The sequence below is a fragment of the Trematomus bernacchii genome, unplaced genomic scaffold, assembly GCF_902827165.1.
Source record: "Trematomus bernacchii unplaced genomic scaffold, fTreBer1.1, whole genome shotgun sequence".
Lineage (NCBI taxonomy): Eukaryota > Metazoa > Chordata > Actinopteri > Perciformes > Nototheniidae > Trematomus > Trematomus bernacchii.
Window position 1 is genome coordinate 14,456,187 of NW_022987714.1, and position 144,179 is coordinate 14,600,365.

The 144,179-nt window shown below is 40.6% G+C and overlaps 4 protein-coding genes across 8 annotated transcripts in view; 2 read left to right on the forward strand and 2 right to left on the reverse strand.

The window, feature by feature from the left end:
• Nucleotides 1-490: 490 nt before the first annotated feature.
• il34 (interleukin 34) lies at nucleotides 491-36,459 on the forward strand. Its single transcript, XM_034141923.1, has 8 exons — nucleotides 491-702; nucleotides 5,710-5,999; nucleotides 23,363-23,466; nucleotides 24,376-24,453; nucleotides 25,248-25,325; nucleotides 25,514-25,621; nucleotides 28,936-29,119; nucleotides 33,336-36,459. Exons 2-8 carry the CDS (start codon nucleotides 5,942-5,944, stop codon nucleotides 33,392-33,394), a joined length of 669 nt encoding a protein of 222 aa, XP_033997814.1. The 5' UTR covers nucleotides 491-702; nucleotides 5,710-5,941; the 3' UTR covers nucleotides 33,395-36,459.
• A 1,688-nt stretch (nucleotides 36,460-38,147) lies between these two features.
• lonp2 (lon peptidase 2, peroxisomal) lies at nucleotides 38,148-63,906 on the forward strand. The gene is given in 19 exon segments (XM_034141593.1): nucleotides 38,148-38,235; nucleotides 38,485-38,723; nucleotides 41,111-41,246; nucleotides 41,868-41,981; nucleotides 44,524-44,655; nucleotides 45,703-45,825; nucleotides 45,913-46,076; nucleotides 46,392-46,486; nucleotides 48,760-48,878; nucleotides 49,008-49,147; nucleotides 50,741-50,882; nucleotides 54,582-54,732; nucleotides 55,320-55,446; nucleotides 59,167-59,306; nucleotides 61,039-61,124; nucleotides 61,586-61,642; nucleotides 61,644-61,794; nucleotides 61,885-62,075; nucleotides 62,154-63,906. Coding segments are annotated over 18 exon segments (2,532 nt in total). The 5' UTR covers nucleotides 38,148-38,235; nucleotides 38,485-38,490; the 3' UTR covers nucleotides 62,385-63,906.
• A 9,255-nt stretch (nucleotides 63,907-73,161) lies between these two features.
• siah1 (siah E3 ubiquitin protein ligase 1) lies at nucleotides 73,162-99,712 on the reverse strand. Of its 5 annotated transcripts, none has more exons than XM_034141485.1 (6): nucleotides 99,564-99,712; nucleotides 83,758-83,814; nucleotides 78,499-78,555; nucleotides 78,203-78,384; nucleotides 76,195-76,491; nucleotides 73,162-75,246 (listed from the first exon to the last, which is right to left on the reverse strand). In XM_034141485.1, the coding sequence occupies exons 2-6, from the start codon at nucleotides 83,765-83,767 to the stop codon at nucleotides 74,875-74,877; spliced, it is 918 nt and encodes a 305-aa protein (XP_033997376.1). In that variant the 5' UTR covers nucleotides 83,768-83,814; nucleotides 99,564-99,712; the 3' UTR covers nucleotides 73,162-74,874. The 5 variants fall into 5 exon arrangements, with proteins under 5 accessions (XP_033997376.1, XP_033997374.1, XP_033997377.1 ...); XM_034141483.1 differs by lacking the exon at nucleotides 99,564-99,712 and adding an exon at nucleotides 87,104-88,326; XM_034141486.1 differs by lacking the exon at nucleotides 78,499-78,555.
• A 28,601-nt stretch (nucleotides 99,713-128,313) lies between these two features.
• Nucleotides 128,314-144,179, reverse strand: part of n4bp1 (nedd4 binding protein 1) — a 20,892-nt gene continuing 5,026 nt past the window's right edge. Inside the window, exons 4-12 of the mRNA XM_034141492.1 lie at nucleotides 144,052-144,179; nucleotides 142,045-142,402; nucleotides 140,784-141,119; nucleotides 139,662-139,900; nucleotides 132,632-132,762; nucleotides 132,043-132,139; nucleotides 131,457-131,564; nucleotides 131,161-131,262; nucleotides 128,314-130,380 (exon numbers count right to left, since the gene is read on the reverse strand). The exon at nucleotides 144,052-144,179 is cut by the window's right edge and continues 426 nt beyond it. Coding sequence (XP_033997383.1) covers nucleotides 130,008-130,380; nucleotides 131,161-131,262; nucleotides 131,457-131,564; nucleotides 132,043-132,139; nucleotides 132,632-132,762; nucleotides 139,662-139,900; nucleotides 140,784-141,119; nucleotides 142,045-142,402; nucleotides 144,052-144,179 — 1,872 coding nt within the window. The 3' untranslated portion in view covers nucleotides 128,314-130,007. The remainder of the gene's footprint in view (nucleotides 130,381-131,160; nucleotides 131,263-131,456; nucleotides 131,565-132,042; nucleotides 132,140-132,631; nucleotides 132,763-139,661; nucleotides 139,901-140,783; nucleotides 141,120-142,044; nucleotides 142,403-144,051) is intronic.

Below are 144,179 nucleotides of genomic sequence, written 5' to 3' on the forward strand. Positions count from 1 at the left end.
GCTAGGGTCATTGTTGGAAAATGCAACACATGGTAGGACAATGACATTGGAGTCTCAAACACTTGAATCAGATTTCTTCAATTAAGCTTGCAACAGTGACCCAGCCAGAACCTTTGATGAACTGCATCTTGTGTTTTATAGATTTAATTTGAAAATAAAGTTCATCATTTTAAATTGGCAATTTACATTAATTTGATTAAATAAAATGGGCAACTGAAAAAACATGTTTTTGAAAAGGTGTTTTTGTTTAAGTTTAGGATATTTTACGTATGTAAATGCGATTAACTGTTGGTGTAATTCAGCTCTGATAAAGAGAAGATGATTATTTTAGGGGCGGACATAGCAACAGAGAGTGATGGCGATGAGGGGGGACCGCAAACAGCTGGAGAGAGGCTCCGAGCTGCTTTTATTTTGAAGGTAGGCTGTATTTATGCGTGTGTGTGCAGTTTGAATTGATTGGAAGGAGCTACAGGTCAGCCCGTTGCGCACATTACGGCACACACAGACAGAGCGCACCCCAACTGCGTGGATGGACGGAGCAACTTAAGGACTTCCCTTCCTCACTCTTAAGGCACATTTATGATTGGATGCCTACCGGCTCGGCTTTTCTTCTCATTTATCAAGGGCTTTTTACAACGTGCCAAAACTGAGCGGATATTGCTTTTGCGCATCACGGGAGCTGGAACAAAAGGGACTCTTCAGGTGCGTGTGTAGCCATATGTGTGTGAGTGTGTGCGCTCCTGGGTCTACATTTTTATTTTCCTCTTGCTCTCACACGTGTGATTTTGTGTCTGGCGCAGGGAGCTGGTAGCCTTTACTTGTGCAGCAGAAGGTACTTTCACTTTCGTGTTAATGTTTTATTACAAGCGGCTTTCCATTTATGGGGTGATGATATGGTTCCACTGGTGAAATAAACCGTGCTGCAGAGCCTGCAGAGAGTTGTGCGACCAGCAGCCACTTAATAGAGTTTCCTGAAGCTATATAGACCATGAAGTATAAGATGAGAGCTTAGGCTATGATCCCACTGCCTTACAATAAGAGGACCGCTAGAATAAACACCCGCGTCAAACAATTCCAATACACCGAGAGTGAACGTTGGAGGGAAAGAGTGCAGGTTTCACAATTTGGAGTTGTGCAGCTCGTTGAAATGACTGAGACACCAACCTTTTAAGAGCTGCTTGAAACAGGTGTTGATTAGATCAGTATAAAATGCGGCTAATAAAGCGTAAATGTAAAGACTCAGTGGGCAACATGGTTTCCAGCCTATACTGTAACTGTTAAATTACAATAGAAGGACCTATTCCCTAAAGTAAGACTATACTTCATGCAATCAAAGGTAGGCCTACTTCACGCTTTCCAACAAGCTCATTTGTCCAGAGCCAGTGAGCATTTTCCCGTTAAAAATTCGTATAAAAACTGACCATTGCCCCTCAAAAAAGGAGCTCAACATCTTCACATTTAGACGGTTTCCCTATAAAAACATCCATCCTCTCTACATTGTGCTTTAAAAAAGCGTTTTGTCTTTTTGCAGCCTCACTTAGAAACCCCAACCACATTTCCCATCTGACTGCCCTAATTGATAAGGAATCAAAAGTTCACATTGGAAAGCGATTTAAACGGCATCAACATATTTAAAGCTCTGTTAAACTAAAAAAAAGCAAACTGTGAAAACGCTCTTGGATGGCCACAACTACAACTTTTATGCATAGAAACAACCGTTTTTAAAGACACATAAAACAGGATACTGCAAGTGTATAGGCTACAACAAGAACAATTTTCCCTAAACACAATGACAGAGTAATAAAAACACATAATTATTGCAAGGAAAACAAATAATGAAATATAGTAGGCTAGTCTAAAAAAATCTCCCTTTCCAGTGTTTTTTGTGAAACACATCACCAGGTGATCCTCCCACCCCCTTGCTTTCTGTAGTCTAATTATTTTCCGATATGCAATACGCAACCCGCACCGGAATGGCCATAAAGAGATAACGCAATATATCCCGGCCACAATTATCTAATTTGTGGCTCGATATAAACGGCACAGCTTGAGCCTGTAACGCATGCGCATTACACCACCAAAACCAATTTGACTTTTAGAACTGCTCTGCATTTGATTTGCTTATCTTCTTTTTCGAAGGACACAGCCTACTGTACACGTCCACATTTATGACATTTGATATGCCAGTGCAACTATAAACTACTATAAACTATAAAGACATACCTTCACACTGATCAATATGGGCTATTAGTGTTTCCCTGTGTTTTCCTTTGACTTTGTGCACTTTCAGAGCAAATTCTAGATCTCTGTAGAACTCTGTGCTCTTGTAAAAAAAATTGTGCTTTTTACAACTGAACAAATTATCAAAATGATTCATCAAATAAGTGTTTTTTTACACATTGATGTTGTAATCGCGTTTTGGCTTTAGAAGTAGAAGAGGGAAAATCACTGATTTGCCAACTATAATTTAATGTTGATTTTCTATTGGAGTTAAATGAGCATTTTTCCAGGGTATGCAACACATGCAGATATTTCAGCTGGGGTCAGGTTCAGGTTTAGAACTAGGAAGAAGATTATACATGCAATGTTGGATGGATAAGGTCAAGGTCGGCAGGATTTTAGACTGTTGGCGGCTTAGGAATACTGAATAAAGCCACAGGTGTTAAAATGATCTGGTGCTCCCAGTAAAAAATGATGACACCTCTTCCGGGTTTTAGGACGCGTCACTGTGGCACTCTATTGGAGAGTAGTCAGATTTATGCACACATAAACACACGTTTGATTCCCTGAGTTTAGCATCCCCCCCTCCCCCCCCCCTTGACAAAAAAACTAAAAACCTTGACATATTCAGATCCATGCTAACTAGCCTATAACTACTCTGCCTCCATCCTCTCTGCTGTACCCAACATGCCTTGTGATTTATTCAGAACATTTGCACCCTCTTTAGCCTTCGGTTGCAGATTGGTGCTTTCTAGTTTTCTTATTTTTCTAAATTGAGCACTTCAGCTCAGCCTGACACACTGCCTCTATACATGCATAAAGCCTTTTTCAAAATGTTGTAATTTATTGTTATTTTCCAACAACTATAGCTTTCTCCAATTCTTCGTGAGATGTCCACACATGATGTAATTAGAACCTACGCACGGTTTGATTTCTTCCGGCTGTGAACCCAACAGTTGGATTTAGACATTTCTTGATCCCTACACATTGGCTGCCTGCCACAAAGACTTAATTGAAACTGTGGAGAGCTGGAAAGAGTTTGACAAAAGATAGATGAAGTTGGGGGGTATTAAAAAAAGAAGAGGAGGGAGGTCTTTTAATTTAGCTTAAATCTTTTAAGTGAGTTTTCCAAATCATTCACATTAACCAGTGAATATATAGCCTTGCTCCTATGTGTTTTCTGCTAAAACATGAGAAGCATTCTTGAGCGTTGCTGGATTTGACTTGAGATTCAAACTTGTTTTTAAACTGAAGGAACGCGATGGGTGTGTTGCTCTGTAAGTCTCTGAATCATGTGGGGAATGCCTGTGCTCTCCCTGAAAGCTTCTAATATTCTGCTCAACGGGGATAGACACATATTGGAAACACCTTTAATATGTCACGTACTCCAGTAAGACACCACAAACGACAGCCTCCAAAAAATCCCAGAAAGGACAAACTCTCTGAAGGTGGGAACTTGATACATGTGCCTTTTATCTTGATGGTCTTTATGATATGTCTGCTGCCTGCTGTGAAGTTGCACTGAGCTCAAGAGTTACATCTGAAATGACCTTATAGTTGGTCAGTCGGTGCAAGTCTATATTTTGGAGGGGATAGGGCAGACATATTGTATAAATTAGGGGGGTGTTGTTTAACCATATATGTGAAGATGATGCCTGAAAGTAGGTCCGAGTTTAAAATGTGCCAGTGAGGCACTAGATCTTATGCTACAAAATCATAACTGAGAAGAAGTGACTGTAAAGATGGAAGCTGTCTGTGCTCAGTTGAGTTACATGTAATTATCTGCACTAGGGCTGCTCGATTATGGCAAAAATCATAATCTCGATTATTTGGGTCAATAATTGATATCACGATTATTAAAAACGATTATCCATTTACTTTGAAAACATCAATTTATTGGAGAAAAAAAATGTGAACAGTATGTTTTTAACAGTTGATTACCCTGAACTTTAAAGGTAGGGTAGGTAAGTTTGAGAAACCGGCTCGAGATACACTTTTTGTTATATTCCATGGAATGCTCTTAACATCCCGATAGCAATGAATATCTTAAGTGCTTTGACAAAAAATCCATAAAAAAATTTCATCTGTGGAAGCCGTAGTACTGTAAAAAACACGACCAATCATTTTAGCCGGCCCGGCTAAAATAACTGGATGGCCTACCTGCCTGTCAGCCTTCCATCTGTGCACAAACTTATCTCGTGCCCTCATTGGTCATGTGCGCGTTCGTGTGTGTTGGAGGAGGGGCTCTATAAGGAAGTGGCAGATTTTCTCCGGTTGTGTATTTTCAAATTCTAGCGATCTCGAGCCGGTTTCTCAAACTTACTTACCTAAAAAAAAAAAAAAATTTGAAAAAAGAAAGTAATAATAATAATAAAAAAATTATTGTTTTATTTCGATTACGTTGTTTTCGTAATCGTTGCAAGCCATAATCGTAATTGCGATTAAAATACGATTAATTGAGCAGCCCTAATCTGCACTGGCGCTTTGCAGATTGCCTAGTTTAATTAGTCATGTGCCACGAATGGACACCAAGGCCTTGAGTGATTTCCAGTTTGTGGAGTAGTTGTTGCCTCAATGGTCCACTGAAACACTGAAATTCAAAGTATACTGAGAACATACATGAGATTTAGGTTAGGTAAATTCTTAGTTGAAATATTTATTTCCAAATGTAGAATTTCGGGTTACTAATTACAAGGTTGGGCCTTTCTTGGATCAGGGATTACGATTTACCAGGAATGCTGAGATTGTACTGTGCAGATGTACAGTAGATATCAGCTGAAAACAAATAGAAAGATAATATGACAGTCTCACTATAGTGTAAGAGCGCCTCAGGATATCTGTAGAAAGGATCTCACACACAGTGATTCATCTGCGTCTTTCCAAATTTCCTCACACCCTTGTCATGACTGGAGGTGTTTTGAAGATGAGTTTGAATGGATGCAAGTGTGGTCACAGCTAAGGACTGAGTAGTTTTCCCCCCTACACCTAACATTGTAGTTCTGTTGCCAACATCTGAATACATTTTTTTAGCTTTCACTTTAAAGCTTTATAGGATATTTTTGGTCCGTGTGACGCAGTAGTATGGTGAAGATAACCATTCATAACGCAGATTTAATCGGTTGATAACATTTAAGATAGGTGATTTTTTATTTTCATTTACAGACTTCACCTTTCAATATGTTGTAGAAGATATACAGTATCATATATTTAATATGCTGATATAGCCTTTAAAATAAATACTTTTAGTATAAAGCACCACTGTGCAGTACAGTACTGCCTTACAGAGCCATTATGATTGCTGAAGACTGAGAACCCCCCCAAGTGCATAAAACCAAACTTTTAGGAGTTTGCCGTTGTTCCTTTTTAATTTAAGAAATGTTCAGGCTTGAACTCATCAGTGGGGTGGACTGCCAACTTTTGAATCCATCAGTTCTATCATTTGCTTATTGTGTTATCCTTGCGCCTGACTGGTTTTGTCTCTTGTTTCAGTGAACATCAGGGAGCAACAGAAGTACAAGAGCCACACAAACCAAGATCTGTCTGCTGGAATGTTCACGATGCTCAACAATGAAATGAAGACCTAAAGCCAGATAACCCATGTTTGACCCACCGAACACAGACTGAAGAGTTGCAGACACCAGTGTTGTGTGCGTTGCTGGCCCTGTGTGTGTGTGTGTTTACACACTGTGCTGAGATTAAAGCACTGTGGAGTCGGGAACTTATGTTCAAGAGCATGGTCCAACTGTCCACCTCAGCCTACCTGCTGGGAGGCCTTTTGGGTAAGACACATATCTCATTGTTTGTGTGTGTGTGTGTGTGTGTGTGTGTGTGTGTGTGTGTGTGTGTGTGTGTGTGTGTGTGTGTGTGTGTGTGTGTGTGTGTGTGTGTGTGTGTGTGTGTGTGTGTGTGTGTGTGTGTGTGTGTGTGTGTGTGTGTGTGTGTGTGTGTGTGTGTGTGTGTGTGTGTGTGTTTGTATGTGCAGTGGCCCATGCCACCATAATTGGCACTAAGCTGTTTTTTTGTTTGGTTCCCTGTGTAAAAAATGTATGTGTATGTATCGGTGCGATACATCGTTTGCAGAAGCTGATTTCTTTCAAGACTTTAGGGTAGTTTTTTCAGTTTTCCAGTTCAAGGGTCTAAAGGGTCTTAAATATAATGTATTTATAGCTAGTACTGTTGCAGTCTGGTCAGTGACCCAAACAGACTATTCCTAAATGTGTTTTGGCAGCAGTTGATACCATTGTTGCATAAAGTCAAACACTGGTAGTTTGAGAACTTTGTGGCATAGCCATTTGACAATGTCCCTATATGCCGTGAAAGCAACATTTTTCTACTGTACAATATGCTTATTTTTAGGTTGACCAACGTATGAGAATAGCAGGTTGCTTTTAAGAGAGGCTGCTTGTTTCGCCATCATGTAGATATTATATAACAAATCCATGTATTGGTACAAAAATACAATTGTGGACATTATCGATTAATCTGCTGATTATTTTTACATGAATCAATTCATCCTTACGTTAAGTATTAAACATGAGAGACTTGTTGGCATTTCTGAATAAGACAAATTACACTTCATTGCAAATTGAATCAAACTACGTCTATTTTAATATAAGTAGCTATTGTAAAACAGAGAGTCGGCTCAGATATTGGAACCCCACAAGGCTGGGCTCCCCTTATAACAAATCCTCACTCTAAATGATTTCCCATGGGAAGTTCAAAAGGTTTCACTCACAGGGGTCTATCACTGAAGTGTACGATGACTCAACACAAACCTTATGCAACCCTAAAGAAAATCAAGGCACTTATTCAAGGTACAAAATATAATAATAATGAAATGATTAGGTATTACATTTTATTTTACACATGTTTCATCACTATTTATCTATCATTACAGGTATGTCTTATGCTGCAGCCACACGAGAACTGTAACGGTCGTATCCGCTACAGTTCTCTATCATATAGACGGTTCGGCCACACAAGGCCGACATGGAAACGCAGAAAACGATAACGATAACGAGAGATTACGTATGGTAACCCTTGTTATATAAGCACAGGCGGAGCCCTCTACTGGACTCTATGGGTACTACCCCTTGATCATATCATGCAAGCATTCATCCACTGAGACTTCTATAAATGTAGCCGGCCCCGGGGCAGGCCTACCTGAATGCGCGCGCATCTCACCGTATAAAAGGAGGCCTCGCCTCCTGACTGTCATCCTACACCTCTCTTCAGCGAGCAGCATAGGACAGACAGTGCCCCGAGTAGAGGGATCCGCCTGTGCTTATATAACAAGGGTTACCATACGTAACCCCTTGTTGTATCTCTCACAGGCTCTGCCCTCTACTGGACTCTATGGGTACAGTGGGCGGAGCCCCGATGTATACACGCGCTGTCGTCCAACAACACCGTTCCATCCCACTGCCCCTGACCGGCTTTCTGGTTAGCAGCCGCTGCACCGCACCCTCCTTTACCTCGGTTGTGACCGTGGAGAAGTCTGGGCCGCGGCTGACAGAGCACACTCCGACGCGCTTACCTCGCGAAAAGTGTGCTCAGAAAACAGTGCTGAGGGTTCCCCCCCTCCGCCCATAGGCAGACGGAGAGAGTCCCCAGCCCTGTATGGGCTCACTGTGCACCACCTCTCCCGAGTCTCTAAGTAGCACGGGGAGAGCGCAAGTGCCCCATGTCCCCCACACTCAGACACTGACCCCGTGCAGAGTGTGTGTGGACTATAGTGTGGAGGGCTCTCCCATTCTGCCCCTAGGCAGGCGAGGAGAGCCCTCCAGCCCCGTATGGGCCCATTGCGCACTACGCCCCCCCGGGACCCTCCAGAGGGCCCGGAAAAAAATTAGGCGCATTACGCCCGGGGAGGGGGTCAGATGCCCACTGACCCACAGCCCCCCCCCCCCCCCCCCCCCCCCCCCCCCTCCTCACCAGTCCTGTGTTGCCCCAGCAAGCACAGACGATGAGAAAGAGCCAGACATGTCCAAGAGATAAAACCTTATGAGGGGGCCTTGACCAAGACGCCGCCGTGCATATGTCCTCTACACTCACGCCGTTGAATAAGGCTGTTGACACAGCCACAGCCCGTGTAGAGTGTGCACGGATCCCAGGCGCTTATTGGACAGAGCTTTCCCGGTCACCCCGCCCCCAAAGCACACAAACAGCTGTTCAGTGCGTCTAAGGGCAGCCGTGAGCTCCACATAACATGCTAGCGCACGCACCGTGCAGAGGAGGTGCAATTTAGCTTCCCTGGCCCCACCATGGGGTGGAAGACTAAAGCCCCCTAACTGAATAGCCCTCAACCTGAACGCACTCCTTAGGCTCTTGGGCACAAAGGAGGGGTTCGGCCTGAGTGTCACCCCGCTCTGGTCACCCCGGACCAACAAGCAACTCGGGTGCACCGATAGAGCGGTTAACTCGGACACTCTTTTGGCTGACGTTAAGGCAAGTAGCAATGCTGTCTTCCACGGCAGTGCTTTCAGGCAAGAGAGCTCCAGAGGCTCAAATGGTTCTGTGACCAAAGCCTCGAGCACCAACGGTAGGTCCCACTGCAGGGCGGAGGCGTGCACTACAGGGCGCAGCCTCCTGACCCCCTGTAAAAACCGCAACATCAGTGGCTGACTAAAGGCTGACCTGCCGTCAAATCCCTCATGGCAGGACGAGATGGCTGCTGCATACACTTTCACTGTGGAATGAGCAAGCCCTCTGTCCACCAGTAACTGTAAGTAGGACAAAATAGAACCCAACTCACAAGATAGGGGCTCTATTCTCCGCTCCTCAGACCATCGCTGGAATCCCAGCCACTTCGGCCTGTAACAGGCTGTGGTGGATCCCGCTCTAGCTGCCTGGATAGACTGAATAACTCTGTCAGACAATCCACCCTGTCTCAGCCTGTCCCTCTCAGGAGCCAAGCCTGAAGAGGTTGGCCCAGAGTGGGTAACGCCCCGATTGCACCTGCCTCTTGAGACATCGCCCCCCAGAACTGGGGAATCGCTCAGGGCTTCATCCGTCTCATCTCTGAGTACCACGGCGCCCCGACGCGGTCCGGAGCCACTAGGATGACTGACAGACGTTCTCGCCTCACTCTCCCCAGGAGAGGGAGAATGAGACGCAGCGGTGGAAAGGCGTAGAGCAGCTTTCTTGGCCATGGCTCGTGTGCGAAGGCGTCCACCCCCAAGGGCGGATCGTCGCTCAGAGCCATGGAGAACCACAGGGCACAGTGGCTGTTGCGCCGGCTGGCGAACAGGTCCACCTCTGCTCTTCCGAACTGGGCCCAGACCTGCTTCACCACCTGCGGGTGAAGCGCCCACTCGCCTGGCAGGGGGCCGCCCCTCGACATGAGGTCGGCCCCCCTGTTCTCCTGTCCCGGGATGGAGGGAGATAGCACCACCTCTGAAGCCCATAACCACAATTTCTCCGCTGTGGTCAACAAGGTGGCGGAGCGGACTCCGCCCTGCCTGTTGATATAAGCCACTGTGGTGCTGTTGTCGCTCCTGACCAGTACATGTCTCCCCTGAATTAGGAGTTTGAAATGCTGGAGGACCAACACTACTGCCCGCAGCTCTAGGAGGTTGCTGTGCCGTGTTTCTGTTAGAGACCAGCGCCCACCTATAGCTCTCTTCAGGCAGGTCCGTCCCCATCCTGTTCTGGATGCGTCTGTGAACACTGTGATGTAGGAGGTCACCCGTCCCAGTTGAGACCCCCTCCGAAGGTGATCCGTGGACCCCCAGAACCGGAGGTTGCCCTCCACTGAGGGGGGGATGGTCACCAGACGTCGTTTGTGCCTCTTGGGATCTAAACGCAGGCTGGAGAACCACCTCTGCAGGCGGCGCATATGCAGTAACCCGAGCGGGACCACAACGTGAGCAGCCGCCATGAGACCCAGTCAGCAGCTAGTCAAAGCTATCACTGTTGCCCCCTGTCGCAGCCTGCGAACCGCCCGAAGCAGGGACGCACGTCTGCTCTCTGACAGGGTGGTGTGCAGCGCGCCTGCATCGAGCACCACTCCCAAATACAATGCCTGTTGGTGAGGTACGGGGGTGCTCTTTTTCCAATTGATCGTAAAGCCCAACTTGGTTTGGTGTAGGATCAATCGTGCTGTGCAAAACATTGCCCGTTCCCTGGACCTGGCCATGACTATGAGGTCGTCCAGATAAAAGAAAAACTCTCATGCCATGGGCACGCAGCGGCTGGAGCGCTGTGGCCACACATTTGCTGAACCTGCGTGGGGATAGGGAGTAGCCGAACGGTAATCTGTTGTACTCGTAGGCTGTCCCCTTACAAAACGCAGATACTTTCTGTGCTCTGGAGCAATTTCTACATGAAAGTACGCGTCTTTCAGGTCGATGGTGGTGAACCAATCGCCCGGCTGCACTAGCCCCAGTAATTGTTTTATAGTTAACATGCAGAATTTTCTGCAGGCAATGTGCCGATTCAGGCTGCGGAGATCTAGAATAGGTCTGAATTCCCCTGTCTTCCTGAAAACCAGGAAGTACATGGAATAAAGACCCTTTTCTCTGTGCTGAGGGTGCACAACAGACACCGCCTGTTTTTGCACCAGGGCCTGAATCTCTGCAGAGAGGAAACCGATCTCCTCCTGGGATGTTAGATTTACCTCTCGTATGCCTTTGAATGGAGGCGGGATGCTGCAAAACTGGAGTGAATAACCCTGCTTCAGCGTCCTGTCCATCCACTTTGTTAACACACAGCTGAGTTTCCATTCCCCATAACACTGTGTTAGGGGCGGGGCCCCAGCTATAAAGCTGTGGTACTCTCTGGTGACCCGTTCCGCCGCAAAACTCCCCGTGAAGGGAAGCTCTGCCCATGGAGGGTCGACACAGAAAGGGCCGATTTTTTACTGAGGTCCCTGAACGCACCGCCGCGTGCTCTTGTGTGAGCGTGCGGTCCGCCATAATGTCCCCTTTACCCTTACGGTAAACTGCATTAATCGGAGTCTTTACTCTAGGCGTAGTGTGTTCCCTGACAGTAATACGCCGGCCATAATGCCCCTGTACCCGCATAGCGCCTTGATAGCATTTCCTGCGGTTTATCACTCTCATCATGCGCATGCCCACTAGCTACCTCCTTTACTGGAGTTATAACTGGGGCAGCGAGTGGGGAATTTGTACGGTCAACATTATGTGTAAGTGTAGAATTGTGGAAACAAATGACACTCAGACTTGGATACATATCAACTTCATTTTTGTTGTGATCTGTGCATCATACAGGGAGGAGGCGGGATTCAACCTCGCGTCCCGGGTGGAGAGATTCTCTCCCCCCGCCGAGACGCTTCCTCCCACCCGGCCGCTCTCTGCTTCTGCGGAGCCTGCCGGGGTCGGGCAGCCCTTCCCCGTGAGTGCCGGTACACCGGTTCCACGGGGTGGGCCGAAGAGGTGGAGGGTGCCACGGGCACGGGAGCTCCGTGCCGGCGCCTCTCCCTTCGTCTCACCGTCGCGAAAGTTAACCTCTCTTTGAAGAAAGTAATCACAGCATTTAATTTATATAATTGTTGTCCTTTGGTCATGTGTAAACACCAGTGGCGAGCCGTGACTTTTATACCTAGGCCCTCTGACCCCCCCCTTCTCAAAAAAAAAAGAAGAGTTATTACGTCACAGCGTATACTTCAGCGGAATATCAAAACAACGGCCCGGGTGCAAAACGCATCAATGACAGCGACCCTCTACCACACAAAACAACACCATTTATATAAACACCTATCATGACAGGGCACCCACAGCTAAGTAACAATTAAAAATGAATTAAGTCGGCACGGCGGCCCACATTGAAAATGACTTAGGCCTACCTTTGATGATCAAATCACTTAAACACAAAGTCCATCCTCCTGTCCTTTTGGATGAAGCACTTGATGGCGGGGTCATGCAGCTGATCCTTTGTCACTCCAATTTATCATTGTAACTCAATCTTGAAAATGACTCGGTTAATAATTTCGCAATGATGTCATCACTATCACTGACATGAGCCATCATGAACGAACGTATGCTAATCATAAATCTATCGATCATAAATCTATCGATTAGATTTATGATTCGAAAATTATAAAAGTAGGGTAGACATGTGGATATTATCCGGCTGAACAAAACGTGCATTTATCTAACAGGTTCGTTTTCCACAGACCTTATTTCGAGCTATTTTCCAAAAATCCTAGGGAGAAATCCCATTGCTTTTTTGTAAGATGCAAGCCCCCAGGAAGTGCGCAGTACTCTGAGGAAAATATTTGTTGTGGCCAAACGGCGGTACTGCTGGAAATACTTTTTCTCATTGACTAACATTGGGAAAGAGACGTCTGTAAATCGTTGGATACTTTTTTTTTAACTAAATAAACTACCCAGTATGAACATTTGTATAGCCCTTATTAAAAACATTCGGTCCTCAAGTTGTAAAATGTGCTAATAACGTTATTCTGAGAGTTATTTTCCTCTGCATTATGAACGCGGAACTAACCCACGGGACCGCGCCGCCCGGCACGTTCATGTGACGTGTTCAGTACTACATGAGTTTTACCTTTACCCATGGATGCACAATAACGAATGAGCGCAGCTTACTTCCGGGTTTTAGGACGCGTCACTGCACCTCTCTATAACACACATGCATAAACTTCACAGCGGGCGGAACTTGTCATAAAGTCCGCGAAAATAAAGCCACCCATTTAGAGGGAAGATATGATTGGTCAATTGTACTGTCATTTGACATTACTCTCTCGTTGAGTTACTATAGCTGGCCCTCTGTGAATTTACAGCAGGACCACCAATCAGCTCCTGTCTTCACAGTAACTCGCAGAGACGAGCTTCTTTAATTTAACCCTTCACATTCAAACAGAAACTGAACAGGCCGATTCGAAGGATTTATTTATTTGGAAATGTTATTTTAAATACAATTAAATCAAGTTATTTTTGTAAAACTAATGAAAAATATAACTAACAAAATATTTAAAAAAAAAACATTTAAAAAAGAAAGTTTTTCCTTTTAATGTTTTCAAATATTATTTTTTAGAATATCTTAAAAAAAAGGGCCCTGACAGCTTGCCACTGGTAAACACTGTTTTTATTAAATAGCAAAATAACACCGATTTGTCCGTGATTCCAATAGTGTTTTCAGATCAAAAATTGGGATCTTTCGTTTTGCAACATTTCTGAGAGGACTTTGTTTGCACATCAGGTTCTACACAGATTCAGGTGTTTTCTTATATCAAAGTCTCTTTAGTGACATTGAGAAGCCTTAAGCTATGACCTTAGTTTTGCTGCAGGCTAGCAAGTCAGAAAGAGCCTTAAGCAGTCTAACATTTTATTTCCTAATTGTTTGAGAATAAATACTGTTAAGACAACTGACGAGATTAACACAGATGACAGACAAATTCATCTGAAACTCAGTAGGCTGTTGTGCTAGACCATTTAAATGACAACCTTTGCCCCAGGACATGAGTGAGGGGACAAGGTGTAGACAGCTTTACTGAGGAATTGAATTCCTATGGATTCGCTTACTTGTGTCTCATCTGTGCTTTGGTCTGAAAGATCAAGGGACACAAATCAACCTGTTAAAACAAAGCCACAGACCACCACTCATCCTCTCAGAACCACTTCGGGTAACAACCGAAAAATCTGCATAAAGATTTCTGCCATAACACAAACATGAAGATAATGGAATGTGCCCAGTATTTGAAAGTGTAACAGGTACTCAATTTCTTTAGGGTTAGGCTCAGGGTAAGCAGTGTCCTGGTTCCCCTTGATAGTCCAGTCTTTGCTGAAGAAACATAAAATAGCTGTCCACACTGCCAGTTAGGGCTGTGCGATTATGGCAAAAATCATAATCACGATTATTTGGGTCAATAATTGATATCACGATTATTAAATACGATTATCCATGACTTTGAAAACATCCATTTATTGAACTTTAAAACAAATACAAATAATCATTTGAACAGTATCTTTTTAACTGTTGATTACCCTGAACGTATAATTCAACTGAAAAACCAATACAAAAATAAATTAAATAAATGATACATTTATATTTACATTTAAATAAATAATATCAAAATAATAAATACCAATAAACAAGATCAACAAATATTTTGGAGCGCACTTCCACAAGCTACTAAACATATATAAATATGATAAATACAAATAAATTAGACCAAAATTAATTAGATCAAATATGTTGCAGTGCACTGTCACAACCTAGCAAAGTAAAATAATTGTTTTTTCCGATTATGTTGTTTTCGTAATTGTGGCAGGCCAAAATCGTAATTGCGATTAAAATACGATTAATTGCACAGCCCTACTGCCAGTGCTTTTCAACTTGATGGAGTGCCAATGGAGTAGAATTACATTCGTTTGTCACATACACAAGTATACAAGGCACAATGTGTCAAGACATTTTTTTGTTCCTAGCTCCAGAAAGCTATAGAGAAATTAAATTATTAACAATAAAAATTAGGTAATGTTAATGGAGTTAGTCACTGTGAAGTCTGTTCTAACCTCAGGCCAGAAGACAAAGCAGTTGAGGGCTTGTCAAGTTTGGATTAAATCCAAAGTGGCTGACTAAGAGAAAACAACGCCACCCTGGCCTTGTCCTTCCAACCGTTGGAAGAATACTTTGCCGGGAAAGAGCTCCTGTTATCAAGAAGCTCAAAATCAGCGAAAGCAAACCCCAATTCCAGGGCTTTGATCTTGCCGATCAACAAACTTTCTGTTGCTGCCATCACACAGCTCCACTGGCTTGCTGTGACTCCTGGGGTGTCCGATGCAATACCAATTGCTATAATGTATCGCAAGGTCTTTCTTTAACACTGGTATTGGACAGGTAGTTGGTATTGAACAATCCCTAAAGACCAGGTAGCAGGACTGAAAAAGTTGCATTGGTGCAACCCTAGTCAAGCATCTGAGGTGGTAAGGATCCTGACATGCTTTTGTTACCATGATAACCTATGATAAATCCTTAGTGGAAAGCTTCAAATGCCCTCTTCATCGGACCTTGTTAATTCAGGATTCAGGGGTTTGTAGTTCATGCCCTGCTTTCTCCTTATTCACTATTAGCGTAGTATTCCTGACATTCACAGGGAGGTTGTGCTCCTGGCACGAGTTCTCCAGGTGAGTCACATGTTATCCCAGAATACAATAAGGTTCACCAAGACTGCATCATTAATCAGTAAACTATATGAAGGGGTAGTAATCCGATAAGGCCAGAACATCTTGTGTTTACAGGAAATACAGCAGTGGGATCAGGTCACATCCCTGTGGGGCACATGTGTTGATGGTGTGGAGGAATGAGGTATTGTTCCCGACCAGCACCACAAGTCAGGAAGTTGAAGATTAATCACAAATAGTGGATGTGCAGTTGGGCCAGGGAGTTTGAATTAGGTGGTTTATTGCATCTTCCAATGATCTGTTAGAGCAGCAGGTCCAGGGTCGGGGTTAGCCTCTCAAGGCACTGAGTTAACACGGAGGTTAGAGCAACTAGCCATTTGTCTATTACACAGCTTGGATGAGGTTCCTTCGGCAACAGGAACAATGTTTGACGATTTGAAGTAATGGACTGCATTAGGAAGAGGTTAAAGGACACCATGAACACCATTACTATTTAGCCTTGATGTGCCTTCTCTTTTCTGTGGTGTTTGATGAACTAACATACTTTTCCCTTCCGAAATGAAACATTGCTTGATGGCGCTTGCAGTGTTGAACAATAGATCTAAACAGCTACTGTATGTAAAACCAGCATCTGGGACATGAATAATAAGACTTTAACAAATTATTTCCCAAGAATCTGGGCTAAAAATATATGGTAATGGATATAAATGCATGAAGTAAGATTACGAAGAAGTAGACCATTCCATTTTAGTTCATTTGTACCTCATTGCTACCTTGGATTGCAATGTCCAACATCTGCAGCATAGGGCAATATCTATCTTCATCTGTAAGAATCATTAATAATGGTTTGGCTTTAAAGCATTCTTTCAAACTTATTTGAAGAGAAGCATTGACTAAGGTAACAGGCTTAACTTACAATTGCCAAAATATTTAGGTTATGATTGATGTTCAGTCCTTCTAAAGCAGGGGTGTCAAACTCAAGGCCCGCGGGCCAAATCCGGCCCGTAAGAGCTTGCAAAGAATAGGAAAAGTTGGTTACATGCTGCTTTACAGAAGCATGTTGTCCATAAACTACATGTCCTACAATGCATCTCATTCATTGATTATTTGCCCTAGACTTCTGCTTTCAGACGTAGATAATTATGAAGTTATTACCCTATCCGATAATAATCCAATGCAGAGGCAATAATGTAATATATTTCATGATTTATATATATTATATATTTATATATGTATATATATATAGTCTTAACCGGTCCTTTGAGTGCAACCTTAATGCTAATGTGGCCCTCGATGAAATTGAGTTTGACACCCCTGTTCTAAAGGATACTCCCCGTCAGCCAAGTGTTTTTAGCTGCTATATCTCACATTTTTCCTAAAACTGTAATATACAGTATGAACCATTGATTACAAGGTGTGTGCCCAATTAAATTGAGAAGAACGTATATTTAGATGTGTTTCATGCTAAATACATGTCACATTTTAATTACGCAGGCATTTATTTTAAACTTTAGGCAGGTGAATACCACAAAACATTTTGTGTTACATTTTTCTAAATCTGGCTATACTCAATATTTATCAGTAATATATATCTTTGAATTCCCCAGAATCTTATTACCATAGCATTACAGCCAGTAGAAAAAAGAAGCAGACAGTGTACTTTACAGATGATTGATTTCAAATGTCCAGACAGCAGCCAGTTTACTACAAACACTGTTGGACATCTGTTATATATTTGTTTAAGATGTTCTGTGGTAATGCCAGAACACAGTGTACAAAGAAAATATTTTTCAGTAAAACTGTTGCTGCATATACGTAGACCTTCAAGATGACATGCAACTGACAGCTCTCTGATCATGTACTGCTACACTTACTGTACTTAGACTAACATCTGAACAATAACAGAATAAGCTGTTCAGATACTATGCTCTTGGTAAAGCATTTACTGTTTTTTAATGGAGACAATGAAGACGGGTGGGTTGCAGCAAATAACTGACAGCTCTTCATGATACGTTTGTAGATAATGTTCAGTAGATATTCAGTATACATCATTACATATGGCAGTAATTGTAAATGTAATGGTATACACTGGAAATTACAGTATTATATCTCTTAGCCAAAAATAAACCAAAACAGTTTAAGCTGAAGCTGAAGCTGCTGTGAGAGGTGGGGTCCATAAACTGGAGAGCAATAGTCTATTAGGATTTAATAAGCAAACAGAGTCAATAATTAAGGTTTTGTACTTAATTTTTCTGCTGCTCTTTTTCTATGTGAACAGAAATATGGTATTTAGTGTGATATAATAACTGGACTTGCGTGTTTTCCTGGCCTTTTGTAAATGCTTATATAATTAGCTGTGCCGTAACCCTGAACTGGAAAAATGTCATGTATGTCAGAAAAGGTTGTTGTGGACCTTAGAGAGTATGGTCTCATCCATAGATTCAAGTTCCTTTTTTTTGACATTTCACAAGTATTTCTGTATATTTGAAAGTGATAGTCCTCAACTGAACAGTGGACTCAGCCTTGATATATGGTGCGAGCGCTAAGGCTGCCATAATAAGAATGAAAGAAGGCTAAACTTCTATGTTTAGTGTTGGATGGTCGTGTGTCTGAGATGCAGGTTCCCACCCGGCTCTGCATCACTTCATACCGAACTTAGAGTTTTAGAAGAGTGAATTCATGGATATACTCAGTGATAGATCTTTAAGCCTCTCAAACGAGGCAGCCTTCTCCCACCTACAACAGCCTCATACGTGTGAGATACTGCAGAGGTTCCTAGAGGTCTCTTTGTCAAAATGCTTACACTCTTTGTGTAGTTAAGTGCTAAAAGACACAAGACTGCAATAGTGTGGCACTGTACGCATGTTCTGCATCACACATTTGCATTGCATTTTTAAAAAGAATGTTTTGAGTGAATGTTTTTCCCATTTGGACTGGTTTCTTTGGGTTTTTCTACATTTTAAAATCAAAGAATAATTGGGCCAGGGCACAAAAAAGCAATACTCTTGTAATAATAGCACACCAGCCTATGAAATATGTTTTGGTTTATTTGTGAAAATGGCTGTTATGTGGATTTTGGTAAATGTGAAAAAATGTTGGTTCATCCACAGAATGTTTTCCCAAATAAGGCATAACATACAAAACATGCTGAGGCAGCGGCCATTATAAAATCAGTTGGCATGGCAGCCTATTCGATTTCAAACACTTAAACCCTTTGATTATCACATTATTGAAAACCTGGATAGACTGACTGACAGTCAATGTTTGGCACCCATACCAGGCTAAATAGTTTCAGCGTTTTTCTGTTGTGATTTATGTCCCCAAGTCCCCTTTTGGGGGCAGAACTTACATAAAGAATACGCTACGGAGACCACCCGCCTCTGAAAATATACAGATGGATCGTCATTTACAGAAATGAGAGCTCAACAATTATCTTTAGCAACGGAGGAGGCATAACTGCAATTGGTCCCCAATAGATTATTGGTCCCTAATATATTATTTATTCCTTTTCTGAGGACCAAGATGGTCCTGACAGTTGCCCTCTGCATTGTCTCAGAAAGATCATGGCATAAGAGCTGCAAAAAATTCCAACCAGGCTTGTGGGCTAGCATAGCTATTTTGAAGATTATGTAAGCAATTGCTAAGGCTTGTTAGGCCTATGTTTGTGAGATCTTTGTATGTTTTGCAGCGTATTGTGTCGTTTTTTTTTTTTTAAACCACCGACAGTGACTCCTGTCATCCATTCTCCTAACCTGGGCCTTACGCTTTGTGTCTTGAGAGGAAAGCAATCAACTTGTACTCCCTTGGGTGCTTACAGTGGCTACACCCCATCAAACAAGCCATTTACTCCTGTACTTATAAACAGGATAATTTGTTGTACATCTGCTCTCTATAATTGAGGTCGAGGTCAAACTAAAATATCTCAGCAACCACTGGATGTATTGCCATAAACATTTGTTAAGATATCCATCATGGCTGGTGGATGAGTATTATTGAATTTGGTGAGCCCCAGACTTTACTCGTAGCATCGCAATGAGGTTAAAAGCTTTGTTTTTTTAAGTAAAATGTGTGTAAAAAATAAAAATGTTGGATTGGATGAATTTCCATGTATGTACCATTGTTAATTTCGGCATGTATTTTAGATGTAGTCTTTAGCAAAGAGAGAGCGAGAGAGAGTGACAGAGAAAGATGGTTAGGTTAGAAAAGGTTCGAAAAATAAAGAGAGATTCTTCTAAAGTTTTCACTTTTGAATCTTTTCCTGTTTCGTCATCAATATTGCATTTTAATATTGTTCTCGTTGTGTAAGAAAATTACTTTTTTGGTTAAAAAAAAGGTTTCATGTTAGCATTAAAGCATTTTTTATTGTAAGCATGTTGAGTACAGCCCTAATGAGTCGCTAGTCGGACTAGATTTGTACAGTATGCCTCAAACATGCCTGTTTGTCCCCTGATTGTGTGTTTTTGGTGAAATCTGCTCCAACTCGTTCCACAAACATACTATGAAAAGCTATTTTGAAAAGTATAAATAATATAAGGTCGTACAGTGGCAATGAATCCATTCCGACCCTCACGCGTACAACCAAACACAGACACAGTTTGCACAGACAAACATGCTGACATAACGGCTGAGTTTTTACTTCCAATTTACCATTAATATGACTCATGTTTTAAATAGCCTGGATCTCATAAGGGGTCGACATTTTTTCTCAAAGGTCAACTGTAATGTCTGTACTTCTATATGCTGCTTTTGCATGCTACATCTTATAGTGATGAGTTTTCTGATCCATGAGTTGTTCCTTGATCTTCACACACAAAGACTTCCAGATGGTGCAGCAGCAGTTTCACACTCCCACCTGTGAGACTTTCTCTTTTCCTCAGTCAACACTCACACAGATGTGTAATACGCTACATTCAAAAGGACATGTGTTTCCTTTTAAAGAAACATGAACAACACTGTCAGGAGTCTTGCATCATATTTTTCAGGTCACACACTGAAGACGACTGCCATTCATTTTGTATTTTTGCATAATTAACCACCAATTTTCTATGTGAAAATCTGCCACATTCATAGCTGTTGCAGTAGCATTACTAGGTGTTTGACCCACACCTGAAGGGTTGGAGGCTAGATGGTGATCTAGCTTGGGGAGGGGACCTGGGGCTAGATCCTTATTTAAAGGGGACCTATCATGCAAAATGCACTTTTGTACGTCTTTTATACATGAATATGTGTCCCCGGTGTTCCAGGGAACTCACCAAGTGTCAGAAAACACAACCCTCTCTATTTTCCTCCATACCCAAATCTCTAAAAACGGGGCTGCAACGGATCTGATAAAAACTGATCCAGATTTGAACACGTTACTGACGTCAGGACGGTGGCGCTACGGCTATTGGGCCAACTCTCCACCTATCAGGGGAATGTGGGGTTGGGCCACGGCCGGCCATTGCCGCTCGAAAGCGCTGGAGACGCTGTAGTACATATGCCAGGCCTGTAAGTGGCACTGTAGTCTGCCACAAAAGCAGCGAAGAAGACTTCCCGCGCATGGTTGCCCTTCTGTTTATTCTCCGCTGTGGCTCTTTTTCTCCCTCCCCGAGGCAAGCGTTTGCTCCTGCTGCTGTAATTCAATGCAATTCCTCCCCGTCGAGGCAAGCACTGTAATTCTCTCTGGTTAGTCCACCAGCAGATGACAAACACCCACCTCTCCGCCTCTTCCAAGGAACGAGGGGACCGTGCGGCAGAGTTTCAGTTAGGTTTTTTTCCGCCGGTCAAGATGTCCGTTAAAGTTTCAATCTTCCGGACAAAATTAGAAAAGGGCCGGTCAAAGGTCTTCTTTGTTATTTATTGAGCTTTAAAACAAATGAATAACGACTCTATATAATAATATAATAAAACACGGAGGACGGAGATCTCCCCCCTCTTCTGACAGCCCAGCAGCTGTTCAGAGCACGCTCCCCTCTCCTGCAGGGGGGCGTGGTCAGCTGCAGCTCACAGAATCAGCCCCCTGCAAAAACAGTGCTGGAAAGAGAGCAAATGGAGCGAAATGAGGCATGGCTAAAATGCAGGATCTGTTTGGTATTCTGAAAAAAAAACTATATTTATATACTTTATATAGGTATGGTCCTACAATATATTGTTCAAATATAGCATGATAGGTGTCCTTTAAGGTGGAGCGATGAAGCATCAATAGGAAATACTGAAATGACAGCTAAAAGCATACCAGAAGAGAACAGACTGATTACTGAATTTAACAAGATGATTGGTTCACTGATGTCAGGGTGGAAGCGGATAAGTTGAAGTAAAGAAGTAAAAAAACAAGCTAAACCCCATGACAGCCGGTTGGTTTGACGTTGCAGGATGTTTATAAAAAGAAAGAAAGCTCTACCGGAGTAGAGTATTGCCATATGCAACAACATAATTATAGTATTAAAGGTCCCTTGTCATGGCCATTTCTACTGATCATATTTCCATTGTTGAGGTCTACTAGAATAGATTTAAATTGTGCAATTTTCCAAAATCACATTGGTTTCTCATACAGCATCTCTGTATAGCATGTGTATTCAGCAGGTATTCACTCTCTGTCCTAAACGGCTTGTTGGAGCTCCTGCCCCCCCCCCCCTCCCTGTGAGCCCAGTGTGCTCTGATTGGTCGGGACGTTGAGAGGCTCGTTGAGAGGCTCGTTGAGAGGCTCGTTGCTGCTCGCCGCTGCTGCGAACTGCTGCAAGGAGGGGACAGGTTTCCGGGTCGGCGATACAGCGAGAACAAGCTAAACTCATCTTGAGCACACACAAACACTCACAGCCGAAGTAAAAACAATAAGTGTGGCTTGATATGGAGTAAGAAAAAGGTTTATAACGCTGTGAGAATGGGTCTGCGGAGAGCATTTCTCCGCAATCCCAACTCGTCTATTACCAGCGTTCAGGGAGCTCAATGCAAGTCAATGGGGACTCCCTGTTAGTTAGCCAAGGGATCCTGGTGTGTGAGATGCTACGCGGATTGGTCCATTTGGGCCAATCCGGTCATTTGTTGATGATTTGGGTATCCACACGTCACAGAACCCAGGAAGCAAACAATGGAAAATGAGAAATCTCCAACGAGGCATTCTGGGGCAGCATAGACAGGTCTTTTCCGTGTTAGAGTTTTACTCGCTACAGGGTGTACTTTGAGGGTTTGTGACTCTGACCGTTTACATGCATAACAACCTTCATAACACACAAGGGGACGGGTAATAACCGGAAAAGCATGACATGGGCCCTTTAATAAAGAATGTCAGGCAATTTTCAAAATATTCTAGTTTGACTGAATTGGCGGTTGAGTTAATCGCACTGGAAGTTTGACACGTGTCTGTGGTTTACCAGGACGTTTTAACATAAGGTAAATTATAAAGTGCAAAAAAACAAGTCTTCAGTGGAAATAGAAGATAATTTGTTATTAGTTCAAATGCGAAAACCGCAAGCAACCTCTTGCTAATAATGAAAACGAAAAGGCAACGTCTGAATGGTCATATGACCTCTGTTGAGGATCAGTAGTAAAGGCAGTAAAATAATATGACATCGTTAAAACCTTTAAGAAGAGGATGGGGTATTTGCTGTCAATGTTTTATTACCCTGTTACTACTAGACTTCAGAGGTACCGGGAGACATGTTTACCCAAGAATGGTAATGTCAGTTGGTTGGTCCTCCACTTTGGTCCAGACTGAAATATCTCAATAGATCATTGGATGGATTTGCTTTCCAAATGTCATTCTCCTGGTTGAGATTAAAAATTATATATCTCAGGGAATAAGTTTTGTAAATGAATAGAATAAAACCCATATTATTACCTATAATTCCTGGCAATAAAATGTTCAGGAAAATTGATATGACACGAGACCATAGACGTTTATATTGTGGTTTTGTTCTTAGTTTTAGAACTGTTACACCTGTAGTACTTTAACTGTATTATTTTTACACACATGGTTGGGACATCCCTGAAAGGGCAATGTGAAAAGAGTATAAAATGACTGGTAATGCAGTTCATCTCATTATTTGTTCTGGTTTCCGTAGGCCTGTTTCTGCTATCGCCTGTTATGATGGCCCCAACACCAGCCAGCATGTGCACAGCCTTGAAGACACTCAACGGTAGCCTCAGCAACAGGCGGCGGTACATGGTGAGAGAGTGATGACACATTTGCAAGCATGTCTCAGTCAATATGGAGGCAAGCTAGCTAATTTCACCCTCAAATAAACACATGATTTGGTTTATTCTAGAGGTAATCTTTTAGAACCTTTCTCTACTTCTAATTTGAGGTTCTTTTGTAATGTATGTCCCCAGACAAAAAGATAACAATAATTAATGATAACGATTAGACATTTTCCACAAAAAGGGAAACCTTGGTTTTCTGTATCAATAAACCTTAAAAGGGGCACTTCAGAAACATTGGGCTCATGCAAGAGACACATTTCTAAAGTACGGGTTGCAGAGATAGCTTTAGTTTTAGTCCTTCCATACAGGTTCCAAAAACACTTGTACCTTTAATTCCCATAATGCAACTCGAAAGCATATTTTGTATACCTACTCTGACTTGTAAATGGCCATGTCTTAAAAATCATTCTTTGCACAGGTCTCTTTTTAGAAATGAAGTCAAAGCCCAAGTTAATCATAACCAAAGGACATCAGTATGATTTACCTTGACAAAGGTTGAGTAGAGCAGCAAAGCACATTATAGAACTGTTATCACAAGCTGAGAAGTACACCAAGTTACAAATAAACTGGTGTGTAACTTTGGTTGAGCTTAATCATTCTAAGTTTATGACTGCCCTTACGACAATTAGACCACTAAATGAATCAGTACTGTCCCTTTATCCATCATGCACAATATCTTGGATGCTGTCTGACATACTTTTAGCAACATTCTCATTAATGATTTTCCACCACAAACCACAAGTTTATATGTGTAAATCTGCTAACTCCAAACATAAATGTAACAACCAAATTCCTGAAAGACAAACAAAGTTTACAGCTCTCTGATTGATGAAAGACACATGCTAATGAATCTCTCCTTTTCCATGTATTACAGAAGCACAACTTCCCCATCAAATACACCATCAGGGTCCATTATGAGGAAGTCTTCAAACTGTCAAACATTAACAGAATGGTAAAAGTCACAATTCTTGTTCTTGATTCAGTGACTTATTTTATTTTCCTGGCAGAGGACTTGGCTCAGGAGATTCCTCAGATGATGCTTGCCATGTGTCTTACAAGCCAACATGTCAACCTACTCTGTTTTTCAAGGATTCTTCCAATACTTTACCTATTCTCTCCCGCTGTCCCAATTAAATATTTTCCCCTAAATCTTTTCTAAGAAAATTAAATTAAACTTGGCTGCCACTAAGATGTGTTTGTTTACTCCCGTAAAGTAGTTTGTTGAACATTAACTGTTCCATCTAGAGACATTAAGTCTTTCAAATAAAGATCAGCAGCCAATAAAAGGGGAATAAGATGAAACATATACAAAAAAGAGTACTACATTTAAGTGCTGAATCTATAAGACCTTTTGTGTTTTATATATTGCGCTTGCAGGAATTTACACAGTATTTCACTTTCAACCTGGCATATGATTTTGACTTCCCTATTGTAGATATGTGTCCAAAAATCTCCTTAACTGAAAAATGTGTATGTTCCTGTAAGTGTCTGACCTTGACTGTGCTGACTTGATAGTTGTTTTCACATTACTCTTCTGAAAGGGGAGACATATACCCCTGAAGGGCAAGATATATCAAAACTTTGTGCCGTTAAGCTTTTTGCATTTCTCCTGTAAGAAACTACTTATTACTAACTAATTACAATTCAGTGTATCATCAAAATGATTTTGGATTATCTTCAGTTAAAATTGTTACATAATTATGTTTAACATGATTCTTACACTTCTCTCCTCTGCTGGTCCATCAGAGGTTACATGTGGAGGGATTGGATGAGCTAGTTCTCCAGAGGTTGTGGTTCCAGGTCAACCGAGGCGTTTTAAAAAAGGTAGGAATATTGTCTCCTTAAAGATGCAATTTGTTAAATTTGTGCCGGGAAACACAGCAGATCTCACATCTCTTTACTGCCAACTTTTCCATTTCAATCAAAGTTTAGAATTGAGAAGACAGTTGAATCCGATGTATGCTGCCTTTCAGTTTATTGTCTTAAAATAAACACGTTTATATTTTTTTCAGATCATCCGGGTTATGCCAGAGAGACATCCTTCACGTCAATACACCACTGAGTTGGAAAGGCGCTTCAGGGATGCAGAAGGCGTGTTTGTACAGTCACATCCGGCTGAGGTAAGCCAGAGTTCATGAATGTGTACCACAGCTGTACCTCTTCAAACGAAGCAATTAAGTCAGTAAGTGAATTTCCCTCAGACTATAAGATATTTGACAGGAGATGGTTGTCACATTGATCCTATTTATCAATACTGGGAATGAATGTGATCATTCAATCATTGGGGAATTAAATGTGGCTTCTATTTATGGTACAACAAGATTTCAGTTAAGCTGAATTAAGTAAATTCTTTGATCTGACAGGAAAGTGCATATGAAAGACATCTTGAAATATTCTTTTGGAATAGGTCCTGGGACTGTTCACTATATTTGGTGAATGGTCCATGTACTCATTCCAAGAGAAATCCTGTAATAAATGTAGTTTCCCTTGAATGCTGACAGTTCTGTCCTGGTGTTTTATCAACATCGGTTATTCCATGTCCTCTTTGACCTCACACTTTGGACTTGGATGTTTCGATAATTAAAATGAATGCATACCGTTGTCCTTTAACAGTCATTTTCCACATACTCAGTATCTTCTGTTGAAGTACATAGTTGGGTCTAACGGACTTTCATTCAAACAAATTCAGGGAAAATACAAAGTACCTCGCTCACAATTCCTCCGATTTTTGCAGTTAAGAAACTTCATTAAGTCTAACAAGCTAACATTGGAGAACATTGGCTCTTTGTAATAGAGAAAACACTGAGACAATCTGAGAACAATCTTTCTACCAAGAGAAAACAGGAAATGTAACATGAGGAAGACATTAATGTGGAGACGAGGTCGCAGACTTGTGCAAGGATACATTCTGACTCATACAAATTGAAACACTAGCTCTTACAGTTCACACTTAAACTGAATTGAGCAAACTGAATACTATGCATTCAGAAATGTCCTTGTGTTGATGCAAGAGATCTAAGGGATCCTTTCTGCCTATGCTATAGTGTTGTTTAAAACGTACCCTTTACTGGGAGGAAATATGTTCCCTTATTACATTAAGCTTAGAAAGCAATTATGTACCTACTCCACATCGCTGTCACTTTAAATATTGCCGATTGCTATCGTAAGAGATACAGTTATCTGGTATTTATGGCCGCAATGTTTATTTATTGTTGAAGTCATCTGCCATTACTAATATGCTGTATAAAGTGAATTTTCTTTGTTTGGGGTAAACTAGCCCAGGAAGTGACCCATACCATGTAATGCTGATTCAATGTCCCCATTGCTAGCAAACATATTAATACTTATTGACTTAAGTATTTGTTCATTCTTACCCTAACCCTAATCCTGTCCTAGAGTTTCCCACGTACTTATAATAAGCATACAAATAGTACTGATTGTAAACCCTGCTGGAGAAAACAAATCCAGGGGGGTGGTAATATACTGTAAAAAATGTAATGTGAACGAAATAAGTGAAATACAAAAAGACTGTAAGGGTCAGAGGATATTTGACTGGAGTTGGTTGTCACATTGATTTTATTTATCAATATTGAGAATGAATGCAATCATTCAATCATTGGTAATTGAATTCAGCTTCTATTTACCGTCCACCAAAAGTTCAGTGAAAATGAATGCAACACACTCTTTGATCTTGTTGACCAATCTGTGCAGGTATTTTATCTAAAGTCTATTTTTCCATTACGATTCTTGTGTCCTCTTGAAACTCTGTGTTAAACACTGTTGGCCCAGTGGTAGCAGTTGTAAAAAAACTCTTCCTGGACAACTTTCTTTATGGCAGACATGGAAGGTTTCTCATTTCTTTAATTCCCCTCCTCGACTCCCCTCCTCGACTCCCCTCCTCGACTCCCCTCCTCGACTCCTATCCTCGTGTCTTAGTCCCGCCTACAGGAGATGCGAGCAGAGGAGTCGAGGAGGGGAACCGAGGAGAGAGGAGGGGAAGCAGCAGGCGTTTAGAGAAATGAGAAATCCTCTCCTCTGAGCGGTCATTTTAAAGAGACGTCCATTAATGATGACAGGAGGCACAGCACTCTGTCTGATGGACAGATGTGTTCATGACGACTTATATATTTACTTTTAATTCATTCACAATAACAGGCTACAGATGCAGACATATATACACAAACACACACACACACACACATATATATGTATATAAATATATACAATTTCAGATTCAAACAAGTATGAGAGCACTCTCATAATAACGTAACACAATCAGAGACTGGATATATCCCCCCCCCCTCCGGCCGTGCGTCACGACTCTTTGAAACATCACTGTTCCCGGAAATACATCCGCGGAGGAGCCACGGAGGAACCATCAGTGTATCCTCGATTATAGCTCCTCCAGAGAGCCTCCTCGATGCTCGATCCTCAATGTGCATTTAGAGAAATGAGATGTCCTTCAACATGGCGCGCTGAAATCCATTTCCGGGTCACTACCGGAGGACCGAGGATTCGAGGAGTCGAGGAGGGGGAATAAGAGAATTGAGAAACCTTCATGGACTCGTGGACAAGTTACTTGAATGCATACCGTTGTCCTATATCAGTCATCTTCCACATGCCCTATGGCCTCTGTTGAAGTAGACAGTGAGTCTAAAGTCAGCAGACAGTCAGGCTGGACTCACAGACAGATCACGGACAGTTACTTAATTCTGAATGTTTACCAATTAGGGAACTCAGATGATTTAGGATAAAGGGAAACAATGCAAGTAACTTATACGAATGATGTCACAATAATGAACGCCTTCATTTACTGAGCTCACTGAAATCCTCAAATGTGTATGTTTATAACAGCTGGACATAGATACACATTGTCTTGATAATGACAATTAGTGTGACTGTGCGACCAAAAAAAAGGACTATCAAATTGAACACAAGTACAAACAACCAAAAACAACCCAACACTAACCCTAATTGAGGTCCTACCTGTGGGTGGATGTAAGGTGTAGGGACTCATTGAGTATTTATACAGTCTATGGTTTGGACTAGGGAGCCTCCATGTGGTTTTATAATCCCCATAAGCAATTTATAACACTCTGAACCAAGGTTACTTTTAGAAAACATACGCATAACGTGATTATGCAACATGGCCATTTTTCCCCATATAATTTTCCCTTTCTGTGTGAAAGTATTAATGACAAAAGCAATACGTCAAAGAAATGTGTTGCTATGTGAGTTCAAATGAAGAAAACACCCAAGTGTGTTGTAGCCTCAGAGCTGATGGGTCACAAGTTCTGCATCTATGCTTTGAAATGGCCATAAAAGCATCTAGAGACTTTCTCACACTGCTGTTGATTACTTTCTTAAGAGGTATTGGATGGATACATACTTCAAATGAAGCTACTGACTCACGCTTCTGTCTCTGTGTGCCCAGGTGTTCCAGCAGGAGCTTCCAGAGTCTATCCAGGACACTTGGGATCATTTAACAGAAGAGCCTAGCAGAGTGCCTGAGTCCAGTTGGAGATCTGCTTCCCCGAAGTCTCTCCTGGACAACCTCTGCCACACCATGCACTGCCTCTTCAGTGAGTGCTTTGACAGCACAGAAACAAAGCGGGACTGTGAGTATTTTAAAGAAAACCCTCCAGTGGCACAGGATGTAACCAAGAAAAAAAATTAAAAACATGCTATGTTCCTAATTAGAGAGAAACACAAGCAGCACAAGAACAATTAAAAGAAAAGACAAACCAAACTTCCCTACAGGACATGGTATTATGTTAGATACCTGATGTCAATGATGTAGGGCCTATGTCAATGGCCGCCTCTCACCACGTTATTCAACTACATCCCCAGCTCCTGCCCCCATTTTGTTTTAATAGTTCCACCATCTTTTTTTGTTGATGAGCTTTGTTTATTGCTTTTTCACAGACAGTAATTTCGTAGCGTTTCTCTGCATAGGCAAAGAAAGTCCCCCAATTATTTTGAAACTTCTTGGGAGAGGCTTCCAACGTTTATCGTAGTTTTTCAAGCCATAAATAAACAACGTTTTTTCAACATCATCTCATTAGTACTAGAGGTCTAGCCAATAATGTCAGTAGAGTTATCAGCTCCACTGGGAGCCTCGGCAAAAGGCAACTGAAGAATGTCGAAAGAGCAGTAATGGCATTAGTTTGGATAAGTGTCCCAGTTACCTCCGTTAGAGTATTGCAAATCATAGGCCACTAGTTACGCAGACATGGACACGACCAAACCATACTGTATGCACTCATTTGTTGTTGTTAGATGGCATTTTTCACAATTTGGGTGAATATTGTCATAATTCGCACAAGGCCTGCCATTATGAGTGTGATGAACAACTTTGCATTGGATCTTAATTTTATTTTTTTTGGTTTACTGCTGTTTCTGAATGCCAAGGCTGTTGGTATGACTCTGGTTGTGAGTTTGGAAAGCTCCAAACGTCCTTCACTCTGTCAGAGGGGCCCCCCAGATCTTGCATTACTCAAATTGAAACGGCATGACAAAACTTAAACTTGAAGGACACATGATATTTGTTAGAAGGAAACCAGAATGTCTAGGTAGTAATGTGCTACAATAATGCTATGCATGGATCTTCACAAGATGATATTCAGTCAAAGGTGACTGAAGTGTTCCTGGAAGAGAGGTCCCAACATGAGACTCCATTAATCATAACACAGAGCTTCAGTGTTGTGGGTCTCATGTGGGCTTTATTCCAGTCTATTACAGTACACACCTGGAAGAAGATTTTAATAAGACAGTAAACATTTAAAGCATTAAAACCTTTCAATTCTATCTTTTCCATTGTGGTCCATTTCCAAATATTGAATGGCAGTGTGCATGAATCACATAGTCTGTTAGCAGCATGCTGCAGTAGCACACACACCACTATAGCAGCCAACACTTCAGCACATTTTCAGTTGTAAATGACATAGTTATGAGCAGCACGACGGTAAGAAAATATCTGATTCATTATTTGTTGTAAGCAATGCAGATAAAAACCTGTTGCTTCTCCGGTATTAACCCAGTGAAAATGTACAGTCTTTTCAGCATTTCTGTTCAGTTACAATGTGATCTCTGTCTAGTATATTGAAAAGGTAAAACATGTCAATATCACAAAAGGCTTAAAATCTACATAATAACCTGCATTTATCATAATTCCCAATCAGAATCAAGTTTTTACAAAACGTTTTTACCGGATATCCTCATGGCGTGGTCTACTTTCAGTAACATGTGTTCACTGTGCTTTTGACCCTCCATATGAGGCTCATAGTCACGGGTTAAACTGCGTTCGTGACTTTCACAGAGACTTAAGTCACTGCATCTCTACACACATCACCGCCAAACGTGAGAATTACATGACACTTAAACTAATTACCAAATAAAGTTACGTTTCGTGTGTGACTTTACAGGGAAGACCTTAATATCTTAGGTGACGTGACAGGACTAACATGACAGGGCTTACAAGTGTTCTGTATTACATATGGGGTGTATGTACTTTTTGAGTGTTAGTCTAGAGCAGCGGTTTTCAAAGTGTGAGGCGCGCCTCCCTGGGGGGGCGCCAGAGAGCTTCAGGGGAGGCGCAGCATGAGAAAAAAAAGTAACGAGAACAAGATGAGTAAAGTGTCACTTGCACACTTTTGGCTGTCTGTGGAGACCGAGTTCCCCCACCTCGCCAAAAAGGTTGTAAAAGTGCTCATACCCTTCACCTCCACCTACCGGTGTGAGTGCGGGTTTTCCGCATTGACTTTGATCAAAAGCAAGTACCGGTCAAGGCTGCAGCCAGAGGCTGATCTGCGTTTATTCCTGTCTACATTGCATCCCCGCCAGAGTCCTGCACGGGTCTGATTTTCAAGACCCGCTCACGCCCCGCACCTGCAACGTGCAATACCGAACCCGCCCCGCCACCCGCACATATTGCCAATTAGTTCCGCAAACCGACCCGACCCGTCGGCACAAGATCCGCAAACCGACCCGAACCCGCATATCCTAGGAGCACTGAAAACATGCAATTATTAACACACGCAGTTGCGTATTTGGCTCAAAAAGCGTGGGATGTTGGTTATTTTCTCCATGACACCAAAAGCCTCCCAGACGTTGGATTTCGCTCTTGAGGAAGAGTTATTTACAATGCTGTATTCTCCGCTAGAGCTTCACCTCAGCCATTTCGAATGTGGCGCGCTCAGCAGCAGATTGATGCGGTGCAGAGGTTATGATTATGCGCGGTCCCGCGGGGAGAGGTCTGAGGAAACTTACCACCCGCGAATCACTTTTTTTGCGGGTCACCCGTCGGGTACCGACCCAATGCAGGACTCTGATCCCCGCAGGACTCTGATCCCCGCAGGACTCTGATCCCCGCATCACCCGCATGTGCGCATCAAAGACGCAGACTCATTGTTCCCAGCACTAAAGTAGGGGTGAGTGTAATAAGGAGGCAAAGTTGATGTTCAGTGTGTTGCCGGGAGCATATAAGGATTCATCCACGATGTTGAAAATGTAAAAAATGTTTAAAACACATATTTAAAACATAAAGATAAAAAGGTTTTAAAAAGTTATTTTTAATGTTTTTAGGAGGTGATGCTACTCAGCCAATCAAATCGGTGCAGTCAGTGAGTCAGCACGATAGATTCAAACACACAGAGACGAGACAAGAAGAGAGAAACAGTTGGAGTAACTTCAAATGGCGTGCTCAAAAAAGAGAAAGGTAGACAGCGAAAACAGAGCATTTAATGACATTTGCTCTTATTGGACCTCTTTGAAATGCAATTGAATACCCCTGCATTATAGCAACAACAACAATAATAATAATAATAATAATGATAGCAATAATAATTGGGAGGGGGGGGCGCGGCTGTTCTCATGTTCTCTGAGGGGAGGCTCACCTTCCCAGACTTTGAAAACCCCTGGTCTAGAGGAACCATGGGGGGAGTGTTCTCAAGTACATTTCGTCACATACAGATGTAGTAACAAAATTACTTATGGTCATGTTTAGGCAACAAAACTACTTGGTTAGATTAAAGGTGGGGTAGGTACGTTTGAGAAACCGGCTCGAGATACACTTTTTGTTATATTCCATGGAATGCTCTTAACATCCCGATAGCAATGAATATCTTAAGTGCTTTGACAAGAAATCCATAAAGAAATGTCATCTGTGGAAGCCGTAGTACTGTAAAAAGCACGACCAATCATTTTAGCCGGCCCGGCTAAAATAACTGGATGGCCTACCTGCCTGTCAGCCTTCCATCTGTGCACAAACTTATCTCGTGCCCTCATTGGTCATGTGCGCGTTCGTGTGTGTTGGAGGAGCTCTGTAAGGAAGTGGCAGATTTTTTCCGGCTGTGTATTTTCAAATTCTAGCGCACTCGAGCTGGTTTCTCCAAAATTACCTACCCCACCTTTAAGGAAGTAATCATGGTCTGGGTTAAGATGCGGATATTTTATACAAATGTAATTTTGACAATGTGAATCCGTCAATGTTGATTGATGATTTCACATGTGACAAGAACAGGGTGGAAATTCAGTGTTGGGTTGACCCACACAACCTCCTACTGTACATCACTCCCGGATTTGCTCTGAGCGTCTAATATGAACAAAAGCAAGATATGCGTTGCGATTATGAAGTAAAGCTGTAACTACTTTGTATCTGACTCCTCAAAAAGGTGAAACCTGAGAGTAAAGTGGGGCTGAAGGTAATTATCTCTTAGTAGTCCCAAGGCTCATATCCACATGGAACAGTTTCATTAGGAGCCAGTAGCACATGTGGTAGTAGAAATGGAAGAATATCCATGAAAATAAATAAAGTTTATCTTGTCTACTTTTCAGATTGCAGTGTTTCCCATTGGAAAAAAGGCAAGAAGAAAAATGTACGCCCTCGAAGCTGAGAAGGGGCCAGCGGGATGCAATGTTGATACCGATAAAGGGTTGGTGTCATTATCTCCGTTTCAGCGATAGAGAGAAGAGTGAAAGGACAATCCACACGGAAACAAGAGAGCTCAGTCCTGATTTGTGAACATCAATAATTATTTCCTAAATATACCGAACAGAGCTAAGATTGTATTTATGATAATAAGGTATGATCAATGGCTCTATCACGCAAAGAAGACTCATATTGTAGGTACAGCAGCAGCATTTATGGTGATTTCATGAGCATAATGGACTTTCTGCTAAAATGAAATTACACTTATTTAGGAGAAATTCTCCAACTTTTAGATTTTCCAATTCTGTCACACATGAAGTTTAAATATTTGTCTCTTGATGGCAGCTCAGATTGATTATTTGTTCTTGAGAGATTTGTTCATATATGGACTGAACTGATCATCGATTGGATGTCACTGTGGCTTTAGGAAAACTCTCCCCAAAAAGCCTGTGATGTGCTCCGGTGGACCTGAATGGTTCGGATCAGAGATCAACATTGGAATGTTATCATATCGAGAAACATCTGCAGACTTTGTACCATATCTGACTCTTCCACACATCAATGAGCTGGAGCCCGAGCAATTGACATGAACTGACTTAAGACCTACTGGCAAACTGTGCAAAGCTTGAAGAGTGACCATTAGCATTTTTAAATGTGAATTAATATCATCGTTTCACTATTTCACTTTGTTCTGACTTTAACATTTGGGCCAACATCGATCTTTTTTTATATAAATACCTTTGAGGTATCTGACCATTCAGATTTGGCTCCCCTTCAAAGTTCACATGCAGGCTCATCAGAAAATATATATTATGATACAATCTTTCCCAGGCTCATTTTTCTCACAAGCCACCCAGAGCCGAATAAGCTTTTTCAGGAGGGGATCTTAAAGACAGGCGCTAAAGCGTTCCAGACAGAGGTTATTGCAGGTATATTCAGAAAGGCAGTATGATTACAATTAATGTACTTTTAAAAAACTAAAGCATGTAAACATTTTCTAGTAGAAACCCAACATATTTATACAAACCTGGAAATTAGCTTTATATGTATCCTTTAATAGATACATAATCTAAAAATAACTACATTGGAGAATTTGGTGAACATGTGCCATTTAATTATTTGAATTTCATCAGGCTTTTAGGGTCTTTACAGTTGCTCCTCTCAGATGTTTAGCTCTGAACATGCTAGAAGTGAAGTCTGATATTGAATGACCTGATTCTTGACTTCTAGATTCATAGACTCCAAGATTTTACTTCAAAGCAAATCAGTATCTCTTATCATTGATGTTCTGTCTTAGATAACCTCAGGTTGTGTCAGCTTTCCAGTTGTTAGGCTATATTGTGGATTTTCTTAATTAAATTCACAGTTTTTAAGTTTTGAGCAATGAACACATTAGAAGAATTAGGGCTGTACCCAATAGTTTAAAGCTTCGTAGCTTCATTCATAATGTTGCCATTCAATTCCTAAATCGCTGAATACTGTGCAGTTTTTATTTTGTGCATGTCTAATAATTCTATTTAATGTATTTATGTACAATTGCTTTTAAATATAAGGCTACACTATTATTATTATTATTATTATTATTATTATTATTATTATTATTATTATTATTATTATTATTATTATTATTATTATCATACTATTCCTATTTATGAATGATATGCTGGTGGTGGCTGCAATGAACTGTTTCCAATGCATGTGGTCCAATAATTCTAGAGCGTTCAATAGCGTCCAATAGTCTAAATATATTGAAAAGAGCTTGAATAACTGTATTTCAATATTGTACTTCAAATCCTTACATGTTGGTGTTCAACGTTTTAGGTAATAATATTAATTGCGTTTAGAAAAATGTTCTCCAGCTTGCAAAGGAAGGAAAACACCTGGATAAACAGGGTGGTCTAGCAGCACAATAAATTACATGAACTACTCCGCAATAAGTTAAACATTCTTTGTGACGGATATTCAAAGCCTCACTTAAAAACTCCAATAAATAAAAAATAAATGTCATTCGGTACAGCCCTAATAGAGATAATTATTTAGTTGAATACACACCAACCTATAAAGAATAATACTTATTTATGGAAGAAACCTATAAATGAAGACATACAGTAATGCTTTGGGCAAAATAAGGACACTGTAGGCCCTCTGGGAGTCTTTTAATCGACTGAGGCAAAGATTAAGATTATTTGTGTTCCACTTCAGGTAGTGGTGACTTTTATCTTGATGCTCCTTTTTCACAGATCCTGACTTGCTGGTTTAGTCAGTTTACAGTGTAACACTTCCTTCTGCCTTCAATACGTTATGTTTATTATGACAGCATAAAAAAAATCAAATAGAACAATTGCTCTTAATAAGTAGTAGTTGAGTTGAGTAATCAATTTTCCGTTTAAAATTAAATGGTAATAGATATAGAGTAATTCATAAATAACTCAAATAAATGGCATTTACCCTACACCATTTAAAAAAGTAATATGGTGTTTCACTTATAAACTTCAGGTATCTGTCCCATAGAACTTAGTGACCCCTTATGACTGCACCAAGTATCTATTTATGAAAGCTTACTATAAGAAGGTAATAGCTTCAGTTTAAGAGTTTACTTACTTTAAGAGTTAAGGATGATGTTATATAGAAAGCAAAGTGTTGAGATTGGGTCTGAAAGGAGCTCTATTCAGGAGAGCTTTAATGATGTAATGAATGAATGATAATCATTGGTGTATTGTTCTAAATGCAGCGTATATTTGTATTACACTTAATCCTATATAACTGTACGGTTGTCTTTTTGTTACCATAAGAGCATTTTATGTGTGTATTCAAAGATCCCTTATTGTGAATATAAAGTTATATTTTCCCCAAACTGACTGGCAACAGCAGAGAGATGATAACTGCAAACATGTGGATGGGTGTTCTTTAAAAACTGACTTTTTTATATGCAAGATATTGAATTTATTTATTTTTTTGAAATGTATAATGCTATGTGTCAATACTTCAATGAAAGAAATACAAATTAAATAGCTATTTTTTATCAACTAACCCTGTGTCTAGTGTCCAGTTATTATTGATGTGTCTTTCATTACGCTGCCATTATTATTCTGACTTGTCCAATTGTTTTGCATAATAAAGTGCAGCTACTTGCAATCTTGTGTTGCTAATATTATTTTCTTAAACATAGAGGAATCACTAAAGACCGCCTACATATCTTTAGCAGTTTTGATGTCTCTCTGTTTTGTGATCATGTTGTATTACTTTGTAGTTTGTTCTAGAATTGTTGTGCTTATTTTTATGTTTTTGGTCGTTGAGAGTTTATTTTTGGTCTCTTTGGAGCTGTTTTGCATCTCTTTGTTGTCTTTGTTTGCTCGAAAAGTCTGTTCTTGTTTCTTTGAGGTCAGTCTTACAATCCTCTTCCGGTCAGGATGTGTCACTTTGAGTGACATTTTGTTGGTGAAGGTTGAGAAGGTGCCCTGACACTTTTGGGTCCCTGGGCCTGCTCCAGGTAAGCCTGTTAAGTAAGCCTTTTCCCGCGGTGTGCCCTCTGCCCCTCAGTGGTCCCTGTACCTGCGCCTGGAGGGCAGGAGGTGCGGCGTGGAGTCTGTTCTGTTGAGGTGTCAATTCATCTGATGACTCTTGTTTAGCTCTGCAATGTTGGGTGTGGGGAGACCAATCATCCTGGAAGCAATGTTAAAGACCTGCCAATCAAATCTGCAGTAGCCAAATAGGAGGTTCCAATTACTAGGTGGAAGAGGTAGATTCAGATAAAACTTCAGTAAAGTAATATTACTTTTAAAGTAACTTAAGTGTCTTCTGCTAAATGTACTCTATTATCAGAGTACTCATTATTAAGCATATTGTCTCCTGTCAGATGATTTATGTTTGTATTCCTATTGCTAATGTTAAAATGTATACAAATAATTGCTGTACCTGGCCTCAGTGGAGCTAATTTAACTCATTTGTATACTGTTTGTCAAATGCATCATATTTTCTGATGTTGTGTTTGGTTTAAAAAATCTGATACTGCACAATAGAAAGTAGCTGTCAATTAATAAATCAGTTGTAAATGATATTTAATTTGCGCTTTAAAAAAAGTTACAGATTGCTTTACATGTCTGAACCAAAATCAAAGACAATACTGATCAAAGCATGCAAACAAACAAGAAAGAACCGTTGTAAATAAAACAGTGTGTTAAAAAGAATAAAGGCTTTTGGAAAATACACGTTTTAAGAGCTTATTTAAAGGATGCCCCTTTTTTGTTAGCCTCAGACCCTCAGGCAGGGAATTACAGGGTAAAGGGCCCTTGATCGTAAAAGCTCAGTCTAATGTGGTGAGGTATTCTGTAAAATATGGGGGAGAATAAGTATCCCTAGCAGTAATGGAATTATTATTTACTTGTATCATTATGTGGATTTATATTACAATAATTTAAAAAAAAGATATGTGATAATATTATTTTATTTTTAATTCATATACAACGAAAACAATTGTGTTTATAACAATCATCTTTTTATATAAATTGTGCATATTTTTCTATTGCACAAAAAAAGAACAATTTGCACTTGAACATTTTTGGTGGAGATAGTAATTTCTATTTAATTCACAAATTACGTGAATCTTATTCGTTGCATACATTGAATCTTATTCGTTGCATGCATTAATATTGAGACTGATCTGAGTACATGTCGCAACTTCTCTTTGCAGCGTCAATGTTATGCAATAACGTCTAGTTTGTCCCTCTGTACTCACCGTAGCCTTAACAGAGAATACAGGAAGTCACCCATGGTGAGGCGAGAGAGAAAATAGTATTCAATTTTAGGGTAAGCATATTGCAAAAATACGTGTAAAAACAAAACCCACTGCATTTATGTTCAGTAACATGATCTCAAAACACGTGCTTAATTAATTTTCACACTTCCAACGTTACTTTATTATGTTATTGCGTTTATTTTGAAAGTACGACTCGGAAGCCATATAAAAACCAAAGGTCTTGCCAGTTTGACAGTGTGCCTGTTTGTTTCCAAGAGTTGTGTTATATAGACAGTGACCCACTTTGCTTGTGAGAACAGCAGACAATGGCCTCCGGTGACGGAATTCAGATACCGAGCCGCCTGCCGCTGCTGCTGACCCATGAAGGGGTGCTGCTCCCGGGCTCCACCGTCAGATTCAGCGTGGACTCTCCGCGGAACATGCAGCTGGTCAGCCAGCGGCTTCTGAAGGGAACTTCTCTGAAAAGCACTATCATAGGAGTGATTCCCAACACCAGAGACCCAGAGCAAGACACCGACGATCTTCCCAGCTTGCATAAGTAATCAACGCTATATACATAGATAAAGAGTAAACAGTTATATCCCGAGTTTGATAAGTGGTGTTGCTGTTGTTGTTGTTATGGATGCATACCAGCTGACTGTACAGGATGTACAACCTGGGACTGGGGACCCCTTCAAACCTTAGGGGTCATGAGAAGTTAAAACAAATAGTTATGTTAAGCACTTTTAAGGGGACGATAAGATAGCTTACTATAAATTCCATCTAGATTTTCGACGAGTGGATAAACATTTGGTAACACCATGTCCCAATTCATTGAACATGTAGGCCATGGCATTTCACTGGCACTACTGAGCTTATCATGCTAATCTATGAATTAGTTTTCTTTTCTTTATTTTGTCTGTTAAGATTTCAATCTTTTAAAGGTTTTATTAATACACTACTACAGTGTAGTGCAGTGAAAAACTTGGGTTATAGGTTCCTCAACAATGCAATATGAACAAGACATAAAACAAATCAAATCAAAAAACAATACAAAATAGTGCAAGCGCAGGAGTTTAGATTCAGGGTGTGTCATTTGTTTACATTTGAATGGTTAACAAAGTTAAAAAAATCTGCACACCGTTAGTCATAAAGCCCAAGTAAATCACGTTATTTTGCAGATATGTCCACATTAATGTCTTTAATAGGCATATTCCCCACTGCAAATTGGTTTATTCTGTGTATTCTTTGGGAATACTATGTCATGTTTGAGGAATTGAGGAATTGCTTATAATTTTTTTTTGTTACAGCTTTGGACGTACTGATTTATATTTGGTCCAACTTATCTGTGAAACTACAACAGAGAGAAAAAAACTCGGGCAACTTCAGTCCGGCCTTGTGCATGAACCTAATATTTGTTATATGCACGACATTGTGTGATTTGTTCTCTGGAAGTCTACAGTTAAGCAGTGGCCCTGCAGCTGAGTACAGAGAAGCAGACTTTAACCTTTCACCTGCAGTCTACCGGGTCAGTCTGGTTACTAAATAGCGATTGTTTGTCTATCTCACAGCCACAGTTACTGGGGGGAATAACCGCTATCTTGGCTTAGGCACTGAACTTGGCATTATAGCAATACATTGTGGCCATCCACTGCTAGCAAATAGTTTATTTAAAAACACTAAAGGCTCCATGATGCTAAAAGTCTTAAAAAAGAGACAATCTGATGTCCTTGTGTTGTTGTGGTAGACCACAGTGATATTGGATTTCTGAAGGGAAACAGGGATCAAACATCTTCCCCTTTTAGACAGTACATATGTCTCTGATTTAGAGCCTGAGCACCTTCAGAGGCTTCTCACTTCAGCCACCATCCTTGCCAAACTGGTGTGATCTACTCTCTGGTGGCTGTCCGTTCCGCTTAACTTCACATTAAATCGCGGAATTTATGTCCCGCCACTGCAAGCCCATAATCAGTAACATATTTTGTGTTTGTTAGGGGGTCGTTATGTCAGGGAACATTGCCAAGAACTCTTGAATTTCTGTATTGTATCGATCCATAGCTAAACATGTCCTGCTGTCATCCACACTGACTTTGGCAACTCTAGCCGCTCATTTCTTAATAATCTATTGGGTTTTAAATAATAAATAATTCTGATTTTGTGTCAATCATTTGTGGGGTTCCCGCCGAAAACACGTGTTTCCCCCAAGAAAAACATGTGTAATTCAAGTCATTGAGGCCCAAACTGCGTGTTTTAAAAACGTGTCAGCATTTGAATGGGTCCCAAATGACCCAAAGGACTTTTATTCCAGCTTGTTTTCCTGGAAGTCTTTTATAACAACTGTTTTACTTAACACTGAGCAGAAAAAAAGCCTCAGAAGATAGACAGAAGACTCATTCTTGGTTACAGGCAATAATGCTTTAAACTAGTTTAAGACCAACAGACACAGGGACCGTTTTATCCCACATACCATAAGACTGCTGAACTTCCGAACTTGCTCTATTTGTATTGTTTTTATTTGTTTTATGTCTTCTATCTATATGTTGTATTGTTGGAGGAACCTGTGACCCAATACATTCACTGCACAACTACACTGTAGCTGAGTATATGACAAAAGAAAACGTTGAACCTTTTAATTAAAGTTCATTTGGTCCAGTGCACAGCTTTAAAGTATGTAGCTAAGCTTAGCTCTTGCTGGCTTTTGATGTGAGACTCAAATTAAAGACTTTCCCACAATACACTTAAAACCTTAAAGATTATAAAAGAGTTGTTTGATCCCGACCAAAACCAAGTTGTAAATCTGTACCATTCACGAAAAAAACCTCAGGGCACACTATCGTTAAATATAAGATAATGCCACCATGAAGCTTAGGACAAACCATCCTTTCTCCAGTGGGTTGTCCATCATCCCTCCTGTGTCTCACTTTCTCTCTCTCCCTCTCTCTGTAGAATTGGTACAGCGGGTATAGCAGTGCAGGTTGTGGGCAGCAACTGGCCAAAGCCCCACTACACCCTCCTCATCACCGGACTGTGTCGCTTCAGTGTGACAAGTCTGCTGAAGGAGCGACCCTTTGTCCTGGCAGAGGTAAAACAATTCAATATCAAGACAAAGGTATATTTAAGATCAAAAAGGTCTTTCTGAGAATTTATCAAAATGTACAATTTACTTTTTACAAATAATGTGTGGACCCTTTTGTAAAATCACAGCTCCATTTGCTCCATCCTTTTTTGTGTGTCATCTATACAAAAGCAATTGGAATATTGTTTATTATTGCCGCGGTTTGCGACACACGGCTTCTTGCAGTCAGCATTCATTGTATTTATCACAAATTAGTACTTTTTACCGACTAGTGCATGCATAGTTGAAAAAAGAAGAAAACAAATCCTGCAACATTTGCATAACAGTGACAAAGAGGGTACAGCACGGGAGCAGCATGGAGTTGAGGAAGGAGGCCAATTTACATTTTAAAGGGTGAAGCTGTAGGACAGGATATATGTGGAATATTGATTGTCATTGTAAAAGTTTCGTAGGAATATATTTCAATATTGTCAGAAACTAAATATTTTGTTATCAAAGGTGCATCCCTGATTTGGGACTTCATTACTAATAGTTCCTCCTTTATAGGCGATATAGGATTAAAGAGACCTTTTTCAGAATTTCAAAAGGGACTTCAATAGGTGCCTCTCCATTTGGAAAACCTTTCAGGTGGAGCAGCTGGATAAACTGGAGCAGTACATGACCCCCGCCTCAGAGGGGGTCACAGCAGAAGATGGAGAGCTGGGGAAGCTGTCCCACAAGTTCTACCAGGCGGCTGTACAGGTGTGTGTGTGTGTGTGTGTGTGTGTGTGTGTGTGTGTGTGTGTGTGTGTGTGTGTGTGTGTGTGTGTGTGTGTGTGTGTGTGTGTGTGTGTGTGTGTGTGTGTGGTGTGTGTGTGTGTGTGTGTGGTGTGTGTGTGTGTGTGTGTGTGTGTGTGTGTGTGTGTGTGTGTGTGTGTGTGTGTGTGTGTGTGTGTGTGTGTGTGTGTGTTGTGTGTGTGTGTGTGTGTGTGTGTGTGTGTGTTGTGTGTGTGTGTGTGTGTGTGTGTGTGTGTGTGTGTGTGTGTGTGTGTGTGTGTGTGTGTGTGTGTGTGTGTGTGTGGAATAGAGGGGTAGTAAACAAGTAAGGCAAAACAAGACCCAGAGCACTTAACAAAGAAAGAGGATTTGGTGAAAATTCTCTGTCCTAGTCAAAAACAATGGTTTTATTTTTGGTGCATATTAGAGCTAGGAAAGAAAAGTAATATTTTGTATAATATACTATAATAATTGTATTCCACTGATAAAGTGAATTAAATAAGAGGAAGAGAATAAGCTCATTTATACACTGAACTCAGCTCCGTATGGGTTCCACAGTTTGCCAATGAAATAAAGCAGTGATTTCTACAGAGTTTTCATTTCCAGGTTAGGTCCATCAACCCAGAAATTCTCTATCTTTTCACAGATCGCATGTAGTTCATGTCATGGTTCTAGATCTATCGGCAATAAAAAAGTATAACGCATTAATTAATTAGTATAAAATTAGGTTTGTTTCTATGTGCTGCAACATAAGAGGCTCCGGAAAGTATTCATACCCCTTCACTTTTTCCACATTTTGTTATGTTACAGCCTTATTTCAAAATGGATTAAATTCATTTATTTTCTCAACATTCTACACACAATACCCCATAATGACAAAGTGAAAAAAGTTTTAAAAGAATATTTGCAAATTAATTAAAAACAAAACACTCAAATATCACATAAACATAAGTATTCACACCCTTTACTCAATACGTTGTTGAAGCACCTTTGGCAGCAATTACAGCCTCAAGTCTTCTTGAGTATGATGCTACAAGCTTGACACACTTTGGGCAGTTTCTCCCATTCTGAGTCTGAGGTCCAGTGCGCTCTGGAGCAGGTTTTCATCAAGGATCTCTCTGTACATTGCTGCATCCATCTTTCCCTTGATCCTGACTAGTCTCCCAGTTCCTGCTGCTGAAAAACATCCCCACACCAGGATGCTGCCACCACCATGCTTCACTGTAGGGATGGTATTGGCCAGGTGATGAGCGGTGCCTAGTTTCCTCCAGACATGATGCTTGGCATTCAGGCCAAAGAGATCCATTTTGGTTTCATCAGACCAGACAATTTGGTTTCTCATGGTCTGAGAGTCCTCTAGGTGCTCCATGTGGGCTTTCATGTGCCTTTTACTGAGGAGTGGCTTCCTTCTGGCCACTCTACGACAAAGGCCTGATTGGTGGAGTGCTGCACAGATGGTTGTCCTTCTGGAAGGTTCTCCCATCTCCACAGAGGAACACTGGAGCTCTGTCAGAGTGACCATCGGGTTCTTGGTCACCTCTCTGACTAATATATATATATATATATATATATATAATATAAGGCCCTTCTCCCCCATTGCTCAGTTTGGTTTGGGCGGCCAGCTTTAGGAAGAGCCCTGGTGGTTTCAAACATCTTCCATTTGCAAATGATGGAGACCACTGTGCTTTTTAGGACGTTCAATGCTGCAGACATTTTTCTGTACCCTTCCCCAGATCTGTGCCTTGATACAATCCTGTCTCTGAGGTCTACAGACAATTCCTTGGACCTCATGGCTTGGTTTGTGCTCTGATATGCACTGTCAACTGTGAGACCTCATATAGGTGTGTTCCTTTCCAAGTCATGTCCAATCGAGTTAGTTTACCACAAGTGGACTCCAATCAAGTTATAGAAACATCTCAAGGATGATCAGTGGAAACGGCATGCACCTGAGCTCCATTTTCAGTGTCATAACAAGGATCAAATAAGCAAAAACGGGCCTTGAAAAAGAAAACACAAGATACTTTCTCGTTCGAAAGTATAAATCTACAACGTAGAAACAATTTAAATAAATAAAAAACTTCGAATGAGAAGGTGTGTCCAAACTTTTGACTGGTAGTGTACATTTATCACACATTGGAGACACAGAGGGGTAACATGTATCAGAATCCGGTTTATTGCCGAGTAGTTTTACACATACAGGGAATTTGGTTTGGTGTAAAATGGTGCATGCATTAACACAGTCATAACATTAAATTGTAAAAAAGGATCAAAAATAGAACTAAAAATAGTTTTTAGAAACCTCAAAAGAATATTCAATAAGGATAAATGTTTACATGAAGTATAAATATACAAAAAACGATGAACTATTGGAAATATGAAGAATTAGTGTGACAAATAAAATGTGTAACATAACCTTGGAATAATAGAAAAGTTTGATCGCTTTGAACTGATTTTATCCCTGATCATTAGAAAAATGGTGTCACTAAATCTTACACCAATGTGTTTCCATGTCTTCCCGTGTGTGTAGTTGTTAGGCATGTTGGACATGTCTGTTCCAGTGGTGGCTAAGTTCAGGCGTCTGCTGGACAGTCTGCCCAGGGAAACTCTCCCTGATGTGGTAGCCTCCATGATCCGCACCTCAAACAAGGAGAAACTCCAGGTGAAGTGACCCGTTAGCTCTGTGTTTCCCATACATCAAGCTCATTACTTTGATATAACCGTACGTGACTCATGGTTTAAAGCCTGTTTTCAATGTGGTATCAGCATTTTGACATTTTTTCAGTTGATATATAATTGTTTTTGTATTTTGTATACACATAGTCAATCACTGGAAACATGTGTGCAGTGTTTCTTCATAATTAATTGTACTTGCATTGGATCTATAATGGGATAACTGTCATAATGTTTTTTAAGGCTACCATTAGATAGTTGCCATTGAGAAATTATTGTAATACTGGTACATACATTTTCACATTGTAGTATTACTTACTTTACATTTATATAATTTTATTATTTCTGCATTTACTTTCATATTGTGTCACTTTCACCATTCTCTTGCACTATTTTATTTTTATTTTTATTATATTATATTTAAAATTATTTTTATTTTTATTTGTATTTGTATTCTTTTATATTAAAGGTGGGGTAGGTAAGTTTGAGAAACCGGCTCGAGATACACTTTTTGTTATATTCCATGGAATGCTCTTAACATCCCGATAGAAATGAATATCTTAAGTGCTTTGACAAAAGATCCATAAAAATATGTCATCTGTGGAAGCCGTAGTACTGTAAAAAGCACGACCAATCATTTTAGCCGGCCCAGCTAAAATAACTGGATGGCCTACCTGCCTGTCAGCCTTCCATCTGTGCACAAACTTATCTCGTGCCCTCATTGGTCATGTGGACGTTCGTGTGTTTTGGAGGAGGGGCTCTATAAGGAAGTGGCAGATTTTCTCCGGTTGTGTATTTTCAAATTCCAGCGCACTCGAGCTGGTTTCTCCAAAATTACCTACCCCACCTTTAATTAATTTTTTTATATTTTTTTAATATGATTTTTAAAATTAGTTTTTATGATGTACCTATATTGAATGTTGCATGCTTGGAGGAGCCTTTGGACTTTGAAACATACAGTAGAGTAGGCCTGCGTTAAAGATTTTCTCTAAAGTGAATCTATTCATGTTTTTGTCAATCCATGTTTGCTTTGAAGGTCCTTGATGCATTAAGTTTGGAGGAGCGATTCAAGAAGGCTCTGCCCATGTTGACCAGACAGATAGAGGGACTGAAGCTGCTGCAGAAAACCAGAAAAAAAAGTCCTGACAATGAGAAGACGGTAACAAAACGTTTGTATTTCTCCTTTTCCTTTCAGCAATATCTTTATTTATATCTCTGCTCACGAATCTGTGTCTCATCTGAACAGGTGTTATCAGTTCGTAAAGGTGGAGTGTTCCCGGGCCGGCAATTTAACCTGGATGAGGAAGATGAAGATGACGATGACGATGACACCGCAGCCTTGGAAAGGAAGCTCCACAGAGCCAAAATGCCTGAAGCTGCACTTAAAGTTTGCCTGAAGGAGCTCAAGAGGTAAACTCACATTTATAAGTCCTGACATTTTTGATTCCACAGTTCTAAAAAAGCAAATATTTTTGGTGAAATAATGCCACATGCTGATACTTTCTTTTAGATCATGTTTTGATTCATTTAATTTAAAAAAGGCTCTTTTGAGGCCAAAGCTTGTTTTTTGTTTTTAAACCCTTTGAATACCCTTGATCCATTCAAATCATTTCTTAGATGTGGTATTGTCTCGAATACTTAGTCTTACTTTGTTTAATGTATGATTTTACTGATGAGTCCACAGTCTGACCTGTATTACATTTAATCTCATACATGTGTATTCAGATTAAAAAAGATGCCTCAGTCCATGCCTGAGTTCGCTCTGACCAGAAACTACTTGGATCTGATGGTAGAGTTGCCATGGAGCAAAAGCACTAAAGGTAAACGAAGCTGAAGGCCACGTTTTTTCCAGGTCAAAATGAAAAATATGTCAGATTCCTCAGATTCTGAGAGATCTCTGATACTACATTAGTTATGTCTTTGCACCGTGGCAAAACAGTTAAGATTGATGATGGGTGTGTGATAGCTTTGGCATTGTCAGAAGCCGTCATTTTGACTTTAAATTGACGTTAGCAATGCTTAACATGTGTTCACTGAAACTGGTGATAGCTGGGTTGAATATATCAATGTTATCACTTTTTTTGGTTGCACAGTTTTTGCTTTGAAGCATGTCAGCTGGAGGACTGACCAAATTATCCTTTGACAGATTTTAATATAAATGGTGATTATAATTTGTATTGAATAAGCAGTCAGCTGAAATCAAGAAATAAGCAGTTGTTCTTTCAAACACAGGCATCTTGATTAAGTTTACCTCTCAAATTCATAAGAAGGGAACTTGCTAATGTATATTACTAGTGTTTTCATTTATTTTATGTAAGACTTAAAGTTTAACCTGTATTTATCATTACTTTTTTATTTAGAGATATAGATATAATAGATTAAATTACGACATGTAATATGAAAGGTGTTGCTTGATTTACCAACTAGACTCTGTAGTTCAGCTCAGCTGTGAGGAGTGTTTTTAGTGTCTTTCAGCTCATTGTTTTGGCTCACAGCTCTCATCCAATCTCACCCAGTTTCCAACACAGCTGTTTACAGCAATAATTCTCAGTACAACACCATGTAAAAGTTAGCAACTATCTGTTAACATATCTGAGCATTTAGCTGCTACAGATCCAGATATTTTTACACAATAGTTGGCAAACTCAAGCTGAATACTAGACCTACATTCATCATGTTGTCAAAGACACAAATCCATCTGAAAACGAATGCCTTTTGCACAACGAGGGATTTAGCCAGAGTACAGACATAATCACATATTTCACATATTTTCTAATATGTTATTGATAATAACAAACACATCACGATGTCAAACTTGGCTTTATGATACATTTTTTCGTCATGGCAATTCCAAGAACTTTGGATCCCAGAGAATTCACACGCTCAAACATTACTTCAAAGAATAATTACAAATGTTAGGGGTGTTGCATTAACTATGCAGAAGTCTTTTGCTTGTTCAGGTACGAAAAAGGGGGGTGTTGCAGGCGACACAGACAAGTTATCCACAACTTTTGTCATAATAAACATTAGCCTAACTCATTAGCACATAAAACTAACTGGGCTAATGTTAGGCCCCGTCCACACAGAGACGATATCAATTGTATCCGCTAACGTTCTTTATCGTATAGACGGTTTGTCCACACGAAGCCGAAACGGAGCCGCGGATTCGGAGCCCGAAAACGATACACAACGGTTTCCAAAGTGGGTAAGTCTGGAGACGAAACGCTTGCGGCTCCGTGTGTACGCCCTATACGATCATTTCCTGAAACGATGACGCCATAGCCCCGCCTCTCCCCACCTCTCCTGTTCACCCCCGCGTCATTGCTGATGCGTTTCGCCAACAACAACAACAATGGCGGATCACAGGGTTGCGTTCGTGCTCCAGACGCTACTGACCATGATACAGATTTTAGTGCAACATCTACAGGTCCTCTACCACAACCATGAGCAACAATAATAATATAATAATAATAATAATAATCGTCATCGGTCTTATTCGCTGCTTTTGGAGTATTTTGTGGCGGACTTATAATATAAATATATAATGTTGGTCCGTATTAGTGAACTAGGCAACTTATTAGCCATAGCAGCTTTAGAAGGTGAACATATGTCTGTGTTGTGCTAACAATTTCTTCTGCTGCTTCTTACTTGTCAAGAAATGCAGTTAAAGCAGCTTTAACTTACATCACATCCTCTACAACTCATGTGCTCTTAACCCAGGGTAATTTCCATGAAGAATTCCAATGCAATAATCCTATCAAACAGTGTACTATGCAATGATTCATGATCATTTATTTGTGGTAGAATATCAGTAAGAATATCAGAGCCGCTGCCGATAAATGTTACAAATTGACATGATAATATAATTGTGGTAGACTCTGCTTGGCCTTGTCTCTGCTGCTGACCACAGAATGCCTGAATAACAAAAAACCTCTGAACACGGTTCAATTCATTTATGGGTCAGAGGTCACAGCCAGAGTATGTCCTAAGGGAGGGTTGTCTCTCCTTTTCTTAACAAAACATTCCATTTGCTTTCTCTTTCTTTCTTGGAACTCATCGACATGTACCCAACATGCACATGCACAATCATCAGACTGCCTGGACATCCGAGCCGCTCGCACTCTATTGGACAACGACCACTATGCCATGGATAAGCTGAAGAGACGTGTGCTGGAGTACCTGGCTGTGAGACAGCTGAAAACTTTACTGAAGGTGTGTCTTAAAGAATTGTCAGTCTGTTAAGCATACGATTATATTAAGTATGATGGATTCAAACTGCCGTCCGCCACAACCCTGTCACATTTTTTTGCCTGTGAATTCATGCCACTTTATTGTCTTTAGGGACCCATCCTCTGCTTCGTGGGGCCCCCAGGAGTAGGTAAGACCAGTGTGGGACGGTCCATAGCGAGGACTCTGGGCAGAGAGTTTCACCGCATCGCTTTGGGAGGCGTCTGTGACCAATCGGACATCCGAGGACACAGGTATCACTCTACTAGAGGCTTTTGAGCACAGTGTTTTGTTTTGTGGAGCTAGTGGGGAAGGAGTTTCCTTAAAACGCTTGAAAGTGAGGCAAATAATTCCATTTAAAAGATGAACACGTCCTAGGAAATCTCAATCTTTAGAATTCATGGACTTCATGGAAAACTGGATTTACTTCAGATGGGTCTTTGTTCTGGAGCGGCGTGTAATCCTGGAAACTTGTTTCAGGACACAGATAACTGGAACGTTGGCAGCATGCCACTGCATAATAAGTGTAAGCGGAGCCCACGTTGTCTCTGTGGATTTTGTTTTGAAGCTCTTAAAGTATTTGGATTACATTTTGAACATGACACTGACAAAAAAAAAAGCTATTTTGTTTACCTTATTTCTTTCAAGTTTTTCCTAAAAGAGTCTTGTTGGAGTATTTATCTAGCAGTTTAACACACTGGCTCAAGATGGATCTAAATCCAGCGTGCCTGGGAGTCAACCTGTGTGTAATTTAAAAGACTGATGATTAAAACACATGTGCTATAAAGGTTGTGCAGATAAGAGGCTGCAGAGCTATTACATCTGTAAACAGCACATCACTTACGGAGCCTCCAACTCCAGACATGCCCTTTTCAGCGTTATCATTATGTATTGCAATTGTTGTCTTTTGAAAAGTAAACCACGTTTTCAAATGACAACATCAGAGGCATTGATCTAGAACAGTTAAATCAATTGTGCCGTAACCTCAGATAGGGTTCAACCGGGGATACAGCGTTATTTTCTGGTAAAATTACAACTGTGTGGAATTGAATAAACTTTGATCTGACAACCAAAATTAAGGATTTAACAAAACCATTTGTGGAATTAAAAGATTACCGTGTGTGTGTGTGTGTGTGTGTGTGTGTGTGTGTGTGTGTGTGTGTGTGTGTGTGTGTGTGTGTGTGTGTGTGTGTGTGTGTGTGTGTGTGTGTGTGTGTGTGTGTGTGTGTGTGTGTGTGTGTGTGTGTGTGTGTGTGTGTGTGTGTGTGTGTGTGTGTGTGTGTGTGTGTGTGTGTGTGTGTGTGTGTGTGTGTGTGTGTGTGTGTGTGTGTGTGTGTGTGTGTGTGTGTGTGTGTGTGTGTGTGTGTGTGTGTGCAGGGAGGTGAGCAGGGAGGTGAGCAGGGCAACTCAAGTTCGTCTCAGGTTGCAGCAGTGCTGATCCCTGCATACAAAAGAAAAACGGGACTGAGTTTAGACACCTTCTCCCAGCCAGATGAGAAACATGTGTCAGGCATACTAACAGCAGGAGCGCAAGGGATATAGATCAATTTTTCAAATTGTTCTACTAAAGAATAAATAATATGTACTCCCGTTGTTTCTTTTATATTGTTTCTTTGAACCCCAAATCCTGCCGATTTCATGCCTCGAGCTCGCAAATACTTGAAACGTGTTTGCATTTGTCACAGACATTTTTGTGCCAGAATTCCATTATTATTGATGCCTGGTAATGCAATGCATACTCCTAGGATCAGTTGACCATGCAAAAACAAATGATATTCACCTTGACACTTTTCTCTCGTCATAATTTACACCAAGGTCAGGAGTTCAAATTGTGTTCCCTCCTCCAGACGCACGTACGTAGGGAGCATGCCGGGCCGCATCATCAACGGTCTGAAGACGGTGGCCGTCAATAACCCCGTGTTCCTCCTGGACGAAGTGGACAAACTGGGGAAGAGCCTGCAAGGAGACCCTGCAGCGGCCCTTTTAGAGGTTAGCTCTGTCCCTTGAGCATTCTCCTCTTTATTTGTATCTCAAGCACAGGGGATCTCGGTCAGGTTACTCTGTTTGTGTTTATTTTTCAGCAGAATTACAGAAAAAATACTGAATCGATTCTCATGAACAAGGGTAAAGCACTTGCCAAGTAAGAACCCATCAAAATCTAGAGCGGATCGGAATAATGGTGCGGATATATAAATGATGTTTCATTTTTGTGATCCAGTTTGCGGGATAGGGAATATTCTGCTGCATTTATGTGATGTTGGATTCGTCCCCTCAATTAGACACATAAGTTCGGAAACAGTATCTATTTTAAACACACACTTAAAGGGGCCCTATTTTACTATTTTAGAGTTGTCCCATTCCTGTAGTATATTATAGTTTTTGTGCATGTAAATGGTCTTCAAAGGCTAAAATCCCAAAGCGCCCACATTGTACATGATAGGATTGAGGGCAGGACATTTCTAGGTGGTTGACCAATCACAACTGAGCGAGCCAGCTAACCAATCAGTGCAGACTGGGCTCTGGTTTCAGATGTTGCCCCTTTCACACCAGGGCCAGTTCGGAGCTGGAGCTTGAAAAGCACCGGTTTTTCCTGTTCACACCGCAGTGGAGCCGCCTCTAAGCTCCGGAATCCGGTTCGTTTCAAGCACCAAAAAGTTGTCAGTCTCGAAAGCAAGCACCGCATACGTCACGCTTACGTCGGATCTGGGCTGTGTCCAAATAACACGCAACATCCGCCTTTCCGCCAGCTTCAACATGATCTGTGGAAATAACATTGAGAATTAGTTTTAATGTTATACCATAGTAATTAATGCTGCAAAGCTGGGTATTTTGAGCTCGGTGCATGCAGAGGCTAACAACAGCTAGCTCGAATGCCATCGAATAGGATGTATTTACCTTCTTTCTCCTACGGAATCGTCGTTGAAGTTGATGATGATTGTAAAGAACTTTTGAATGTAGCATGTAACAACTGTAAAGTTGGTAGTAAAGTCGTCCCATTTCTTCCATTTCGTTTCGACAGAGCAAAACGAGTAGCGCTTCAATACAATCGGCCATTGTTGTTGTTGTCGATGTGAGGGGGTTCCGCGCGGTTTGGCTTTATGAAGCAGGCACGCAAACGGTTACGTCATGACGCAAACGATGACGCAATGACGCAGCACCAGTCGGGCTCTGAGCGGTGTGAACAGAGCGGGAGCTAAACCGAAGAACCGGTTCTGAACCAGAAAAGCACGGAGCTAGAACGGGAAAAGCCTTGGTGTGAAAGGGGTAACAGAGGGTGAAAAGAGGTTCAACCTCAAGACCATATGTTCTCAATCAAACTCATTTAGTACGGCCCTAACGTAAACAAAGTATGTTAACACTGTCACGCAGAAAAAGGCAGACCTGACTCATCTGACTCGTCTTGTAATAGGTTGAATAACTTTAGGGCAACTGTATTTCAGACGACCTTTATCAAATAAAAATATCCCAAAAAAGTCAGAACTTCATTGCTAAGTTTAATACATTTTTGTTAACTTAAAGGGGACCTATCATGCAAAATGCACTTTTGTACGTCTTTTATACATGAATATGTGTCCCCGGTGTTCCAGGGAACTCACCAATGCCCCTTTCACACCGGCGCTTTTCCAGCTCCTGCTCGGAGCTGGAGCTGGAAAAGCGCCGGTTTTTCCTGTTCACACCGCAGCGGCGGCGCGTCATAGCTCCGGAATGCGGTTCACTTCCAGCTCCAAAAAATTGGCGGTCCAGAGGCAAGAGCTTCGAAGCTATGACGCGGCGTCGCTTACGTCTCTCTTACGTCGAGGCGTGCAGGAAACCTTACTTTGACCATCCGTTCGCTGTTATTGATCATTGTGGAGAGCAGGCAGACGTTTTGTTTGTTATTATAGCAGCTATCGGATGGAATTAATATATGGGCTGTACAGGTTGTCATGTCCGACTATCACAAGTAGAATCATAATGAAAAATACGCCGGTAAAATGTGCCTGTAGAAAACGGCTTAGCAATTGTCAGTTTAGCTTCGGTTGCTATGCTAGCATCACCCATGTTATACCAGAGAAACTTTCATAACAGCGTTGTGATGCCAAACAGCGTCAATTCAGACTGACACACATTCACTTAAGGGGAACTGGGGATATGTATCAGCTGCTTGTGTGACAGTCAGACAGTGAATACTTTAGAGCCGTGTGAGCTAACCCGGAGCTAACGGGAGAATAAACTCCCGTGGAAGAGCAGCCAGCACTGCAGCGGTCGGTAAATGCCGCTGAAACACATTAATAACCAATGAACCACGGCACTCTGGAGAAAAGTATAAGGTTGGAGAAGTCGTTATTTAATTTAATCTGGCATCGTATGATTAAAAGCAACACGATCATCGACCCGACGCAGTCCCCGGCCCGTTGTTGTTGTGGGAGAAAATCAGCGACGTAAACTGTGACGTCATGACGCAGCAGCGGCAGCTCTGGGCGGTGTGAACAGAGCGGGAGCTGAAAAGGGAAACCGGAGCTGAACCAGAAAAGCTCTCGCTAGGAGCTAGAAAGGGAAAAGCGCTGGTGTGAAAGCCGCACAAGTGTCAGAAAACACAACCCTCTCTATTTTCCTCCATACCCAAATCTCTAAAAAAGGGGCTGCAACGGATCTGATAAAAACTGATCCAGATTTGAACACTGTCCTGACGTCAGGACAGTGGCGCTACGGCTATTGGGCCAACTCCACCAATCAGGAGGAGACAGCCACGGCCATTGCCGTTCGAAAGCGCTGGAGACGCTGTAGTACATATGCCAGGCCTGTAGATGGGGCTGTTCTCACTGAATCTGCCCTTGCTAAAACAGAGCTAGAAATGGTCAAATTGAGCAAAATGAGGCATGGCTAAAATGCATGATCTGTTTGGTATTTTGAAAAAAAAAAAGTATAAATATGCCTTATATAGGTATGGTCCTACACTATATTATTCAAATATAGCATGATAGGTCCACTTTAATTAAAGTGAACATATTGGAGTCAGAGGAACGACTTCCCAACACTGGAAATTGCTGACATATTGAAGGATCCACAAAGTACAAGTATCTTGTTTTCTGGATCTATAAGAAAGTAACTTTGTACTACTATGTGACTAAACTGGTGAGCATGTCCTTGTTGCATTTTAATTTAAAATTAATACAAAAAACTCCAATCACTTTCCACAGTCGTTTTTCTAGTATTAGGTCTGCCTATTATAGTGTAGAAAAACATATTTTTTTTGTATTTAAAATATATACTCTGAAGATATATCTTTAACTGTTGATATGTATAAAGCTACTGTTTATGTTTATTTTCTATTTAATTTAATTTTGAATTCATGTGCCATGCCCTGGTACATGCGGCTGGGATGAAACCATTTCCCAAATGTTGATGAATAAAGCATATCTAATCTAATCAAGGAAGAAAAACTGGTTCTTTCTATAGTCAAACATATTGTAAAAAGACACTTACTAAAATATATCAAATATCTTATCAGTCATAGTGACTTCTTGGTGACATTTAATAAAATAATGCTTCAGCTGCAGCTTTTTGATGCTGTTATCACTCCTCACGTTTGAGTTAATACCAGAGATGATTATGCTAGGCTAAGGTTAGCTGGCCCTCTTTCTATGTAAATTAATTAAATGAAGTTTGATACTAACACAATGAAACTGTCTCTATCTGTGCCCTTAGGTCCTGGACCCGGAGCAGAACCACAGCTTCACTGACCATTACCTCAACGTGGCCTTCGACCTGTCCCAAGTGCTCTTTATTGCCACAGCAAACACCACAGCCACCATCCCCCCCGCCCTGCTGGACAGGATGGAGGTGCTGCAGGTACCAGGTGGGTTCAGGAGCTCTAAGAAACCCTTTTAGCACTTTCCATTTGATCTTGGATCCAGACTCTAGCTCTGGTGATGAGCTAACCCCAGAGAGCACCCATGTAATTGAGTTTTCTGCACATGTAGGAAACAGCTGAAGAAATCTTGTGTCAAGCTGCGTAGCAAATTACAGTTGGATACATCCAAACAAGCAGCACATCATTTATGACTAATAAGGTTGATTATAACTAACCAATGTATTACTGTTATGTATTATACAGCTTAGTTGAATACTCGATTCTGATTGGTCAACCTGGACATTCTGTGATCTGTTATTTTTCGATAGCAGCCCGTTGCTAAACATTTTTTTTATCAGAAAACACTTTTTAAATATACATTTTTAAATATGTGGAGCAGATTAACTATTGGCTTCATGATGGCTAAACTGTCCCACGCAAAGAAAAAGAGAAGAAGAAAAAGCGCAATAGAAGGAAATAAGTTCAAAGACCTGGTGTTTGGCTCGCTGTGCTTTATCCCTTACATATAACAATAATGATTATGTTTAATTACTGTCTTCAAACACTCTGATTGGCATGTGTGTGTGTTTCAGGCTACACTCAGGAGGAGAAGGTGGAGATAGCACACCGTCACCTGATCCAAAACCAGCTGGAGCAGCATGGGTTAACCCCTCAACAGCTGCATATACCACAGGACACCACACAGAATATCATCAGCAGGTAAACGCACACACGCATAACATTTAAATATAATAACAGACACATTTGATTAAATCCTCACATCATCTGTAAATGGGATGGTTGACGTGTAGGGGATTTGCAATTTGCCCAGTGATTTAGTTAGTATTAGTGGTCACAAAATACCTCATTAGTGTAGAGACCCTGTCCAGTGGTCAGTTACCTGCGGTCCACTGTGGCCAATGCATTTAAAATAATATTTGAATGTACAGGTGCATCAGATTTTTCTCCTACGACAGAAAACAAAGCATGCTTCAGAGCTGATGTTACACAGGAATATCAAAAAACAAATAACACTCAATTCCCAAGATTACATGCACTTGATTGTTGCATGTTCACAAGAGCATGTGTATGTTGTGTATGTGGCGGAGCTCTCTAGTATCTGAGGCTTACTTGGAATCCCACTGGTCATCAGAGTGTGTCATTAAGTTGTCGAGTGGTTTGGTGACTATTTGTCTTGAAACCAGTGCTTCTCTGTCAGCGCAACCTTTTGATGAGAGAGAGAACATCTTTAAACCAGATGTATGTTTATCTGTAAGCCTCAGCGTTATTGTCCTCCACAGAGCACATCATGCCTTTCACCATGGATTCTGTTCCGGTGTTGATTTTTATTAAAAGTCTTGCTTTGGATCTCATTCAGTTCTTTGCGGTGTAATACAGCATACTGTTAGTTAAAGTGGCTTCGAGTTTTTTTTTCTTTTTTCTGTAGCGTGTTGTATAGGGTTTTGTGCATGAAAATGGTCTGCAAAGGCTAAGATCCACTCTCTCTCGATTATAGTCATACTTCAGCGACATAGTGACATCAATACTGTGCGTCTATTGGCTAGCGCTCCAACACAGTGTACATGATAGTCTAAGGGGCGGGACATCTCTAAGCGGTTGACCAATCTCAACTGAGCCGGCCAATCAGAGCAGACTGGGCTCTGGTTTCAGACAGAGGGTGAAAAGAGGTGCTGCAGCACAGGCAGTATGAGAAAAATAAAGAGCTTTTTGAACATTAAAGCGTGGAGACATGTCACAGTAGAGAGCATAATATGTCCTCTTGAAAGCTGCATTTTTTCACAATTTCTGTCTGTTTTTTGATGGATCTTTTGGTCAGCAAATAGCAATAAATGTTGATCAGAATTTTAAAGAGCACACTTTCACTGATTTAATTGAGTTGTTTTGTCCTAATAGTAGTCCAAAACCAAATGTATTTAAGTCACTGTGAAGAAAAGCAGAAAAATCCTGATATTTGAGAAGCTGGATACAGTCCGAATATCTGTCAATCAGCTAGTGAGATTTTAATGGTAACGTCTGTACCAGCCGGATCAAAGTGCATGTTTAAAAGGAAATGAGCCCACATTGAGCTGCCGCTGATAAAAAGGCTTCCGCTCTTTTCACATGGTAAGCACTACGATCCCCGCAGAGCCTCGGTGCAACACACTCCAGTCTGGTTACCATAGGAACAGCCAACAGCACACAGCTTGGTGCTCATCCTTCAAAGGAGACTTCCTTTTTGCTGGCTAGACCTTTTTAGAAGAACAAATAGCAAAAAAGGAGAAACAGAAGAGGTTTGGTGTTGAGTGGAGTTACTGAAGTAGTTTAGGATGTAATTCAGGGCTTCAAGTATGTCTGCATATCAATCCAGTTCATTTTGAATGGGTCATTTATGTTTTTACCCCAAGTTTTCATAGATATGCTCTTGGATAAATTCCCGTCTATGGCCGCACGTCGTCAATAGACTGGTACTTCAACTAACTACAGTCTAAAAAGGTTTTTGAACTCTGCAATTCAGCATTAATATCATATTTATATTTATATACATGTTGTATATTGTTGAGTTTTTTAATTTGAACATTATATGTTTCTATAAAATATTACTGTTTTATTTTATCTTGTATTGGACATTTTATTTTAAATTCTTACGTTTATATTCATATTTATATTCCATTTTAATGTAACTTTTTATATTTATCTTGTTATTCTATTTAATTGTATCTTTTATTAGACATTTTAACATTTTACTTCAACACATTTTTATTCAACTTTTGAGACATTTTAATTTATTTTCTTATGTTTGTATTAATATCTTTATTTATGTACTTCTTTTTTAAAACCAAGCAGCTGTCAAAAAAAACTATTTCCCCTGGGAAAAAATAAATTCTGATGATTATGTTTTCCTAATGTAGCAGTAAAAACAATTAATCAGCGTTTTCAGGCCCGAGCGGGGCACTACATTTGTTACCAATAACAGTTTGTTGAACTTTGACCTGTTTGCAGGGTTCCCGCGGGGTCTTAAAAAGTCTTAAATTTGATAATCAGAATTTAAGGCCTTAAAAAGTCTTAAATATGATTTAGAAGGTCTTAAAGGTCACATGTCATGTCCATTTCTACTGATCATAATTCCATTGTTGAGGTATACTAAAATAGATTTACATTGTTCAATGTTCCAAACTCACATTGGTTTCTCATACAGCATCTCTGTATAGTATGTGTATTCACTCTCTGTCCTAAACGGCTTGTTGGAGCTCCTGCCCCCCCCCCCCCTATGAGCCCAGTGGCCGCCTGCGAGACAGCGAGACACAGCTAAACCCAGCCCGAAACCAGCCCGAACACACACACACACCCGCAGCCTGGCTGGAATCCGCGGACTTCCTCACACACACACACTCAACGTAACAGCTCCGTGGTCATAACGTAACGGCTACACTCAACGTAACGGCTCCGCGGTCATAATGTAACGGCTCCACGGATTGGTCCATTTGGGTATGGTCACGTCACTGTACCCAGGAAGAAAAAGAGAAATCTCCAACGAGGCGTTCTGGGGCAGCATAGACAGGTATTTTCTGTGTTAGAGTTGTACTAGCTACAGGGTGTACTTTGAGGGTTTGTGACTCTGCAGACCGTTTACATGCAGAAAAACCTTCATAACACACAAGGGGACGGGTAATAACCAGAAAAGCATGACATGGGACCTTTATCGGATTGATCGGATTTGAAAGGTACTTCTGTGTTGCGATCACTTCTAAATGTGTTTTGGGGGAAATGTCCGGGCTGCAAAGTAAAGTAACCAATAGCCTTTCAGTTCCCCCCAACAATTTGTATTGAAATAAATCAACATGGAACCAGTAATCACTAACTCTTTTCCCCGGCCCCTTATCGGAGAACACCCAGCTAGTAACCTAGCAACCAAGCTAGCGGAAGTCAGAAACTCAGGTATCTTCAAATCTACTCACAAATAAATATGGGAAAGTGTAAGTTCAACTGTATTTGGTTGGAAAACATAAAATGTAGTGCTTGGTTGAAACCAGCCCGCCGTTGTTTAAAGCCCGCTGCACCTTTTGCACCTTCTGCACCGTTTTTTGTGTGCAAATGTAGCGTTAGCTAGTGCAGCAGCTCCCGCAACAACATCGGGGGACCTCCGGGCGTTTGGGACTACGTCAACCCTAAAAGCGGAGGTGTATTTCTTCTTTCATAGCAATTTCCCTTCATACATTCTTGCCGTGAAATAGGTCTTAAATTCTATTCAAAGTGGTCTTAAAAAGGTCTTAAAAAGTCTTACATTTGAGTTGGTGAAACCTGCAGGAACCCTGTGTTTGTGTCGCAGATCACACCTCTGTCACACGCTGATCATTGATGCTCAGCGACAGCTCCATTGAAACTTCACCCCACATCATTTCATTCATCCACTGTTTGTTTGTGTGTTTTTGTCCTTTTAAGTTACACCCGGGAGGCGGGCGTGCGCTCCCTTGAGAGGAAGCTGGGGGCGATCTGCCGGGCCGTGGCTGTGAAGGTCGCTGAAGGTCACACAGTCACAAAGACGGAGGCTCTGAGCCCGGAGAACCCAGCGCAGCGGGGGGGTAAGAGCACGAGCTCTGCCTGTTCTGTTGTGTCTGTCGGGAGATTAGATTGGCAGCAGAGAGATCAATGCTAAGCAGAGCACCCTCCGTCATTACATATACTAACACATTCTCCTAATAAAGTCAATCAATATACATCAAATTATTCTCTTATTAAGGATGAACTTTTCAACCTAGACCCTTTTAAGACGTTTCACATAATTCAACTACTAAAAGATTTCAAACGAATCAACAAAGGGAAACAAACAGCATAAAAGTTTAACTAAATTGTCGTTTCCTTATTCACTTACTGTAGACAATAAAACGTGGGAAAAGAGGATCCTTGTTGAAAAGAAGCCTTTAAAATGTCAGCTTTTATTAGATATTGCTGGAAACTGAAGAGAAGACAAGCACATTAATAGAGTGGTGCAGTGACGAGTCCTAAAACCCGGAAGTGAGTTAGCATTTTACCACGGTAAAACGGTTCCCTCGTCTCAGAGCCAATGGGATTTCTCCATAGGATTTTGGAAAATAGCTCGAAATAAGGTCTTGCTCTACGACATTAAATCCATCAGCAGTGACCCGACTGGTGATTTCTGAAGAGTTTACGTGTCTGAAAAACGATGGTTGTTAACAAGTGGCTGAGTAGGACTACAGAAGTTGTCGAGGACGTTGTACGTCATTACGCCCAACACGTAAACACTCCTGCTAAGTTTGTTTTCCCTGTTCTGCTTGAAAGCAAGTACCTGCCTCCTGCAAACTGTTAAAACAAAAGCTTCAACTTGTACAATTTTGAATCTGTATTTTTGAATATCGATCTTAAGTTGGCGTGACGTTGAAGTCGTGCGACCCTGCTGTACTCGGCTGTAGTTCGTTTATAGCATAACGTTAGCATTTTTCTTCTGGCGATTAGATTTATGAATCGAAAATTATAAAAGTATGGTAGACATGTGGATATTATCCGGCTGAAAAAAACAGGTTCGTTTTCCACAGACCTTATTTCGAGCTATTTTCCCAAATCCTATGGAGAAATCCCATTGCTTTTTTGTCGAGGGAACCCATGCGCAGCTTACTTCCGGGTAAATACGTCATTCCTGCACCACTCTATACAGGATTTCTCTTTCACTGCTTACAATGCTTACACTTTTCTATTGGCACACACAGAGTGTACCAAGTTCAACAAAATGACATTAAAGGGGCCTTATTCTACCTTTTTGGGTTTCCCCTTTTCTGTAGTGTGTTATAAGGGTTTATTTGTAAATGGTCTGCAAAGGCTAAAATCCCAGAGTTCACACCAGAGGGAGTTTCTTTCCGACACACCAACCGAAACACTTCGATCTCTTATTTTTTATGCAGTGTCAGTTTTAACTTCCATTTTTCACCCTAAAGACCACGAATGTCCCATTCCTATAACTGGAAGAAAGAAACTATATATTAATATTATTTTCCCCTTTCCCTGATGCAAGTCTTTAAACCAGAACCATAAATCATTTTCTGAATACTGAATGCCGTACGGTTCTTTGATAACAAAAATGCGTGCGTGCGTGCGTGTGTGTGCATTTTACAGTATGATAAATATCTACAGTAAATGTTTAGTTTGCTGTTAATCTTTGCATAATGTCAGTTTGCATGTGTGTGTGTGTGACTGTATTCTAAGTAGCAGCTGAGAAAAATGTTCTTCTATTCATTTATCCATCTTCTCATACAAAACATGACATTAACATAAAGCACTAACTTACCTTCCTGTGCTCAGACAAGGCCGCGCCGCCAGAGATGCCCATCATGATCGACCACGTGGCCCTAAAAGACATCCTGGGGCCCCCTCTGTTTGAGATGGAGGTGAGCAGGAGCCATCCACATTTACAGAAACCTGCAGAGCTGACCTCCAGATATATTTAATGTCCTGAGGCTGTGTGGTATTTCTACACAGCTCATGAATATAAAGAAAATATATCTCACAGCTCCGCAACAGCTGCTGTACATTACGTGAGAATAACGCAGCAGCCACTTGATATCATCAAACAGTATAAAGTGAAACACCGTGTGTGTGTGTGTGTGTGTGTGTGTGTGAGTGTGTGTGTGTGTGTGTGTGTGTGTGTGTGTGTGTGTGTGTGTGTGTGTGTGTGTGTGTGGTGTGTGTGTGTGTGTGTGTGTGTGTGTGTGTGTGTGTGTGTGTGTGTGTGTGTGTGTGTGTGTGTGTGTGTGTGTGTGTGTGTGTGTGTGTGTGTGTGTGTGTGTGTGTGTGTGTGTGTGTGTGTGTGTGTGTGTGTGTGTGTGTGTGTGTGTGTGTGTGGGGTAAGGTGTCTGAGCGTCTCACCCTGCCCGGCGTGGCTGTCGGTCTGGCCTGGACGCCGCTGGGGGGGGGAGATCTTGTTTGTGGAGGCCAGTCGGATGGAGGGGGAGGGCCAGCTCACTCTGACAGGTCAGCTGGGAGATGTTATGAAGGAATCCGCACATCTGGCTATCAGCTGGCTCCGAGCCAACGCTAAGACCTACCAGCTCACCAACAGTGAGTGCACACAGACACAGACTGTACACCAGTTAAAGAAATACTTATAATCCGCAGCTAATTGACGTGCACTTGTGTGTGTTTGATCAGTGGTGGGAGGGCCAGACCCTATGGAAGGGACGGACATCCACCTCCACTTCCCTGCTGGAGCCGTCACCAAGGATGGCCCTTCTGCAGGTGTTACCATAGTAACCTGCCTAGCCTCGCTGTTTAGCGGTCGATTGGTCCGATCAGATGTCGCCATGACGGGCGAGATCACGCTGCGAGGGCTGGTGCTGCCTGTGAGTTCTCAATATGTAATTTAAAGACAGGATGAATTTGTTTTTCAACTTTAAACACACCTGATTGGTCTGTTTCAGGTGGGCGGGATCAAAGACAAGATTTTGGCGGCACACAGAGCGGGAGTGAAGCGCGTCATCCTCCCGAAACGCAACGAGAAGGACTTAGTGGAGCTCCCAGCTAACGTCAGAGCCGACCTTGACTTTGTCATCGCCGCCAACCTGGATGATGTTCTGAACGGCGCCTTCGACGGAGGCTTCCCGGGAACAGCCGGCACACACACACAGCCTCAGCTGAGCAGCAAACTGTAACACACTGAGGAGCACACACACACAGTGAGAGTCTGAAGTGAGAGAAGCATGTTGTATTCCAACAGAGGAGAGAGTGCGTCATCATCCTCGACTTCTAGGAGTGTAATGGGTTTTTCCCTGATTTGCCTTTTCAGGAAATTGTAAGTCAGTGTGCACAGCTGATATACTGAGAAGTCCGGTTGTTGGAGGAGTATGAGGGAAAAAACAAGAGGATTTATTTTACATTTTGAGAAAACTGCCAAACTTTCGAGAATAATGTCAACATATCAGTGTATGCGCTAACACTGGTACTTTGATTTATTCCCAGAAAAGTTCAAACTTATTCTCCAAATGGCTAATATAACTGTATTTCCTACATGGTTTTGGAATTTATTCTCGAAATGCAAAATAGATCATCAATTTTCCTTGTTTTTCCCTTTTATGCTTGGACCTAATACTCCTTTGAACAAAGCATGATTTTCCTATTGAATAGATAATTTGAGGTAATTGCTCCAAATTCCCATTCAAGCCCTGTAGGAGAATTAAATGTACTCTGAACTCTGTTATGGGAATTCTTAATGGTGTCATTGGCAGGGAGGATTCTGGTAGCGTCACCGCTGTGTTGGGATTCAGCCTCACTGCTGTTAAAAGCAGCATTAGTGGAAGGAATGGGAACGTATTGCCTTAGAACATTGGCTAGCACCTAAACCATTTGCTGATTTAGTTTGATTGACACAGTGTGGGCTGAAAAGTCAAGGCAAAGCCACCTGCTGAGCTGGCGTGTATGTGATGATGTGTTCTGTTTGTGTTTAATCACACATTGTGAACAAGTCTGATTTCAGCTTCAATGGGTATTGAAAATACATATTGTGATGTAAGAGCACATTTTATAACAACTAACAGAAAAGGCTACATTTAGTTTGATCATATTATGAATACTCAGGCCCTTAGGTGTCTCAACAATGCTTCTGGACAAATATGTTAAGAGAATCCAAAATGCCATTTTTGTGGCCGAATGAATTGGACTCAGTAAAAGGAACTTGCAACAAAAATGTAGTGAGAGGTGGTGAGACTAGTTATAACTGAATACACAATAAATACGTTTCTAGCTAGAGGGCTGGGCAGCTAGCTTAAATGTGGTCGCTAAATTTGTTTAGCAACTAGTGTCAGCTAAATCATCTCGTGAAGAAGTAAGAAAAAAAAGGGTTTTATTTTAAAAAAAGAAGAAAGAATAAAGCTTTATGTCTCCTTTTGGCATATTTTTCAATTATTTATCTAAAGATATTTTAGATGAATGTATTCAGTTATAGTTCGTTTCAGCACTGTTTCAGTGCTCTGCTCTGTAACCACAATACTGTACTTAAGGGGGCTGTCTGAAGAATACATAAACAAATCCCTGAGATTAATGTGAAAGGTGTAGAAAACTGTAGTAAAGATTTTTAAATCAATGCAACTCCGATTTCTTAATGAACAGAATGCACGTATGTCCTATTCAATAACTACAAATAATGAGTTTAATAAAGTTGCTTGACATTTTGAAAAAGTGCCTTTTTTATTTCTTCACATGTTTTTGTGTTTCACTAACTGCATTTACCTCGCACAGGATGATCGTATCCAAGCTGAATTCACACTGAAGCAGAATTTCTTTGGTTTTGATTTTCAACTCTGCTACAGATGTGATTTTCTTCCCCTGCAGCGATCTAATGCAGAACACCAGCGTGCAGTGTGGTTTTACATATTCGACAGCCATGAAAAGATTCATGGACATGCAGAACATTTTCACCAGATACATTCGACCAAGCCAAGAACATCAAAAGAGTTGTATGGGTACAACTGATTTTACACTGCGCTTGCGTGCGTACTAGAAATGAACTTACTAGCAAAATATGTAAACATCAGCAGGAATATTTTGTATCAATGTGAAGAAATAGTGAACGTTCTTGTTTATTTTTCAACTGATACAAGCAAAGATAATGTATAGTATGCTGCTTTCAGGTCCCTGTACTGTATGTGTTTGTGGGGGGGGGGGGAATGCATTCAAGCTGCAATAACTGACTTTGGCCACATGGGGTCAGCAGTGAGAAGCTATTATCACTGACATCCCTTTTTGAGAAAATGAAGAATGTAGCCACTTTAACAATCTGCAAGGGGACATTCAATTGTGTTTTGTTTTTGAGCAACAGTTGCTTATTTACACAACAAGCAGGATTTATCTATAGTCGTGTGGAAACATACTTAAAAAAATAATTGCGGAAACGATGCATGAACTGTAACCAGTAACTGTAACAGTAACCTTTGTCCAAAAACCAAACTGAGCTGGAAGTTGTTGTAAAGGGAGTCAGGTGATATTTTTTTTACTTTGGGTTCATCACTACGAGCGACTATTTTAATGTTACACATATTCCTTATCGTTTGATTTATTGTTAACATAAGATACTTTTGTTTTTTCTTTATTTACACATTACAAAATGTAAAAGAGAGTGTATTATTCGCAAGGGAACATGAAGGAAAATTGCCTGAAAGGAGGCCTCAAAAGTGGCTCCAGGCAGCAAATAACAGGAAGTAATTATAGGAGTGTAATATGTTATCCTGGATGTAGTAAAACAATAAAATAAAAGACAGTTCTTGACAAAAATTCATCCCATAAACACCCATCTAACATATGGGCATACACTCACACTATCATTAATGGAAAAAGTACTCTTAAGGTTTGCACTACTTAAAAGATAAATAAACATATATTCAACCATTGTTAACTGTTTACTTCAAACTGCTGTAAAGACCTGTAAAAAGCATATCATTTAATATCACACTTACATACTTAGTCTTTTCTCTTTCTCAAATTTAATTTTGAAATAGTCCAATTTTTTTAATGTATTTCTAATGATTATTATGTTTACAGTATTCAACAGTTTGCTCTATTGAGTAACTTCAGTAGGTTTTCATTGCTGCACTTTAATGAGTGACTCACACTTTATATGTAATCATCATTAGTAAAATTCATAGTTCTCAGTAATACTAAAAGCAATAGATAACGTTATGAATTAATATGCAGGTCATACTGCATAGTATAGTATATTTCCTGTAGATATTTACATCAAGAGATAAATCAAGTTTTTGTTTGTTGTTTTTTTATTACCCCTTACCCTTCTTGAACCATTTATACACAATAAATGTTTTATTAAATGTTACATTCATGCTCCCCTCAAGATGGATCAATTGAAATCACTCCAGGAGTGTTTGTCTTCAACAACATCAAAATGCCAACTCTGCACACAAGTTATGTCATAATCTAAAAGGCCTTTTGTTTTGTTGAGCACTTAAAGCTCCCATGTCATGCTTTTCCGGTTATTACCCGTCCCCTTGTGTGTTATGAAGGTTTTTATGCATGTAAACGGTGTGCAGAGTCAAAACCCTCAAAGTACACCCTGTAGCGAGTAAAACTCTAACACAGAAAATACCTCCCCAAAACGCCTCGTTGGAGATACGTCACTGCCCATTTGAGTCTTCCATTTAGTTCCGGGTACGGCATGATTTCATGCGGTACCCGGAACAAAATGGACCAATCCGGAAGAGCTATGGTCACACCCAGCGGCGCTGGCCGCACCCTCTGCCAGCCTAACATTTACTGTTGGAAGCTCTGGTTCAGTTCACAATCGATCCAGTCATGCCAATGCCAAGGACCTGTTTCCTGAAATGTGAGGAGAAATCTGAGCTGTTTGTCCTACCGACGGAAGAACCACGACGAAGTCAGTGGTTGAAATGTCTGTTTAACACTATTCCTTCAGAGGTTCGAAGAACGTTACTGTGTGCGCGGCATTTCACAGACGAAAGCTTCCAAAACATTGCCCAGTTTGAGGCCGGATATGCACAGCATTTGAAACTGAAGGACGATGCTATTCCTAGTTTGTTTGGACCGTTTGGAGCAGGGGAAGATTCGGGTACACAACCTGTAAGTTTGCATTGTTATTTGTGTATTTATCAAACAAGACTGTTTAAATGTATAAACTGTGTCGGACTGCTAAGCCATTGACACAGTGCTAACTGTGCTAACTAAGTTGCTAGCGTTTCCATATATCAACTCTAATATCAGCAGATGGCCTTTCATACAGTACATGTATCTCATAGCAGGAGAATGTCTGCATTCACACACGAAATACTCATAGACAGTATACTCCGGGTGATTTGCCGTACGGCAGGGCTGCCAACACTCACGCATTGAGCGTGAGAGTCACGCAATTAACACATATCTCACGCACTCACGCCACACATGCCTTTCCTCACGCTAAGTTTTCGTTCACAACAAATGTATATAAATATAAAAATAAAGTGAAGGAACAGCAAACCGAGCGGTCTACGAAATGAGACGGTCAGGCTTACGGAGGACTTCCTGTTTGCGTCACCTGACACCCGCGGTCCGTAGCACTGCCGCCTAGCAACCTGGACAGCGTCACGCATTGTGATTGGCTGTACGGTATTTGCACACTGATTGGATGTAACGAGGGTATACCGGGGGTCTGAGCAAAGACGAAGGAGAAGGAGGATGAGAAGAATAAGAGAAGGTAAGGAGAATATATTATAAGATATTTTCGCGCCACAGGTAAAGTAAAAATATTTTCTTTTGTTCTTTTTTAATTAATTAAAGTTAATGCTAACAAGTGCCAGTATAGCCCTAATAATTACATAAAGAAAAAGAAAATCTGTTTAAAGTTGTGTTTCATATGGGTGTTGAGAGATGTATCCTTAAATTCATTTTGCTCTCAAAGTGCACCAGATTGATGCATTTAACTTCAATATTTAAAAAAAAAATCTTCCCGGGGGAGCATGCCCCCGGACCCCCCTAGAGGAGGTGAGGACCACCCCCACTTATAAAATAGCACTTTACCCCTGCTTACACCTATATGCCATTTGATATGCTGTGAGCTGATTATCGAGCCTTCATTGTAAGAGTCGCGGGTACACTGTGTATGTGCGTACTCCACTGTAGCGCCCGGTGGTTCACCAAAAAAAAAAAATCTCACTCCAAGCTGAACTCAAATGTTGGCAGCCCTGCGTACGGTCAGTCGCGAAACGTAATTACATTATAGCTGGCGTAGCGTGTATGCTACCGAGCTAACCAACGGAGCTAGACATGGGTTTGCTCGGGAATTTTTTTTGTTATGCCAGCTACAATGAATGTAGCAGACTACCCGTATAAGATTGCAATTGTAAACACGTTCTTGCTAGCCTAATATGAATCACTAGCTTTTGTTCATAGTGGTTTTATTACACTAAACAAGCCCAGCTTACTGGGCTAACGACGTTGCTAGCGTTTAAATATATCAACTACAATGTCAGCAGATGGCCTTACATGTTTGTCATGGCAGGAGAATGTCTGCAGTCACACACGGAATACTCATACAGTATACTCCGGGTGATTTACCGTACATTGTGACAATACATGTACATACTGCATGTATAGCTAACGAGGCTAGCTATACATGCTAGCGCAAAACAATGTATATTCATGCCAGTTACAATGAATGACCGAACGTAGCAGACTACCCGTATAAGATTGCAATTATAAACATGTTATTGCTAGCCTAATATGAACCACTAGCTTTTGTTCATAGTAGTTTTATTACACTACATTATAGTTGCCGTTCCTCCGAGCTAGCGTTCATATCGTGTTAGCTACCAAAGTAAACAAGAAAGCTAGGTTAGCATATTAGCTGGCAAGCTTACTGTGTTCATTAGATAGATCCACACTCCTACCACAACTACTACTAACGAATCTAAAACAACTAAGTTTCTCTAATATTTTGTGATTTGCATTTGATTTCGTCCAGCCAGATCCTGCCGGACAATACATGACGGGACTACCACACTGATGCATCGTCCTAAAAAGCCCCGGCTGCGAAAGGCAAGATGCCGACAACGGGGAGGAATGGATGATATACCGTGTATATATGTATATTTATGTTCATTTTGTACATTTCTAAAAATAAAGTTTAATGGAAATACTTAGTAGGCCTATCCTTTCTTCCCTGAATTATTTGCTCCTATAACATATCATTCATATATAGCAAACCATGATTTGATTTCTCATCAAACAGTAGTAGTTTATTACAGGTAAAAATAACTTACTCTTTGTTATGACCGGCTCTTAGGCCACAACGGAAAGACAAGGAGACATACACGAGTTTACAAAACCACGGCACATTTATTGTGGTAAATGCAGAGATAGGTGGTCGAGGGGAGAGGATCGCCGAGTTTGTCCTTCTGCAGCCGCTTTGGAGAGAGACAGGGGCCGCCGTGTGACTCCGGGCAGCTGGGCTTAATAGCACCTCGGCTCCGGCCAGGTGTCTGTGATCGCGCTGATTAGCCTCTTCAGCTCCACCCCATCGTAAGACCTGCAACACACCTGCACAAAGGCCCTGGGGCCGTCACACTCTTCTATAACAACAGTTGTAGGTACAGTTCGGTTAGTTAGCGTATAAAATATACGGCTGTACCGACGCCATTATAAGACTGATGTTCCGCTGAGAGCGAGCCGAAAAAAGCACTGTTAGACATGGGCGGAGCCTCTCTGGTGGTTGACTAATCAGAACAGAGTGGCCGAGCTGACCAATCGGAGCACACTAGGCTCACAAGGAGGGGGGGGCAAGAGCTCCAACGAGTCGTTTAGTGGAGAGAGTGAATACTGCTGAATACACATACTTTACAGAGATGCTGTATGCGAAACCAATGTGAGTTTGGAAAATTGCACAGTATAAATCTATTTTAGTATACCTCAACAATGTAATTATGATCAGTGGAAATGGCCATGACATGGGCCCTTTAAAGAATTGTGTTGGGGGTGTGATGACGATGTTGAGCCTCTAGGGGCTGCTATTTAATCTCAAAGGAGTTAACCTAACAGGCCCTGCAGATGGTGGAACAGTCTGTGTTTGTGTATGTGTGTATTTCGCCATACTTTACCACAACATATATCATCATTAGGCATATATCCTGGTCTTAATTCATCACATCTTTGTCACAACGTTTAAAAAATTAAAATTAAAATGACTTAAGCTCGAGTACTACGGTATTTGTTAGTGGCTATTTTAAGACGTCCATGTTCATGTACTACGTGTGTCGAAGTGAGGACCCTGCAGACACACCCAGTATTAGGTCTGCTCCTCACCACACATCTCCCCTCTGGTGAATGGAGGACTTAAACGTAAAACATAATTACCCAGAGGCCCCTGGGGTAGAGAGAACTGGCAGCATGCCCACTTCACATTATAGCGCACCGCCCCCATACAGAGCTCTAGTATCCCGTTACATCAGACGGTAGGTGTGGTGGTCCCTGCCACTGGCCCCACTGACCACATTAAACGGGAAAGTGTGTAAAACGTCTGGATTTGTCTCACACCCAAACACATGTTGCACGTGAACCTGTCCACTCCTTACTATACAGATAGTTTATATCGGACAGTGTCGTTGGACCCAACACTACTCCCAGTCATGTCACAAAAACAAATACTGAAGTGATAAAACTCCTTTGACAATTCAAAATACATTATTTAATCCTTTGATACACAAGCTATGCATACCCCTTCTAAGGGACAACATGGACTTACAATGTTATTTCATGTATGGCTGAGTGTTTCTTAGATATACTTTTGGGAATCCATTTATTTAATCATTTAATATTCCAAGTATTCATTAAATATCTTGTTTTTGATCACCACACATTATTTTCAATCAACCTTTCAAAATGTAGGAATTGAAACAGTTTTTGTAGTAATACATCAGGTTTGCACACATGGGTAAAAAATGACCCATGTGTGCAAGTGTGATAACAATGATAAAAAAAACATACTATGATAATAATTTTGTTAATGTGGCAATGGGACTGAATAATTATTTTATCAGTGATTTGGACCAAACAATACATGTGGCTGGGTGGTGTGTGTGTTTGGTCTTTTTAGCCCACATCTTTCCATTGCCCCTGTAATGTGCTTTTGGAGGTGGGGTGTGCCCTCCATGCGCCTCTTCATTCACTATTGACAAAAGTATTGGGCCACCTACACATATCACTTACAGGAGCTTTTATGACATCCCATTCCAAATTAAAGGCATTAATATGAAGTTGGTCCCCCCTTTGCAGCTATAACAGCTTCCACTCTTCTGGGAAGGCTTTCTACAAGATTTTGGAGTCTGTCTGTGGGAATCTTTGCCCATTCATCCAGAAGAGCATGTGTGAGGTTAGACACTGATGTTGGACCAGAGGGCCTGGCTCTCCATTCTAGTTCATCCCAAAGGTGTTCAATGAGGTTGGGGTCAAGTTCTTCCACACCAAAGGCCTTTATGGACCTTGCTTTGTGGGGCTCAGTCATGCTGGAACAGAAAAGGGCCTTCCCCAAACTGTTTCCACAAAGTTGGAAGCATAAAATTGTCCAAAATGCCCTGAAGCTCAATTTTGGTGCTGATATTAATGCCAGAGCTGGAACTCTGCAGTTATTGAGTCAGCAGAGCTTTACGCACTATGCTCCTCAGCTCTTTCACAAATGTTTGTAAAGGCAGACTGCATGTGCAGGTGCTTGACTTTATACACCTGTGGCAATGGGACTGAACGACACACCTGAATTCAATGATTAACCCTCCTATTGTCTTCGTTTTCCCCCCCTGACTTTGGTGTTCGCGGTCAAATTTGACCGGTCCTGTTTTAACTGCTATTACATTAACACAAAAAACATTAATCATCACCAAATTTCATTTAACACCCTTTCAAACTGTAAATATTGTATCAGACTACTGGTATACATGAAAAACTGCAGTAAATATACAAAGAATAGACACTGAACATGTATTGCGTGTGCCAGGTGTGATCCATGTGTTGAAAATACACAACCGGAAAATATCTGCCACTTCCTTACAGAGCCCCTCCTCCAACACACACGAACGCGCACATGACCAATGAGGGCATGAGATAAGTTTGTGCACAGATGGAAGGCTGACAGGCAGGTAGGCCATCCAGTTATTTTAGCCGGGCCGGCTCAAATGATTGGTCGTGCTTTTTACAGTAGTACGGCTTCCACAGATGACATTTTCGAATGGATTTTTTGTCAAAGCACTTAAGATATTCATTGCTATCGGGATGTTAAGAGCATTCCATGGAATATAACAAAAAGTGTATCTCGAGCCGGTTTCTCAAACTTACCTACCCCACCTTTAAGAAAGGTAGAATGAAAATAATGATGTGTTGTGATCAAAAACAAGATATTTAATGAATACTTGGAATATGAAATGGATAAATTAATTAATTTCCAAAAATATAGCTAAGAAACACTCAACCATGCATCAAATAACATTGTAGGTCAATACGGGTCATGTTTGACCCATGTTGTCCCTTAGAAGGGTAGTGATACAAAAAAGATTTTTATTCAAAAAGTAAGAAAGGAAAAATGAAAGTATGAATTTGTGATGATCAGAAACAAGTTAATTGAGGAATACCTGGAATTCTGAATTATTAAAGTAATTTGTTGCAAAGATATTTACAATTAAAACTCACTCGGGTCACTTTTGACCCATGTTGTGTATCAAAGGGTTAAGATGAGTAAACCCACATTTTTAAACAGATAATATATTTTACTCACTGCCAATTTTATTTTATGCATAAGGGATTTATTTAAGTGAAGCTTTATGTCTCAGTTATAGCGGTCAGAGGATAACATGTTTCCCTACTGTGATTAGTTGGACTTGTTAGCAAAGTGTGAAATAAATTATATTCAAACCTTTATGACACATTTTATTGAATGTGTAAAACAGTTTTTGCCAAGAGACTATAGGCTTGTAAAATATTGTTGATGTAATAATTACATATCTCGTTTTTTAATATAGGCCTAGTACATTATCCAAATATTATTCAAAGATAAACTGCAGCCCCTCTTTTTTTATCTCCGATCCTTCTCGAATAATTTCGGTAAAGTCCCTTACCTTCAGAATGTGGGACAGAGATCAGTTTCACTTTTAACAGAAATATGGCTCAACATTTCCCTAATCATTTTATGTAAAAAGCTTATGCTTTGATGGATAAACGTTCACTGTATTCCAAGACGCTGTATTTCTGACCTTTCACTTCTAGGGCTGATACATTTACTTTTAAATAATATATATTAATCTGTCAGGAATTTTTATAAATCAAAAATGGTTTAGCTTCAATTTAGTTGTCAATCACAAATAAAGATAGGCTTGAATTAAGAGTCCTTTTTTTATTTCTACTTATAAAATGAAGTTTTTTTCCTATCAATGGAACTAATCGTTTCAGCTGTAATCAATTCAAAATCAAACATAGTGTTGAGGTGTTTATTTGACCTTGGTAAAAAAGTGTGTGGTTCAAAGGGAACAGCTTGAAACACACACACACACACACACACACAAAAGAAAAAAAACATTGCTTTGGATTAATCCTGTCATGTAGGTCCCACTCGCTGAAATGTGCAATCTCCCTATAGTGTATTATTGTATTGTGCATTATTTCAACCTTTCATAGACTTCTATACAATCCTCTTCCAACAAGTAGTCTACAGTAGGGACATGTAGGCGTCATAGCAGCAACACACATTTTAAGGAACTTCTGCATGGCCTTAACTTTTCAGAACTGGAGTTTGTTGCATAGAATTGTATTTATTTTTTTTAAACCTAGATTTATTTTCTTGTTACCTTAACCAGCCGTAGAATGTGAACCGCTAATCCGCTATACGATAAAAAATATGCAGCCATACATATGAACTGAGGCCTGCCATAAAAAGAAAATAAAGAAAGGCACCAGGTATGAAAAAGATAGATTTATTTAATGACAAATTAAAACAGAAAAAAGTCAGGGAGTTGATGGGGAGCAGCGACATTACTGAGACTCCACATGAGGAGAAAGGGAGATATGATTGGCTTGACTTCCCTCCCTCAGACATAACAAAAAGAAAAAGAAAAGACTTACCACACAAACAAGAGGACGGAGAGACAAATAGATGAGGAAAAAACAATTCAACTCTGGGGCGGGGGTGTGGTGGGGGGGGGGGGGGCACAAACCGTCAGAAGAACGACACAACTTGCTTTTTAACTACAAACACTGAAGTTTAGCCACAAGTTTTACAACTGCCTTTTAATTTTTCTTTTTAAAAGTCATTACAAAAAATGATAATTATGATAATCCCCATTTAATAATAACAATAGCAACATTGTAACGGTAGAAACTGTCCCTCGTTCCTGGTTGGGTTCAGTCATCAGTGGTTGAGGCAGAGGAGAAATGAAAGAGCGAGAAGGGAGAGAGAGCAGGCTTTTTGCCGTCCGTCCATCTCTCGCACACACACACACACACACACACACACACACATACATACATACATACATACATATCAGGAGTTCTTCTCTCCTCTCTTACAAAAAAAAGACAACTAAAATAATTATAAAGAAACAACAGACTTAAAAAATAAACCCCAAAAGAAAACTGACTCAACTGAAATGTTTTTCTTTCCTTGTTCTGAAAAAAAAAAAAAAAAAAGGACCCCTCCAATCCTCGGTCAAAATGCTCCAACACTCGATCAACTCATCCACAGCAGCCTGTAATGCAGGGTGTGTTTTCGTGACCACTCCTCTTTTACCCGTCCGCTCCCATGGAAGTATTATTCTCTTTTATAATCCAGGGCCGGTGTAGCTGCGGGGCTTTCCTAAATCCATACCATGTGAGAGCGGGAGGAATAACTAGTAACGACGACGGTCTACTATTTAAAGAGCGTCACAATCTTCAGCCTCGGGTGGAGCGGGTGACGGATGATCTGTGGAGTGTCTGCAGTCCAGCACATAACTGGGTGGCTTTGGGTGCTACAGCCGTCCAATCACAGGTGGAGATAAACATCCCAAATCTGCTAAATCCCGGGCGCTAATAGATGAAGACACGGGTGTGGAGCGTTTAATCCAAGAGGGAGTTTGAATATAAACAGCAGGGAATTGGGGGGGGGGGGGGGGGGTGGGGCGGGGGGGGGGGGTGTTAGACCGTACTGACCGGGAGTCCGTGTTGTAATGTAGCTTGAGCCTTCCTCAGTGTGAATCCGCCACGGCACGTTCCGGAGCGTCTCTGAGAGAAGGGCGGGGCTGTAGTGTGTAAAATGTCAGAGGATAACGGAGGGGAAGTAGACGGCGGCTAACGCGGTGTTTGACTGAACAGCTTGTCAGTTTGTGTGTGGTGACCGAGAGAGGGCGGGACCTGCATGTGCGTGCATGCGTCTCACATATATATGTTTAGAAGTCCATCACTACACAGTTTGTTTTCCTCGTGTTGATGCATTCCTCCATTCATCCATTCATCCATCCATCCCCACCCCTTGGCTGCCGATCAGACAGTCCAGTTCCACGTCTCAAGGGGTGAGGCAGAGAAAGGGGGTGGGAGGAGACGCTGTGAAGTCACAACGAATTTGACCCCCCTTAAAAAAATGCCCCCCGGACAATCTGTAACTTTTTGACCCTCTTTTTTTCTTCAAAGTTTTTCTTAGCACATGGAGATGGTGACGTTGATCCCCAGGTTGCCGTTCTCTGCGAACAGCTGTGCGATGGACGTGTCGAACACCAGGCAGTCGCTGTTCATGATGGCCGTGGCGATGCCCTCGTGGATGGAGCGCGGCGTCGCCTCCCAGGTGAGGCGGCGCCGGTGCCCGTTGAGCTCCAGCCGGTAGGCGAAGTTCTCCGCCTGCTTGCGGGTCCCGATGAGCTGCACGATGGCGAAGAACTGCTGGTGGCCGTCGTACTTCTCCTGCTTCTCCAGCACCAGCATGAAGTGGAAGCCGAAGCAGGACTGCATCATCACCCAGTCCACGGCGCCCGGCAGGTTGATGTCCGTGGCCAGGAACACTATGTCCTCCCCCTGAAGGACACACGCAAAAACAGGGGTCAGTCATCGTGTCCCAACGCTACAATACTGTCTCTAAACCTCAGAGCTGTTTGAGAAGAACTCTCTGTAAACCATTGTTAGGAAAAGTGCTGTATGAAAAGTGTATCATCCTCATTTTCTTTCACATGGAAACCAACAATGCTTATTTTTTACATTAGACTGATTATTTTTCCGGAATTCACAGGAACAATATTAAATAAGAGCAGACATTAAAGTAGTTCTTTATCACACTTTTCATGTATTATCCCAGTGTGCTGGTAGATTTAGTGATGTCATAGGGGTGAGTGTGATGGAAAAGGCCAACTGGTTTGGTGTCTTTTATTTAAAAGGGGAACAAATTAATGACGTATTTGAAATGTGTTTGAAATACATTGCGAAATAAAAAAGATTTCTAACAATGCTCTAGCTAGTAGGAATACATTTGTAGCTACCAAAGGAGGGATGACAGAGGGATGACATCATCAGGGTCCTTTTCTCTCCAGACCGAGAGAAGAATGTCAACTAAACTGACTTTGATATAAATTACGAGTGCCCTTTTAATTTGAAATTAAATTCACACTGATGCTTCCTCATCTTTGGAAGTCAGTGCCAGATTGAAATAAAGGAACAAACTGAGCTCTTACAACTAAGAAATTGCAAACAATATTAGAAGATTTTTGTAGAGCCGGAGTTTGGCTAGTGATAAAAGCTAACTAGAAATGATAGCTATAATGATAAAATCCTCCAGAGTTTAATTTGACACCTGTATTGGTGATTGACATTTACTAAGGATTATCCTCGAACAAGTCACCCTTTCATTGTGTTGTGAAGCAAATATCCCCTTTGACTCATTTGCTAAAGTTGTCATCTTTGCTTTGACAAACCTCACTGTGCACCTTCATGACTCTCAGGGAGTAAAGGAAGCTGAATGAGATGTCTGACCTGCAGCGTGGTGATGGACTTGTGCTGGTGCATCAGGTGGGGCATGACGGCGTCCAGGGAGCCCTGCCACTTGCAGGAGGCCCCGGGGCAGGGGCAGGAGTACGGCCGGAACTCGCAGAGCTCTTCGTGCTCCGTCTTGTCCGTGTGGGGCAGGGTGACCTCGCAGCCCGACGAGGCGTACTTGCAGGGGAAGAGGACCGAGTTGGCCACCTTCTCCATGGCCAGGTTCCTGATGGAGCCCAGGGGCCCCCGGCAGGTGGGGCAGCAGGTGAGCTTGGGCCGGCAGTTCGAGCATACCTGGGAAGCAAAACGTAAATCAAGTCAGCTTCTTCAGCCACAAGTTAGGAGTGGAGTGTAAAATGTCAAGCAGCCAAGATTTGTTTGCATAGTCTCGCTAATTCTTTATGTACTCGGGCTGGCTAAATATACAATTCTCAATTTGCTATACCTTTTGAAGTACTGACCTTTAAGCCTGTGCCATAGAACACGTTCTTTTAAATGACACTCAAGGTGAAGAGTCTGGGAAATACAGTCTGCTGAATCAATCCACACAGTTGGCAGCCATCATGAACTGTTAATATTCGCATCTTTAAGGATGACTATTTTATTCTATTTTGAGATTTGGAACTGCTTCCTCTACTCTCGTTCAAAAGTGATTCAATATGTGATGCCATCAACTATAAAGCATGAGTCTGCTGCATAGAAGATACATTGGGACACATTTTATAGCCAAGGGCATGTTCTTGGGACATTTTATTTGTAACAAATATTTTGTGGGATTCTCATTTATTTTTGATGACATCACAAGATGCGAGTCTTTTAGTCGCTGAAGTTCAAGCATATTCATTTAATATATATATTTAAAAAGTAAATAACGTGTAGGAATTCTTTATTTAGATAGTGGTTGCATAACACACGTGTCATCCAGTTGCACAATTTTAATCTTAGAAAAAAAGTGTTATTAATAAGAGCACACTATTTGTGTCTCCAAAATAATTAATTATCTTATTTGAACATTATAGCCTTCAACTTTGTATATTACTATTGGATATTTTATTTTCCTTTTAACTTTTATCGTTCGAACAATTTAATCGCTGTGCTGAAATAATTTGTATTGCCCTTTCAAGAAAATGTTTTCCCTCATCCTGTATGCATTTATGAATACATTCACTAAGTTGTTATTTAACTCCAATGGGACAGAAAAGACTTCTACCGGCTTTGGTCATGCTGTATAACTGAACCCCAGATCTTATCAAAATGTTAATTGTCGCAATGAATGGGCATAGCACAAACACACAGGGCGCTGTAGTAAAAGCAGTAGCAAGTTCTCAATGACTTTAAATGCAGTCAACAAATGTAGTCCTAAAAAACCATGGTGACCTTTAATGTGATTATGGCCATTATGGCCACAAATAAAGCCTCACTTGTTTGGCAGTGAAAAGCAATACAACTACTCAATCCATGAGGACATTTTGTTTCGTTAACACATTTAACTTTATGCAGTAGTTCTACTAAACCCACACACCCATGGGTACATTTCTAAAATGTGGTGCATAGAACAAGCAGCTCATTGATTCGCTATCGTCTTTTGTCCATGTCTGAGCTCCTTAAAAAATACAATTGGTAAAGTTTATCCACTGCGATCCAAACTGTAGAACACACTACCCAGAAAACTGAGAGGCAAACTCAGTGGACATTCTTAAACAAAAGCTGAAAACATACTTGAGTACAAAGCTTTTAATTAGCAATATCCCTCTTCTACTGATTTTTATTTTTGAATTAATTTGTGTATTTATTTATTTATTATTTGTATCTTATTTCTGTCTTTTTTACCAAGGACTATTGGATGTAGCATTGCACTTGTATGTATCACGTAAACATGCTAAGAGGGTTAACATTTGACTTGAATTGAATGTCCTTTTGTTGTTTGCTAAAGCCCTTTAAGCTGCATCCTGTGTTGTAAAAATACAGCTTTACTTTCATTATTTGTAGAAGTAGCAGTACATACCAGGTGTCCGGACTGGCACTGCAGGATGGGGGGGAGCACATAGTCGAAGCAGACGGGGCACTCGAACAGGCTGGCCAGGTCGCTGTTGGAGGCCGTGGTGCCTGACAGGGTGGGGACGCGCTGGGAGGGGGGGCACTTGGAGGTTCCAGTGGGCAGCGCAGTGGCAGTCTGGCGACTCATTTCTGAAGCAGGGAGAGAGAGAGAGGGTCTGATGAGGTTTTGAGCAGATTATGAAGCACTATATCAGAGGTACAAAACTCTGTGTCGTTACTTACTGCACATCTGTGAGTTCTTACCTCTAAGTCCCTGGCTGTTTACCTCTGACACATCTACATCAAAACTGATGGAATCGGCTAAAAAGGAGAGAGTGTTAAAGAGTGGTAAAAGAGAAGGATGGGAGGCGGGAGGACCACATGGTGAACTTCAACATTGCTTTTATCTTGATGGAAGTATAAATACAATTTCTTTATACTGGTTTTCCTTCTGTTTTTCATTGATAAATAATACTGTAATGTAGAACTCTCACCCAAGATATTGCAGTTATTACTTTTTTGTAGAACTCTGTAAGCAAGACTGTTTCAAATCTAAGACTTCAAAAAGTTATCATCCTGATCCTTTCAGGTGAAAGTGTACAGTTTCAATGTGGCCACCAAAAGAGCGGTGACTGAATGAGTCTTAAAATCCTGAAATGAGTTAGCATTTGACCATATCCTCTTAGCTTCAACATGTTTTTGATAAGATATGTTAAATAATCACGTTTTATTCAACAACATAAAATATTTCAATTAATGTCCCACTCCTGAATGTCCGAAGTTTCTATGTGTGATAAACAGCGGTTGGTAACAAGTGACTACTACTAAAAGTGGTGTTAATAACAAATCAAAGGGAAAAATCCCATTGCTTCTGTAAAGGGACCCTTGCAATGTAAAAGTGTATTTCCCCCCCCCGGTACGTGTGCAAAGACGTAACCAGCAGTGGGATTTCCTCACTCTCTCACAGTCAGTCATTGACAGACTTTTGCGTTTATAAGGATGGCTGAATGGCTGGCTCCCACAATGCTGCAGTTCTTCAAACCAATGAGAATGCTTCCTTTGCAGGTTTAGACACAGGTAACTGAAGGCTTTTGGAATTTATTTGGAGCATCTGGACTCTTTAGGGCAGGGGTGGGGAACCTTTTTCCTCTCAAGGGCCATTTCAATTTTTTCAACATCCTCCGAGGGCCGTACAAATTATTGACCTCTGCTTAAAAATACTAAAATCACAGCCCATTCATTTGGCCTTTCTTTCATGCTGGGCAAAGAAAAAAGTGCTGGAGCGGCGCTCTGGTGCTCTCCGTCAGAACTGCACCCCTGTCAGACGAGACATATACCACTCGTGTTGTGTTCAAGGACCCTGACCTTGGCCAGGAAAAACAGGCACTCGCTTGTTTAATTATTTTGCGGTCTAGATTTCTTTAATTTTTTCTTTTTTTGCGTGTGTTTATGTATTACCTCGAGGGCCGTACCAAATGGTCTCGCGGTCCGTATACGGCCCGGAGGCCGGAGGTTCCCCACCCCTGCTTTAGGGGTTAAAACCATCTTTACTGCTAAGAAAAAATAACCACCAGACACTAAAGTGAGCTCAGATGTGGTGTGCTTGCTGCTGTTTCCTATCGTGCTGAGCAGTTGCCCTGGTAACAGGTTTGTGGCTAAGTATGGGATGGCCTGTGGAGCAGAGAAAAGGAGAGGGGTAGACAGGAGCGGAGTCAAAATGATGGGCAGGACAATAGGTGTGTGCTAAGGAAGAGGGGGCAGCAGGAGAGAGGGAATGAGACCGCGTAGTGTAAACTAATACAGGGTAAGAGGCGAAGATGTGGACAGTAAGAACAAAAACTTAATAGGAACATGTAAAAATTAGTTAAGGGGACAATGGAGGATGTGAGGAAAAGGAACGAATAGGCAAAGAGTGGCAGTGAGGAGATAAAAAGGGAGGAAAGGGCAGGATGATTGAAGGGGTGTCACATGACATTTCTTCTCTTGGCAGTAAAGGGTGTAGGTGGTATGACTGCGCACGCCTGTGTCCCCAAATACTCCGCTATCTGGCCTAGCTCATCCTTTTTTTAGCCCTACCCAAAGACAGATGCAGCACAGGGAGATCCAGAACACAGAGGGGAGAGGATAGTATGTGTGGGAGGCGAAGACAAAAGACAATCAGAGGGTGAGACAACGCAGCAATATGTACACAGACAGTACAATAGCTGGGGAATGTACACCCACCAGCCCAATGCTGCCAAAGCTTTAGTGATGGCTGGACTATTTGGCTAACTTAGCAGCCCATTTAACATATTAACAGTGTTAATAAAAGATGTTGCTGATATAAGGAACATTAAAAGTTGTTTTTGCATAAGTGTTAGGGATTATGTTGTTTATGCAGCACTTTAGTCCTACTTTTTTTCCTTTTACCTCTTTTTGACAATTTGATGATGATTATAAACATCCGACCATCTTAGTAAATCTATGCAAAGCTGAGTTTTGTTTGGTTTGGCTTCCCACTTGTTTCATAAATTAAATCATCCTACAGCTCTTCCTTATATGGGTCACTTCTTTCTGCTACGTAACCACAGTCAAGGCTCAAAATGATGTGGAGGTGTTCCTAAACTCTGTGTGCTCAGCGTGTTACATTGTGGCCAAATTATTATTACAGGAATAATCAGCGGTAGTGCCTTTAATGTAAAATATTTATATTCTGCCATTTTCCGCACTGGTGCAAGCAATATTTGTTTTTAGTGTACGAAAGTAGCTTATCACATCACTGAGTTAAGCTATGTTTAGGACTGAGAATACTGATTTACTTCATATTCTAAATAATATACAAAATATTCTCCCACAGGGTTTCAGGTTGGCCCAAAAACAGTTAATGTGAAATGAAATTTGCTGCTTTTAAATGACGTGTTCACGACCTGAATACGCTTCCCTTTTACGTCCCGCTTGGTAGTTGGCAGACCACCTCTGTCAGTGCATCTGTCGGGGTAAAGCCTCTGCGCACGCACACATGCAAACTGCAGCGGTTAAAAACTGGACCTAATGAGAGACAGTGTTAGCTGGATGCAACTGTGTCTGCCGGCTTGTAAACACATCTGCTGTGGTGGAGATAATGCCTTATCGGCTATAAATAGCGCTTCTTAGCAGGCTAGCATGCTAGCAGCAGCACTAAGAGCAGTGGGACCAAATTAGCTCAGGACATTCAGCCAGGCCAAGGCCATGGTCACAGTTGGCTAGCATGCCAGATAATAATAAATTAAACTGAGCTTTGGTACAGGCGGTCACTCACTTGAGACAATGCTATCATCCAAAATGGTGGCAAAGAGTCATTTGCTGTAGATGGGTGGCTTATGAGACATGTATGTATTGGTACGTGGACATACAGTCCAGTTCCAGGTCTCAAGGGGTGAGGCATAGTATTCATGTAAAAGTTTACAACAAGGGGAGTTAATATTTAACTGTTAACCACAAATCTGATTTTTTTTATTAAACAACTGTGTGAAACTCAATGAGTCTTGTCACTTAAATGAGAATAGCTGTTCCACCTTAAAGGTCAGTCCACCTTAATTAAGTTTGAGCTTTTTGCTAACATTGGGGCTAAACCCCTTTTCTTTAAATCGTTTACAGGTAGTGCGTTAGAGACTTAGAAATGACTGGGAGAGTGGCTGCATGTCTTCACAACCTTGCACGCAACATGTTGGCATTCCGGACGCATTAACTGGGGATTTGGTTGTGCAGCTGGCGATAAATGATGGATTTAACCTTTTTGTGCATGGGGTTGTAGCTGCACAACTCAACCATAGCAGCCCAAATGGCAAGACAAGGCTAACAGCTAAGGATCGGATACCTAGGGTCGGCTATCGGTAGGAATTTTTCCCAATTAGCATCTCTATTTTATAAAAAGTCAGTTATTAAGAAGGAGAACATGTTAAACTATGTTAAACAAGCCTTGATGGGGACTCCACTATTCTGTCACAACTGCCAGCTGTGTGTGCGTGTGTGTGTGTGAAACACTGCAGGGCCATGTTGTGTCAGGCGTGACGTCAGAGAGATACGTGTCCGGCTGGAAGCACGATAATAGTTTGTTTTAACAAAAATCTGATTCATTCTCTGTCTTAATCAGGCAAAGGTAGCCTAGAAAAACAAAAGTGTTACAGTTGATACAAATGACTGTGCTGGACAGCAGAATTACTGTAAGGCTAAACATTCCCTACTGAAACACACTGGACCTCAACCAGGAGGCCATGAAAGGGGGGCAAGTTTTGTAGTCTCACGGTTGAGAAACGTTTAAACCGACACACCCAATTTTAATTCAACCATGAGGTGTTTCATCTGTTCGAAGCTGATATTACAACGTATAGGAGTTCTGAAACGAGATTCCCATTCACACATTCTCACTGGTGCACAGGAATTTTTGAAAACGCCAGCTCAGTTGTGATTGATGTGATTAACACATTGCTTCTGATTGGCTGAACGACACGCACACTTTGGGTCTCTGGGCACGCAAACGCGAAATTTAGATACAAATCTCGCCCATCTGTGTTAGCTAACAGCACGTAAGGCTACAACAAATAGCAACAAGCCCAGCTAAAGAGAGCCAGTAGGGGGGATAAACATAATATCACTGGTTCAGTTGGCACATTGGGGGTAGGAAGTGACACTGCCAAGATAAAGACAAAAAAAAGAGTACATACAAGCAAGCCTCACCGCCCTTTTGTTGTAAGCAGGTGGCTTGGAAAGGCTTTTACAGGCTGGATTTACAGTTACGAGAACCAGCAGCTCATTAGGGATAATACCTCTCCAGAGAGCCTTTGTAACAACATTACACATTCAAGAAAAAAGAAAAAAGGCACAACAAGAGGTGTGTGAGCTCATGTTTTCACCCCCCCTATTCTCTCAGAGGAGACAGAAAGAGTGAGTCAGCTAACAAGATAGAGGGAGCGCAGAGAGCACAACTGCTTTGTGTCGAGGGGGAAGAAGGAAGGAGGATGACAGAAAGAAGAGCAGACACAAACAATGACTGGGCACAAAGTCCTGTGTTCAGAGTGCAACATCGTGGTCAAAGGGAAAGTCACAACTATTTTGGGTTTAAAAGTGTGTTAATACAGCATTTCTTTACATAAAGGCATATTTGCACTATTTGATTGTGTTGCACCGTTGGAGGAGCCTGTGAACTAAGATGTTCATCGACATGTACGAATGACAATAAAAGCCTTGAAACTAAAAGGTGTTAGAAGAGATAAACATCTCTCTATGTGTTAGAAAAAGTAAATGGTGCTTTATCTTGGTCGAAAGGAACAAACTTGAAATCTGGTTTAAAAAAACCAGACTGTAATAAAACCAGGTTCCTACAGCTTTAGGCAGACTTTTGAAAGAATGATTGATAACATTTTTGATCACAATACCAAGTAAGGCCAACCTTTTTTTAATGATTGATGAAAAATGCCTTTTTAGACGTTTGGGGGATACTCGGAAAGCGTCTTGTGTAGGACAAAGAGACATAAAGAAAAAACCCAAACAGAAACAAATACCAACCTTCGTCCATAAGATTTCCAAATAAGGCGGTCGTCTTCTCTTGAAATGTGGGGACCTCTGAAAAGAGAGGAGGGGAAAACAGAGGGTAAACAAACATGATTTAGAGGAACAAAGTTAAAAAATACTGTCTGGGAATTATGCCAAACAATTACTCCACCACCATACGTTTACAACAAGCATGAGGTCACAGATGTTTACCACAGACTGAAGGCCTGGCTCTGTCCTTTCTGACAGAGTATCACATGAAGCAGATCTTATTTACACCATGACAGTCTCATGTTTATGGGTTCCATCTTTGCTGTGCCATCAGGCTATCAGAGGAGGAAAGGCACTGCCTGTATTCTGCACTTCTCAGCAACTCTCCCTCCAGGCATGTAAGCCACTTACAGTGCTGCACTTCTAATGCAATGTCCATTAGACTACTACAAATCATTGATTCCTACTTTGCCGTCTGTTGGCTCCACACTGGTTTATTCATATTTCATAAAGCAGATAAGCTTTATACAGAAGTTAAAAGTGTCTGGCCCCTAATTATGGACTTATGATCATAATATGCTGATGCATTGCTTTCCAGCTGCTGGACTCTTTTCACTAACACATTTAGTTGATACTTTAACTGTCCCTTTTAACACATAGCTGCCATTACAACAAGCAGATATTGTCATGGAGACAGTATTATGTGCATTTGGCATTCAAAAAGCAATGTCTTCTCTTTTGCAGCCAATAAAACCACAACATAGTAAAGTCAACTTGCTACAGAGAAAATCTTCTCAACTGAAACAAACATAAACCCCTTTATTATTATGTGAAGAAACGCTTACTTGTGACAGAACTCTAAAAAAAACAACATTCACTTCTGAAGTGGAAACAAAAATCACGGTACATTCAAATTCGGTAATTCAGCCAAGTAATTAATCCAAAAATGAATGTCAATGTGTGTACACTTTCAAGAGAAGAAGTCCAGCTTTAACAGATGAATAACAGCATTATGCGCCACACAAGGCAAACAAACTGCTTACTAACACATGCCAAGAGATGTTGCACTGGGAAGGCACAGAGTTATTTTCTATTGTTTCATCCGTTATCAGAACTCTGGGCTAGGAAGACTTCCTGTGGTTCAAGCTGCACTATAGAGTAGGATGTGTTTTTAAGGGGATAAGCTTTGCACAGGCTACTTCTACACTGACGCCAATATCAACAGAAGTTTGAGGAGTACAATGTTCACACATCGCAGCATTTCTCTCACATCGTGCTAGCAGAAATTCAATTGAATGCTATTTGAGAGTTAATCATTCAGGGTTCATACACTTTTTCACCAATGATTTTCCATGACCTTTACCTAATTTTCCATGACCAAAAAAATTACTCTCTCAGCGGTACCACTGACTTTTTTTATTTTAACATGGTAAGCTGGAAAATAAGGTCTGCATATGAAATATGTTGTGCCTATCTAAAACAAATCAAATAGTAGACTTACTAGCTCCCACAGACTAAAGCCACTGTAGACTAGAGGGCGTGATTGTAAAACTCTCACCAGCAAAATACCTCGACAGTTAAATGCCATTTTACGTTTCATTACTATACAGTATTTATTATCGTTATAGTATTACTATTTAGGCGATTAGAAAAAATATAAATTATATTTGATGCAACTTTGGTTACATTTCTATGACTTTTCCAAAACTTTGGGAAAAATATTGTTTTCCATAACTTTTCCAGGGCCTGGAATTTGCATTTTGAATTTCCATGACTTTTCCAGGTTTTTAATGACCGTAGGAACCCTGATCATTAGGGATGCTCCAATCGGCAATTTTGGGTACCGATCGCCGGAATCAGTATCGGCCGATACCGATCGCCGATCCGATCGAGTGGGCTATGGGGATCTTCCATTTAAAGTGATGTTTAAAACTCAGTTAATGGGGCTCATTCACTGGCGCTTCCACAAACAACAACCAACATAATTATTACATTCAAATGAAGTACATTATTCAAGTTTACATTAACTTTGGATAATAACACGGGAGAAATGAGCGGAAGCGCTCTCTCTTCCTCTCTCCCCCTCCTGACAGCCGGTCCCTATCCGTCTCATGCAGCTCACTGATCCAGTAATGAGTGACCCGACAGTGAAGAATCCAAAGTCAGTTTTCCTAATACATACGGTACTTTTTTTGGTTACTATACTCCACTGCAGCTCAACAGACAAACACTGTCAAGGAAAATACAGATGTGCTACTACAAAAAGGTTTCCACTGAGCATCAGCTAAACTCTTGAATACATTCGTCATGCTTATGCGAATGCGTTGTGTGTAAACCCACATAAACATCTTAATTGCAAAATCAGATTATGAAGTGCATGTAAACAGAGCCGGGCTAATGGATCAGCACACATTAAAGCATCCTTCCGGAGGCTTTTTATGCATCTACATTTCCGCTTATGAAACATTAACAAAGATCCTTCTATCCACAAAGCTTCACTATTTCAGAAGAGGGAATCTCACTTATTTCAATGCGCAAAGTATTTGTGGTTTTGTGTTTCACAGCAGAGACAGACCCCCAGGGAGAGTGTAGGGCAAGGTCTGACTCTACTTCATCTAAACAAAGCACTAATCCAAAATGCTTTAAGGTTTACTTTAAGTCAATCGGCAGCGAGCGCCAACTTGCCCCGAGACGAAAAACATAAACATTCACACGCTATAAAAAGACTGCTACCAGCACAACAGACAGATGAAAAATGGAAGAGGCAAATATTCAGAGATACTAAGACTGCTGACTTGACAAAGAAGCAGAGAAAGGGGAAAATATAACAGAAAGGAAAAGAAACAAGGAAGGATGGATTCTGGGGGGGGGGGATAAAGCTACAGTTAAGAGGATATGGAAGAAGATGAGATAAAGAGACAGGAGGCAGATAAACGGAGCACGAGCAGAGGGGGAGGCAGAAAACAAGCCGGGCTTCAACACAAACATGCCTTTCTCTGTTCCCAACTCATAGCCCCCTCTTTTCTCCCTCACACACACATTGTACAGTGTTCATACACACCACTAAATATCATTTACCATGAACACAAATGGCAGACTCATTCAAAACTCTTCTGTACTCAGCAAGACACGCGATGTTAGATACATTCTTTCAAAACTGCTGCCTGAAGACACCGTGTCAATATATGGACCTGACAACGCCGGGCTGAGCAAAGGAATTTACGACGTTTTACAACACTTTGGCTCCAGCTATGAGGCTACAAGGACAGCTACATGTAACACATTGGGCTAATGAGGAGAAAAGGTGCAAATGTTTCCAGAAGCGAGTTGGCCTTTCATGTGATTATTATCTTTTGAAAAGCTCATTCACCTTTAGTCCTGTGCACGCTCCTTGTGGCTACACATGAGAAGAGTCTGAACAAGGAATTCCAGGGCGGAGCTTGCAGGGCTACGCTAGCTGGCTTTGATTTCACTTGGACCAGAGACATAGGGGTAGAGCGCTCACGCAGCCCCTCGACTCCATATTTCTCTGGCCTTTTCCATGGAAACAGCACTGTTGCTGTAGCTTCCCAAAACACACCACAAAACAGAGGATCACATTTCTTCCTTCTCGTCCAACGTTTAGGAAGCATGCGCTCATGAGGGTCCAGGGAGAGCTGTGATGAAAGAACGAGGGCTGTGTCCAGACAAGGGCAAATGGTGAACCTGAATACCTAGAGGAGGAAAAAAAACAGGAATCTACTAGACCGGCTTTTCAGGACAAACTGGGAGCCAAATTAAGAAAGCCAAAGCGGGTTTCCCGTAGCTTTTGGTGCAGACTCACTGATTTGCTTCCTGTTAAACTGAAACCTTGCAAATTTAGTCAACAGTCTGTCAGTGTGTGGTCAGTCTGCCACTCCCTGGCTCCTCCCAATCCGCCACTAGGAACTAAAGGAAACATGAGAGTTTAGCCAAAACACCGTAGAGCGTCTCCAACACTGGATAAGTATCCTTTCACAAAGTTCCACCTTTGTTTTTCCTGGTGCCAGCTCTTCAGGGACTGTTTTGCGTTGCACCACCGCAGCTCTAACAAGACATGTCCTCTTCCAAAACCATTTTCCAAACCGCACAAAAGCACAATTCCCACGGAGGAGGAAGGCTTGGTTTCTGTGAAAAACCAATATTTGATGTTGTAAAAGGAGCAGCTGGAAGAATAATCCTGTTGAGTGGAAAAACAAACCCTGCTCTCTCTTGCTTTCCCGGTGGAAGAGGGATGTAGCTCACGAGAGAAGAAAAGGAGGGAAAGTCCCTAACAAAGTAACTCTCCCTCTGACTTTTCTCTGCCGTGTTCTTTTATTCAGGCCATGTTCTTTCTGTCCCCTGGAGTGTGGTAGGTGTCACTGCTGCTGGGTGTGTTTCTGTGCAAGACAGAGAGCAGCTAAGCCGGCATCCAATGTCAGTCCAAACAGAGCATGCTCTCACACACACACACCCCCCCCCCTCTCCTTTCTCTTGGCGGCTTCCTAACACATAACTTCTTCTTGTCCACGACACATCATTTCTCTTTCAAACAGACTTTCAATCGATTTTTTACAAATTGTTTCTGCCCCGCTACACTTTATCTTACATGTCAGTAACTCTCCATTTTCCTCTCTGCTCCTAGTCTCTCTCGCTCTGCCTAGAGCCTGCATATTTTGCCTTCTTCCTCCCTGTCGGACATTCTCTCCCTTTCTCCCACTTGTGTTCTTTTCTCTCTGCCCCCTCCCTCCCTCCTTCCTTCCCTCCGCTCGATGCTGTGGTTCTGCAAGTCTCAGATTTCAGCCTCGTCTGACTGGAGGCTGCACCAGCAGCTGCCCTCGTTGACACCATACCTCACTTTCTCCCTGCCTTTTCTTTGCATTCCATCCTGTGAGTGTGTTTTACAACCGAGTTCAGGCTTTTGCAAAATTATACATTTGCACGTGCAGTTCAAACAATGTGATATTTGTCTAAGATCAGCTTCACTCATGATAAAATAGTAAGTTGTTACTTTCTAGAAATGTTCCAGTTGTGAAAAATGTTCACCCCTCCATTGCTCGTTTCTTTAAAAACAGACTCTCTCTCTCACACACACACACACATACACACAAATGTAAAAGGTATAATAACCATCCACTTGAATACTATGGTATAACATGACCACCATATACTGCTACAACCAGTGGACTGAATGTGATGGAATGAGCCTGTAATAACTGCTCGGAGGGGTTGAGTATATGGACCGTTTCGTACTGAATGTCAAAATAATGAGTCAAGTCAAGTTGCTAGAACAGACAACAACAAAGAGTTACCAAAGTGCTAAGAAAAGGAGAAAAACACAGGGATGACCTCACATGTAGCTTGGAGCGAGTTAGACATTGGATTTGTATGTTTAGGGACAAATTGTGAACATGTATTCTATACAACCATCTCTTCTAATATTGCAACATGCCTAAATCAAGATGACAATCTTAATAATTCATCTTGCAGCCCTTGGATCATATGAACTAAAATGGCTACATGATATTGGGGATAAACTTATACAGTAGGGATGCTCCGATCGCCAATTTTGGGGCCGATCCGATCGAGTGGGCGGGGCCTATGGGGATCTTCTATTTAAAGTGATGTTTAAAACTCAGTTAATGGGGCTCATTCACTGGCGCTTCCACAACAAACAACCAACATAATTATTACATTCAAATGAAGTACATCATTCAAGTTTACATTCACTTTGGATAATAACATGGGAGAAATGAGCGCTCTCTCTTCCTCTCTCCCCCCCTCTTTCCCTCCTGACAGCCCGTCAGTATCTCATGCAACTCACTGATCCAGTAATGAGTGACCCGACAGTGAAGAATAAATATATTTATAACTAGTTGAGCTTGTTCCAGAGGTAGATAAAATAGCTAAGTGTGTTAGGTCTAACTCTTAGTGTGTGTTTCGCTCCGCTCACCGGTCCGTCACAGCGGGTGGAGCTGCAGGATTTCTGCTTCACACACACACGTTGCACACCGCTATTTTATTGTCTTTTTCAGACACCTTAAAATACTGCCAGACCGGTGAAGCCATTTTGGCGAGCTTGTTTTGCCGCGCACAGAGAAAAGTGTCATGTATTTTACGTCATGCGATCGGCATTTTTAGAGAGCACCGATCGATCGGCAGAGTGTGAGTATCGGCCGATATCGATCGGAGCATCCCTATTATATTGTAATGTTTATTTTCTGTGATGTATATTGTGATGTTAGGGAAATACAGGAGAGTTCCCCCTAAATGTTGTGGGCTACATTTCTATAGTAAATGAATCTATCTGGTGCAATGTCAAGACTAACAATGAACAATGTTGTGTTCTATAACTAAATGAATTAACTAATTGTTCAAGTGCTGTGCAAAGGCGCTCAAACAACTAGTCAAATATTATTTTGCTATATCTACACTTTTCATCTCATTCCCAAAAATGGAAACAATAGCTTATTATGTTCATGTCTTCTTACAGAGGAACCAGATTTTTTTTTGTCGCATTCAAACTGGATGAACCCAATCTGAATGATTGAATGAATGAGATGCCTCTCTTTCATTTAGGACTAGTGTAAAAGCTTCTTTAGACGTGTGCAGCTTTAAAAGAAGACAGGAGGCACACTGCCTCTCCCCCTCTGCTGTATTCTCTTCCCCATCGTTACACTACATCTGTTCACATTATCACCACACAATATAAAACATAATGCAGTCAGAAATCCAGCAGCAGAACAAAATATGGGCACAAAGAGAACCCACTGTGACACACACACACACTGTGAGCTATAAAACAGCACTAGTGACACTAGCCAATGCCCAAAGTGTGTTATTAAAGGGGCAGGGCAGTGGATACAACAATGAGCCATCTGGACCAAGCAACAGTTCATCACCAGACACTAACACTTCATCACCTACAGCCAGGGGTTAACAAAGAGAAAGAAGAGTAGGAGCGGGAAGGGATGGAGAGATTATTTACATTTTAAGCTTGACATTTGTCATGCCAATAAAGCATTACTGAACTGAAAATACAGAAGAAAGAGGAAAACAAGATATGCGAGATGTAAAAAAAAGTCGCCTTGGCAGGGATGTTATAAAAGTCGAGCCCACATTTCCATATGAAATGACTGCTGCTGTTACCCTCAAAAGAAGTCCGGCTTGTACTCATTTGATGTGATCTGAAGCAGAAACAGTTTCTTTACTGTAGTCTGTTAATAGTCCATGCTCAGATTACATGAAGTCTTCAATGGCAATTAGAGAAATATCTCTTGACCTGCCCAACATGCACCATTTAACAATGCTTTGAAAGATCTCATTATCACACTTGGTTCATCAGTGCCGAGTACATCTTGCAGCTGACTGAGGTGAATGTAGCATTAGCATACAGAATGACCCCTGGGTTATAGGTCAATGGGGGGAGGACAATGTGAAGTCCATTCAAAATCTTTGCCCTGATAGATTTTGGGTTACATTTGGATGTAAGATAAACACATCAAGGCATGAAGAAAATGTGTTATTTTCACAGGTCTTCAATTTATTAAAATAACTAGATTGTCAATATTACTGTTTAATGCGCGTGTGAAAGAGACAATGGAAGTTTTGCATGTAACAGTTAGGAGCCTGTTCACTTTTAATGAGAGGTAGTCCCTCTGTCTGGCTCAGAGCTAGATAAGGTTACAGAGGAAACCACTCAGAAGACAGTGCATCGGGAAGTGGAAAGTGTTACCCACGCTTTCTTGGCTACAGGCTTGTTTAGGCTTAGGTGTAGTTGCAATGCATTTGCAATGGGGTCTTACAGTTTGTTTAGAAAGTGTTCTTGTGTTAAGCTAAGAAAAGATTAGATACATTAAAAAGATCAGACTTGTTTTTGACTGAAGCACTTTTTGCACAGTCAGAGAACCACACCATGTATTCAAACTAAGGACATTTTGTTAGCCATGAGCGCTGGAGTAGTATTTTTTTTTAATGTGTCAAGCACAAACCAGTACGGTCTCCAAATGCATCCCTGAATGAAACACAGCATATCCTCAAGTTAGAGGGTAATGTTGTACCTTCTTTTTTGCCTTGGCAGTCACAAGTTTTCCACAGTGTGTTTTCCAGTGAGTAACAGCGAAGCTTAGCAGCTTGTTACCATGGAGAAGCCACACAGAGCTGGGATATCAAGGGCAGGGGCAACATTCAGATCCACAAACACAACACAGTTTGTGTTTAAACAAGCAGACAAAGATGTGCATCATGCGTGAGAGAAATACGGTGAGCAGTTAAGCAAGCAGGGACTCCCTTTGGCATTAGTAACAGATCTAGAATTACCTCAATGTTACAGAGCCAATGAGTCACTCTCTTTCTCTTTCTCTCCCTCTGTCACACACCATCAGGCTGGCAGGAACAGCTGTCACTTATGAGGAAGAGATGAGCATTATTCGCTGGACATGTGCTGCCGAAAACCAAATGTCTGCTGACGAGCTAGGTCATAGACACATGCACGCACATGACATGCACGCACATGACATGCACGCACATGACATGCACGCACATGACATGCCGCCCCCCCTCCCCCCTTTAAAGATTCATTTTTGTCTGAGAGCACCAATAGCGTTATGAAGTGGCCCCAGGGCACCCGTTTCTGGAACTGAAAATCTCATTCATCTTTCCCACAGACAATGTTACATGACTCACAGTTGGAGCTCTTCTATGGCTTGGATGGGGATTCAACTCGGCTGCTTAAATCATCAATACAAAAAAGTAGCATTTTAAGATATTCTTTACCCATTAATTAAATCATGTCATTTTCGATTCCTTGTTCGTCTGTGGGTGAAATCCACTACGACTACTTTTGTTTCTCTACATCATATCTATACATCTACTCATTTGTATTTAGACATTATCAAAATCATTAGAATCATTACCCACAGAGGTATGAGAGTATATTTTCTAGTATTTGATTTACGAAACTCTACATACATTAAGTCAACAAAACAATAAGTTACCAGGGTTTGGCACTGTTATTTTGGGGGTCGCGGGCTGTAAAGTTTGGGAACCCCTGCATTAGCCTATTTGTGGCGGATGATATTTAATTGTGGAGGCCCGCCACAAATGAATCAATGTATGGGAAACACTGGTTACACGTAGACCTAATTAAATATTGAGACAACCCCTTGATATCATGAAAAGGCTTAGAACAAATATTTGACATAACACGCGGTAGGGCTGTGCAATTAATCGTATTTTAATCGCAATTACGATTTTGGCCTGCCACAATTACAAAAACAACATAATCGAAAAAAACAATTATTTAGCTTTGCTAGGTTGTGACAGTGCACTAGAACATATTTTGATCTAATTAATTTTGGTCTCATTTATTTGTATTTATCATATTTATATATGTTTAGTAGCTTGGGGAAGTGCGCTCCAAAATATGTGTTGATCTTGTTTATTGGTATTTATTATTTTGATATTATTTATTTAAATGTATCATTTATTTAATTTATTTTTGTATTGGTTTTTCAGTTGAATTATACGTTCAGGGTAATCAACAGTTAAAAAGATACTGTTCAAATTATTATTTGTATTTGTTTTAAAGTTCAATAAATTGATTTTTTCAAAGTCAATGAATAATCGTATTTAATAATCGTGATATCAATTGACCCAAATAATCGTGATTATGATTTTTGCCATAATCGCACAGCCCTAACACGCGGTCTGTATAGACAATCCCCTCTGTTATGTGACACTTTTGGATTCAATGCAAAGAACAAGAAGTGGAAAAAAACATTTATAGAAAAACCTGGCATGCTGAAGAATACAAATCATGATACCCATTCAAGTCAAAATCGAGATGCCCTGTGCTAAAGGACCCATGTTCAAAACAAGGTACACGGGAAGAAATGAGCCAGTCCCATTGTTGTCGTTTTTCTATGCTCTTTAAATGAACACTGTTTTGAAGAACATTTGAAGCATACACCAGGTTAATCAGCTAGTTAGTCATCACATAACCAGCCTCAATTTCTTCTCTATGGCACTGAGATAAAAGGGCACCAAGGCAAGTACTGTTAACACCCTGGGTTCATTCAGATGCCGTTTACACAAGGACAAAAAACGGGTTGCATCTGCTACTTTTCTCTCGCGTATAGCCCGTTCGTTCACACGAGGCCGACACGTAAACGCGTAAACGGACCCCGCAAACGATAACGGGTCCCAAGGTGGATAGATCTGCAAACGGCAGGCTCTGGGGGGCAAACAGCTCCGTGTGTACGCCCTATACGATCGATTTATATTTGAAAAGAGGGAAAACCCTGATGCATCAAACCACGGTCTTTGCTAAAGTTACAACCCCAAAACAGTTGCTGAGTTTGTGCCACTTACAACTGAGCTAAATTACTTTTAAAACAAATTAAACAAAGAAAAAGCAAGCCTTTATTTTATAACATTTTACATAGGGTGTTAACCATTTCTCAATCTGGTTCCTATCACTGTTGCAGTGTTTCCCACAGATCTGAAATATACTTGGGGGGGGTGCTGGTAGCAGAGGGGGGTTTGAGGCGACAACATTAACATTAACATGAACCTTTCAGTTGGTCGCTTGTTAGCAGACCCTTCACGCGATGGCAGAGTGAACAGGTACAGGCCCTATAGTTTAAATATACTACCCACATATAAACATATGGACATGAGTTGCTATTTAAAAAAAAATTGTAAATGTATTTAGGAACCTATCCATGTGATTTTAAGTAGGGGTGGACCTCAAATCCTCTAGGGGGTCCGGGGGCATGCTCCCCTGGTAAGATTTTTTTTTTCATTTTGGAGTTAAATGCATCAATCTGGTGTACTTTCAGGGGAAAATAAAGAGACTAGATCTATGGGAACACCTATATGAAACAGAACTGTTTACATTTCAATAATCATAAAGTGTATCTTACCTTTTTTCCCCTAGTTAACTTTTTTATTTTTTATTCATGCATATTTTACTAATCACTACCCCCTCAAATGGAAATATGTGTTTACATAAATGGTGACCAAACCGTTTGAGACCCACTGAGAACTAAAGGCCGCTACACACCCACCTGAGACCAAAGAACGCGTACCGAAGGCGTCCCGACTTTTCCCGACTTTTCCGTCAGCTACGTCGCCTGCGTCGGCTACGCCGCCGCCTACGAACACACCGCAAATACTTCAGTCGACGAGTGGCAATAACTGTCCTTACCAGCAGGCAGCGGTAGTGTGAACAGCCAATCAGAGTGATTGCTTGTCCCGACTTTGTCTGACCTGAGGCGTCGGGAGGTGTGAAAAGGTGCCGTAAAGAGACGAAGGTGCGGGACACACCAACCTGAGTAGGGCGCCGCGAATGCCCGACTGCCTCTGACGGCCTCTGACTCCCAAAATCGGGCTGGTGTGTCCGGGCCTTTAGACTAATGGCGCGTTTCCACTACAGCGCGCAGCCCGGTTTAAGAGGGCTGTGACGTCAGCGGCCCGTCTTTGGTTGCGTTTCCACTTGGCCTAGTACCGGCCGGCGGGTCCTAATTCACAGTTTTTCTGGCCTCATAAAATCGCGGGTCTAGGGCCAGAGACAACGAGGCTGAGTCGGGCTGAGTATGCTAAACTAGAGAGAGCATCGCTTGCAAGGGGGCTACAACTACAACAAGATGGACATATTTGACCGTGATTTAATTGTAATACACGTTTCAAAATGATGCCGAAGTAACAACATACTGATACCGGTTAGTAAAAACCATGAATTAATGCTTTGTCAAGTCTGCAGACAGACGGCAGGCGAAAAACCTTTTAAAATGCGTGTGTTCTAAATGGAGATTGGCTAAGCTAACGCAGTATATGCTCCGACCGTCCACACTCACAACAACGGCCTATACAGACATAAATAAAGCAGCAACTGTATTCACCATGACACAGGCAGTCTGTGGTTTGTACTTGTTTAACTTTTGTCTAGTTTCTGAACATATATGAGGAGCTGTGAGCTCTGAGTGCTAACAGCTAACAGCTGTGTTGTTTTTTCTGGGGTTCTCTGAAGATCACGTCACGGCTCCGCCTACACTGCGTTACTATAGATACTGCCCCAGTTCCTAAACTGTAATGGAAATGCGCCATAAAGTGAGCCAGTCCTAACGAGGCCCAGCCATACCGAGCGGGGCCGAGCGAGGCCGTGTAGTGGAAACGCGCCATAAGTTAACTATCTAAACACTCAGAGAGTCCTTTACCTCACCTGAGCTGAGGTTATCCCGAGCTTGAATGACACACAGAGACCAATCGAGGGCTTTGATTTATGATCTGTATGACAGTGGCCATGTCGGCAGGCCAAATCATGTAGACAGGCCTGGCCAACAGGAAATCCCCCGGTCCTCCCGATGGCCAGTCCAGGACTGGGTACAGGAGGCGTGGAGCGAGGGATAATTGTCCACAAGTTAATCGATCGCAGATGGCGTTGTGGTCGCGGACGGAAAAAAAACAAAAACCTAAATGGGTCGCGAAATATACTTGGGCGGCCGTTAATATACCTGGGGCGGCCCGCTCAAGTATAGTCTATGTGTGGGAAACCCTGCTGTTAATAAGCAGTGCAAGCCGCATCAAATTGCCAAGTGTGATTGAGAGAGAAAGTGTGTCTAACAGCAAATAGCAAGACCTAATCTACGCTCTCTTGTTGTTCTTACCACCAGCTGATAAAAGGGCCGGGGCCTGAATTTAGCAACAACAGCCCAAGCTAACTTGAGGTGGGCTGACCTTTAATGTGTCCAGATATTCCCATACAACAGGTTTTTATGTTTGTTCAAAGAATAGAAAGTCACAAAGAGCAGGGTAATAGAACTGTAAAATCATATTTAAGTTGCTTATGCAAGTTGATATGAATTTAACTGAGGTGTAAATGCATCCTATGTACTGAACCTACTGGACTTGCACATAGACATTATTTATATATAGTATTATATTGATAATTATTCACATCTGAATACATGTTAAATGTTTAAACTTAATTGTGATGTTGTTGTTTTCATTTATACCGTTACATTCCTCCATTTCTTATTATGAATGCGTGTACTCTTTCCTGGCCTATCCTTTGATGTTGCTGCTGCTATAACACCTGAATTCCCCTGTGAGGATTAATAAAGATTTGTCTTATCTTATATGTGCATATGATATTGTCTAATATTGATCGCAGGGCTGAACTTGTGATTTGTAGCCCTACTTTTACAGTATAGTATAGGGATTTGGTCAGGATGCGTCTTTCCTATCATGACATAAATCCCTGTCATCTTGGCATCTGTCAACATCATCCATATGAAACCCTCCCCAGTGGTTACATTACCAAACAACTAAAGCCTCTCTAAAAGCAACGGGAAACCCTCGGGTCAGAACAAGTTCATCTCGCCTGCTGCATTAAAGACATCCAACACACAATACGAGTATACTCAGCAAAAAACAAGAATCTATTATTTTTTCCTCAGGAGTGTATACAGGTCTTTTGAAATAATTAGACCTCATATCAAGACTGCAATAGCAAACTGATTGATTCACATCAACTTTAACCTGAGCAGAGGCCTGGCGGGTCATAATAATGAAACAAATGGTGTAAGGGTCTACAAGACATTCAATCGGAAAAGTTTCACTAGTATTTTGTAGTCAATCTTTAGGCAGGTTTTCATTTGGGTCTGGGGATAAGGCTTTTACCTGGATTTATTCCCACAATTTCATCTGGTTCTTGGATGTAAATGTTTCTGGAACCTGAATACTCTTAATTGCAGTTGCAATGGAGATCCAGAGAATAACACACTCAATCAGGGATGATTTCTCAACTGGGATAAATGTAAGAAATTGAAAAAGCCACCTTGCAGCACCAGATATAGTCAAATGGATACACAAATCCTTACAAGCTGTGGACAGATGTGTTGGTACAAATGGGACGGTCCCTCTCCACATCAATGCCATCCAGCTCCCAGGCCAGCCTTGAGCTTAAAAAGATGAAAACTGAATCTATATTTGGTGTAACTCATCCAAAGGACGGGACACCCTGCTGCTGAGCAGACTGATGGTCGCTAATCCTCACTGTTGAGAGTCAAACAGAGTCAAACCCAGGCTTAATGTTCACATATTTAAACAACTAAATAAGATAAAAACAAACTATCACATACAGCATTTCTTTCAATATTCGTTATATTTTTGTTTTGTATTGGCTAACAATCTTCCTTTCCCCATAAAACAGAACAACCATTTCAGAATGCCAAAGGACTCTCAATGCCTATTTAAAATGGATACATTAAAAAGTACTGCAGCATTTCAACAAGTTTACTTCAATAAGTACATATTTTTTGCAATTAATAGTTTCAATGCAACCATCAATAAAGGAATGACATCAAGCCTTTTCTTGAAACGCTTAACTATATAGTCATATATGTAATGATTCAACAGTATTTTAAGTAATGTTTTCAACAGGAAATTGGTTAGCTGAATGCACCACTGCTTGTGTATAATGTGCTATGAACTAAGTGTTGAGTATTTCTCATTAATATGATGTAGACACAATATTGTGGATAAGGCTTCAGTCTACACCTTTTCAGTCAGTTTACGTTTGCTTTGGATTCTCACCATTTCAAAAGTAATGATTATCATGTGTTATGTGAATGCAAGTACACTTAAACTAAAATAGTTGTGCTTGCTTAGAAGCCTACCTGCGCCAATGAATATCAAATAGTGTATCTCTCTTGCTATTAAAACAGTACTAATGTGGTCCATCTATAGTCACTCTCACCAGCATGTCCCATGACTACTTTCACACATTAAAGTGTTGCATTGCATGCAAACGTCTTTTTGCAAGAGTACTAGACTGTGTAAAACGTTTGATAGCATTGGAAATGTCTTTTCCTTCTCTATTCCTAACTGTGAAAATGTAATTTCCAGCATACATCCATTCAACCTTAACCTCAGCAGGTTAGCCAAAATGACAACAAACAAAAAGGGATCATTAATTACACTCCCTTACTTGACTTGCAAGTTAAACATAAGGTCATATACTGAGATACAGTTTAGTTTCTGACAGCATAATTCATAACACATCTACAGGTGTCCACGCTAACAACAAAAATGAGACCTGCTGCACTTGCAATGGGCACAGTGGGAACATGTATACAAGCAGATCAATCTAAGGAACAAGAACAACTACAAACTGACATTCACTCGTCCTCCCCTTTGGGACAGGTCACACACACAGACACAGTGGATCTCTGACAGCAGCCGCAGTCGTTACTGAGAGTAAACACTAGTCATCACTTCCTCTACAGCAGTCCCTAAACCAGGTTATGTCAGTAACGTTGCTACACAAAACAAAGCCTTGTTGAGTTTCTGTTGACCTCAACTAACCTGCTTTGAAACCAAAAAGGCCTTGTCTGGCAAGGCAGACAACAGCATAGCCTAGCTGGCATCAACTGTTACAGACATACAAGGCCTTGTCTTGCCGTAAAGCAGTACCCCATAGCATACAAGCTAGCTGAATCGGTGACTTGTTAGCTTAGCAGGTATGTGGACAAGCTATGAAAGCGATACCTTAACGTTTTTCCTGCACAGCTCAGTGGGTGTTGACAACCACATTTGCTTGCCAGGCATACAAATCCACTGCCTACAACGGACAAATGTACGTTTTTAACGTCATGACAAAAACAAGCTAGCGACACGGCTAACCATCTTTTTGCCAAGCACAGCTAGCCAACACTAGCAGCGCGCTAATGAAGGAAGCTAACGTCTGCTACAGCAGGGCTGTTGTTTTCCCCCAACAGATACTACTCTCGAAAACCCGATGTTTCCCTCACCACGGCACACCCGCTTACCTCGGACGAAATATCCTTCAGTTCACTGCAGATAAATAGGTGACTGTATGGCGAGGTGATAGACCCAGGGTCCCTCTTTATCGTATTTCATTCGTTAGCTCGGTGTACACATTCGCTCCTGTAGCAGAGACGAGACGCCAGGCGTTAAGTACCAGCCGCCAGAGCGCGCACAGTTGTTGAAGTTTATCGCGGGAGCGCGCTCTGCACGAATCATAGTCACTGGCCACTTTATTGGGTACACCTGTTCAACTGCTCGTTAACGCAAATATCTTATCAGCAACTCACATGGTAACAACTCAATACATTAAGGCATTTAGACATCAAATTCAAACATTCAAACAGAGCATCAGAAAGGGGTAGAAAGGTGGTTTAAGTGACTTTGAACGTGGCATTTGTTGTTGTTGCGTGAGACATTATATTCAGCAGAAGTCTCCACGTTTGCAGTCAACCAAAGTAGTTTGTAAGTATGTTACGTACAGAAAACACACACGACCACATCGCTCAGAGTTTGGCCTGGAGTACGGACCGTTTATTGAATCTGCGCATGCTCATTAGCATGACCACGTTTCTTTCACTCAGGCACATTCTGATGATGTCATACACATGAACTGAAACATGACTTTGTTCATATACAAATATGCTTAACACTCCCACTCAAAGACATGTTAATAACTCTCTACAGTGGTACACAGAATCCAAATAAACAAAAAAAACTTCTCTAGCAGTGTTCAATTTTTACACCTGCAATTCACATTACTCTCCAAACAAATACCCTTTGAACTTGTCAAATGTAGCCTTTGTCAACGGCTTGGTTAGGACATCAGCTACCATATCTGCAGTAGGACAATATGTAATAGATATCTTCCCCTCAGCATGTGCAGATCGTACAAAATGGTATTTGATGTCTACATGCTTGCTTCTCTGTCTGGATACAGGGTTTTTGGATAGAGCTATTGCTCCCTGGTTGTCCTCATATATCTTTGGTACATGTGGGCTATTAAGGTCTACCCCTTTTAATAGCTGTACAAGGTACATGCTCTCTTGAGTAGTAGCCGCTAATGCCATGTACTCGGCCTCACAGGTCGATAGCGCCACTGTTGGCTGCTTCCTACTTTTCCAGGATATAACTGGACCATTTTCAGTTAAGCTGAAACAATATCCAGTTGTGCTTCTCCTATCATTTTGATCGGCTGCCCAATCAGCATCACTGTATCCCTCAAGCTTTAGGCTTTCCTCACTTTTCTTGTAATGTAGCTCTTGGTCTATAGTACCCTTTAGATACCTCAACAGTTGTTTTGCTGCAGCCCAATGTTGTTGTTTTGGTTCTGCTAAGTGTTGTGATAGTTTACTCACAATCCAGCTCAGATCAGGTCTAGTACATGTCATAATGTATATCAAGCTACCTACTATCTCTCTGTATCCTGTTGAATCGATAACTTCACCCTCAGTGTCAAAATGTAACTTTTGCTCGCATGGAGTTGACCTTGGTTTGCACTCTGACATGCCAAACCTCCCTAGCATCTTTGCTATGTGTCTCTTTTGGCTCATTTTGATCTCCCCCTCACTCTGTGTAAAGTCGATACCTAGGAAGTGTTTAAGTTCACCCAAATCTTTCATTTTAAACTTCCTCTTCAACATCTCTTTGACATCACTGAGTGAGCCGTTGTTATTGGCTGCTATGAGTAGGTCATCTACCCATATCAACAGAATAACTCTTTCGTTCTCAGACTCTTTTCTGTAGACACAATGATCAGCATCATTTTGCACAAACCCATTCTCTGTAAGATGATCATGCAGTAACTTGTTCCAGTTCCGCCCGGATTGCTTTAAACCATACAATGACTTGTTGAGTTTGCACACTAAGTGTTCCCCTGTTTTAGATTTTGCCTCAAAACCTTCGGGCTGTTCCATATATAACTCGCAGTCTATTGGTGCATGGAGATAAGCTGTCTTCACATCCATTTGGTGTAGGATAAGATCATCCTGTATAGCCACCTGCATCAATGTACGTACAGAAGTCATATTTGCTGTCGGTGAAAAAGTTTCCTTGTAATCAATTCCCTCTACTTGACTATAGCCTTTAGCTACATATCTGGCTTTAAAAATCTCAGATCCATCTGGGCTTTCCTTTACTGCATATACCCAACGACCTCCCACTGCTTGCTTGCCTTTTGGCAGTGTGGTCAGACTGAAGGTCTCATTCTCTGTTAAAGAGTTAATCTCCTCTTTCATTGCATCAGCCCACATTTTTGATTTCTTAGAGCCTACAGCCTGCATGTATGTTTTGGGTACGTCACAAGCAACTCTGTAGAAATAATCTACATTTTCACCTTCATCATTACAATCAGCCTTACACTGATACTCCAATAAATATTCTGGAGCGTTTCTTTGTCTAGTGGGATAGCGTCGTGCACTCTCTCCCTGTTCTCTTTGAGTACCATCTGTCTGGATCTGACTAGCCTCAATATTCTCCTCACTATCGGACTGTACACCCACATTAGGCTCTCTCTGATTCTGGTTGACCATTTTTGTCCCTGCTGGTGTTGTGGGAATAATTTCTCCATAAGTGTCATCATCCATATTACGATTTGTCTGAGTCTGACTATCTGCGCTACTCTTTGTGATACATTTTACCAGCCTATGTTTCAGGACTTTCCCTGTCTCAGGATAAAATACTTGGAATGCTGGGCTATATTTGTCGTATCCTACAAAAATACCCTTTGCACATCTAGAATCTAGCTTCTTCTTATCCTGCTTATACCCGTAGCATTCAGAGCCAAATATTTTCATGTTGGACAAGTTGGGTGTTTTGCCAGTAAAAACACGGTATGGTGTCTGCTCTAGACGCTTACAGTAACACCTGTTACGTATCTGTGCTGCGGTTTGTACAGCATATGTCCATAACTGCTTTGGGAGGTTACTCTCTAATAGCATGCATCGTGACATCTCAAATAAGGTCCTCCAACCTCTCTCTGCAGTACCGTTCTGGTGAGGTGAGTATGGTGCACTTGTCTCGTGCCTTATCCCTTTCGTCCTAAGTAAAGTTTGAAACTCATGCCCGGTGAATTCAGTACCGTTGTCAGATCTTATGCACTTAATGTGTCCATATGGAGCAGTATCCGCTATGAATTTCTCAGTAGCTTTTGCTGTATCACTCTTTGCTTTGATAAAGTAGGGAAAAATCATCCCACTATAATCATCAGTAAATGCTATTGCATATCTGTCCCTTATGAAACAAAAATATATTGTAATATATTGGTAAATATAATACAATATATTGGATCATACATTTCCATATATGGGAAAGTAGTCCTTATATTTTTAAATATATTGCAATATATGCATGGACCATGTATGGCTATATATTGATACATATAAAAAAAATATATTGCAATGAAAACAAAAACTGCACTATACATTTATATGTAATAGTTTTATTGAAACACTCATTTATCTTTCATGAGTTTACATAAAATTGAACAGATATTCATAAACAGTTATCTCACTTCGTTTTGTATAGTTACCCACTTTATATATGAACATATGTTTGATGGTAGCCTACATATAAGAAAAGTACAAATTGTCCATTGAATGATGGAAAATAATATACAGTTTATAAATATATATAGACACACACATATATGCACGCATATATATATGCATATATGCACGCATATATATATTCATATATACGTGCATATATGCACGCATATATATATTCATATATATATATATATATAAATATATATATATGCATATATGCACGCATATATATATATGAATATATGCAGGCATATATATCTATGCATATATTACGGCCGACCGGCTATTTGGAGTGGAACGCACCCACGGCAGACAGCCCAAACAGTATTCGAATGCGCCACTTCCGGCTGATTTCGGGGAGCCCCCCCCCCCTCTCCAGCAATAGATTGATCTGATTGGCAGATTCAAATCTGCGTTGCTGCCTCTGTCTGTTGATTCTGTCGCTGAGTGTCAAAGAGAAAGCATTCATCAGGTGCTTCGAAACGGAAAATTAAAAAGAAACGAGAGGAAAATACAGCACCAGAGTCAGGTATGTGTGTGAGCATTTAAAACTATTTTAAATTGAAATAATTCTGCATGTACACTATAAGTAGTCTAGTTGCTTAATCCGTATGTCCCGTCTCTCGGCACTACACCAGCTACGTTAGCTAACGTTAGTTAAATTAGCTATGTTAGTTCCCTCGTGTATGAGTGTATAACCGGTCCGCAGCTTTGTGAACATTCAATTTCGAAGATTTTCGATGTTACAGTCAACTGAAGTCGACCCAAAACAGCCAAAAATAGCGGACCTTTAGATCGCTAACATTTTAGCATAAGTCAATGGAGTTTAACATAGCGAAAACTAGCCCCACGGCTAACGGACATTTTCTGACTGGTGACGATGATGAGCTAGTTAAGTAATGTAACCACAGTTAGTCTATGTCTTGTAAATTCCCCTTGTTCTCCTTGATCTGCATTATATCGTTCGTGTTTTAGTCAGGCACATTTAGGGACAGCTAAAGTAGTTCAGCTACGGGTCTTCGAGCTGGTTACACATGTGCGTTCAGGACATTATTGCGCATCGTCACATGCATAATTACCATCGTCACAGAGAGAATGCGTTCGTGAAGAATGTGAGCATATATGCAGATCTTTAGTGTTGGTAATGTTATAAGATTGTATGCATAGTGTCCTGCTCAGTCAGTGTGTTAATGAGTCTTGATGTCCCGTTTTTAGTTTCTATGTTGTTCAGGAATTGAGCTAATGCTAGCTAGTTAGCTAAGTTAAGCTATGATAGTGTGTGGATGAGATGCTAACTTAGCTTTTATTAGCCGTGTGTTTGCAACGTGTCTAATGTGTTTTAGCAACAATTAGTATTGCTGTTGCTTATTATTAATAACCATCGTCTGGTTAGTTATTGTAATTTGAACCTTATTTCTATTTCTGTGTATTTTGCAGAAACCATTCATTCATTCTCTACTCTACGTTAGGCTATGTGTTGTGGACTAATGCATTCAAGTTAGTTCACATTTTAGTTGTTATTGCCCCTGCTGACAATTGTGTGGATAATATGTAGCCTACAGTCAATGGCATTTCACATTTTGCTCTCCAGTGTATGTTATTTTAATGTTGACCCATAATACTATATATCTATATATTTTACAGGAGCATTGTTGAAATTCATAGGTCGAACTAAGCCTGCAGAACCACAAGTCAAGAGGACAGAGGAGCCAGATAGCAGTGGTGACTGAGACAGAATAAATAAGGAGAGAGGGCCCATGCAGAGGCAGACATCAGTAGTGAGGAATCAGACCCAAAAGATACGAGGACAGAGGAGCCAGATCGCAGTGGTAAGGAACGCACTGTCATTTTACTTTTCACATATCACTTTATTCACTATTCAGCTTAGTTATCCTTGCCATGAAGGATTGAATGGATGAATGTTCTATATTATTTTAATGACAGATTGAACCACAGCAATATTGTTTTAGAGATTTTATATGTTTAACTGCTATGCCTGTCATCTCTGCTCTGTGTCATTGTGTTGTCTCCTGGGTTCTGTAGTGCCCGGAGTCTGTCTTTTTATTTTTTTCCTCCCAAACCCCATCCCCTCAGGACGCCTTTTGCCTCCTGTCAGGTCATCATTGTAATAAGAATTTGTTCTTAATTGATTTTCCTGGCTAAATAAAGGTTCTACTACTATTTATTCAGTTATTTTATTACTGGTACTGCTAATTGCATTATGCGTATTGTTGTATATTGTATATACGTATGTATTTACTACTACTACTTACAAAATCGAGGGTTGTAGCTTTGTGTCAGTACATATTTCAGGGTTTTTCTATGCCTTTGTTCATCTAAATTCTAATACTCATAGGCGACTACCACTCCTGCCGATGCCGAGGCCCAGTTCTCCCTTCCCACCACCCCAGGCTCATTGTGCTAGGTAAAACTCTCATTCAATAAAAGTAGTCTTTTAAAGGTGGGGTAGGTAATTTTGGAGAAACCAGCTCGAGATCGCTAGAATTTGAAAATACACAGCCGGAAAAAATGTGCCACTTCCTTACAGAGCCCCTCCTCCAACACACACGAACGCGCACATGACCAATGAGGGCACGAGATAAGTTTGTGCACAGATGGAAGGCTGACAGGCAGGTAGGCCATCCAGTCATTTCAGCCGGGCCGGCTAAAATGATTGGTCGTGCTTTTTACAGTACCACGGCTTCCACAGATGATATTTTTTTATGGATTTTTTTGTCAAAGCACTTAAGATATTCATTGCTATCGGGATGTTAAGAGTATTCCATGGAATATAACAAAAAGTGTATCTCGAGCCGGTTTCTCAAACTTACCTACCCCACCTTTAAAGATGAAGGCAATTACATTTTTTTAAGTTTTAAACAGAACTGTCACAGATGCAGATGCTTGGTCCAAATTCCATAAAATATACCAACCAGTAGCGCCACACTCAGACGAAAATGTACAAAGCCTATTCTTCCACTATTTGTATTCCCACATTATTCACCAAGCCAGCCCATGCTTTAATATAGATATTATGGATATTGTTATAATTCCTGCTGTCTTTTGTGAACTTCTAATTATTTGTAATTGTTCTGTTCCACAGATGCTGTAGTAAACCACCATCCAGGGACCAAGACATCAGATATAAGAACATCCATTAACACAAGAATTTGTGAGTAAAGGCACGAAAAAAACAAGATTGACGATCAAATAGGGTACAAGACTGTTTTTTTGGCCCTGTTCCGGACATTGTTTTAATGAGTGATCAGCTCATGTTTAAAGTTGTCACCAGGTGAAACAAAAAACAAGATTGTTAAATAGGATAACAGACTGCTCTTTTTGGCCCTGTATGAAATAACAATGCATCATTTATTAACTATACCTATACAAAATGTAATACATTTTCCCTTCATTATGTAATAACACCTCCTTTTGTAATAATTTGCCCATTATGTAGTAAACAAGTTCAATGCAAATATGTAATACATGTCGCCACATTTTGAAATATATTATTACATATTGCTGTGGTTATTACAAAATGATAACATTACAACTGTTTATTTATTTATTCAACCATGAATCATCCTTAATCATAATTTAAAAATATTTCAGTAGAATATCTTTCATTGGCCAAAACTAGATCAAGTGTTACCATATTCATTAGCCAACATGTATATCAACATCAATTTTGGGATATATTTACAGTTTGGTTATGGTTACATAATGAATATTACAGTTTTTTAAAAGGGCAACTCACGCATTTTGTAATAACCATTGCAAAATGTAATAATTTATTACAAAATGCAGGGAAATTTATTTTATATTGCGTTCAGGCTGTTACAGAATGCAGCAGATTATTACAAAATGTGGGTTTTATTACATAATTACATGAAAATGTTCTTGAGTCATTACATAATGTGTTGTTTATAGGCCTTTTCTTTTATTCTTTCCTTGTCCTTCTTTTAATGAGTATTTTGATAACTGTTACACATTGATAGAAAAAAACAAATTAAGCTTCTCATTATTCAGACTCAGCTCTCAGCGCTTAAGCTTCTTTTAAATGTTGATAAAACCAAGGTAATGCTCTTTTCAAAAACTAAAAAGACACCAGAGCCTGTTTTAGATATTGTAACTACGCAAGGGATAAAACTTGAAGTGGTTACCTGTTACAAATACCTTGGTATCTGGCTTGATGATTGTCTCACTTTTAAACTTCATGTCAATAACCTGCTTAAAAAACTGAGGGTTAGGCTAGGTTTCTTCTACAGGAACAAGTCCTGTTTCTCACTTGAGGCCAGAAAAAGGCTAGTCACTGTGACCTTTTTACCTGTACTGGACTATGGTGATCTGATCTATATGAATGCACCTGCCCATTACCTGATCAAGTTAGATGCCGCCTATCACAGTGCACTGAGATTTGTGACAAACTGTAAAGCATTAACCCATCACTGTACCCTGTATGCAAGGGCAGGTTTGCCTTCACTAACTGTACGGAAGCTCAGTCACTGGTACATTTTTATATACAAAGCCATGTTAGGGAAACTTCCATCCTACATCTGCTCCCTGATCTCACGGCGAATTGTAAGTGGCTACTGCCTGAGATCGAATGCTGTGGTTTTATTAAATGTGCCAACTGCTTGGACTGTCTTAGGGAAAATAGCTTTTAGATGCGCAGCTCCGCTAACTTGGAACAGTCTGCAAAAGGAATGGAAGCTGAGCAATTTGGTTCCACTAAATGTTTTTAAAGCAAGGATAGATGCTATCCAATCGGAAACTGTTGGAACCTGTAAATGTTACTAGCTATGTAAACTGTAGTCACTGTAAATATGCTGTATGATGTCCTTTTTTGTTTTTCTGTTATGTTTATATGTATTCATGTGGAACCTACTTGTAGCAGGTCACCCTTGAAAAATAGATCAATGATCTCAATGGGATTCACCTGCATAAATAAAGGTTTGAAATTAAATGAAAGATTTTTTTTATCAGAACATGCATTTCTCCTCATTGTGAACATATATTGCACTCATGTTCAGAATATATGGTACGTACATGGTCTTTTATAAATCTGAATATATATAGTGCATACATGTCCCCATATAATTGTGAATATATAGCGCATACATGTCCCCATATAATTGTGAATATATATAGTACATGTCCCCATATAATTGTGAATATATTCTACATACATGTCCCCATATAAATCTGAATATATAGCGCATACATGTCCCCATATATTTGTGAATATATATAGTACATGTCCCCATATAATTGTGAATATATTCTACATACATGTCCCCATATAAATCTGAATATATAGTACATACATGTCCCCATATATTTGTGAATATATATAGTACATGTCCCCATATAAATGTTAATATATAGTAAATGTATGTTCACATATATACACAACCAATATATTATATATATTTACATATATTACTCAATATATGGAAAGTGGCAATTACTGATGTATTATCACATATATTACAATATATTATCACAATATATTATTCAATATATATATATATTGTAATATATTAACACAATATATTATTCTATATATCTTCAATATATTTTGTAGATATGAATAAATATGTTTTTCATGTTGATTATTAATCAGTATCACTTGGTGTAGCCAACAGCAAGATTTCCTTTATTAAATCTTTTCAATTAACCAGTAAATCAGAAAACAAAATAATGCAATATATTGACAGTTAATATATGGGGAAATATATTTTCTTTGCGTAAGGGGTACCTGTCTTTATCTGCTGGTTCTATTGGACCGCATAGGTCTGTATGTACTAGCTCCAGTACTGTCTTAGCTTTTACATCTGCCTGCCTGTTTCTGCTTTGAGTACATTTTCCCTGCGTACATATTTCACAGTTATGGTTAGACATGTCATGTTTCCCTTTGATCGACATACCTTTAACCACTTTCTCTAGTTTAGACACATCCTCAAAATTACAATAACCAAGTATTCTATGCCATGTCTGGATGTCATGACAACCATTACAAACATCATCAGTATTTTCATCCTCTACTGTGCTAAGGTAATATAGCCTACCATACACATCCATTTTAAACTTGGTACCATTTTGATGAATCAGCCAATCATCACCGTCCTTGAAGCGGACCTCAGCTCCACTGGCTGTCGCTGCTTTCACGGAGAAAATGTCCTGTGGAAAAGATGGGATGAAAAGCGCTCGTTTGAGCCTCGTTTTCACTTGCCGTCCCTCGCTGTCGAGCAGAACAACTTCGGCTTCTCCCCTCATCTTCGCCATCCCGGTCGTTTTCGTTCCATCTGCCAGCTCTATCACATGGTCCTCGGGTCTAAAGCTCTTATCGATTGTCTTAAACTTTGCCGGGTCATTAATCATGTGCGTCGTGGCACCACAGTCGACCATAAGACCTCTCTTATTTCCTACTTGATTTTGACAGTCACTTATTTTGAAAAAGAATGATGCACCGGTATCATCCTCCGTGTCTCCGTCTGCCTTCTTCACCTGATCACGGCCCAGCCCTCTGCCTCGGCCTCGTCCTCGGTGTGGCGTGTCCCACCGTCGCTCCTCTCGCCTCGCTTGGATCTCGTTAGGGCATGTCCTGGCCATATGCCCCATCTTTCCGCATGTGTAGCATTCAGTGTCGGCCAAGTCCATCTTCTTCCCTCTTCCACGTCCTCGTGTCCTTGCCCCGCTAGTCCTCATAACGCCGTCCTCATCCGCATTCATGTCACTCGTCCTATATTTGTCAGTGCTCTCATAGCTCCGCAGTTTAGCTTTGAAGTCACCGAACGTTAGACGGTCGTTGGTTTGAGTGACGTGCACGACAAACGGGTTGAATGAGTCCGGTAACCCCTTCACTACCATGGCAATCTGCAACCCGTCACTGATATTTTCTTCGGCCCTTCTCAAAGACGTGAATATAGTCTCCGCTCGAATAATATAATCAGTAACAGTCTCGTTGCTTGCTTTGTGGAGAGAAGAGAGTTCACAGTACAGGCTCACGACTCGTGGTTTGTCCTTTCCTGCGTAGTGCTCTCGGAGTATTGCCAACGCTTTTCTTCCATCTCGTTTTGCGTCTCTCATTATGAGTGATAAACTCTTATTATCTAGACACTGCACTAATTCAGCATATGCTTCTGCATTCTTTGTTGCGTTTTCTTCAAGTGCTTGTTCGTTGTTGTAGTCTATCGCTGGCTCTTCCAGGATAACTTCACTGAGGCCGCGGAATTCCATGTGCGCCAAAAACCTCGTCTCCCATAACTCAAAGTTTTTCTCGTCACCGTCGAATAACAACTTAAACCACCTTTGGCCTCCTTGACTGGGCCCATAACCTGTTGCGTGAGACATTATATTCAGCAGAAGTCTCCACGTTTGCAGTCAACCAAAGTAGTTTGTAAGTATGTTACGGACAGAAAACACACACGACCACATCGCTCAGAGTTTGGCCTGGAGTATGGACCGTTTATTGAATCTGCGCATGCTCATTAGCATGACCACGTTTCTTTCACTCAGGCACATTCTGATGATGTCATACACATGAACTGAAACATGACTTTGTTCATATACAAATATGCTTAACAGTTGTTGGTGCCAGACGGGCTGGTCTGAGTATTTCAGAAACTGCTGATCTGCTGGAATTTTCACGCACAACCATCTCTAGGGTTTACAGAGAATGGTCCAAAAATGAGAAAATATCCAATGAGCGGCAGTTCACTGGGCGAAAATGCCTTGATGATGCCAGAGGTCAGAGGACAATGGCCAGACTGGTTATCGATGACAGAAGACAACAGTAACTCAAATAACCACTAGTTACAACCTTTCAGAATGGTATTCAGAAGACCATCTCTGAACGCACAACGCGTCACCACAGCGGGTGCCACTCCTGTAAACTAGGAACAGGAAACTGAGGCTACAATTTGCACTGGCTCACCAAAATTGGACAATAGAAGATTGGAAACATTTGTCCTGGTCTGATCAGTCAAGATTGCTGCTGCGAAATTCAGACGGTAGGCGTAAAACATGAAAGCATGGATCCATCCTGCCTTGTATCAACGGTTCAGGCTGGTGATGTGATGTTTGGGGATATTTTTTGGCATACTTTATCATCTCCAACGTGATACTATTATTCTTTATTAGGATCCCCATTAGTACTAGCATGAGCATTGGTTATTGCTATCATGTCAATGGACCAAAATCTCTGAGGAATGCTTCCAGCACCTTATTGAGTCTATACCACGAATAATGAAGGCAGTTTTGAAGGCAAAAGGGGGTCCAACGTGGTACTAGCAAGGTGTACCAAATAAAGTGGCCGTTGAATTTATATTGTAGGTTACACATTGGTCAAAATTGATGATTAATCATTTCAAAATAAATATATGCATTAATACATCATTCATTACAACTCTGATATTCTTTTTTCAATTTCACCATTTACTTTTGCATTCACTTATCCCGTTCAAAGTCAAAACTGCACGTGTCAAAACCAAAAAGGCTATTTAAAAAAAACTCGAAAAAGATAATGATGCAATGTACATTTCAGCAACAAGGCAATATTAAAGGTAGGGTAGGTAAGTTTGAGAAACCGGCTCGAGATACACTTTTTGTTATATTCCATGGAATGCTCTTAACATCCCGATAGCAATGAATATCTTAAGTGCTTTGACAAAAAAATCCATAAAAAAATGTCATCTGTGGAAGCCGTAATACTGTAAAAAGCACGACCAATCATTTTAGCCGGCCCGGCTAAAATAACTGGATGGCCGACCTGCCTGTCAGCCTTCCATCTGTGCACAAACTTATCTCGTGCCCTCATTGGTCATGTGCGCGTTCGTGTGTGTTGGAGGAGGGGCTCTATAAGGAAGTGGCAGATTTTCTCCGGTTGTGTATTTTCAAATTCTAGCGATCTCGAGCCGGTTTCTCAAATTTACCTACCCTACCTTTAAGTGCTTTACATAAAACGAAATCGAAATGATTGAGATTGAACAAACACCACGAAAGTTAATGCAACTGCAATTTCAAACAGTCATTAAAAAACCAAGAGAAGTGGAAATTAAAACAGGAATAAGAAACAAAACCAAATATAAGACAATATTAAATAGCATGCAAGACTAAAAGTTACAGTGCAGTGTTGGAATTAATGATGGGAGCAGAAAGATTTTAAAAACAAGTCACCTTGAAATGAGCATCTTCACATATCCTGTTAAATCCTTGAGATGTATTTGAGATTTCAATATGTGTTATCACACATTGCATGATAATGTGGGCAGCTCATCATTTTTAACAGAATCCCAGTAACGTGACAGTAACAGGTGTACAAACGCTTCATAACACATCAATTGGTTTAGCAGTTGAGAATGAAGCCCTGTGATTCAGCCTTGATACTGAGAATGCATGTAACTGGGTGAGATTACGATTAAGAGGTCATGTAGCCTCTGCCTTAGTAATCTGGACATAAGGGAGTCTCCCCACCACCAGCAGCAGCACCAGGGGGGGGGGGGGGGGGGGGGGGGGGGTGAGAGGGGGGAGACAGAGAGGAGAGTGGGGAGGGGCTACTACAGGCTGGGATTACAGACAAGGATTGGTTATGTAAGTGCATTTTCCACAGTTGGCTAGCAGGCAGCAGCCTGAGTGCATGGGAGAGCAAGACAGACTCAGACAGCAAGAAAGTGAGAGAAAAAACAGATTTTCAAATAAATAAAATCCCATTGTGCTGTCCTTAACAGTGGTTTAGGCGCTCTAAGCCTATTACTGTAACAACACTTCGCTCTCACACTAAGTACCATACTGAATAGGTCTATCAAACATGGGGTGCGATCCACGGCATCTATTGCACATCCGCCCTGGGAGAGGGATCCCTCCTCTGTTGCTCTCCCTGAGGTTTCTCCCATTTTTCCCTTTAAACTGTGGGTTTTCTCCGGAAGTTTTTCCTGGTTGTACGATGTGATGTGAGGGTCTAAGGGCAGAGGGTGTCGTATTGTCATACTGATATTCTGTACAAACTGTGAAGTCCACTGAGACAAATGTAACATTTGTGATATTGGGCTATATAAATAAACATTGATTGATTGATTGACCACCAACTCTTTTCGAGATATAAAGGTGTAATTATTCACAAAAAGAGAATGTCAATTCTTCATCCATGGATAATATACTACAAATGTTTAATTATAGTTGTAGCATACTGTGCATATTTTTACTTTAAATTCAAATTTTTATAAAAATGTGTTTATTCTATTTAATTATATTTGATCTTTTATTGGACAATTTATTAAAACTTATTATGTTTATTTAAATAAGTATTTGTATTAAATTATTTTATATTTTTATATTTATTTCATTATTAAATAAAGAAAATGGCACAACATCCAATATCCCTTGGGATATACAAAGTATTCTGATTATTTTTCTGATAAATAACATGGTTTTTGTACAAAAAGAATATACGCCACATCCTATGCATGGCATCTTTTTAGCCCCACTTGCGATAGTCCACAGGGATCGCAGAGTCTGTAGGTCCACCACTTAGATCAAGTACTGAATATCAAAGCAACTATTTGATGGATTGTTCTACAATCTTCAAGGTCTCCAAAGGATAATGCCTGATGCTTTTGCTAAAGCTTTTCCTCTGACTTCTTCATGAGGCTGCCATATTTAGTTTTGAGTGTGTTTTCACAACTTTTATGAATTTCTATGACTTTTGGTGGATACATTCATATTGCAAGGAGGCTTAATCCAAGTGACTTTAGTGATCGGCTGACTTTACCTCTTACACTACCATGAGGTTGACATTTTTGGTATTTGTGATATTGTATATTATGCCATGGCATCTGGCACAGACACCTAAGGATGCATTTTGTAAACCTTTTATGAGATGAAAGATTAGCTGCTTGCATCACAATACTTTAGCCATCCACTAAAGATGCCATATTCTCTTTCAAAGCACATCATTTAACCCATAATATCATAGATTAGCATACACACCTTCTCAGCATACTATGAATTACACTATTTAGCATATTAATAATATGAACTAATACTTTTCCCAAATTCACAAAGTGCTTTACAGATTCAGACACAATGAGTTTGCTAACTGGCAAGTTATTTTTCAAAATCATGAATGGGAAACACGTTTTGGGAATCCAGTTGTTGATCATGCGCGTCAACAGTAATGAAGTTGACCCACTCCCTTATAATCATGAAAAGAATACAGTTCTGGCAATCAAAGAAGGAATGAAACTGTAGAGAGGGAGCAGCAAGGAGGAGAGGGGTTGGGGGAAGGAAGGGAGAGGAAGTGGGGCCATCCAAACCCAAGAGAATGTTAAGCTGTAGCGGTATGCTGTAGGATTCTGAATTTCTGGTCAGACATCATATAGCTAGATATTGTTTTTTTATTTTCCAAATGAGAAGTGAAAGACACTGAGAAGCGGTTTGTGGAAAGGCAAAGTGTGGAAGGAAGAGGTCAGGGGAGAGTTTGAAGGGGAGAAGAAAGTTTGAGAGAAAGGGAGGAAGGAAGTGAGGAGACAGAGCTGGTAAATGTCTGGACTAGGGAAGAAGAGCAGAAACAGAGGGTGGAGGGGAAAGACAAGTTTAAAAGGACAAAGAGAGTGAGGGAGTGGGAAAAGGTGACTGGGAACTGTTCATCAGCAAATTCAAGACATAACACTGTTTGGCAGTTGATGCTTATCCTGAAACCAATTCAAATTGTAGTTTTCACAGGCTCCTCACTGAGGCCTTGTTTACTGCTGAGATTCTTGTGGAAAACCCTGACCTAACTGGATTAGAACCCCTTTCCTCCAAACTCTAGTTCCAGTTGGTTGACTGCGACAGGGGAGGTCAAATCTAGGAAATACCCAAATATTAGGCATGCAGCTTCTTCGATTGGAAACATTATTTAAAGCACTACTGTTTGGATGCTGTTGATGTGCAACTGTACAAAAGCACCTTTCTCAGAATATGTTTTTGTAAAGTTGAATGATTGTGCCTAATTGTGGCTGCTCCTACAGTGCATCTGTAAAAAGGATACCGTTAAAGCAGCTAGCAGCTGGTTATCCCAGTATGTCATAAAAATGGGGGGAAATACATTTGAAAAACTCAGCAGCACGGTCTCTTTGCAGAAATCATGACACTGTTTATTTGGCAAATAAAAAGCTTTAAATTACTTAATGTCATGTATTTCCTCTCACCAGCCCACCGTGTAGTCCTCTGGCCACAAAATAACTTCACGGGGGATTAATGTAATTACTGTATGTGATTTTGAAATATGTCTATGGGCTATGGGCAGTGATCAAAGCACAAGTGCAGCATAAACAGCATTGTCTATGTCTTATTACCATAAATACAGGGTAGTGTATGACACACAAAGAACCACAGAGCAACAAGAAAGAATATCATGAGTCTGACACAGAAAAATAGGGAAACTGTGGCACAGACAGGATTTCAGATTTGAATGGCCTCATTAAGTATAAAAACCACAAGTCTATAATGGGGACCAGTATTTCCTCATTTTCTTTTTCAGAAGTGGTGGGCGTAGGCACTTCGTTCACCCACAGGCCTGAAAGACTGCTATTTTTGCTACAGAGCATTTGACAGATAGTCTAAACGCAGGCCAAATCAATTACACCTGTATCCCTATGTTTGCATGTGTGTGATTGCTGTGTTTTATGGACGATGCAGTGTTTTTTCTGTAAAGTGTCTCAATGGTTTTGGATTGTGTAAAACAAAGTTATTAACATAGTCATGAATATTATGTTTTATTCATTAGAAAACCTCTTCTGTGATTTAAAATCCAAATTGAATGCTAACCTAAAATAAGTGAAAATTGTAAAGAATAAAATAAACAAAAACGTGGGTGCTTTTGAACAGGCCCTCAGGGTTATTTAAATGAATTCTGTAAAATGGTTCTATATAGAATTGTAAATGGGGTGTCTAATGGCGCATTTCCACTGCAGGGCCTCGCACGGCTTAGTACGGTATAGTTAGGCCTTGGTAGGCCAGGCTCACTTTATGCTGCGTTTCCATTACAGTTTAGGAACTGGGGTAGTAACTATAGTAACACAGTGTAGGCGGAGCCGTGACGTCATCTTCAATGCGAACCACAGAAAAACAACATCAGCCGTTAGCTGTTAGCACTCAAGCTCACAGCTCCTCATATATGTTCAGAAACTGGACAAAAGTTAAACAAGTACAAACCACAGACTGTCTGTGTCATGGCGAATACAGTCGCTGGTTTATTTATGTCTGTATAGGCCGTTGTTGTGAGTGTGGACGGTCGGAGCATATACTGCGTTAGCTTAGCCGATCTCGATTCAGAAAACACGCATTTTAAAAGGTTTTTCGCCTGCCGTCTGTCTGCAGACTTGCCAAAGCATTAATTCATGGTTTTTACTAACCGGTATCAGTATGTTGTTACTTCGGCATCATTTTGAAACGTGTATTACTATTAAATCACGGTAAAATATGTTCATTTTCTTGTAGTTGCCAGCGATTCTCTTACTAGTTTAGCATACTCAGCCCGGTTGTTGGCCCGGAAAGAACCTCGATTTTGGAGAGCCAGAAAACTGTGAAAAAGTACCCGCTAGCCGGAACTACGCCTAGTGGAAACGCAACCAAAAACGGGCCGGGCACGGCACGGCACGGCACGGCACCCTTAAACCGCGCTCCGCGCTGTAGTGGAAATGCGCCATAATATACCAATAATATAGAAGAGTATAGGCCTAATGCTGTGTCTCCACTGGCCTATTTATTTACCTACACTTGCTTATTTGAGTGCATAAGTGAGTTCACACTGAGAGATGTGAAAAAAATGCAAGTCTACAATGGGTATATATATAGCGATCAAAACTGATGACGACACTTCTCAGGTCGTCATCTTGGCTACAAGGCTAAATCAGAAGGACCTCTAGCACTTTCTCTACATATATATACGTTTTTTTTTTCACTAAGTAGCACTATATTGTTGTTGAATATAAGCCACCAGTATGCCTCTTTTTAAAGTGATTTAGTACAACAAACACCAACACTGTTAGCTAGCTAGCGAATGAATCCTGTGTAGGCCTAATAAAGCTAGCTAGCTAAACAATAGCTAGCTAGGTAACAGTGAAAGTCATCCATATCACTGAGTGCACGACAGCAATGTTTGAACAGAAACTTTTCAGATTGTGCACTTTATGAAAGCAAGTAGTATAGACAGTGTACCAAATGGAAGTGTGCTTGCAGTATTATTTGAATTGAGACACAGCATAAGTATTCAATGCAAAAAATTCACAGGGAGACAAAACATTTGTTCTGCTCTTCCTGTAGTCCAGTTCAACAGTGTTGCTGCTAAACTAGCTGTGCAGTAGTTATAGGTGTTGCATTCAAAGGCCTCCTATTGCAACAAGAAGCCCCACAATCTGTCCCAAATTAGACGGCCTGGCCTGTAGGGAATTACCCCAAAGCTATTTTTCCTGGCTGAAGCTGACCCGCATATGATTAGCATCAGTATTTTCTCCTGAAATCGAGGAATTATCTTTGGACACACACATCGTCAGTGTTGGCAAGTCACTTTGCCTGAAACACAAGCCACATTTGCATAATGAGAGACAGATTTGTGAGCAGCATGTTGTTTAGCTGCTCCTGGTCTGTTTTAGTGTTTCTTACAGTATGTCTCCGATTTCTTTTTAATAAATCGATAAAATTGATATAATATTGTGGAGGTTCATGAAATGATTATTCTGGATAGAAAAAAAACCTATGTTTACCTTAGTGTTTGCTTGGCAGGGATGAGGGTTAATCTGATGCCTGAAACACAGACCACACACTTTTGCATGGAGGCAAATCAGCTGAAAGGAGTGAGCTCATTATATAAGCATACCCCATACCTGTGTGATCCTTACACCTACTAGGCCTCCCCTTAAAATCCCTCCATATCCAATGACAAGAAGTACAATATTAAGTTTCAGTCAAGCAGGATTTATTTCCTTTGGCAGCAGTTGTGTTCACAAGGAAACAACTTTTAACCCTGGGGTGTTTAACGGCCACATTTGGTAGGTTATTGAATGTGTTTCAAAAGTCTTAAAACATGGGAATGGTTCAAAAAGAGAAACCTCTATCTACTAAAAGATCTAATAGTATTGACCTACCAGCTGAATGTTTCACTTTCACTTTTCTTTTTTTTTCTTTTAATATACAGCAAAAGAAAGCTGTATTTATACAATATGGAAGGTGGAATGTGGAAAGCAATGCTTGTTGTTCAAAAGCCCTTCACAACCAAACATGTGTTTTCATTTATTCAGGTTTAATAGATCTCTGCTCAGGTTCACGTTGGGTGAAGCTGAGTTTCCTGATCAACTAAATGTGCTTAAAATTAAAGAGAAAAAGAGGTTGTCCTGCCCTCAGGTGAAACAAACTAAACAACGGGGTCGTAGACTTGTCAGTGGAGCAGTTTCTACACAGTACATCATATTCCTGGAAAATACTTAATCAGGAAGGAAATTAAATATGTATTTTTATTTATTTAATCGTTTATTTGAACCGGGACAGTGCACATTAATGAACATTTTAAACAAAATAATGCTTTCAAATGTAAATGAGCCGGATTTTAGCTTTGAGCTAGTTTCCATCCGTAGTCCCGTCACATACAACATTTATGAACATAACATTTATATACATGGCAAACAGAAATACATGATATGCTGAAAGAGCATGCGCAGCATCCACTCCACAAGGCAGTACAATGTAGCAGCAACGACATATAAAGTGCAGGAGGAGATAAAAGAGCTACATAAAGTGCAAAAAAATAGTTACATAAAGTGCAAGAGGAGATACCCCTGTATTAAAGTGCATTTAGCGGTGATTACACGTCTGTTTGTTTCTTAACCATTCTTTTAGTTGACCTTTAAAGCTATTGAGAGTGAAACAATCCCTTATCTCAGTTGGGAGGCTATTCCACAATGAGCTGCCTTTAATGGAGAGGACATTTTGTCCAAAGGTGGTCCGTCTGCAGTGGACTTCACAGTCTCCTCTGGTTTCTGACCTAGTGCAGTGTCCAGTGTGTTTTCTGTGGATGAATTCCCCTAAGGGAGGGGGGGCATGTCCATGTAACTGTTTGATGGATGTGTTGGTTCTTTAAAGGTCACCTATTATGCAAAATCCACGTTTTCATGTCTTTTATACATAAACATGTGTCCCCTCTGTGAAAAGAGATTCTGAAAGTTTCAGGAAAAAAGATTCGCTCTCTTTTTGTCCTGATCCATTTATATAAAAACCTGTCTGAAAATTAGCTGATCAGATTTTGGCCTCTTTATGATGTCATAACGATGTTTTGGCTTGTGTAACCATTAGCCAATCACCAACCAAGGTAACCCCCCCACCCCACCTTATCACCTGAATATCCTCCTAGAGCACCATTGTGTTTTTTTAACCAAATCTCTCTCAGAGGGGCGTGGGGAGTGGCTCCTTATTTTCATCTAAAGTAACAGACAGAGAATCAGCACTTTTGAAACAGGGCTGAAACAGAGGGGATTATGGGATGCTGCAATTATCTGTTTGGTATTTCAGCCAAACACTTCAGAGACATGTTTTGTATAGATCTGAGACCTATAATATATTGATGTAAAACAGTATAATAGGGGACCTTTAAAGGAATACTTCACCTGCAAAAGAACTTCTTATATAAAAATGACTCACCTTAAATTCTTTAAAAAAAGTAAAACACATGTTTCAAATACGACATGTTAAATGAAGAATCAAATGACGGAGAAATACTTTATATTTTAATTTTAAAGTAAATGGGGCCTAACAAAAACATCAGTTTACAAATTCTGACACATATTGTGCAGTGTTATGCAAGTCTCATTTATCCCATCGTATGCTCAATAGTATCTAAAACATATGCATTTTCCTAAACATATGACTATTTAAAGGGTCCCTATTATGCTTTTGAGGTTTTCCCTTTGCTGTAGTGCGTTATATAGGTTTTTGTGCATGTCAATGGTCTGCAAAGACTAAAATCACAAAGTTCCCTCCAGAGGGACTTTCTCTCCCACACACTCCCCCCAACTGAAACGCCTCCATTGGACTCCATTGGACTCCTTTGTTTACCTCCGTGACAAAGTGACATCACTATGTAACACTCACGCTTCTATTGGTCTGGTCTGTCTGGTTTCAGACAGAGGGTGAAAAGAGGAGCTGCACCACAGTATGAGAAAAATAAATCACTTTTTTAACATTAAAGCATGTAAACATGTCACAATAGAGGCACACAATACAAAAATGAACGTGAAAATGTGCATTAAGGGCCCCTTTAAAGCACTCCAGACAAGCACGAATGAGCATGATACTATTTTAATAAAGTTTTACTGTTATTAAATGTGCCCCCATCCACCTTGATTTATAAACAGCTTTGCACGTTTTTTAAGCTCTTTGTTCACCCTTTAGGTATGCAAGAAAAAACAATTTTCCTGTTACACAGTTGAGTAATTGATGAACAAATATAATTTTGTATTTAAATATCCCTATAAAGCAATATTTGGAGATACACTGCCTGAGGTCAATACAAATGGTTAAGTAGCAATAAACATGTGGATTAAATGAAGCAAAAGGTTTTTCTAACACCCTTTCTCTGCTTTCACGTGTGAACGTTTCATTCTCTGGGGAAAAACGTGAAAATTAACCACGTGGATGTATTTGGGAGCCAGTTTCAGAGGATAATTGATGCAATAGACTTTGACAAGTACTGTTCCTGTTTCTGATTACCGATACTTTACCGTGAGCTCCATGTCATCTTTCCACATCCTGCCTCAGTTATCCTGTCAGGTGAGGCCCTGCCTGATGTACGAAGAGTCCTTCACATGTGTTTCGTCTTTTCTCCTGACCTTCTTAAAGCCCAAAATGTTAAAAATATGGAAGTTGTAACCCTGCCCTTTGACACAAACTGTGCTTCCACATTTTATGAATGTGACATAATGCAGACATGGCCATAAAACATTGTTATTACATTAAATAAAGAAATACCTTTTGGTGTATATGAGCTATCTTTTGTATGAAAACAATACATAACTTTTGTAATAAATCCTCCAAAGGCAAACTTAAAAGTCTGTTATCCTTTATAGAGATATTAGGGATCCATCAGACTTCAGAAAGAGTTAGTCCTCCTTATTAATGTTGTTGAACGCCGACAGCAGAAATACTTTTTTGAGTAAAAAGTATTAAACCCAGCCATATTTTACAGCTGATATTTTTGCCTTAGCTGGCTTTTGAAAAAAATCAGTTTAGGACTGGTGTTAATAAGAAAGTTATGAAGTATCAAGGTGGTAAAACAACATTAAGGTTTTTCTTTTGGATCCCAATCAGGAGTTTTAGTTTGGGTTTGGGACTAAGATTAACACAGACATGTTTTAAAGGCAATGTTTAAAATGGTGAAAACCACAGTTTTTTACGCGACAATTGTACCCTGTTTCCGTGTGTTTTAATAGAATTTCCCACTGCTCACTTAATAAAGCTAATAAAAAAACAATGCTTGTAAAAAGAGCTTAAGATGGCGGCCTGTAGTTGTGGAGTTAAAATGAAAGGTCACAGGCTTCTTGATTTCTAACATATGACCTTTAATACAATAAACCAACCCATATATTTAAATGTATATGTGACTTTCAGACACCTTCATTATGAAGCACTGAAAAGGGAAAAACACACTGCAGACAAGTAAAAGATATGACATAATACCGCCATAAATATTTAAATAATATTGTTTAATAATTCAAATTGCGTGTAAAGCAATAAAAAGCCTTCCAAATGTTTTTATTGATCAGAGGTCAAAAGAAAACTATGAAACATTATTCCTTTTCAGACTTTTAATTATTTGTGTTATCTCCTATGAGTGGTAAACACATAGAATTAATATAAAAAACATTTGAAAAAATAGTATATAAAATATGTACAAGAATAATAAATATAGCGAAGTGAAGTGAATAGTAATACAATAAGGATAGAAAAAGTAACTATAATAAACATATATACAAGACACATACATAAATATCAAATACAAACTAGAAAACAACAATAACAAAGCTGTAAAAAAAAAAATACAAATTTGGACAAGAGAAAAATACTATGCAAAAATGAAAAGATAACGTTACAAAATTCAAGCAGACAGAGAACATTAATGTTGTGGCTATTGCTGAATGCACACTGACCCCTAGTGGATAATATGCAGAAGTGACATAGCGCTGCTATGCTGACAAAGCACAGTTTCTTTTTTGTTTTCTTTAAAACCATTTACAATAGCAATAAGGCCCAAAGTGAATATCAATCTTATCATAAATAATTTGAAATAACGGCACTGTAAGTCCAGCATTGCACACTGCAGTGCATGAGGATGGGTGTGCATTGTGCAAAAACAAAAGCATCCTTCTCAACTCAGTTTTCCAGAAAAAACTCAATTGTGCTTGCAGCCAACTTGGGTTTCTAAATCTAAAGCCATGGATGATGTTTCTTCTGGTGTTTAACTCCTAACCTCGAGGCTTTCAGTGTGACAGGCAGTCAATACAACTAGCAGCTCCCACTAAGGACAGAAACATTATTTTCCTAGTGAACTGTTGGGAAGAAGGAACCTGTGAGTAGCTCATACCGGAATTGTTATATTTCAAAGATATTGTCTCACATTGTGTTGATGGTTATTTCACCCATACATATTTGACAATTCTTTTTTAAAAAGCTCAAGTTATTACATCTTATCCTTTTAGTGGTTGCAATCTTGATTTGTATGGAACTAAAAGGGACACAAGAGAGTGTAGCAAAGTACAATCAAACACTTAATTAGACTTATAGAAGCGACCAACACGTTATATTTAAGTATCATGAATTGAAAACACATTCTTAAACGTTTAAAGTTATAAGATTAAAAACACAGCCCAAATGGACAACACCATGTCAGCGGCCTGTCAATCACAAGTTAGCCACGCCCTAAAGCATATCCTGCTTTACCGTCTATTTAAGTCTAATTAGAACCATCAGTTACAAAAATAACCTCATATTGTATTGCAGAAGACTTGGTGCTAGAAATTGAGACCATCAAATAATCAGGAAAATGTTTTCCCGTGATAATAAAGTAAGTTTGAAGTATGATCATTTTCTCATAGACTTAGTAATAATAATAATAATAAATTCAATTTATAAAGCACCTTTCATTGCTAGCAGCAATCCCAAGGTGCTACAGGAGGCATAATAAAAACAAACAAAATAAACAAAAGTTTTAATCAAAAGCTTTTTTTAAAAGAAAGGTTTTTAGGGCTTTCTTGAAGGCGTCAGTGGTCTGTGGAGTCCTCAGGTGGTCTGGGAGGGAATTCCACAGGCGAGGAGCAGCTGCACAGAAAGCCCGATCCCCCATTGTGCGTAGTTTGGTCCTGGGGGGGCGAAGCAGATGGTTGGTTGTGGAGCGGAGGTTGAGTGTGGAGGTTTGAGATGTGAGAAGTTCCTTCAGGTATGGAGGAGCGTTCCCGTGGATGCATTGATGGGTCAGTAGTGCGATCTTGTAGTCGATCCTGAATTAGACAGGAAGCCAGTGGAGGGAATGAAGGACGGGTGTGATGTGGTTGTATTTTCTCACCCTCATCAGGATCCTAGCGGCACTGTTCTGTACATATTGGAGCTTCTGAAGGCTCCCGCTAGGAGTCCCGATGAGGAGAGCGTTGCAGTAATCGAGCCTTGAGGAGACGAAGGCATGGACCAGTTGTTCTGCATCTGACAGGGAGAGTGTGCTTCTATAAAATTGAAGCTAATTTTGAAACCAGTGGATTCACTCCCTGCTAGCTATTAGGACAGTTATTAAGTCATATCTGCTTTACTTTTCAGAACTTGAGGGTACTTTTTGAATAGCAGCAGAAATTTCATAAAAGATATACCTTGGCACATACATGTAAAACTATCATGGGAAACCTTAGTGAGCCTATGGTAGCACTTTAATGGAACATGGGAAACACCACAAGTGTGCCATAGTATTGAATATATTACATAATTATTTCAATAGGGGGCGCTCAGCTTACACACAGCTCATTACTGCACTGTGGTTGTGTCATCATGTGACCGCAACAACGCTGATTTATATTCATAGAGGTGATTTAATGGATAGTGGGAGAATCTGTAACATTCTTATGTTTTCATGACTCTGTGAACAGGGGATGCATTGACCAATACTCATACTGTAATTCATGGTGGTATAATAGTTCAGAAAAAAAGTGGCTTTGCTGGAAATATAAAAAGATCAGAAGGACTTATAATGATATAAAGGGGAAGAAGAGCAGCGTGGAGGTCTGTATCTAATTACCGATGACATCTGTTTTTTTCTTGCTTTTTTTGAACATCACCATACAATAACCAAAGCAGAAGTACATGCGCCCTTAAGGCTTAACTTGAAACATATTAATGCAAAACCTTCAAATATAAAGGCACACGCCGTTTTCAGGCAATTCCACTGCATGTCTTTGCACTGTGGAATTGCAGTGTGCACCTTTGAAACATAACAAATCCTGAATCTGATAAGAGGGAACTTCTGTTTCGTATTTAACTATTTCTCTTTTGTATTTTCCAAAAGAAAAATAAAAAGCCATGTGTAACTACTTTGCCTACGGTTAAGAGCAGATATTTGAGTCACACAACTGAAACCATTCAGTCACACATATCAAACAGGGAGGTATCATACATACATTATTTCACACAAATGACAACAGGGCGCCATCTTGTTGAAAATAAAAACTATCCACCAGGGAACAGAACATCTGGTTTTGGTTAAAAGGGAACGTGGGAACCAATACATTTTTATGGGAGTTCTTAAAGGGAATAATTCATGTTAAACAGTTTTACTGTACTGTCTCACTGCTCATATGACATCATGTATGACTGTGACGAAGGTAACTTCGTCACTGTGGACTGACGGCTTCGGGCCTGGTAACTCAGCACTTTAGTGAACAGTTTGCACTTTATTAGCGTGATTGCACATGTTAGAAATTAAAATCAATGTTTTATGGCATAATTTAGTCTAAAACATACCGTCAGTTTAAAAGCAGTCTTATGAAGAACTCATTGATTTCAGTATTGTGTTCACACCTTAAAAGGTGTGAAAGGAGGGATTGTTAGAAATTAAAATCAATGTTTTATGGCATAATTTAGTTTAAACATTACGTCAGTTTAAAAGCAGTTTTATTCTGAAAATCCTTCATTTCCGGTTAGCATTAGCATGTGGCTAACGTTTTGAAACCGTGAATTGAAGGTGAAATGACATGTGATGTTGTACACTAAACACACTGGGATTAGCACTCATTTATTGACGCTGAATAACGTTTATCAGGGAATGTTTAAATAACCACAGACACCAGAAGGATGTAATTTAGCAACAAAAAAAGGCAGGAATTGCATTGGACCCGCCCCCCCCGACGACGCTGGCCAATAGGAGAAGACCTCAGATGACAACAGGAAGACCAAGCCAAGAATCAAGGATCCAGCCTCCTGACCTGGGCTGACCAACACATGGGGAGAGGGTCTCCGCTTGAAATTTCATTTGTAAACCACCGCATCTTTTGTGTAATTAAATGCTGTTAACTTTTATAAGCTTGCCTTGACTCTTTTCAGTCTCTCCTGCTCTCGGGGTTCAAGAATATCTAACACACAGTACAGTTTGGCATTACATATTTGCACATTTTACATCATTTATACTAATTATTGAGGTAGTATTTATTAACTGATTGGACCGTGTTGATTGGAATGTCGTCTGGCCGGTGCTGGTCGGGCCGATCGGCTCCGCCTGAGAAGATGGGAGTTGGCGAGAGCGCCGAGAGTATTTGTGCTGGTGTAGAAATGACAGCGGTTGAGAGTAATCAGGGTGCAAATAATATGTTGAGCGTGTATGGGTCATGACGTTGGGTTGCATTGATTGTACGAGTTGCCACTGTGTGGAGTTGACATGTCACTCCCCATGTCTGTTGCTGCTGATTGTGTGCACTGTGTTGTCTCCTCCCCCCTCACCTGTGTCTTGTTGATTAATTAGTGTGTGTGTATTTAGGCTCTGTGTTGCCTGTTTGTAATGTGGGGTGCTGAGATCGTTGTGGCTGGTGACTGTGCTCACGTGAACAGCGAGATTGAGGCTGTGTCATGTGCCCGTGAGTAATAAATGCCCACACCGGGTTGTATTTTGGACGTTCTGCCTCTGCCTCCTTGCTTGGTCGGGCCGCTCAACGGTCAGCTTCACAATGACTTAAACCAGAGAAAGGGAATTTGTGTGGGAAAGTCTTCCTTTATCTCAAACAATTCATTGTCAAAACAATCCAAACTTTCAGCAGGGTTTTAGCAGCTTCACAAGCAGTTTATTTACAAAATGTGGTACTGATCTAGGTCAGCCTGACCTGGATGCTGCTAGCAAGGATCCAGGATTATAACGTTTCTGTAGAAATCTGCTAGCGGCACTAAATTGTTTAGACTCTAGGGATAGCAATGTCAGTCTGACACCCAGATGGTCTGCTAATGTGGTCCAGTCTGAAAAATCTCAGCGACTACTGAATGATTTGTCCTGAAATATTTTACAGACTTTGTTTGTTCTCTGAAAATGAATCCAAATGATTTTGATTACCCCCTGACTTTTCATTTAGCATCAGCAGCAATTTGACAATTGCGGTTTTGAGCAAAATATCTCCACAAATGTGTAGATTATCATGTCCCCTTCTTTATTATCCATTATTAGTTTTATATATTTAGTAATCCCTTTAAATGCTATCTTTAGGTCAAACTTCAAATGTTTCCAATGCAAAATGAATGACATGCAAATGTAATTTAGCTGTAGCCTACTTTGTGTTTAGTGTTCGTTAGCTAAACTTAAAGATTAAACCCGCGAACAGTACCGTTAGCATCGTCATTGTAAGCGTCTTAGCACTTAGCTGAAAGCACTGCTGTGACTAGTGAAGTAAGAAGATATGATTCTACACTGTATTGAAGTAAACATGTATTGTTTGAACTGTTTTATGTAATCACAACGGTTTGGGTAATTATATATAGAATAGGAATGTTATTCTCACTTTCAAACTCACTGACTTAGAGATTCTGTGTTTCACACACCAACATTGATCCTTATCACCACTAAGAGCCAGATGCTGTTTCTAAGTCGTTAAAGACATCGTAAAATAAGAAAAGATCCCCTGGAAAAGGTAGGGAGGGGAGATCGGGACGGAGATAACATTGACTTTTGACCTAGTGTGGTTTGGGGTCTCACTCTGTTCGAAACTCTGATTGACCTCGGCCAGAAGCGAATCCAGCCAATCAGGACACTTGGAGGAGGTGGTCAGTTTAAACAGCTCCTCCCCAGGGCTTCTCTGATTCGCTTGGGAGAAAAGTGGGAAGGAAGAATCGACAAATCTCCGCCCCAAAGACAGATAGAAATACTGACGTTTGTGTGTGTAAAATTGCTTTTGGGTTTGGTGAGTGGCAGGTCCTGAGAACTGTGTCCGTATCGCATCACAAACCTGAAGTCCAATTTCTTTTTGGTTTGATGAGTTGGCGGGTCCTGACGCATTTGTCCGCATCGCATCACAAATCTAAAAGCCCGGGGTACCCGGAGTACTCTGTATAACTTGTATATGTGTTTGATTTCCTACCAGTAAACTCAGATAATTGTTGTAACTTTTGATTCCGGTGTTTTCAATTCCTTTCTTAATTTAATAGAGATCCAGCCTCATCCAACGAACGGCGCGTAGCAGAGGTATTCTACTCCAACACTAGTAACAGCCTCACAGCTTGCTAGAAAAAAACATTTATTTTGGTTGGTTTTAATCTGCTGAGCTTGTTACCTAACAAAGTAAAAATGTGATTAAAGAAAATTAAAATACAGTCAAAATATTATTTATGTATTAAATACAATGTGGCTCAAAGTATTTTTTTATAATGTACACAATATTTATCACAACTGACTTGTAGAATGAACCCTTACTACCTTGTTACAACCATTAACACATTTAAAGGAATTGTTTATAGTTAATATGATATATCCCCAGCAGCCTGTTAGCTTAGCATAGCATACATATTGGCAAACAGGAACACACAGCTAGCCTTACTGGCCAACATTGGAAATTAGTTTTCTTTCCAACTAAACTTATGATCACAGTTATGTTGCCTCTTACAATACATTAAAGACAAATGATTTCAAACACTGATGAACAGATGAAAATAAACACAGGAAAAGGTATGTGGGACTGCTTTTTTTATTTTGTTTTTCACAAATAAAACCATAGGTGCACCGTAGCAAAAAAAAAGCTTGTATTTACAAAAAAATAAATCAATATACACAAAATTATTATAATACAAGAGAAAATCCTTCAGTAATCCTTACAAGATAGCAAGTACGAACAAAACTTAGATTTTGACACCTTGTGCAGATACTTTTTTTTCTTACAAGGAGATAAAGTCTGTGTATTTTTACAAAACTTATGCACATTCTCTCATCGTACAAAAACTGATTCAAGCATGAAACCTTGTTTTACACCATTAATGACTTTCAGTGCATTCAATTAAGCTATTTAACACCAATTACAAAAGTAAATCTGTCTTTGGAGATTTTCTTCAGCTAAGCAAACTCATGGTGTGTGATGTCCAATTCAAGTTGGTCAATTAACATAGGATGATCTAAACTGTTGTAGTGTAATGGACTGACATGTATTTCCTAAAGTCTGAGGCGGAGGAATCAGTAAGCATCTTGGAACAAAATACAGATGTAGAACAGTGACAGAATCCTGAGAACTGTTAACAGTCTCAAACTTTAACAAGTAATGCTTAGAACATATTTAACAAAAGTTCAACTGCCCGGCTCCATCACAGTTTATCAGAGCAGCAAATTCAGTTTCAGCCCCGGAGGTCTCTTATAAACAGCAGGTTTGCAAATCAACACCAAGAACATGGAGATGGTGGTTGTCATATTTTCTTTGGATTATTGAGCCAATTTCTGTCCAACATTGAGGTTCTAAAGTAAAGAATACATTAGAACAATCACAAAACGCTGAACTGAAAAGAATGATTCTTTATACACTATTTAATCTTGTCTAATCAGTTGTTTTGACATTTTAGGAAGATTTTTTTGAGTATTAAAGCATGATCTAGATTTAGATCTGAGATGAGAACCTCACATTGTAATCACTGCCCATCGTTATACAATCAAAAATATTGCCCTCAAAACATGCCTAAACTAAAAGGTGTTTTTTTGTATATGGTTAGCGGCAAAAAAGGTTGTCTATCCAAATATGACTTTTGGGGATTTATGTCGGACATCAACTGTAACTTAGTTATTTTATGATCTCAGAGCTTCCTGAAAGTGCACTGCAAAGGAAATGGTGGAAAAACCATCTAACAGCTGAAACGGCTCCCTGACAGATTTTAATACCCTGGTACTGCCTAATAATGAGTTCACTGTTAAAGAAAATAACAAGTCTATAACTAATATGTTGAAAATATTTACACATGCAAACCTGTCCCAAATTGTATTAATAAAATGCTCAGGGCTGGTATATTTAGAAAGGTGTTAAGAGTCTGGTAAACAGGGTTCTGGAGAGGAAACCCATCGTGTGCTGAGCTGTTGGTCCAAAGTGGTTTTCTCCTGCTGATGTTCCCAAACTTTAGGGAACCTCAGGACTGTTGTCAAGGATCTGCAATGAATTATTACCATCGGAACAATATAGACGTTGCTGCTTGACATTTTTTTTGTGGTTCTGTAGACACCAGTGATACTTTAATCAATTTGAGAGCGAAGAGGTGGGCACTCCAAGCTGGGATAATTGGTAAAATAAATTATTTTTTTATGCCGACACGTATATTCAGTGTGTATATATATATATATATATATATTTTATTTGCACAAAACAAATTTTTTTTTGAAATAAGTGCTTGTCTTTATCCCAGCAGCAGCCCCGACAGGGCGTTCAGGTCTCTCATAAACGGGTTGTCGCTGAGTATGAGGTCGATGCGCTGCTTCTGGTCGGGGAAGATGTCGTACAGCTTTCTCTTCAGCACCGACGTCTCCCCTGGCGACCGCTGGGGAGGCGGGGAGGGCGAGGGCGACGGGGAACGGCGGGGCGGGAGCCACTCGGGGGGGCCGGAGTGGGGCCAGTGCGTCTGGTGGGGCGTCAGAGAGGAAGGGGGTAGCGGCGTGGAGGCGGGGGTCCGAGGAGCCGAGTGGAGGGCCTGGACGTAGAGCGGCAGCTGCTGCTGGGACGACGGCCGGAAGCATGGGGGTCTCATAGGGGGAGGAGTGGGCGGGGCCCTCCTGACAGGAAGAGAGAAAATAAGAGGGGGAGAGTGTGAAAGGTGCAACAGCCCATTCACTGCAACACAAGCTCAAATAAACATACCGATTTAAAAATAATTGTATGGATTCAAAAATGATTGTTTTGCTACTTCTTCAAAAAAGTAGTCCATTCCTTGAGTGCCAACGGCTGGAGCTGTGGTGACAGCAACGTAACCTCAAAATGATGGCAGCACCGAGCAAGGTTTTCTGTAACTGTCCAGGTGTGTTCACATTGATTTTCCATAAAGCAGTCTTTAAACACTTCCAGAGCCAATACCGTGTTCCCTTAAGTGTTTACTTCCTGTCTGTCTTCTGCTGATTTATCTGTACTCCAGCTTTCTGTGTTTCTACCTCGTTCCTTTGTTTTCATGTTTTTGTTCTCCTTTATTTTTTACTGGGGACAATTTAGCCAGAATGAATCCCAAGTTTGTTGCTCTCCACAAATATAAAAAAATAACATTCAACAAGTATTCCATGGGGTTTTCTTATTTACGAAGACAGATGTGTTTGTTTTGACTTCTTTCTGCGTTTTGATATGACTGCACATAGTCCCTTGATCAGAGCGTTGTTAGTAACGCTCTGCTATTGAAAGAGAGCAGACTGCTGAACATCTTAATTGACCAATCAGAATTGAGTATTCCCCTAAGCTTTGCAAGTATAGTCTTTATTTAATATAACTGCAAGTGTTTCAATGACACTACAACCACGTATTTTTTAAGGTTTTGGCTAACGTTAGACACATCTGTGGATAAAACATACCTGTTGTCTTTACGCAGGAAGAAGTCTAGATGCGGTCCGTTTCTCCCCAGAGGGTCATCAGGGATCATGAAGTGGTCCTCCACAAAAGTAAACTGAAGCAACCTATCAGTGAAAGAAAAAAAAATATCACTATTTGATAAAGTGAAGTATGATTTTTATCTGCCAGGCTTCAGGTGTAGGCGCTAGAGTTAACATTCGTCATCCAGCTGGCAGTGTGCCTTGTGGACTTTCCAGTGGCAAGTTGGGTAATGGAAATGTAATGACTGACTGAGCTGTGATACGTCATTAACAGTCACCTCTCTTGAATGATCTTGCGCCAGGTGTCCGAGGTGTCGACAAAGTCCCTCAGGTTGTCATTTGTTACGATGATCCCGTCTGTTTTTTCTGCTAGGTGGAGCAGGAACCTATCAAAGAGGGAGAAAGTGTGGATTAGACACTCGGGAGTTTCCCTGCGGTCAAAGGTCAGAAGCTGGTGAATTCACAGGGAAATACACACCTAAAGTGATGATCAAAATCTGGCTCTACCAGAATGACAACATTAAAAATATCTATTAAATCATAAAACACCACTTATTTTACTTAAGATCTGTTGGCTCTGTCCTCTAATAATCAGCTTCATCATCCCCGTTTGAAAATACATTATGACTGTAGTTGTTGATGGGTGGGGTGAGAGTCAAGGAAACATAATATTGGATTTTTGCGTAGGGGAGGAGGAGATAAGTTCATAATGGAACTGAAACGCCCAGAGATAAGCGAGCGGTTCGATCCCGGCTCTATAACAGCATGATTTACGTCTCTGCTATACACCTCCATCTCTTGTGTCTGTGTTGTTTTAGCCGTCTGGAGGACTCTCTCCTCAAAGGTTAAAGGCTGTGTGTGTACCTGTCGTCATGTGAGCATATCCTCTGGCCACACACCTCTCTGGAGGGAGTGAAGGAGAGCAGTCGCAGGTCTTCTAGCTGGTTTAGAAAGTCTTGCTCTGCAAAATAAACGTGTTATATTTATACTACAAAATAATAGAAATGGAAAAGCAAGAAAACAGAGAAATAGATTTTTTTTTTACCAGGAGGCCTGATATGAAAGCGTATTAAATTACATTATATTACTTACTTTAACAATCATTTTGAAATGGTTATAGTGTTGACATCAGTTTTGATTTGATCCCGTGTACATGGTATTTAAAAATGTCTATAATCTTATTTTATTTCACTTAAACAACCTTAAAAGCTGAAAGTCAACACTTTTACATTCCGTTTCTTTTTTTGGCACTTTATTCGACAGATGACAGTGTATACATGAGGGAGAGAGAACGAGAAGGGGGATGTGATATTCGACAGATGACAGTGTATACATGAGGGAGAGAGAACGAGAAGGGGGATGTGATATTCAACCAAGGACCTCGAGGCCAGAATGGAACCAGGATCATTATTGTTACATAGCAACCACACAGCTGAGAGTCTGCCCTGTGTACCTGTTGTGAGTCGGTCCCTCTTCTGACGCCATTGGGGGACAAACACTGTGATCTCCCTGTGGCCCCGCCTCCAAAATGTCTCCACAGCCAGCGCTATCCCTCGACAGGAGAAGAACCGATGAAGGCCGTGACTGGAAAGGAGGAGGAAAAGAGAAGCGACACAGTGAGGAGGGACATGTGACACATTAGGAATATGTTTGACAACCACTGAGCACTGTGACTGATAAGCAGCGTCTCCAAGAGTGCCGAGCCCCGCAGTGAAACCTACAATATGCCTAAGTAAGACATAACTAATGCAAATGACACTATAATGCAAGGTAAATGCAGGATTAAGTAAACTACAGGCATGAAATGTAGAATAATATGAAACTAAATGTAAAATAAAATACTGCTTGATGTAATCATTTATAAATATGTGTGTTTAAAAAATAATCAATGAGGAGAAACAAGGCTGTATATTATATATTTTTAAAAATGTATTACAAAAACATCTAAAAGAAAACTTAAGTATCACGAAATCAAAGCCCAGAAAATGGTCACATTTATAATCAAAACAATTAAAAACATCATATATGTATAAAATAGAAATGCTGTGCTTCTGCTATTAGTAATATTCATAAAGTCTAAAGCCACAGACTACGTTTGCAACAGCAATCTCTGGCCTTGTATCACTAAAGAAATAAAATACAATACAATATTTCCAATGTGTTTCATCAAGTTAGGTATACAGATTTAACATTTGGGTAAAAGAGCGCATTGGCATAAATATCGGCGATCAGTACGAGTTGTTTCGGGAAACAAATTGGATTTAAGTTAGTTCTTTGAGTACTGCATTAGCCCACATTGCGATTCCGATTCATTGTGCAGCCCTATTTGAATCCGCCCATTCCTATACATACTAAATCATCGCAAAATAAATCATAAGTCAACAATTTTCTAACTCATTTCCTCTGGCCTGTTTAAATAGCACCTCTGGGTAAGAACAAAATCCACACATGGAAATGAACTACAGCGTTAGGCAAACAACAGCAGTGAACCATGTCAAACAGGTTCCAATGGTCTCCCTGGCAACTGAAGTAATGATAAACTGGGCAGTTGTTTTGACAGTGCTCAATACAAAACTCACAGACAAACAAACTGCACATCACACCCTCAGCTGACCCATATTGACGGTGTTGACGTGCACAGTCTGTGCGCGCACGTCAGACAGCTGTAATACAACAAATAGGTCGCTAGGACAGAAAACCACAAAACAAAACAGCAACAGAGATGAGAAACTCCCCGAGAGCAGCCAGCAGGAAGCTGCAGTGAGCCACACGCTGCTGACGTCCTCGCAGGGTTTTTAACTCCGTTTAAAGATATATAGATATAGATATCGATATAGATATATATATATATTATTGCCAATTTGCTGGTCTTAGGTGTGTGTGGTGAAGGAAATGCTGCATAGACTAGTATGCCATAAAAAACTTCCATTGATCATCAACACCGCAAAAACTAAAAGAATGAAACGGCTATTTCTGAAAACAAGCTATTTTCATATTGGGGGAAATCTGCTTGTAAACAGGATTATTTTCAGGGGAAAAGTTTGAATCTGTTTCGGAAATAAGCGTAGCAGAGTTTTTCAACCATTTAGCAGCAGAAAAATGTGTCCGTTACAGAAAAGTTGAAACTCTTAATGACAGAGTACAACTCAAGACTGAATGCAGTCCAACAAGTCAGACTGGTGCTTTAAAGATCCCATGACATGGCCATTTCTACTGATCATATTTCCATTGTTGAGGTCTACTAGAATAGATTTAAATTGTGCAATTTTCCAAAATCACATTGGTTTCTCATACAGCATCTCTGTATAGTATGTGTATTCACCAGGGGCCTCATTTATAAAAAGGGATATACGCGATTTATAAAATACTAACTTGACAGGAAAATGTGCGGTCCTCCACGCAAACTCTAACCCATGCGTACGCACTAAGCACAACAACGGGAGAGACGAGAAACTGCGACACCGTTGGCAGAAGGAAGAATGGAGAGAAATATGTGGAAATAATACCATAAATAAAATGTTACCTCTCATTTATCAAATATGAAGAATTCATTTTCAAACATTGATTAAAGCCAATCTTAAAATGATAAACAAACGCCTGTTTGAGACTCCTCAGTGCACACACAAACATAACTTGGAGAAATAAATAAATACGGATATGTTATTTAAAACCACCTCGAATATGTTGTGTTAATGTTATGAAATGTTTTCTCATAAATGATGCGGTAAGCAGGAGGACAGAATAACGTCTAAACTGACGCCGTTTTGCTTTTCTATAGGTTGTAGATACGAGCATGGTTTTATATACTATCACGTTTAATCGTGTTTTATGCCGTTTGCCAAGACTTGATAAGTCGCTCGTAAAACACAGGAGGTATGGAAACTAAGAACACCATATGTGGTAAATTGTACAGCTAATATAACACAACCCATTAGTTGTATTTCCTTTAACTGGTGGATTATGGATATATAGTTGCTGATCGACAGCTGGAACACAAACCACCAAATACAACAAAAATAATTCAGATCCAGTCGTCATGACTCCACTCCGGAGGGATTCCCCGATCATTTCTTACAGTTTCTCATCAAGGGGGTGTCTCCTGTCCCCGGGACAAACACACTGCCTGAGGAAGGTTATGTATATTTTTTTTGTCATTAACTTTTTTCGGACCACTTATTTATTTATTTTGGTGACGATCTGACCTCCATGCTGCTACTCTGGTTCAAACTGCATCCACCAAACAATGATTTATCTCGACCTCCCCACAATAACCTAAATCTGACACGGTGTGAGATGTCTTTTTTAGCTGTGCTGTCGTCATTTCCTGCGATCTTCATGCAGTCAGTCAAAATGTATGAATGAATGGGCGTTTCTTTGACTATGTATAGGCAAATATGGGCGTTACGTGAAGCCTGCAAAAGCTGCGCCGCATTTCGAGTCGATTGTGATTTATAAAAAAGGGAAACAGGCGTAGGAAGTGCCGTACGCACTTCCCTCGCCGGTACGCAATGTTTTGTGAATCGAAACATTTCGGAACATTTCTGTACCTATTTTTTTGCTTTGTACTTGTGCTTTGCTTTTGTAAGTTGGTCGGGTTTGAGGGTTTTTGACTCTGCAGACCGTTTACATGCATAGAAACCTTCATAACACACAAGCGGACGGGTAATAACCGGAAAAGCATGACATGGGCCCTTTAATAAAAATCCGTGTTTGTACTGGTCGTCTTAAGAAATCACATCAATGATAATCCTCATTATTATTATTTTTTTTTTAATCTCTGCAATATTGTGAATCATATCGCAAGATTAGTAAAAAGGAATCACAGTTATTTTTTAAGCAAATCGTTCAGCCCTACTGGACGAGGATTTAGCAAACTGTAAGATAAATAGTTGAAAAACCCTCTATAAAGGATCAAACTGTGCCTTATGAATGCAGCTTCTGTTGACTCTTCTTCTTTATCATGTCAATCACTTTTTTCTCTGCTGGTAACTTCCCTGTGCAGCGGGCTACTATCGTGACCATCGATGTGGCCTCACGTGAGCTGTGGTGAAGCAGAGACGCACAGCAAGCACGCTCCAGTTCTCCAGCAAAGTGACGCAAGTTTGGCCAAAAAAGAAAAATACCCCAAAAGTTTTATGCCGCAAAAACCTTTGCTGACGGTGATAGCAATACAAAGCTAACCATGGTTCCACAATATGGAAATACCATATATGTCTTAATAGGATTTATGTTATAATAGGGACTGAGTATCTTTTTAACATTATTCAGAAAATCATTGAATAATAATCATTGTTTTACTTGTGCCAAACAGGGGACTTTTTTATTAAACCTAAATGTATCCTGGGAGACACTGCCCAGAGAAGGTTATTAAATAGGGGATATTCACTCACAGATACACTTATAATTTGAGGCCTATACCGATAGATAATCAGATAAAAAGGTGTAATAACAGAGTAAGATCGGTGTAATATTTGGTTGTAACAGGGATTTAACATGGTGTATCAGGTGGTATATACTGTAGGGCTGTAACATGGAAGTAACATGGCTGTAATGTGGATGTAGTATAGTGGTAATATGTGTGTAAAACAGTTGTAAAATGGGTTCAATAAAGAATGTGTGTAAAATGGATGAATCAAATCAAATCTTTTGAAAAAAAAAAAAACATTAGTGTCTTTTAGCCTCGATACATCACAAAAAAGAAATCAATATATTTTCCAAAATATTTTCACGTGCTTGCCCATATGACAGTTAAGTCTGTAGAATACGTTTTTTTAAATATTTGCACATTTATTACCTTTACCAAATATTGCCGTACTATGACTTTAATATTCCACCGCTCCATATTGAGGGCCTAGCTGTAACAGAATGGGAAAACTCATCTATTTAACACTCACTGTCCCTGTACAGTTAACGGATTACAAACTTGTTTTCTGTGACCTGGCATCACAAGCACAAGGTAGAGAGAACACACACACTCCAAGAGTCAGAAACACACACGTGCTAGAGCATTTTCAGTTTGCGCTCAGAGCCGCAATGCAAATTGAAGGGAAGTTCCCCCCGACTGTTGAAAGAGAAAGTGATAAAGGACACCGCAGCAGGAAGAGATTATGCAAGGGGTAAAATCACCTTGGAAACCGGGACGTAACCCGATGAGGGAGAGCCTCTCTGAGCTCATTGGGATGAGTTTACATGGCCTTATTAGCACTTTAAACCCACACCCTTTAAACCTAATCTGAAGCAGTTGTGGCCAAAAAACAAAAAAAAAAATTGGATTTCAAAGCTCTTTAAAGAATGTTTTGTAGGTATCTGTCCTAAATCACCTCATTGATTGCTTAATAGGACATATATATGTTGCTCTTAATTAGCATTGTCTATTAAAAAAACAATGATGAAATCCTTACGACAAATGTCGAGTCAGAGGCGCTTCTCTGTTAAGGCATACTTCTGGAAAGATATGAGGAAGAGTGTGAGTTACAGAGAAAGTGAAAGTTAGTGGTTGTAAAAGCGAGAGGTCAAAACAAGGTCATCTCGGAAGAGGGGATACATAAGCGAGAAAAAAAAACACAACAGGTTGCTCTTTATCCTTCCTTTGTTGCACAATTTCTTGATATGACCGAAACTACACATTACTAGAAAGGGCGTTTCTTCCCAAAAACGCCCGTGTACTACACGCCCACTTCTCAAATTGTGTGTTACAGCTGCTTTCGATGAGTAAAACATTACGGTGTGTGTGGGCTAGGTTTTGGTGCGCCTCCACTGTAAGGGATGCGACCCACGCACTGTAACATGTGCTTCATTCAGATTGAGTGTGTGACTGGTGATGATGGCGGTGCTGCTGGGAAGGGAGATGGCTTTGTGTGTAAAAAGGAAAAACGTGGTGCATGTACAACAGGTGCGGTAATTTAATCGTCATCACAGGAGATACACTCATACCAGTAAGAAATGCTGATTCAAGACGTGAGATTGGTTTTTCACTGATACACTCTGATGGTATTTTGTCTCTGTGATGTTCAGGAACTGTTGGGTGATTCACATAAAAAACATCTCTTAAAAAAACAAATTGTCCCAGTACTGAGAGTAGTTATAGCTTTGTAATAAAGTGCTGGTAAACTCTAGGCTACACCTATCTTTTTTACACCTATGTCTCAAAAACAATGCACTGCAACTAGTACAAAAAAACTAAACAAAAACGATGTACGCATTCTAGGGTTGTATTCAACTAATGAAAATCTTAGTCAACTAAAATTCTACCGACACAAAGGAAATAACACCGCACATTAGCTGCACTCTACCTGGTTATCTAAAGCAATTACAAAACATCTATCTGCAGCATATACAATTAGTTTATACCTGTTTTTGTTATATACTTTGATGGTTAAAACGGACTCAAAGCTGACCAGAGCTTTCCTGGTATATATATTTATATGATTTTATAAAATAACGCACACTGACATTGAAGCAGTCCCATGGGGACGCACCTGAATTGATACTTCACACAGTTTTTGTTGGATCAAACTTATTGAAAATTAGCCACTTCTGGTGTGTTAGCATTCAAAGCCTATCAAGAAGTGATGTGCAGGTCAGCGTTTGTTAATACCCACACCCAATGGAGCCAATCAGCACCATGCAGTCTGCCAAAAATATCCATCAACTACCTGAGCCAAAGTGGGACTGCAACCCTTCAAATCAACCAACGGAAAACAAGGTGTCCCTAAAACACTCTGATCTTCTTCAAAATATTTGCAAAATTGAATACAAAAGTAGCCGCTGTATCTTCCGAGCTGATCTGATAGTGTGCACTGCAGACACTCAACCAAGAAAAATTCCCAGACCAAAAACCCACAATGCTGTCAGACTGACAACCTGTCGCGAAGTGTGGTGGGTTCCAAGATGAGAAACTTTAGCAGATCAAACTCAAGAACATAAAGCACTCCTTCGGGTCTCAATCTGCCACAGGAAAGGGTCTCCTTGGTGTCCATGAAACACAATGAAATATATATCTCTTCAAACTTAATAAGAATAGATGTGTGGATAGCAGTGGTGAACCGTCAGGGCCTTCAAGGTATTCAGAGAATACCCTGGAAAACTCAGATAAAAAGAAAATATCGAATTAATTATATAAATACAAGTGAAATAAAACGAATAAATGAGTATAAAATCTGTGTTGTTGATCTGTAATCTTACAGTGTTACGTTGATTTGTTTGTCCTTCTCGGTCCATGCACTACGCATTTGAGTGGTTTTGTGTTAGAAAAAAAAATTCAACCAATCAGATATGTTTCTGGGTCTCTGGGAAGAATATCCTCCAACCAAGGTATTCAATATCCTTGACTCTTGGCCCTTACACTGAATAAGAGCGTACGTTTGGATTGATCATTTCTACAGAAGGTCCAGTTGTGATAGTCACGGTTCGCAACTGGTGGATAGTCAAGTCTATTATAATAAAAGCTTCTCTTATTTCTATATGTGTGTGTGCAGACTCACGCCATGGCCACGTTGCTACCGTCGATGATGATGTGTCGCAACTCCTGACGCCCCGGCTCGTTCGGCAGCTTCAGAGTGTACGGGGTCCTCAGCGACTGATTGAAGCGAGAAAGGCCCGTCACCGGGGGGGCAGGGGGGTCGTTGGCAGATGGGGTCCTGGTCTCGAACACGTGATACCCCGTGTGGCTGATCGTCTGATAGGCTGAGGAGGACGACGGGCGGGGAATGGGCTGAGCTGACTGAGGGGAAAGAAACAAACAAGACTTGTAATGTAACAGAAGGACAAGGGGGTAGGGCTGTCCCGAATACCATTTTTCGGGCTCCGGATATTCGGTAGTAATCAGCAGCGAATATTCGGGAAAAGAACGAAAAAACAAACAAAACGAATATCCGAATAACGAAATTGAAACCCGAATAGTACTCCAACGAACGAATATTCGGGTACAGCCCTACAAGGGGGTGATTTTAATATCATGTAAATAGGGAAAGAGCTATGATATGGTAAAGACAAAATACATTTACATATTGTTTAAACTTGTTTTGATTACTCATCAGTTTCATCCAGAGGTAACACTGGTTTCCTTAAAACACAACAGAAATGATTCACCAATAGGAATGGAAGCTAAAACTGACTAAATGTGAAGTAATTAGAGTACTTTGTCAAAATCCATGACTTTCCCAGGATAACCCAATTCAATTAACTTTAATAAAAAAAAACTGTTAAAAATGAATACAGTGAAACAGGAGCTTTTGAAACTTACAACCTTAACAATTCTCCAAAAGCAAAAAAACAAACCATACACTTGATCTCACAAAAAGTAAACTGCCCGACACTATAAGTCTACTAATTGGTTTAAAAGTCAATCCTGAAAAAAAGAAATTGTGCGCTGGAGGTCTCATGTTTTTACTTCACACTTTTTAATATTGGACCCCGATTGGCTTCGAAACAAGCTTTGATGTCACGAATACTTTTTTGGTTAAGGTCTGGTTGAGATAAATAAAAATAAAAACCTGAAACTTTCCCCCATTAGACGCTCTGCATATATCATTTGGCAAAGTGAGGGTGTAAAATCCAATAGAAGTAACAATATTAAAACCCATTGACAGTAAGGTAATACCTACACTGGGGGTGGAGGCTAGAGATGAGGTGGTGGCAGGGAGCCACTGAGGCGTGCTGCGCAGCGCCGTCACAGTCTCCACCTTCACCGCTCCTCCCAAAGTCTGTGTCCCCCCCCTCGACAGGTAGTCCCTCTGTGAGGCAGCCCCCCCTCCCCGCGCCAAGTAGTCTGGTCTGGATCCTGACTGGGTGTCCAGGTGAGGCACCGTCATCATCCGGGACGTCCTGCTCTCTGCCGTTTTGGTATTGGTGATGATGACGTCGTCGTCATCGTCGATGGTGATGACGTCGTAGTTTCTCGCTCCTCCCTGAGCACTAGAGCTCCTCTTGATAGTGATGGCCTAAAAGGAACATTTTTATTTTTGAATGGGAGAAAAATAGCATGCATTGGCAACATTTAAAAATCACTCGTAAAGCAAGTTTTGGAACAAATTGGTCGGTATTTTTCCTTATGATCATCGCAACATTAAATATATCCATGTGGAGTGGGTTAGGGTTAGTGCACCCTAACGGCAGTGAGGAGTATTTTTGTAGGCTTAATCAGAAGTTGGCCTCTCCCTCGACTACTTGCATGCTTTGTTCAGAAGGATCTCCATATATTGACAACACATTAATAACAGTTTAAGCGTAAATGCAATCCCCAGAAGTAAAAAAAAAACTCTATAAACTAATCTTACAAATGTGCATGTTAAAGATGCAGTCCTCAGAATGTGGCTTTAAAATGCATTTAGATGTGTCATGCGAGTTAATGTAAGCCTCCACATCCTTTGTTGCAGACTGAAAACCAACCTGTTTCCATTATAATCAAAAACAAACAAAGGAAGATGCTCACTCTCAATGTTCATGGAAGTTAGAAAGGTTTACTCAAACCGATGCAATAGAACTTACATTTGTTTGGCTTACTGAAACCTACGTACTTAAAGGAGTCTGGCTTTCTGGAGTTTATCTTCATGGTCTAATGCACGTATTGCTTTGGATAGAATTGTTAGCTAAACATAATGTAAAAAATATGAGCGATGAAAATGTGATGTAGGGTGATAGATGAAAGGTGCATTTCTTGGTGAGATGAAGGGAATACTTGGTTATGTATTCCATGTTGTATTAGGTGAAATGTAGCATGCACCAAAGCCACTGTAATGCTCTGTGATTTCAAGCTAGAAACATTGAAAAAAAAGGCGATTTGGGCTGTCATCTCACTGTCTAAGGGGTTACAAAGTCAAAAAGAAAAGAAAAGTGAAACTATTTTTAAGGTTGAAGGGCTGTCACCTGCTGAGTGCTGGTCTCGCTGCCGCTGCACTGCCTCCGGTGCCCCAGCCCGTTGCTGCTGCCTCTGTGCTGCTTGGGCCTGATGTTCTCCTTCGACCTGCCGGGGTCCACCAGTGCTCGGCTCAGCTCCCGGTCCTTCTCTCTGAACCAAGAGGCCACAGAGGACGATGACGATGAGGAGGAGGGGATGTCAGGAGAGCGCACAGAGTTCAATCGTCTTTCTTTTTCCCCTCCTCTTGACCCCTCTTCACAACGTTTGGTTTCCTCCACGATTTTCTCCAGAACGAGGAAGGTGTCTTCTGTTTGACCCGTCTCCTTGACGACACGCTCCACTACTTCCTGCTGGTATCCCATGGTTCTGAAGGAAAATTTGTTTTAACATGCTTTCATTCGGCAGTAACAGAGGTTATTGCAGAATTAGAAGGGCTCACATTTAATTCCAAGCTGGGATAAAACTATTCCCACATGCCCCTTTTTGCATTTGCCAGGAGGTTATTTTTCAGTCAGATCAAGTTTTATTTATATAGCACATTTATAAACGATTTTTGGTCGGGCCAAAGTGCTGTACATATAATAAAAATACCCTACAGTAAAGACACTTTACAGCAAATACAACAGCACAGTTTGTTCAGAATATCAGTATGAGAAAAACGACACCCGGCTTAGACCCTCACATCGTACAAGGAAAAACTTCCGGAGAAAAACCCTCATTTCAAAGGGAAAAATGGGAGAAACCTCAGGGAGAGCAACAGAGGAGGGATCCCTCTCCCAGGACGGACAGAAGTGCAATAGATGACGTGTGTAAATCGAAGAGATAATACATTTTACAGCGTAGGTAGACCGAATGTTTGGAAATGCATGTGTCCGTCAGCAGTACGATGGGAAATCTAAAGGTGTTTCTTTTTATGAAACTTGTGGAAGGGTGTAGCAAGGCCCAAGAAATAAATCATTGTGAAGGAAACACTGTTACCGGAGTAAATGCACACATTGTTTTTTACGTTTGTAACTTCGCAAGATAGGGCATTTATGCTGTATTCATGTTGTGTTGAAATACTCTTGTTTTTCTTAAAGATAGTTTTTTGGACCAGTTTTAGCCTCTATAATAGAGAGGGGAGATGGAAGGGATGACATGCATACAGGGTCCGTTGGCCATTTTAGTTCCTGCGTCCGCAACAGCAGGGACTAAGCTAACGCCAGGTAAACAGTGAGCGATGTGCCAACCGAATAATAAAAAAAAAAAAGTGTTCCCAACTGTGAAAATTCACAGGTAAAACAAATAAAACACATCTTTGCTCACAGCAAACCGAAGTTGGAAGAACGACTTGCCAACTCGTGAAATGGAGCTTTCCAAGCAGTTCTTAAATGCAGCATTGGCCTTGGTGGAGGCCTTCACGGTCCAATTACTTTTCAGTTGGTGGCTTTTATTGTTCTACCCGTCAATGTGAAGAAATACCTTCCTAAGTCAGTTCCACAGTTCTTATTTTATGCAGAACTGTTCCATAGATTTTTTTCCAACCAATTCTAAAATGAGCAGTTAGTCAATGAGAAATTGTATTTCAAAGTTAGTCTTGGTAGTACAGAATTCACACAGCAAGGATACACAAAGAAAAGTACAGAGTCAGCAACAGAGGAAGAGGCGCGCTAGATTGAAAGCAACACATTCTGATGAAGCCTCAAATTAGCTTCAGGTGAAGATTGCAGTCAAAAGATTGGGTATTTGAGCCTTATCTGTTTCATGGAAATCAAACGAGGTAGGTATTGCTTCGCAGTCTTTCTACATATATTTGAGACTATAATAAGGATTGTTTTTATACTGACTATCGTAAACACCTTCTGCAACGCACAAGAAAGAACTAAAGCCTTTAGCCCGATACAAAAAAAGTAATCAATCAAAATGTATATAGGAACTCATGTTCTACTCGACCACAACTACTTATTCAGTTAACAAGTCATTTCTGTCAGGTAATAATAATAATTCATTAAGATTCCAAGTACGTTGACCTTTACCTGAAGAAGTTGACCAGGCAGCGGAGGTTGGTTTCCGGGCTCACTGCCTCCCCTTCGTCTGAGATTCCTTCACTGGAGTCCAACATGCTCACACCCACTACAGTGTTTGCTTTCCCTGCAGAGGAGGA

Coding starts and splice junctions, on each gene's coding strand:
- il34 (XM_034141923.1), top strand. CDS start 5,942: ATGTTCAAGAGCATGGTCCAACTGTCCACCTCAGCCTACCTGCTGGGA. Junction 23,467..24,375: donor GCAACAGGCGGCGGTACATG/GTGAGAGAGTGA, acceptor CATGTATTACAG/AAGCACAACTTCCCCATCAA. Junction 29,120..33,335: donor CACAGAAACAAAGCGGGACT/GTGAGTATTTTA, acceptor TCTACTTTTCAG/ATTGCAGTGTTTCCCATTGG.
- siah1 (XM_034141483.1), bottom strand. CDS start 87,365: ATGCTTCCTAAACGTTGGACGAGAAGGAAGAAATGTGATCCTCTGTTT. Junction 78,556..83,757: donor TGGAAATCTTATGGACGAAG/GTTGGTATTTGT, acceptor TCTCCTTTTTAG/CCGATTCCATCAGTTTTGAT. Junction 75,247..76,194: donor AGTCCATCACCACGCTGCAG/GTCAGACATCTC, acceptor TGTGTCCTTCAG/GGGGAGGACATAGTGTTCCT.